General features: G+C 32.2%; 19 protein-coding genes, 1 long non-coding RNA gene and 1 pseudogene across 23 annotated transcripts; 14 read left to right on the top strand and 7 right to left on the bottom strand.

The window, feature by feature from the left end:
* Positions 1-2074: 2074 nt before the first annotated feature.
* LOC108342448 (pathogenesis-related protein 1) lies at positions 2075-2755 on the top strand. The gene has a single exon (XM_017580228.2). It carries the CDS (start codon positions 2092-2094, stop codon positions 2581-2583), a length of 492 nt encoding a protein of 163 aa, XP_017435717.1. The 5' UTR covers positions 2075-2091; the 3' UTR covers positions 2584-2755.
* A 5700-nt stretch (positions 2756-8455) lies between these two features.
* On the top strand, positions 8456-9142 carry LOC108342391 (pathogenesis-related protein 1). The gene has a single exon (XM_017580164.2). It carries the CDS (start codon positions 8475-8477, stop codon positions 8964-8966), a length of 492 nt encoding a protein of 163 aa, XP_017435653.1. The 5' UTR covers positions 8456-8474; the 3' UTR covers positions 8967-9142.
* Positions 9143-17096: 7954 nt separating this feature from the next.
* Positions 17097-19147, top strand: LOC108341708 (probably inactive leucine-rich repeat receptor-like protein kinase At5g48380). Its single transcript, XM_017579356.2, has 2 exons — positions 17097-18168; positions 18478-19147. The coding sequence occupies exons 1-2, from the start codon at positions 17308-17310 to the stop codon at positions 19135-19137; spliced, it is 1521 nt and encodes a 506-aa protein (XP_017434845.2). The 5' UTR covers positions 17097-17307; the 3' UTR covers positions 19138-19147.
* Positions 19148-22111: 2964 nt separating this feature from the next.
* Positions 22112-23165, top strand: LOC128197569 (probably inactive leucine-rich repeat receptor-like protein kinase At5g48380). Its single transcript, XM_052879639.1, has 2 exons — positions 22112-22266; positions 22823-23165. The coding sequence occupies exons 1-2, from the start codon at positions 22112-22114 to the stop codon at positions 23163-23165; spliced, it is 498 nt and encodes a 165-aa protein (XP_052735599.1).
* Positions 23166-25226: 2061 nt separating this feature from the next.
* Positions 25227-27933, top strand: LOC108342477 (uncharacterized). Its single transcript, XR_008249843.1, has 4 exons — positions 25227-25639; positions 25821-26861; positions 26943-27208; positions 27318-27933. It is a non-coding gene; the product is annotated as an uncharacterized LOC108342477 (long non-coding RNA).
* Positions 27934-28552: 619 nt separating this feature from the next.
* On the bottom strand, positions 28553-29957 carry LOC108341707 (putative cysteine-rich receptor-like protein kinase 9). Its single transcript, XM_017579355.2, has 2 exons — positions 29158-29957; positions 28553-28801 (listed from the first exon to the last, which is right to left on the bottom strand). Exons 1-2 carry the CDS (start codon positions 29906-29908, stop codon positions 28719-28721), a joined length of 834 nt encoding a protein of 277 aa, XP_017434844.1. The 5' UTR covers positions 29909-29957; the 3' UTR covers positions 28553-28718.
* Positions 29958-37037: 7080 nt separating this feature from the next.
* LOC108342463 (sulfite exporter TauE/SafE family protein 2) lies at positions 37038-39469 on the top strand. The gene is made up of 4 exons (XM_017580246.2): positions 37038-37969; positions 38475-38609; positions 38695-38856; positions 38941-39469. Exons 1-4 carry the CDS (start codon positions 37151-37153, stop codon positions 39247-39249), a joined length of 1425 nt encoding a protein of 474 aa, XP_017435735.1. The 5' UTR covers positions 37038-37150; the 3' UTR covers positions 39250-39469.
* Positions 39470-40145: 676 nt separating this feature from the next.
* Positions 40146-42553, bottom strand: LOC108342344 (transcription factor ILR3). The gene is made up of 5 exons (XM_017580103.2): positions 42281-42553; positions 41884-41946; positions 40976-41038; positions 40706-40868; positions 40146-40536 (listed from the first exon to the last, which is right to left on the bottom strand). Exons 1-5 carry the CDS (start codon positions 42391-42393, stop codon positions 40291-40293), a joined length of 648 nt encoding a protein of 215 aa, XP_017435592.1. The 5' UTR covers positions 42394-42553; the 3' UTR covers positions 40146-40290.
* A 596-nt stretch (positions 42554-43149) lies between these two features.
* Positions 43150-45698, bottom strand: LOC108342020 (thioredoxin-like protein CXXS1). The gene is made up of 4 exons (XM_017579721.2): positions 45606-45698; positions 45358-45534; positions 44987-45109; positions 43150-43591 (listed from the first exon to the last, which is right to left on the bottom strand). Exons 2-4 carry the CDS (start codon positions 45454-45456, stop codon positions 43439-43441), a joined length of 375 nt encoding a protein of 124 aa, XP_017435210.1. The 5' UTR covers positions 45457-45534; positions 45606-45698; the 3' UTR covers positions 43150-43438.
* A 3379-nt stretch (positions 45699-49077) lies between these two features.
* LOC108343054 (GLABROUS1 enhancer-binding protein-like) lies at positions 49078-50644 on the top strand. The gene has a single exon (XM_017581093.2). The coding sequence runs from the start codon at positions 49153-49155 to the stop codon at positions 50425-50427; it is 1275 nt and encodes a 424-aa protein (XP_017436582.1). The 5' UTR covers positions 49078-49152; the 3' UTR covers positions 50428-50644.
* Positions 50645-52414: 1770 nt separating this feature from the next.
* On the bottom strand, positions 52415-54057 carry LOC108343055 (putative 4-hydroxy-4-methyl-2-oxoglutarate aldolase 3). 3 transcript variants are annotated; one of them, XM_017581097.2, is made up of 3 exons: positions 53794-54057; positions 53514-53699; positions 52415-53057 (listed from the first exon to the last, which is right to left on the bottom strand). In XM_017581097.2, exon 3 carries the CDS (start codon positions 53041-53043, stop codon positions 52543-52545), a length of 501 nt encoding a protein of 166 aa, XP_017436586.1. In that variant the 5' UTR covers positions 53044-53057; positions 53514-53699; positions 53794-54057; the 3' UTR covers positions 52415-52542. The 3 variants fall into 3 exon arrangements, with proteins under 3 accessions (XP_017436586.1, XP_017436587.1, XP_017436583.1); XM_017581098.2 differs by having other exon boundaries at positions 53634-53699; XM_017581094.2 differs by lacking the exon at positions 53514-53699 and having other exon boundaries at positions 53794-54056.
* Positions 54058-55431: 1374 nt separating this feature from the next.
* On the bottom strand, positions 55432-56478 carry LOC108342676 (protein DESIGUAL 2). Its single transcript, XM_017580470.2, has 4 exons — positions 56404-56478; positions 56109-56213; positions 55809-56014; positions 55432-55727 (listed from the first exon to the last, which is right to left on the bottom strand). Exons 2-4 carry the CDS (start codon positions 56205-56207, stop codon positions 55502-55504), a joined length of 531 nt encoding a protein of 176 aa, XP_017435959.1. The 5' UTR covers positions 56208-56213; positions 56404-56478; the 3' UTR covers positions 55432-55501.
* A 1659-nt stretch (positions 56479-58137) lies between these two features.
* Positions 58138-60037, top strand: LOC108341706 (uncharacterized). The gene is made up of 2 exons (XM_017579354.2): positions 58138-58933; positions 59227-60037. Exons 1-2 carry the CDS (start codon positions 58432-58434, stop codon positions 59895-59897), a joined length of 1173 nt encoding a protein of 390 aa, XP_017434843.1. The 5' UTR covers positions 58138-58431; the 3' UTR covers positions 59898-60037.
* A 1311-nt stretch (positions 60038-61348) lies between these two features.
* Positions 61349-63220, top strand: LOC108341039 (uncharacterized). The gene is made up of 2 exons (XM_017578646.2): positions 61349-61509; positions 62700-63220. Exon 2 carries the CDS (start codon positions 62734-62736, stop codon positions 63016-63018), a length of 285 nt encoding a protein of 94 aa, XP_017434135.1. The 5' UTR covers positions 61349-61509; positions 62700-62733; the 3' UTR covers positions 63019-63220.
* A 2652-nt stretch (positions 63221-65872) lies between these two features.
* Positions 65873-68829, top strand: LOC108342652 (BTB/POZ domain-containing protein At3g22104). 2 transcript variants are annotated; one of them, XM_052878914.1, is made up of 3 exons: positions 65873-66085; positions 66944-68053; positions 68228-68829. In XM_052878914.1, the coding sequence occupies exons 2-3, from the start codon at positions 67091-67093 to the stop codon at positions 68603-68605; spliced, it is 1341 nt and encodes a 446-aa protein (XP_052734874.1). In that variant the 5' UTR covers positions 65873-66085; positions 66944-67090; the 3' UTR covers positions 68606-68829. The 2 variants fall into 2 exon arrangements, with proteins under 2 accessions (XP_052734874.1, XP_017435936.1); XM_017580447.2 differs by lacking the exon at positions 65873-66085 and having other exon boundaries at positions 66915-68053.
* Positions 68830-77989: 9160 nt separating this feature from the next.
* Positions 77990-87001, top strand: LOC108341705 (neryl diphosphate diphosphatase, chloroplastic-like; annotated as a pseudogene).
* Positions 87002-91975: 4974 nt separating this feature from the next.
* LOC108342452 (neryl diphosphate diphosphatase, chloroplastic) lies at positions 91976-95184 on the top strand. Its single transcript, XM_017580233.2, has 7 exons — positions 91976-92046; positions 92137-92413; positions 92555-92933; positions 93005-93223; positions 94192-94330; positions 94435-94683; positions 94768-95184. The coding sequence occupies exons 1-7, from the start codon at positions 92035-92037 to the stop codon at positions 95062-95064; spliced, it is 1572 nt and encodes a 523-aa protein (XP_017435722.1). The 5' UTR covers positions 91976-92034; the 3' UTR covers positions 95065-95184.
* A 4422-nt stretch (positions 95185-99606) lies between these two features.
* On the top strand, positions 99607-100629 carry LOC108340912 (transcription factor DYT1). Its single transcript, XM_052878912.1, has 4 exons — positions 99607-99844; positions 99957-100127; positions 100211-100387; positions 100558-100629. Exons 1-4 carry the CDS (start codon positions 99626-99628, stop codon positions 100627-100629), a joined length of 639 nt encoding a protein of 212 aa, XP_052734872.1. The 5' UTR covers positions 99607-99625.
* Positions 100630-102298: 1669 nt separating this feature from the next.
* LOC128197568 (transcription factor DYT1-like) lies at positions 102299-103305 on the top strand. Its single transcript, XM_052879638.1, has 4 exons — positions 102299-102424; positions 102631-102804; positions 102881-103057; positions 103234-103305. The coding sequence occupies exons 1-4, from the start codon at positions 102299-102301 to the stop codon at positions 103303-103305; spliced, it is 549 nt and encodes a 182-aa protein (XP_052735598.1).
* Positions 103306-104260: 955 nt separating this feature from the next.
* Positions 104261-105449, bottom strand: LOC108340913 (uncharacterized). The gene is made up of 2 exons (XM_017578479.2): positions 104827-105449; positions 104261-104573 (listed from the first exon to the last, which is right to left on the bottom strand). The coding sequence occupies exons 1-2, from the start codon at positions 105269-105271 to the stop codon at positions 104518-104520; spliced, it is 501 nt and encodes a 166-aa protein (XP_017433968.1). The 5' UTR covers positions 105272-105449; the 3' UTR covers positions 104261-104517.
* A 3078-nt stretch (positions 105450-108527) lies between these two features.
* On the bottom strand, positions 108528-110021 carry LOC108341984 (uncharacterized). Its single transcript, XM_017579684.2, has one exon. The coding sequence runs from the start codon at positions 109724-109726 to the stop codon at positions 108707-108709; it is 1020 nt and encodes a 339-aa protein (XP_017435173.1). The 5' UTR covers positions 109727-110021; the 3' UTR covers positions 108528-108706.
* Between the last annotated feature and the right edge of the window lie 2140 nt (positions 110022-112161).

Below are 112161 nucleotides of genomic sequence, written 5' to 3'. Positions count from 1 at the left end.
TTTATTTCCTTCTAAATTCATCATCAAAACATTTGACCCTCCTTGATTGAAGCTGAGTGACAAAATTAAAGCCAAAAATTTCCTTTCAAGAGAAGAAAACTATTCAGTCTAAGTTATGTAACATGTTGGTCGTGTTTCTGCACATGTATTTCGTTTTGTGTTCATGTCACGAGTCATGTTGCATGTTTCTTGTTGCTCCATTTGCTTATGATAGTAATTTTGTATGAAAATTCTGAAGACTTTCTATAAAGAAAATAATAATAATAATAATATTAATATTATTATTATGTAGCTAACTAGAGTTTGGTACATGCATGCACCAATTAATACCAACTAGAAGGGATGCATCTTAGAAATCTTCTAACTTTTCTTTCCATTTACCTTCTCTTACACGGCGGTATATCATTATTGTATGCCCATGGATGGTCATGGTCACCATCACAATCATAGTCCAGATTATGTCATCCAATAACATTCAAATCACATACATAGTGGAAACAATGACAAATGTAGAAAACTGAGTGATTTTATGGTTATTTTACTTTTCCTAATCTTACAATATGAAATAAACTAATATTCCAATTTTATTTAGACTAAAAATGCGGACTCGTCTAATAATACAAAATAGGTACGTATAGACGACAGAAACTTAAGTTGTTACATAATCCTTTTTGTTTTTAGTAAGGGAAAAATCACATTTAAAAAAAAATCAGTAATGCAGTTAATTAATTATGAAAAGTTTTGCTGACTCGGTCAAATTTATGTTTCATAAAGAATATGCTAAATAAAATGTAACAAATACTATGGTAAAGAAATTTTAATGAAAATTTCAGTTACATAACCAAAACAAAAGGTAATAGAAAAACTACAGCTACAGTATAAAAAGCTTCGTCCTCCTAACACATGTTTAATGAAAATTGTGGAAGTAGTATATAGACTCAACACCGCTAAAGCAGACACTAATTAAACATTGTTGACTTAATCGGAACCTAATTTCAATTGAGAACGTGTCATACTAAAAAAAACAACCTTTGTGCAAAATCAGTTTCTTTACATTTCTATAGTCAGCTGTATTGTAGGGCTGGACGTCCCTACATACTAAGGAAGAGATGAATGGCCTAACTTAGTAGATTCTCTTGACTAAACCAAAATAAGTTAAAGATTCTATACGGATTATTTGTTAACTTAAACATCGAAGTGTCTTTGCCAGATATTTATGATCGGTTGGAGCGGAGACAAAGACAGAGTGAAGATACAGTTATTATATAGTATCGGAGAAGAAATTGTGAAGATGTTTAAAGTTACTTAACCCTATACCTGAAACCGTATGAAATATTAGTGTTTGAAACTTCTTTTTAGATATTTTAGAATGTTTCTGTATAGATTGTGTAGGACCGAGAGACTAACCCATCTAACGTGACTTTCCTATTTTCCAATGCCTGAGTCGCCTACTCCGCTCGGTTGTACTCTTGATTAGGGAAAGATACATGCAAAAGGCACTTCGATGCTCAAGTTAGGAACGGTTTAGTGAATTATTTATCACAATTGAATATTTTGGATCTAGTAGAACTTACCTGCCTTTTGGCCATGTCCTCATATTTATAAGTGTTTCATGATCTTAAACTAGCACAGCTCCAATAAAATAAACACAGACTTACCTTTAGATTCGTTTAGTTACAAATTAACGACTTATCAATATCTTTAATTAGATATCTTTGATTATTTTACCGTCTAGATTATTGTCCCAATAATAACTTAAACGCTGACCCAATTATGATCCAACATTGTTGATGTTGCAGATAAATCGATCGATCATTGTTGATGTAGCGAATGGACCGATCTGTCGTAGCAGATGGACCGTTTTTTATCTATACTATATATCATACATAAATCATTCTCCGTTTGGTCTATATTATATACCAAAGGAATATTAAAAGATAGACCGCAACCTCAGCAGCAAGTAATACAATTTCTTAGTCAAACACGCATTTCCATTTTGAAAATTCTACCATATGTTTGCTTACAATAAATATTTTCTGTTAAAACCCTATAAATACCTCGCAAAAGCTCCACCAAGATTCATCAAATAAAATGGAGTTGTGGAAGATTTCATTTGGGGTGTTGTGTGTGTTAGGGTTTGTGAGTGTGGCTGATGTAGCCTACGCTCAAGACTCACAAGCCGACTACTTGAACGAACACAACGCTGCAAGGTCAGATGTTGGTGTTGCAAACATTGTTTGGGACGATACAGTTGCTGCTTTCGCACAAAACTACGCAAATCAACGCATAGGTGACTGCAATCTGATACACTCTGGTGGTGATGGGAAATATGGGGAGAATCTTGCAGGAAGCAGCGGTGACCTAAGTGGGAAGGATGCTGTGAAAATGTGGGTGGATGAGAAATCAAATTATGACTACAATTCCAACTCTTGTGTTGGTGGAGAATGCGGACACTACACTCAGGTTGTTTGGAGGAACTCTGTACGCGTTGGATGTGCGAAAGTAAGATGCAACAATGGAGGCACTTTCATCGGTTGCAACTATGATCCTCCTGGCAACTATGTCGATCAAAGACCCTATTAATCATTTACTTCTCTGAATGTACCAGCTACCACTTTCCACTGCTTCTATATTTCCAATAAATCACTATAACATGCAAGTACTTCATCCTGCATGAATTTAGGTCTCCACCTTAGTAAATTCATGTAGTAATAACTTGTGTCGAAATTATAATAAAATGTTGTTTCTCCTACTACTTTATAACTTTTGATGACTGTGTGCTTCCGTAGTTGATTTTAGAAAAAAATAAATAAAAATCTTTGATACCATTTGATAGTAAAAGTAAAATGGTCAAAATAAATAAATTTTTGTATTTACAAAGAACGTGAAAAATATTTATATTTAGATCGTAATAATAAATATACAAAAGTTTCAATAATATATATATGTTCTACATTATAAATATAAAGGGGAAATACGCATAGTATTATTATAATTATAAAGGGGAAATTTCAAACATCCACAGCATTTTGAGAAGAGGAGAGATAAAACAGTAGAAAAAAAAGGTTATAAATACAATTTGACGCGAAGAAAAAATGGTAAAAAAGATATATGTTTATTTATAATTTACCTTTTACAATCTTGTAGACGTGTAGCTTTCTGCTTACTAGCTAGGTGTTTTTAAAACAAAATAAAAATATATGTGGTGCTCAATTATGTGGTTCCACTATAATTGTCTTTGCTTATTTTTGTGCTTTTTTATTTAAATTGAATTATTATTATTTATTATTATAATTATATAGAGTACAAGTTTGGTAGACGTCATCTGCACCACGTCAGCAAGCTATCTAGTTTTGTAACATCACGATGCTATGATTTTGAAAATTATAAAGGACACTAATTAAAAGCATTATCATAACTTTTTTTAAGAACTTTTTTACAATAGGACACAAGTCACCATGTATACGTTATAAAAGAGTTGTAAAAGAAAAATATCAATATCCAATGTAGAAAATCAAATACACCTATTTTTGTTGCAATATTGTTGTACCTACTTGGCTTATTAATAAATTCTATTCTTAAATATTTTTACCTCAGTATAGCACTTAAAAATTATTGTGCTGTATTTATACTCTTTCAATCACAACTACAAAATAATTCCTATACTACCTGCTTCAAAACACATCTCCCAACATACACATTCTCATAACTTTCAATCTTCTACTTTCTATACAATAAACACATAAAAATCATTACCTAATTATACACTGTTGATAATAACACCAACGTTGTTCTAAGAATTTACGATTTTCTTAATAGCATTTGTAATATCTAGATATTTCTGCTCGACTGAAACACAGTCTAATAGACTTTGAATGCGCATCCATTGACCAAGAATTTCATTTTAATTTATCTTTCCTGGTGAATTCCTTAAATAATAATAATAAAAAAATCCGATCTCATTTTTATTTTAATGTTTCTGTCAAAATTTTATTTTTTAATTATGGGCTAACGAAGAAAGATGTTCATAAACTATGAATCCGGTTATAAAATGAACAATATATTAAATATAATAATAAATTCTGACAATAATATCTTAACAAATTTAAGATTGAAAGAAACATAATCCATCTTATTCAAGCCAATGACAGGACGGCTTTCGAACTGTTTCTCTTTAATAAGACGATAAGGGATTTCATTATTTTATATTTATTTTTAAAGAAAAAAAAATTTACTTTCATTGGATTATACGTATATCGTATTCATGTTCGTAATATATTTTTTTATTATTTCGATATTAATTAATTAATTTTTATAAAAATAAGAATGACGATAAAAAAAATATGACATCACAAAATATTTAGTATTACAATAATATATTATTATCAAATATTTATAATTATATACATATGAAATTAAAGTACCAACTAAAATTTTATAAAAACTAAAATATGTATTAACTTTACAAACAAAACAAAGTTAATAAAATTAAAAAATATTTTTAAATAATTATAAAAAAACAAAAGTATTTTAAATGTTTATTATTTTGTTTCTCAAAATTCTAATAAAATATATTTTTATACGCTAATAAAAATTATAATACAACATTCCAACAAAATCACATAAAAGATAAAAATAAATTAATAATAGTTAAAATTTAGCATAGATTTTAATATTTCGAAAATCGATATATCTTAAACGTGCCAAAAGGAAGTTGTGACAATAGAGACACTTCGTCACTTGCAATTATTCTTTTCCCCGACAACTATATTGACGAAAGACTCTACTAACTTCCCCCATCGTAGCTGCTGCAGCAATCATGCATTTCATATCTATTACACAGTAAGACTATAATGTATAGCATCACTATTATTTAAATAAATTTTCATTATCTTATGTCTTTAATCCTAGCATAATATACATTTGAGTTTGTAACTCACGTAATTAATAATGCTTGTCTTGAGTGTTGTGGGTATTTGATTTCTTTCGTTTGCTTGTGTTTTTTCTTTAATTTCTTCTCTTTGAATTTAATTAATGGCATGGTATATTTGGAGAAATATATTAATGAAATGATTAAAATTTATGTCACTACTTTTATCCAACTAAAGTAGTAGTTTCCAAAAACTAAAATAGTAGTTTCCAAAAAAAAACTGAAATTTTAGAATTGATATTTTGTGAAAAAACTAATATGTTATTCCAAAATATTAGTTATTCACATGCCATTCTACTAATGTTAATAGATGAAAAAACTAATATGTTATGCCATTCTTCCGCTTAGGGATATCAATAAGTATACAGATTATGTGATCCGTATCGTAAAAGAAGTGTAAGATATGTTAATTATTTTGGTTCGCTCATTCGCTTATCTAGTATGGTTCGTTGTCCACATGGGCTAAGACAGGGTGAGGGAGACTGCTATGTATAATCCTTTTCTGTGAATTTTTCTTCAAATATATCTATAAATTATGATTATGATGTTTCACTTACATCAAAAAATCTTTAATCAGTTCTTAGTTCTATTCGATAACTTAAAATTTAGTTTTCATTGTTTAGTTATATATATTTAGTATGAAATTTCTAGTAAGCTTGTAGTTACAAAATTAGAAATTTTAAATTATAAATATTACATATTTTAAGAAATAAGTTTATAAAATTTATTATTTCTACAAATTTAATTCAATAAAAAAAATATTATTAAAATTTTTTATTTAATTATTTTACATACTATATCTGAAAGCAAATTATAAAATAAATAATTTTTTTTGTAGGTCGATCTACGAATTAAACATCACGCAGAACTAATCAAAGAAATTAACTTGTGTTTCTTATGCGGGACAGCATGCTTACTTTTCTACCATAGGACGGATCAAATATAGGGTAAACATCTTATTTTATAATTTTTATGAAACTTAAATAAATGTTTTTTTTCAACTAAAATACTAGTTATTTCTAAAATTAATAATTTAAAATTATCGAATTCTGTAAAAAAAAAAAATCTCCTTCTGCTACATCCCCTAAGTTTTCTAAAATTATACCTTTTATTTATTTTATCTTCTCCTGAAGTCTTCCTATATATATCTTAATTATGTCTTCCCATTGTTATATAAAGATTAATTATATATACCATATCACCATACGTTAAATATTGATTTGTCTCATAATGTACTTTGTTTTTCCTCATTGAATTTTCTCACCAAATTATTCATTGAAACATTAAATAGTGCACTCTTCATATTCAATTCAATTTTTGTAACATGCTTACGACAGTTTGATTTATTGAAAGAGTAATAAAATTACACTAATTTGTATATATGATCAAATATAAAAATTTATTCCATTCACGTACAAGATTAAACTTCTAATAAAAATTATTTGATATTCTCTTGTATTAGAAAATGTGAGGAAATTAATTTTTGGTGGAATAAAAAAGCAGGCAAATTGATTCTGCATGCGCATATCCATTGACCAAGAAAAAAGAGAGCACAAAAATGATGTTGCACAGACGAGCGATGCTTTCTCCATCACTCCATATTCTCTCAACACTTCCCCAATTTTTTTTTAAATTTCAAATTTATCCTTTTTACTTTTTATTTTTATCAATTTTACTTTTTATTTTTTAAAACCCTAATCTCAATTCTCTCTCACTTACACGTTTCCTTTCACTCTCAACATCAAGCCCCCACCCCACCTCTACTATCACTTTCTCTCTTTCAATTAATTTCTATTTCCGTTAACACAACATTTTTCATTTCATTTCAAATTCCGCGAGATTCACCGAACACCTAGTGATCATCGAAAAGAAGTTCAGCTTCTGCGGCCTAAACGATGATTCAGAGTTTCAAGTTTAAGCATAGATTTTCAAGTTTGGTTATTTAAAGACAAGGAAGTGGAGAAGACATTTTTAGCAGATAATATTATGAATTATGATACTTCAAAACTAATCAGAAGTTATAAATGTTTTAAATTTATACCATGCAGAGAAAGTGAAAATTAAGAGAAAGAGAGAAAGTGATAGTGGGAAGTGGAGGCTTGCTACTGAGAGTGAAAATGAAAGTGAAAGTGAGAGGAGATTCAGATTAGGGTTATAGAAAATAAAAAGTAAAATTGGTAAAAGTAAAAAGGATAAATTTATAATTTAAAAAAATTTGGAAAGGTGTAGGGAGGAGATGGGGTGGTGGAGGGAGCATCACTATGCACAGATTAACTTTGATTTCCTGCTAAATTCATCATCAAAACATTTGACCCGCCTTGATTGAAGCTGAGTGACAAAATTAAAGCCAAAATTTTCCTTTTAAGAGAAGAAACTTATTCCGTCTAAGTTATGTAACATGTTGGTCGTGTTTATGCACACGAGTCATCTTTGCATGTTTCTTTGTTGCTCCAATTGCTTATGGTAGTAATTTTGTATGAAAATTCTAAAGACTTTCGATAAAGAAAATAGTAATAATAATAATAATAATAATATGTGGCTAACTAGAGTTTGGTACATGCATGCACTAATTACCAACTAGAAGGGATGCATCTTAGAAATCTTCTAACTTTTCTTTCCATTTACCTTCTTTTACACGGCGGTATATCATTATTGTATGTCCATGGTCATGGTCACCACCACACACATCATAGTCCAGATTATGTCATCCAATCACATTCAAATCCCATACATAGTGCAAACAATGACAAATGTAGAAAACTGAGTGATTTTTTATGCTTATTTTACTTTTCCTAATCTTATAATATGAAATAAACTAATATTCCAATTTTATTTAGACGAAAAATGCGGACTCGTCTAATAATAGGTACGTATAGACGACAAAAACTTAAGATTTAGATAATCTTTTTTGTTTTTAGTAAGGGAAAAATCACATTTTAAAAAAAAAATGGTAATGCAGTTAAATAATTATGAAAAGTTTTGCTCGGTCAAATTTATGTCTCATAAAAAATATGCTATATAAAATGTAATAAATACTCTGATAAAGAAATTTTAATGAAAATTTTAGTTACATATAGCCACAACAAAAGGTAATAGAAAAACTACATACAAAATACAAAGCTTCGTCCTCCTAACGCATGTTTAATGAAAGTTGTGGAAGTAGTATATAGACTCAACACCACTAAAGCATACACTAATTAAACATTGTTGACTTAATCGGAACCTAATTTCAATTGAGAACGTGTCATACTAAAAAACAACCTTCGTGCGAAATCAGCTTCTTTACATTTCTATCCTCAGCTTCTTTGTGAAATATTAGTGTTTGAAACTTCTTTTTGGATATTTTGGAACATCCAAAATTTTCCAATTAACATATTTAAAAGATAGACCGCAACCTCAGCAGCAAGTAATACTACGGTTTCTTAGTCAAGCACGCATTTCCATTTTGAAAATTCTACCATATATATGTTTGCTTACACAAAATATTGTCGGTTAAAACCCTATAAATACCTGACAAGAGCTCCAACCAGATTCATCAAATAAAATGGAGTTGTGGAAGATTTCATTTGGGATGTTGTGTGTGTTAGGGTTTGTGAGTGTGGCTGATGTAGCCTACGCTCAAAACTCACAAGCTGACTACTTGAACGAACACAACGCTGCAAGGTCACGGGTTGGTGTTGCAAACATTGTTTGGGACAGCACAGTTGCTGCTTTCGCACAAAACTACGCCAATCAACGCAGAGGTGACTGTAAACTGATCCACTCTGGTGGTGGTGGGAAATATGGGGAGAATCTTGCAGGAAGCAGCGGTGACCTAAGTGGGAAGGATGCTGTGAAATTGTGGGTGAATGAGAAATCAAAGTATGATTACAATTCCAACTCTTGTGTTGGTGGAGAGTGCAGACACTACACTCAGGTTGTTTGGAGGAACTCCGTACGCGTTGGATGTGCTAAAGTAAGATGCAACAATGGAGGCACTTTCATCGGTTGCAACTATGATCCCCCTGGCAACTATGTTGGTAGAAGACCCTATTAATCATTTACTTCTCTAAATGTACCGGCTACCACTTTCCACTGCTTCTATATTTCCAATAAATCACTATAGCATGCAAGTTCTGCATCCTGCATGAATTTAGGTCTCCACCTTAGTAAATTCATGTAGTAACTTGTGTTGAAATTATAATAAAATGTTGTTTACTTTATAACTTTTAATCACTGTGTGTCTATAGTTGATTTTAGAAAGAAAAAAAAAATCTTCGATACCATTTGATAGTAAAAGTAAAATGGTCAAAATAAATATTTTTTTGTATTTATAAAGAAAGTGAAAAAGATTTATATTTAGATAATAATAATAAATATACAAAAAGTTTCAATAATATATATATGTTCTACATTATATGGTGATTTTATAAAATTAAAGTGTTATTAAAATATTCTGGTCCTAAATATTATTCCATCTCTTTGAACCAATTATTAAGATGTTGTAGGTAAATCTAAGACTGTCAATTGGAATAAGCAATACACTCTCTGATCCAATATCTCTTTTTGTGTTGAAAGCCCATAAGTTTCATGTTCTTCTTCATTTATAATCAATATAAAATAGGATAATATATGTTAATATATATTCCTTTACAAAATTTTAACACGGCATACTATCATTTTTTATTAAATTTAGAAAATATCAAAAAAAAATAATGAACCAATAAAAAAGTAATAAATATACTATATCAAACTATTATTAAAAAATCTATGTTAAAATATATTTTTTCAATATAAAATATGGAGATTTATTATTTGTTACAAGTCCTTCGTATACACAGTGAAAATAAAAATACTAGATATAAAAATAAAACTAAAGGAATCTTAGCTTTAGTCTTTTTTGAGGTGTACAAATTAATGGAATATCATAGACTTTAGATATATAGACAAGAATATGAATTTTGATAACTTTTTATAATAATTTTTTGACAATTGATTATGTATCATTATTTTATTTATTTTGTTTAAATTAAAAAAAATATTTGAAATGAACCAATCATATACTATTACATGAATTCACAAGATTGGTAGAATGTGGAATTAGATTGAGGAAGAAGTGTCAATAGACCATGAATTTGCTCTTGAGAAAGTCCTAGAGTTGAGGAATGTGACTGTGTCGGAGAATTATTATAAGAAGGAACTACTGTAGAAGAATCTGTTGTAACATTGTGAACTCTTTTGGATTTGAGATCAGGTGGTAATCCATGTATTAGAAAGCAAGTATCAATGGTGTGGTTTGTCCTGCCACAGTGAGTGCATTGTCGAGGTGCACCAAACCTTCCCCTTGAGGAACAAGTCTGAGAACCTTGATAACGAGCCTGAGAACCTTGATATGAAGATCTTCCCCAGCCATAATCATTGGCAGGATAGGGTTTACCTCTGCCATTGAAGGTAGAAAAAGAAGGTTTAGATTGAGAAACTTTTGACGCCATGACTGGAGGTTGAGAAAGAATTCCTGATTGTAATTGTCGCTCATGTTGAATTATCATCGAAAAAATTTTGGGTAAAGAAGACAAGGGATCCATGAGAAGGATCTGAGAGCGAACAACAGAGTAATTATCATTCAAGCCTCTGAGAAAACAAAGAACACAATCATTTTCACCATATTCCTTCATTGTCTTAGAAACAACACAACAAAGAAGCAGAAGATTGGCATTTAGGAATAGGGAGAAAATTGCAAAGTTCATCCCAGAAAATCTTTATTTTAGTGTAATATACAGTAACACTTAGGTCAGATTGATGCATTGAATAAAGATATTGATGCAATTGTGAAATTCGAACAGAATCACCTTGGGAGAAACGATCTTTGAGATCCTGTGCCGCAGCGGCAGAGTCAATCCAAGAAATCCAAACTGTGAAGGCTCTATTGAATGCAAAGTTCAAGATTAAAGACTTAGGCCAACTCAAGTATTTTCTGGGCTTAGAAATTGCAAGATCTCAACAGGGCATTAATTTGTCACAAAGGAAGTATGCTCTAGAGTTACTAGAAGATGTAGGATTGTTGGGATGTTAACCTGTTTCTACTCCCATGCAGCCAGGCACAAAATTTTCCAAAACAGAAGGGAAACCCTATTCAGATGTGCAGGCCTATAGAAGACTTCTTGGCAGGTTACTATATCTAACCAACACAAGACCATATTTATGTTTGGCTGTTAGTACTCTCAGTCAATTTCTTTTCAATCCTTTAGAAGATCACTATACAGCAGCAATAAGAATCCTGAGATATATCAAGAACAATCCAGGACAAGGATTATTCTTTCCCTCCAACACAGAACATGCTCTCAAGGCTTTTAGTGATTCTGATTGGGCTGCTTGCCCTGACACTATAAGGTTTGTTACTGGTTTTAATGTGTTCTATGGTGCATCATTAATCAGTTGGAAATCCAAGAAGCAAGGTATTATATCTAGATCATCAACCGAAGCAAAATATAGAGCTTTATCTTCCACAACATGTGAAATTCAATGGCTTCTGTATTTGCTCCATGATTTGAAACAACGTCTACCACAACCAGTTCCTCTGTTTTGTGACAATCAATCTGCTATACAAATTGCACAGAATCCAACCATGCATGAAAGGACAAAGCATATTGAAATTGATTGTCATCTCATAAGAAATAAAGTTCAAGCTGGTGTAATTAAGCTCATGTCCATTCCTACCTCAGCATAACTTCTTGCAGACATTCATATTAAAGCTTTTGCATTCAGCACAATTTCAATCTTTATTGTCCAAGCTGAGTATTAAGGATATATATGCTGCAACTTGAGAGAATATTGGATTTAATTTATTTTCGGTTTATATATGTGCATTTATGTTCATATATTTATATTTATATTTCGTTTATATATTATTTTAAACAATTATATATATGTAAAATAAGAAATATAATTCATATCTTTTTTATCAATAATATAAAGGGAAAATTTCAAAGATCCACGACATTTTGAGATGAGGAGAGATAAAACAGTAAAAAAAATATATATAAATACAATGTGATGCTATGAAAAAAAGTAAAAAAATATGTCTATTTGTAATTTACCTTTTACAACCGTGTAGACTTGTAGCTTTCTGCCTACTAGGTGTTTTTAAAAACAAAATAAACATTTCTTGTGGTGCTTACGTGGTTCCACTATAACTGAGAAATGTCTTTGCTTATTTTTGTCCATTTTTATTTAAATTGAAATAATAATAAGAATATTATTATTATATAGAGAAACATAATAATATCTTATAAAATGAACAATATCTTAAATATAATAATAAATTCTAAAACAATATCATATCAAATTTAAGATTGAAAGAAACATAAGCCACTTATTGAGGCAGTGACGAGGCGGCTTCTGTTTAATAAGACGAAAATGAATTTCATTATTTTATATTTACTTTTAAAGAAAAAAATTATTTTTTATCTTTATTGGATTATACGTGTATATCGTATCCATATCCATGTTCGTAATATATCTTCTATCGTTTTACTTAATTAAATTTTATAAAAAAAATAAAAATCACGATAAAAAAATATGAATTACAAAATATTTAATATTAAAAAAATGTATTATTATTTTTTGATATCAAATATTTTAAAAATAATTATAATTATAATTATATAACTTCTAAATTAAAATATCAAATAAATTTCAGAAGAACCAAAACATATATTAACTTACTGAAAAACAAATTGATAAAAATTAAAAAATATTTTTAAAACATTATAAAAAACAAATATTGAAATTTAGAAATATTTTAAATGTTTCTTACTTTATTTTTCAGAATTCTAATGAAATATTTTTTTATACGCTAATAAAAATTATATTACAACATTTCAATAAAATTATAAGAAAAACAAAAAAAATTGATAATAATTACAATTAGTATAGAATATGATTTTTCAAACTTTAATTTATATTAGATAATAATAAATACAATATCATTAAATTATTATATTATAATAAATAAAAATGTCTTTTTATAACTATGGTAAAAACTTATGATAATGAGTTAAAGAAAATAATTATATGAAAATAGTCATCAAAATAATATTTTATATGATAAAAATAAATAAATAAAAATATTAAAATAAGTACAAAAATATATACCTCAAAAATAATTTGATATATTATTCAATGAAATTGCATAAATAAAAATAAAAATAAAAATTTAAAGATATGATAAGATGAATTTTTTTTTAACAAACTGATTGCATTATTGAGACACTATAAAAACAGTTTCGTTAAAACAAAAATTCTTCAAATGAGATAAAAAATTAAGGATCAAATAGAATAATATGTTTTTTATATTATCTACTAAATGAAATATTTATGTTAAGTACTTGAAATTAATAGTCAAATATTTTTATGTGAAAAAAATAAATAAAAGTATTAAAAAATATATAGATATTCAATTAAAACATAAAAATTATTTGATTGACTGGAATATAAATGTACAAAATTTATAATAAAATGAAAAATATCCTTAGAGATGTGAGTGAATTTTATGTATAAAATAAGTCAAATAATTAGAAAAAAAAAATTGTGTAGCTAAAGAAAAATAAGTCAGATAGATATATACTTACTCATGTCTAATTGTAAAAAAATAAAGTATTACTAATACTAATACTTAATCAACACCAGACCATATCCCATATCTAATCAATATAAAAATTCTTCATGGAGATTCAATTCCTGAAAGACGAGTTTATTTATAAAATAATCATAAAAAAATAATTTTTTAAATTTGTAAAAATAAAAAAGAGAAATGAAAAATATATCAAGTAAAAAAAAAATTGAATGTCAAAATACAATTTTTTTTTTATATTTATCATCGTGCTGTTCAGTGAATTTTGTTTAAATCAAAATGAATTAGTGTACATATCGGATTATTACAGCTTGTCTAGAAACATCAACTAGTTATTGTCCGGTGTTTTCCTTCAAATTATCTACAAATTGTTTTACTTATACATAAAAATTTGAAAACTTGAAATTAAATCATTGTTTAAAATGAAATCCCAAATAATAAATTAGTTTTAAAATATAATCAAAGTAAAATTATATTATAAAATATTAATTAAAATAAATCAAGTTTTTTAAAAATAAATTTAAATAAAATTATAATTTTTTAATGTTTAGTTATATAGATTTAAATAAAATTAAAAATATATAAACTCAAATTATAACTTTTTCATCATTAATATTTTTCTTTAATTTTAATTTTATCACTTGATTTTAAAAAAAAATCAAATAAATGACTTTTTGTTATCACTTGATTTAGAAATTTTCAAATAACACTAGTGCAGAATTGATCTTTAACGTCACCCCATAGACGTCCGTTCACGAAAACTCCAACGTAAATAATTGACCGGTGGCATAAACGTAAATAATTGAGTAAGAAGACGTCCGTCCTAGAGGGAGCCGGACGTCTATAATATATGGACGTCCGTCCCCCTCCAGGACGGACGTTCAAGAGGCTGATGGGTTCACTACCCTGTCAGCCTCTTGAACGTCCGTCCTGGAGGGGGACGGTCGTCTATTATATATGGACGTCCGTCCCCCTCCAGGACGGACGTTCAAGAGGCTAACAGGGTAGTTGAACCCATCAGCCTCTTGAACGTCCGTCCTGGAGGGGGACGGTCGTCTATTATATATGGACGTCCGTCCCCCTCCAGGACGGACGTTCAAGAGGCTAACAGGGTAGTTGAACCCATCAGCCTCTTGAACGTCCGTCCTGGAGGGGGACGGTCGTCTATTATATGGACGTCCGTCCCCCTCCAGGACGGACGTTCAAGAGACTGACAGCGTAGTACAACCCGTCAGTCTCTTGAACGTCCGTCCTGGAGGGGGACGGACGTCCATATATAATAGACGACCGTCCCCCTCCAGGACGGACGTTCAAGAGGTTGATGGGTTCAACTACCCTGTCAGCCTCTTGAACGTCCGTCCTGAAGGGGGACGGTCGTCTATTATATATGGACGTCCGTCCCCCTCCAGGACGGACGTTCAAGAGGCTAACAGGGTAGTTGAACCCATCAGCCTCTTGAACGTCCGTCCTGGAGGGGGACGGTCGTCTATTATATATGGACGTCCGTCCCCCTCCAGGACGGACGTTCAAGAGACTGACAGCGTAGTACAACCCGTCAGTCTCTTGAACGTCCGTCCTGGAGGGGGACGGACGTCCATATATAATAGACGACCGTCCCCCTCCAGGACGGACGTTCAAGAGGCTAATGGGTTCAACTACCCTGTCAGCCTCTTGAACGTCCGTCCTGAAGGGGGACGGTCGTCTATTATATATGGACGTCCGTCCCCCTTCAGGACGGACGTTCAGGAGGCTGACAGGGTAGTTGGCTGTCAGCCCTTAAACGTCCGTTCTAGAGGGGGCCGGACGTCTACTATATTATAGACGTCCGGCCCCCGCCACAACTGACGTTCAAAAGACGTTTAAAATAAAGATACACACTCCAAAACGCGAACCCGCGAGGAGTTATGCGAACCTTTCCCTCTGCGCCTTGCATTTCCAGGTTGGTTTTTATGTGTTTTGGGTCATTTAATCTTACTTTTGTTCCGATTAAATTGTTCAGTGATGACATATCTTTCATTTGGACCGATTAAAAATTGTTTTCGGTGCATTTTGGTGCAGTTTGTTGCGTGTTCTTGGGCGGCGTTTTTTGGCCTACATTTTTAGGTCGTTTACTCCTCCATCTTCTTCCATTTTCGTTCTGAATCTGTTCTTCAGACGTGTTGCAGTGCACAAACAAACGTTCAAACCCGTAATCCTAAATAACCCTAACCCGTAATCCTAAATAACCCTAAATAAGCCGTCTAATAAAGCTCTTTCTGCAGTAGTATATAGACGTCCGAGAGGTCACAGCGGACGTCTATATAGACATCCGGCCTGACACAGCAGACGTCCATATAGACGTCCGGCCGGACACAGCGGACGTCCATATAGACGTCCGGCCTGACACAGCGGACGTCTATATAGACGTCCGGGCTGACACAACGGACGTGTACATAGACGTCACCCGCATAGACGTCCGTTGGAGGTCGGACGTTAAAAGGCCTAAAGAACGGACGTCTATGCCCCTTTCTGCACTAGTGTAAACAACTTTTTGTTATCACTTGATTCAAATAAGACCTTGATAATTCATTTAAAAAATTTAAAAATTACTTAATATTCAAATAAATGACCTTTTGTTATCATCAAATCAAGTGATTTATTCCAAAAGTCATAAATATGTTACTTTTGTGGGTATGGCCAGGGAAGACCGAGTCCACATAACTTCACATACACATATAATAGTAAGAAGTGTGAGAACATGGTCATATAATTTTTGTTAAATAAATGCCTACAAAATTTGTTGTAAGGATATTTTATTCAAATATAGTTTTATTCATATAATGAAGTGGTGGTATTTTGATACGATTTTAAAGTTAAATTTAATGAAATTATTTAGATTTTTTTTATAAAATTGTGTCAATACGACATAATTTGTCGAACTTCAAATATTTTTTTAAAATTATATTATCTTTATAATTTCAAAAGCAAATTATCTCAAATTAGTACAAAAAAAGTAGAGATGAAAAAAAAATATGTTGTGCCAGTGCTTTTAAATATGAAAAATTATATTTTGATGCCATCTTACAAACAAAATCCTATTTCACAAGTTAGTTTTATAATGTAACAATAAATATTAATATTTTAATTAAAAAAATGAAAATATATGATTAAAATATGAAAATAATAAATTTTTTTAAGGTGTCAAAATATAAATGCTTTTAAATATATTGTGAGAGCAAAGAATAAAAATTAAATATTAAAATATTTTAGTGTACTGCTATTTCTACGAGTAAGTATAAAGCTCGTTTGATTGGTTAGCCTTACCTGGTCCAACAATCCGGATTAGTAAAACCACTTAGAAAAATAAAATAAAAGGATAAGCAGAAACAGTGACATCAATAATTTTCATATGAGAAATCTGCATCTAATTATGCATTTTTAATGTAGAATGTCAAAATGTAGCAGTATAATTAATTAATGTTCTAGAGTCATAGTGTTTATGAGAAAAATCAAATATACTTCTGGGAAATTTCAATGCATGAATGAGTTTATTAACTGAAATTCTGACGGAGTCAAGGTGTTTGGAAAGTCTTCGCTATGACTAGGAAAATACAATACACAGCAACTTATTCCCATGTTGCTTTTGGCAAGCACGTCATGATATTAATTCTTGATCTTTGAGATTTCAATAGAGGCAAACTTCTGCAGAAAGTGAAAACTTAAATATGAACCATGCCTCAATTTGTCCATTTTGCTAGTTCTGTTGTACTCCTATGTGTCTACAAAAATGAAGCCTACCTCAAGAAATTATTATCCTCTTGTTTTCTTTGGGTCATTATTCTGTCTCTTTATGGCCAGATTTGGTGCTGAAAGTGACATCTATTGCTTGCAAACTATCAAGAACATGGACACTTCTGATCTCTTATCTAGCTGGGATTTCGAGAGCAACACCGAGCGTGGCATATGCAGATTCAGCGGTGTTGAATGCAGCAGCAACTATGTGGAAGATAGAGTAATCGGTATATGGCTATCTAACATGGGGCTGAAGGGTCAGTTTCCTCGTTGCATCGAAGATTTCATATGGTTGCAGACTCTGATCCTCTCACACAACGACCTTTCTGGATATATCCCAAACGATATATCAGCCAAGCTGCCATATCTGACCACACTTGATCTCTCAAATAACTATTTCTCTGGTGAAATTCCAAAGGGTATTGCCAATTTGTCAGGCTTAATTACCCTTCTACTTGATGGCAACCGGTTAACAGGCCAAATCCCACAAGATCTTGGGTTGCTTCCCAGGCTGAGAGATTTCAGTGTTGCAAATAACTTGTTGGAAGGGTCAGTGCCTGTTTTTGTGAACAATCTTAATGTGAGTTTGAGCTATGCAAATAATAGTGGACTCTGTGGGGGAATACTAGGAAACTGTGATGAGAGCTTGTTTGGTAGATCGTTCTGGTATAGTTTTATTGTTGCTTTTGCTTGCTCAGCTACTTCTGTTCTAGTTTCTTTCATGTACTATTATGCACCTTGGACAGAATTCAAAAAGAGGAGGAGTAACGCTATTCATCCCCTAGTCAAGAAGCAGAACACTGAACAAGAAGCTGAATTGCTACCACTGGCCTTTCATGAGCAAGGAAGCAAAGAGGTTCTCTCTCTCTCTCTCTCTCTCTCTCTCTCTCTCTCTTCAGTTGTGTGAGCCGACTATATTTGATATCAAACAAAGTCACAAATATTAAATGAACAAATGTTCAAGTTATTTAAAAAAAAAACCACAAAGATTGGAAACACTATTCTGTTGTCTCGATCACACCACTTTTCTTATAATTAAGAAATTCTAAGTTGCAGTTTGTCTCTTATATCAAAGTCATATATATGTATTACATATTTACCTTCAAAATTTAACTGTCATGCATGATACGGGCTGATGTATAGTGTTACATTCCATCATCTACAGCTATCAATATTGTTGGAGAGATTTATTTCTAGAATGAGCTTCAAGGAATTATGCAAGGCAACCGATTACTTTTGCATTGATAACGTGTTGGGGATAGGAAAGACAGGGATTATGTACAAGGCAAAGGTATCAAATAGTTGTATTCTGGCAGTTAAGAGACTGTATGATGCTGATAAGTACAAGTGGAAATTCTTACTTGAAATAATGATTCCGAGAAGACACAGGCACAGAAACATAGTTCTACCGCATGGATTCTGCATAGAGAAACATGAAAGGGTTTTGGTGTATGAGTACATCTCTAATGGAAGACTCAGTGATTGGTTACAATCTGACGAGGGACATCAACCAACAAAATTAGAATGGCCCGAGAGGATTCACATTGCACTTGGGATTGCAAGAGGTTTATCTTGGCTCCACAAAAGATGCAACATAGTCCACCTCAATTTAGATTCGGAGTGTGTCTTGCTGGACAAGTACTTTGAGCCAAAAATTTCGAATTTTGGCAAGGCGAAATTCCTAAACCAGACTGTTGAAGATCATGTGAGGATGAAATTCTTTTTGGTTGATAGACTTGGAGTGAAGGGTTATGCTGAGAAGGATGTCTATGATTTTGGAATAGGAAAACGTTTCTTCAACAACAGATTTTTGACAACAATTTGACAACAACACGTGTCTCACTGTCATTGGTTGTTTTTATTAAATTTTGTTTAAAGATTCATTTTGTTTTGGAGGGCATTTTTGGAATAATTTTCAAAAACTTTTTGGCGCTTTTCAGAAACCCTACTCTCTTTCCCCCTTTTCGAAACTCTCTCTCCCCCTTTTCGAAACTTTCTCTCCCCCTTCACCGAAAAATCCTTCAAAACTCTATCTCCGTCATTGAAGTTCCTTCCTTTGAAACTCTCTCTGTCATTGAAGTGGTGTCTCTGTCCACCGTTGTTCGTCCGTCGCTTGGGTCCACCAATGTCTTTGGAGGAAGTCGTCTCTCTCTCTCTCTACGCCATTGAAGTGCTTTCTGTGCGCCATTTCTCCAAAGCTCTCGTTTTTCCGCTAGCACCGTTGTTCCTTCGCCATTTCTCCAGAACCTTACCTCTCAACTTATAAACACCCTTCGTGGGTCTTCCATCTACATAGGACTCGCCAAAGTTGAAATTGCTTGTTGTGAACGCCTTAAACCATCACCAACAGGGGGGATCAATCCAAAAAACCTTGAAAACACAGTCGTCAGGACTGTTGGGGAGTGCTTCGGCCATGTCTGGGTAGCACTCCTCAAGTTTTGGTACAAAAGGGGATTTTTCCACTGGTAATCGATTACCAGCTCCCTGTAATCGATTACAACAACATCAGTCCTGTGTCAATGGTGACGAACAAACAATGATCATGCACCTCACCTCAGTTGGAGAAAACCACCTAAATGGACATTTTTTTTGAAGAAATCAATGACTTAACCTCATTATTGGTGCAGGGAGCACACCCAATAACGTTTAACTCACTCACCCATCTCAAAAAATGAAAAATTCAACAAAAATAGAGAATGGGGAGCAGTGTTCATCTAGCTGGGGAGTACAGTTGAAGTTTCTGTACAAATTACCCTTTTTCCTCTTGTAATCGATTACCGGGGTCTTGTAATCGATTACCAGAGGAAAAAGCGTAATTTGTACAAAAACATCAACGATACTCCCCATCTAGATTAACACTGCTCCCCAACTCTGTTTTTCTGAACTTTGCTACTTGTTTTGTTCTTAACTTTCTCCACCGAACTCCAAATGACTTGATTCTTGTTTTGTTGGAATCTAGACTCAAAGAGCTTTCCAACAACACAAGAAGCAACGCATTTGGAGTTCGGTGGAGAAAGTTATGAGCAAAACAACCAGCAAAGGTCAGAGGTGGTAGAAATATATAAAATGTTAACTTTAAGGAATTAACTGCACCTACTCAGGTGTCCAAAAATTATACATTAGTAGTAATTGGAAAGATATTTGAGTCTATGTTCTAATAAAAAAAGAATCACATCATTTGGAGGTCTGTGGAAAAAGTTATGATTAAAATAGTCAGCAAAGGTCAAAGTTGACAGCATGGGTTATGCACCTCACCTCAATTGGAGAAAACCACCTAAATGTACATTTTTATTTTGAAGAAATCAATGACCTAACCTCATTATTGGTGCAGAGAGCTCACCCAATAACGTTTAACTCACTCACCCATCTCAAAAAATGAAAAATTCAACAAAAATAGAGAATGGAGAGCAGTGTTCATCTAGCTGGGGAGTACAGTTGAAGTTTCTGTACAAATTACCCTTTTTCCTCTAGTAATCGATTACAGGGGTCTTGTAATCGATTACCAAAGGAAAAAGGGTAATTTCTACAAAAACATCAATGGTACTCCCCATCTAGATGAACACTGCTCCCCAACTTTGTTTTTCTGAACTTTGCTACTTGTTTTGTTCTTAACTTTCTCCACCGAATTCCAAATGACTTGATTCTTGTTTTGTTGGAATCTAGACTCAAAGAGCTTTCCAACAAAACAAGAATCAACACATTTCGAGTTCGGTGGAGAAAGTTATGAGCAAAACAACCAGCAAAGGTCAGAGGTGATAGAAATATATAAAACGTTAACTTTAAGGAATTAACTGCACCTACTCAGGTGTCCAAAAATTATAAATTAGTAGTCATTGGAAAGATATTTGAGTCTACTTTCTAATAAAAAAAGAATCACATCATTTGGAGGTCTCTGGAAAAAATTATGATTAAAATAGTAAGCAAAGGTCAAAGTTGACAGCATGGGTTATGCACCTCACCTCAATTGGAGAAAACCACTTAAATGGACATTTTTATTTTGAAGAAATCAATGACCTAATCTCATTATTGGTGCACGGAGCACACCCAATAACATTTAACTCACTCACCCATCTCAAAAAATGAAAAATTTAACAAAAATAGAGCATGGGGAGTACTGTTCATCCAGGTGGGGAATACAGTTGAAGTTTTTGTACAAATGACAATTTTTTCTCTGGTAATCGATTACAAGACCCCTGTAATCGATTACTAGAGAAAAAATTGTCATTTGTACAGAAACTTCAACTGTACTCCCCAGCTGGATGAACAACACTCCCCAGGGTCATTTTTTTGTTCCTATGGGTGATTTTTTTCTATTTTTGTCTCTGTAATTGATTGTCAGGGGCTTTTATAGGTGTTTAGACCAAGGTAGTTCAACTGGACTCCCCATGATGGTTTTGTCTGTGTTTTTAGTGACTTTTTCCAATTTTTGAGATGGTTGAGTGAGTTTAATGGTCATGTGTATCAAATCCATTAACATTCCATGATGAGAACATATTTTGGTTCAATCCATATTAACATTGAAAAAACATGTTGTGAATTGGAAATGTTCGATACAATTCATTACAATAATTTTTTAAAATATTAACGTCAACATGATTGGAAAGTGGACATTCCATAATTTTATCAAGTAGACATTCCTCTCCTCATGAGTCAATCTTCCATTCAAAACATCAACAAACTTGGTTTTGGAAGAATGTTGCACACACAACTGCATAAAAAAAATTCATGTTAGAACAATCCAAAAAATAATTAACAAAACAAGAAACACAAATTGGCAAAGAGGAAATGGGAAAGGCTAAATGGAAAATGGGAAAGAGGAAGTGGAAAATGGGAAAGGGAAAACGCGAAAGGGGAAAAGGAATAGTGGAGATATCTTGCTCTCATCACCGAAGTCACCGGAGTTTTCCATTTCCCACAACAAAATCAATATAAAGGAGAACATGTTTCTTGCTGGGTTGCTTCGCCGAAGAAGATGAAGCTAAAATAAAGATAAACGAGAGAGAAAAAAGAAAGCTTGAAGGGAAAAAGGAGAGAGCTTGAAGAGAGAAAGGAGAAGGCTTGAAGAGAGAAATGAGTGAGCTTTAAGAGAGAAAGGAGAAAGCTTGAAGAGAGAAAGGAGAGGGAACGATGAAAGAGGTTAGAGAGAGGATGAAAATGGAGTAAGGGAAAAGAAAAAAAGGGGAAAGGGAAAATGAGAAATGAAAAATAGGAAACGGAAAATGGAAAGGGAAAAGAAAATACCTTGTTACTGGAGCTTTCCATTGCTTCACCGGAGTCTCGCCGGAGAAGATGAAGCTTGCTTCGTGAGAGAGAAAGAGAGAAAGGAGAGAAAACACACACAAAATGAAAACCAAAATGCAACAGTGGAGGAGAATGAAAACAAAACTGAGAGGGACATTTTTGGAAGCCAAATTCATTGTCAACTTTAACGAAAAAAAAAATATTTTAAATGAACCAATAGCCTTTTGACACGTAACGTTGTCAATTTTTTGTCAAAATTGCGTTGTTAGAATATCGCGATCCTTTGGAATAATCCTTTTTGAACTTTTAACGGGGAAAAGACTAAGTCCATCCACTGATTCTTCTGACAGTATTAATGGCCATTTGATGAAGTATATCAGTAAGAACTTCTTCACTGATCCTGCTGACTTTTATGATGCCATTGACGATTCTATAATGGGGAAGGGTTTTGATGATAAAATCCTACGTCTTCTTGAAGTTGCATGTGACTGTGTTAAGACATCTCTAAAGCAAAGGCCAAAGATGGTTGATATTCACCAAACTATAAGAGCTATGTGGGAGGGCTACAAACCCTGCTTTCATTCTGAAAGTCTGACAGTAAAAATAAAATAAAATAAATTATATATATATCAGACTAATCTCAGTTCTTAATCAGATACGTAAGATCTCAAATAAATCCATGAAGGTGTGAGAGGACGGAAAACTGAGATGACTTTTTCATTGTTTACGTAAATTACAAGTCTTCTATATTTTAAAACTTACAACTAGTTTAGCATGAGTGCTAGAGAAATAGTAAGGAAATTAAAACCGCTGCTAAAACGATAATTAAGAGCCTCAATGATACAGATAACTAATTTTAATGAAAACAACTTTGGCTCTAATTACAATTCTTCTTAGTATTTATAATATTAAAATATAGCAGTGGCTGATGTTGTAGCCATAGAGTGGGCCAGCGTGGCGAAAATTCAAATTGAAGTTCTAGAAAATTGGTACGAGGTTTTATCCACTTTATTTATTAAGGAGAAATCAAAACTATGAAACTATCATCGCGATAATTTGGAATTTGGCTGATAAAACTGACTAAGAAATTACAATGTAGCACTTCAAAAGTGAAAGCCAATTAAACTTATTTTTTTTATATTTTTTACATGCATGCCATAATATTTATAACATTGAGGGTGATAACCTTAATTATTGGTTAATTTATTAAGATTCCTGCACTCCATCAAATTTTTTCAACCACCCTATATTTTGGATGGATGAGAAATTTGATAGGGGTGTAGAAAGCAATCGCCTTTGATAAAACGGTGATTTGAGCCTGTTTTAATGACGGATTAGAAATTTTGTCTCGTTAGAGGTTGGGTTTGCGGACGGGAGTTGCTCCCTCCACCACCATCCTACACTTTTTCCATCTCCCCATATTATTTTAAATACAATTATATCCTTAAGTTAAAAAGATTTTTACTTTTACCGTATTTTAAATAATTTGAAACCCTAATTTTACTTTCCCAGCACCCATTCACGGAACTCTCTTCCCCTTTTCCATTTTCGTTTCACCTCCCCACCTCCGGCACTTCCATTCCTTTTTCTTCCCAGTTTTTTTTTTTGTTTGAAAGCTTCCATTGTCGCCGTGGTGTGAAGGAGCGTCGCCACCGTGGTGTGGAGGAACATCCAGAGCATCAACCAGCGTGTGGAAGTATACATCAATGGAGATCTAACCTAATAAAACAAACTCTAAAATAAAAAACGTAACCTTTAAACGGTGAATCCTTCAACGGATGTCAACATCCGTTTAAGGTAAAACGTATGTCGACATCCGTTTTTCCTTAAACGAATGTTGACATCCGTTTTTACTTAAACGGATATTGACATCCGTTTTTTCCTTAAACGGATGTTGACATCCGTTTTTTCCTTAAACGGATGTTGACATCCGTTTTTTCCTTAAACGGATGTTGACATCCGTTGAAGGATGTCACCTCCGTTTAAAGGTTACGTTTTTTATTTTAGGGTTTTATTTCAAGGTTTATTCGAATACGAGGAAACACTCCACATACTGCACCACTCCACGCACTGCACCACAAGAGGGAGACTGCTTAATAATTCTTTCCACCACCACCAACCTTTGCAACTTGTAGTATCTTACAACGATGAAAGAAAGAGAGAAAGAAATATAATGTTAAAATGAAAGAAAAATATTTTACTCATGTACGGGACTAGAATAGATTATTAATGAAATAGGTTGTGAATGGGTAAAATAAAAAAATAATAACCCTAAAAAAAAATTTACTGAGGGACAAAATAGTAAAGGGGAGGTGGAGGGAGAAATGTGTGGTGGTGGAGGGAGCAATACCCTTTGCGGACTGATCCTTTATATTTTTTTTATTTAAAAATACGTGGTCCTCCACTTTGGTACCAAAATTCTAGTGGCTGTTTTATCTTATACCTCTAATGATTTTATCCTGAATCTCCAATTTCCGAAAAATATTCTAATTTCGAGAATTGATTTGAACATGGTTACACTAAAATAAAGGCATTCCAAAATGTTGCCATGGATAAATTATAAAAGATTTAATTAATTATAATAATAGATTAAAGTGATTCCACTAGTCTCCATCATTTTAAACTTAGACAGTAATACGAAGTTCTTTCGTAAACCTCCCAAAGAATCAAACTTGAAATCACTACAAAGCAACCTTGACCACTTATCTATTATTTGAAATCTTTCCCTCTAAGATGACGTTGTTTTTGGGAATACAAATGCAAACCATAGGACAAGGATGTTGTAATCACAAATCTTTGCTTTGTACGATCATCGGGTATGGTGATCATTTCAAAATCTTTGCTTTGTACCATCGTCGGGTAATCACAGGACAAGATGATACACAAGAAATGTGGCAAGATTTGATCAAAAAGCCGTCCAACCCTGCCCCTGAGCTGCTGGGTTGGGTGGCAAGGTTAGCATCCCCTCGTCGCCACTTACCCAAAGGCAAGACATTGCTTTCTTTGACACTGAGACAAGAACTGCTGAGGTAATTGGAAGAATGTCTGCCGAAACCATTCTCATTCAAGATTCCATTGGAGAAAAGGTATATCATACTCAAGATAATCTTAGCTGTTATTTTGTGTCATGATCTGCGAGCATTACATTAACTAGTCTAAAAAATTTTAACAGTGATAATAAGGATTCAAAAACACTGGTAATGAGCTGTTGTTTGTGTAAAAGCAGTTTTGATCCATTTTCTATATCTTATTAAGGTCCATTTTCAGTGACATCTTGGAACAAGATATTCACATGCTTGAGTTAATCAAGGATGTCGATGGTACTTGTTCTCAGATTCTTCGCCTACAGGAAGGAGATAAGGAATCGAAGGTAATCAAGCAACAATGTTAATTTAGATAGTCACAGATCTTCCACCCAGAAATAAGTTTCAATGAAAGGTTCATCGGGTAGACACTCCCATAAGGAATCGAAGGTAATCAAGCAACAATGTTAATTTAGATAGTCACAGATCTTCCACCCAGAAATAAGTTTCAATGAAAGGTTCATCGGGTAGACACTCCCAGTCACATAGCTTTGCTCTTTCTCCTTCTCGTCGAAGTGGGGGTACATGAGTCTATAGAGAGAAGATGTTTGACCTAAGAAGCCAATAAAGAATTCTTTGAGACGTTTGACCTACTTAACAAGCCTGAAGTTCCTGTCCTAGTTCTCGGATACATTGCTGCGATTATACTTATACAAGGTCTTGTGGTCCCTATGCTTGGCTTCTTGTTTTACTCATCAATATCTATGTTCTTTGAACCTCCAGAAAAAACAGTGGAAAGATTCTAGGTTCTGGACATTCTACACGACGGTTTGAGTTCAGTTACCCTTGTGGCCTTGATTGTGCAAAATTACTTCGTTAGCATTGCTGCGGGAAAATGAGTAGAAAGAATTCATTCACTAACATTTGAAAAGGTTGTGCATCAAGAAATCAGTTGGTTTGATGATCCTGCAAATTCAAGATATTTTTAGCAAGATATTTTAATTATCATGTTTTGCAGTTTCTTATACCGATCAACTAAGGAAACCATTCACTTTCCTGTGGTGGAGTTAGTGCAAGGTTGTTTACTGATTCTTCAACAGTGAAAAGTCTAGCTGGTGACACATTGGCTCTCATTGTGCAAAACTTATCAACAGTAATGGTTGGTCTAGTTGTATCAGTCAATGCTAATTGGATTTTTGTTTTCAAAATTCAGGCTTTCACCCTTGGTCCTATTGCAAGGATTTCTTCAGATGAAGTTTCTTAAAGGATTCAGTGCAGATCCAAGGTTAGTGTTCCTTTCGATTTGTTTAAAATTATGCATTATGGAATATGAATGGACATTAAGAGAATCTTGTCAGCTGTATAGGTAAAGCGTGAAGGGGCAAGTCAGGTGGCAAATGATGCTGTTGGTAGCATCAGAACCATAGCAACATTTGTGCTTAATCAAAGATAATGGACGTGTACAGGAAGAAATGTCTAGAGCCGGAAAAACAAGGGGTTCACTTGGGGCTTGTGAATGGTGCAGGATTTGCTTTCTCTACTCTGGCTCTGTAATGCAGAAATGCTACCTTTTTCTATATTGGATCGGTTCTCGTGCAACATGGGAAAGTAACTTTTCCAGAGGTTTTCAAGGTGAAATGGGTCAACCAAAAACCTTATGCTCCCTCTTTATATGATGTTTCATTTGATCTAGTTCTCACCACAAAATTTTAGCATCTCTTTTTTTGTTTAACAATCACAGGGATCGGCATTTCCCTGACTAGTGCCTTCGCCCCTGACACCAATAAAGCCAAAGATTCCGCAGCTTCAATATTTAACATTCTTGATACTACACCTACCATTGACTCCAGCAGCAATGAGGGTAGAAACACTAGAAGCCATTGTTGGTGATAACGAACTTCAAAACATCAGTTTCAATTACCCAACTAGATCTCATTCAAATTTTCAAATATTCTAGTAATTCATCTTTTGGGCTGTACAAATAAACTTTCTTTGAGAAATGTGATGTAGTTACATTGTTTAGTTGGAGAAAGTGGCAGTGGAAAATCAGAAGTGATCAGCCTCTTAGATGGAGTGGATATAGAACTGTTTAGACCATAAGCTGGTTGAGGTAGAAAAAAATGGATTTGGTTGGTCAAGAACCTATTGTTTTCACTGAAAGCATTCGTGCCAACGTAGCTTATGGCAAAGAGGGAATTGCTTTGCCTTGCTGCAGAGAGAATGTGCAGGCAGCTAAAGCATCCAATGCACACCTATGTACTCTTCTTGAAAACAATTGATACTATCTTCAATCCAAAATCTTAAGAATAATAGATTTATGAATGTTTCTTTTACTCGACTTTTTCATCTCTATTCGATATTTGTGAGAGAGTTAGACTTACACTTAGTTTTTAAAAGAGTTATGCCGAAAGACTCCAAAATCCTCTTGTTTGATGAGGCAACTAGTGTACTTGATGTTGCTGAGTCAAAGAATGAAGTTCAAGAGATATTAGATAGAACGAGTGTAAACAGAAGCTCACGGTCTTACAACAATCAAAGGTGCTGATGTAATAGCTGTAACGAAAAATAGGAGTTATCGAAAAGGAAAAACACGGTGGGTTGATGAAGATTACTGATGGAGCCTATGCGTCATTTGTTGCTCTAAAAATGAGTGCATTGGTAATTTCCTATCCAGCACCATTGCTTAGAAAACGGTTCTTATAATGAAAGTTCTTAGAGACTTCATTTTATCCCTATATTGAGTTCTTGTACTAATAAAAGTAAAGCATGTCTATTTTAGAAAAGAGTAGTGATGTTTTATAATGCTACAAATTCATAGTCAGTTAGAAATTTTGCATGTTATGCGAAGAACACAAATTAGCTAATATGTAAATTGAAAAATAAAAATAGTTTGTGATAATGAAAATGTATGATCGCAATATTAGTCTCAACCCTCAAATAAAGAGACAAACAAATAAACTAATAATAAGGGAGGCATACAGAATAAGAGAAGTTTTGCAGCACATATACATGTGTACTCCTAAAACATCTGTCAAAAAAACAAAACCCACAGAAGAAGTAATGAAAATTGAATTAAATAATCACCTGTTGCAAATTCTTGACATTCTAAACGAACTTATATATAATAAAGGTCATATCATACTTAGAAAAACACCAAAAGGGCAGCCGAGACAGCAAGAGTCAAGCCAATTATTAATGATGTGCAAGAAAAGGGCCTCCAAGCAGCTGTACCACAAAGCAAGGCTATATATTAAAATCCATTCCTTTCATTATTAGACATGACAAGGAAACTAAGTCTACCCATATAACCATGTCTTAATTTCTAATCAGTAGGATAAACGGTTTTAGTAGTGAAACAACTTCAAAGACAAAACTCAAGATATATTTCAGGTGTTTCTAGTGTTGTCTCCAACAAGAATTAGAGTTTCATGACTCATCTACCTAATAAAAGTTATCAATAAAGGGCATTATAGATTATCTAAGTAAAACTTTAATTCTGATGAAAGAACAAAATAAAATTCTTAAGTAGTTCTGTTCTAATTTCAAAGGCTAAAAAAGTAAGCAAGTGTCAAAGGACTCACCACTTAGAAGTGTAGAGCCATTAGAATAAAACTGATAGTCATTGTACCACATAAAGCAATTAGATCCATAAATTTCCCATCTTCTTTTGTTTCCAATGACAGTTCTGAAAGTGAGCAACTGAGCATCCAAGCATCTTCTGCAATCCTCCCTATTGATATCTCTGGTGCATTGAGCCATGCCATACCTCTTCCCACTTTTACTTGTATTCAGTACTGCTGTATGGAACATGAATGACTTGTCTGGAGCCTCAGCTGCCACTCTATTCATGAAGGGAAGGCCTTCTGAGACCACAGACGGCTCATCAAAGTCAGTTTCATTTGTCACTGTCACACCTGTCTGCTGCATATCTCCGAAGAAGCTCTCATTTGAATACCGTAGGAAACACCATCTAAACCAAATTGTAACATCATTCCTCATAGGACAATCATTTGGGGCTTCTCTGGTGGAATTAAGGGTGCAATCAGAACAATTGCTAGCAGATATGTCCCCTCTACATAACACTGTACCATAAACCCTGTTGGCCTTTTCTCCTACAACGTTTTGGTAAAAACCATGGTGTTCCACTACATTAGATACAAGAGAGTCCAACAAACTTCTCAGATTGGTCTGGAATGTGCTATCACTGTCAGAATAATCAGCTTCTGAGCATTGAGAACCTGATTTCATGTTGGTATCAGCAAGGCAAAAGGTATTTGGAAAGAGAAAAAGAAAGAAGATAGCACATGCCACAACCAAGTACAATATCTGCATCTCTTTGTAATCCTTTCTGTGGCAGACGAGGATGATCAGAAGCAATGAGAGTGTGTCACCAACCTTGCAAAATATTGAACTTTTATCCGTTGGCATAATATTGACCTTTTAAAAAACAGTTTTTTTAAGTGCAAGTGTGCAAAGTCAACTCCTGAGTGACAAGCAAATGATCATGTATAAAGTTGTACGCGACAATTTATTACAAGGCAATAATTTCTTAAACCTTTGTTTAGTGATTAACTAATCTATACTTATGAACCTCGGAAACACAAACTAAACGTTAATTAAGTAGTTGAATTTGTGGTGGATATCCATTCAGATTAGATTATTACAATCAAGATTAAGGAAGTCTCAAACAAATCACAATCTAATTCTTGAACCATGTCTTGATTCGAGTAGAATTTTTAGTGGAGTCAGAAACTTTGGCACTAAGTTCCAGAATTTGGGAGATATATCATTTGCTAAAAGAACGAGTGGAATTAACATTAGTATTGTTTTCGTATTAATTAAAGTAGTAATTTGTTCAGACAAGGTAAATATTATATGAAAGTTTTTACATGTATAAAACATTAGCATTTGGATAAACATTGTGAAAAGGAGCATTCCACTTTGGCTAGAAATGATGTTATTGGTGACTCTAATGAGTAATAGTTCCGATTTCTAATCAATGAGATTTCTTTCCTAAAACTCATTAGATAATGAAAAGATGTGCAACGGCACGCTCGTCAATTTTTATTTTTGAGTTGACGGAAAGAAACAATGGAAAGTAATTAGATACAACGTTGTCAACCATATAATCCACTTTCGATATTATTAAAGAGAAATCTTTATTATTTATGTAAGAAAGTGTATAACAGGTCTCATTACAATCATAGAGAAAGATAAAACACTAAAATGTCATTGTTTTAAGATGAATTTAACTTCAAAAACACCTATACAGCTTTCCTTTTTGTGGGTTGGATTACTCTGTTTAAGAGCCCAAAAATGTCTGTCATGGTAGCCCAAAAGGCCCCAAAGGTCTCAAAGTCCACAATATGAATTATGCTATTTTTTTTCCTATAACATTTCCTAATAATTCTATCAATTAAGGAAACACTAAAAATATTAATTATTAATTAAGATGTAAATTTTTTAATTTATATTTTTAATAAATATATTCCATTTCGTATTCTTTTCCGTAAGTATTTTATTTAAATATGGTATTTTAACAAGTTTTTAGTCCAAGTTTATCAAATAACTGTAATGGTTTACCGGGTTGTCAAACTCAAAAAAACAAAATTAATATAAATATATTTTACCTATTAAAATTTGAAACTCAAGAATTTAAATAAAATCACTGAAGATTCAATTCTTAAAATTATAAAACTTTATCTATTATAAAATAGTTTTAAAAACTATAACTGCGTAATTGGATAACATAATGATCTTTACTGAACAATAATTAAAATTTCAACTTCGTAATGAAGAAAAAAAAAGTACCAAAACACAATAATAAAGTATGGTAATATAATTGCGGTAAATAAGATCAAATTACGTTTTTATAAAACAAAAAAATTACAGAGCATTATATTTACGTTATATATTTACTTAATATAAAATTTAAACTCACTCTAATCAAAACATGTTTATAGATTTCCAAGTTTCATAAAATATAAATTCTTATCATTCATAAATTACACTAAAATATTTAAATTATTATTGATTTGATGTGGGTGAAGAATAGGAGTGATGTATTTGAAAAACATTGATGTTAAAGACACAGGATAGACTCGAACTATGTAAAGGAAATAGAATTATGTACTTTCTTTAATAAATTAAAAGCATCTTCAACATTTTGAATAAACAGTTTAATTATTGCAACATGATGTGACCCACCAATATTCTTTGATCTTATCAGATTCTTGGCACCTGTTACAGTTTTATATATATTAATATTCTGAGTATGGTGAATATTTTTTAATCCATGGTTGCTTCATCAACATATTTATTGTTGATTGAACTTAATTGTAGTCTTAAAATAAAATTAATTAGTGGTTTTGCTAATTCATAATAATGAGTCTCAATTAATTCAGATAAGTTTTCTCTAGTTAGTATATTTAATCTGTAAAGTTGAAATCTCAAATTTTATATAAGATAAACATAACTTTTTAGTTTTTAAGTTAAGTGATGTTGATATATGATGCTCTTGATTAAAGTAGGATGGTTCTGGCTTTCCAAGTTTTGGCATCATATGATTAAGATATTATTACTTTCTATATTTTGAGATCAAAGTATAATGTTGATTATATAAGGACAATCTATAAGTATAAGACATTTGTCAAACAAGAACAAAAACTGTCGAGTCACCAAGCAATGTAAAAATGTATGGAAATTGGCCACTTTGGAAATATGTTTCCATGCCTGCACACTAATCATTCTGACAAGCATATATTATATTATAATATCGATGGGTCGATTAGATTGTATATACATCTAGATGTTAATGGATAATTTATTTTTTTAAAAAATTTAAAATATTCTGTAATAAAATATATGAATTAAATCACGTTTTCACTGTCAAGTTATAACAGTAACACATATCAGTATATCACTGATGTTATTATGTTATTCTACTTCTTTCACGAATCTTCATATTTAAAAAAAAATAAAAGATTTTAAAAATCACGAATTGACATAACATTATTAATAAAAAAATTCAAATTACATCAAATTTTAAAAAAATCAAATAAAATTTATTAAAATTTGAGAACGTTTATATTTTTTATTCAATATAGTAAATATTATGTATGAAAATTATTTTTTTTATATTAAATATACACGTAGAAGAAATATATATTAAGATCAAAATACAAGTAAATAATAATAACAAATTAATTAAAATTAAAAAATAAAAATAATATGTTTAAACCTTTTTAAATAAATATAAAAATTAATTGAGAGTTTAAACCTTTAATTCTTATCTTTTCTTGAATTTCATACATATTTTCTATTTTTAAACATATATTTATTACCTATTTTACCCTTAAAATTTGTTTGGTAGCTCATAAGGTGAAACTTGCTCTATCATTAAATCTAATCACAAAATTTAACTTGTAAGTATTATTATAAAAAAAACAAAATCAGTTAGATTTTATTCAATATTTATGAAATACATACAAGTCAAAACAAATTAATTATATTAATTCAAGCATGTCAGTTCAAAATTTAAAATTTAAAATTATATATGCAAAAATGCGTAGTAATGTAAGCAAATAGATACGAGAGTTGCCTATCAAAGCACATATGAGAAGATTACGCTTATCTGAATTTGAACTTAACTCGCACAATGAGACAGGTTTCTGCTACTTACCTAACTTTTACAGATAACAAAGAAATGAAATTAATATTTTCTAAATTTAAAAAAAAAAAAGAACAGAACTACATAAAATAGTGTTTACTAATTCATTTATATACAAATCAATTTTAACTTATAAAAAAATAATTGTATTTAACTTTATATTTTTATATTCTAAAAGTGATTAGGAAAAAGTTGGTCATATATGAACTTTGCTTTCAGCTTTTTGGAAGTTTAAAACTTTAATAGAAAGTTGGGTGAGGAAATTATACTACACCCCTCTAAAGATTTTTAAACCTAACTTTGGCCCATTCTTCAGTTACCTGTATTTATCTTTTTGCCAAAGTTTAAATCCATTTAAATTTCTAGAAGAAGTACAAGTATATCTCTATTCTTTATAAAATAAATGTCTTTCAATTTTAATGGATAATTTTTACCTTCTATGTTTCTAAACTTAGCATAAGTAATTTTGCGTATAAAATGAATGGGTTTAATTTTAAATATTTTCATTTCATAAAATCCAAAATTACTATTTTGGGTTTCTTACTTTCGTATTAAACTAAAAAAAACATACATTTTGAAAAATATTTTTTAAAATGTGTTACATACTGTTGTCGAATGTATGTGAGTATTATATAACCCTTTGTTGAATATAGAAAATGATTGTGATGATAATGAAAAAGTAAAAATATCAGTTTTACGTTTTCTTAATAAATAAAATGAAAACTCGTTGATATTCCAAGGATTATAAAACATGTATTTAAGTCTTTTCATTTTTATTATTTAATAAAAAAGGATTAAATATATTTTAAGTGTTTTAATTTTCAGTTAAAATTAAAATTATATTTTTTTAATTTTAAATCAATTTAGTCTTTAATATTTAGAATGAAATAAATTTACTCATTTTAATAAAATTTTATTAAATTTATACTATAACTCAAACGTTTTTTTTTATTAACATTGAAGAGAAAATATATTAAACATTATAAAACTCAAATCCTATTATAAGTTGTAAACGTTAAATAAATTAAATTTATATATTTCTAAAACTAGAAATTGATCAAAATAATAAAGAGAAATTATTTTTAATTTTTACATAAAAGGTGAAAAACATAACCTAATAAAAAATAATAAAAATAATCATAAAAAGATACAATAAATATATATATATATATATATATATATATATATATATATATATATATATATATATATATATATTACTATACGTGTGGAAGATAACATGATATCTGTTTGGTTAAAAAAAAATATTTGCAACTTGATATATTTAAGGTTTCTTTTGGGTTCTTTTTAACTACTCCGTTATATATCCTCAATAGAATTAATGAATGATTATTTACGTTAAGTGGGAATTGAACAAATATTCCATCTTAGTAAATTTATTATTTGAAACGTTTTACTTGTCATCGTTTTCTCCAGTGTGACAGAAGCTTTAGCCATTGAAATATTAAAACAATAAAGTTCCTTTGGCCATACATCAATGTCATACAAATAGCTGCACATTTAAAAGAACTAATTAAATTTATAAAATTCGTCTGTGACTTTTTACAGACAAGTTTATAAAAAGTAAATTTGTTTTAATTGATTATAGTAACCTGATTGGCGAACTTGAAAAAAAAAACAAGTTTTCATTATAATAATAATTTTCAGTAAACAGATGATTAAATCATGATGTTTAGGATAAGTAGAAGAAAGAAAGAAGAATCTTATCCACGTCTCTCTTTATTCTTTCCACAAAATCTAGTGTATCTACAGAAAGCCAGTGAAAAACAAAAAGCAGAGTTGTGTATTTTAAATAAGGTATAGTATATGTATGTATATATCCAAAAAATAAGTAATATACATCTCTAATCTCGCTTTAATTATTAATTATTAAAATAGATTTCAATGATTATAAATAACATAAGTTATATTTTACTTTTTCTGCTTCTTCTAAATTGGGTCTGGCATAAGCATTGAAGGAAAGTTATATCTACAAAATAAAAAAGATGATATTTTGAAACCCTGATAGAGTTTAATTTAAGCTGTTAATAAGATGAAAATTTTGCAGTGGAAAACACTGTTGACTGTAGAAGGAGCATGCGTGAGAATATAATAGACCAAAAGTCAGGAACAGGAAACAGGAATTATTGGGAAAGACAACGTGATCTTGATTTTTCCCAGATTAAGCCAAACAATTGAATCAGATTTAGCAATTTTTTTCAACAGACAGATTCAGTTATATATAACTTCTGAGAAATACCATAAAACTCTTAAACGTTTTCATCCGAATCCCCGACACAGACGAGCCAGAAGAAGGAACATCTGAACTTTTGTCTTTGTGCCACGTTTCCATTTCCATGAGCAACCTTCTTCGTAAGTTGTGACTTGTTTTTGTGGGATGAGCAGTGCTACTATAAAGAACAGATTAAACCTAAAACTTTTCAACGATACCACTCATCCTCGTATATTTTGTTCTTTGCTTAGTTGTATTTGTACAATTTAGTCCTCAGTATTTCAGTATTTTTGTATCATATACTTTAAACAACTTTCCCCTTTATAACAATCTATATATTACAGGCAAGTTTTCTTCTAAAAAATTACCTAAATTTTAAAATAAAATCATATTAAATAAGCATGTAAAAAGTATGCATTTGTTTAATTTATTACATAATTATTGTTAGACTTAACGAATAAATTGATTCAATTATGTGATTCATTGAAATATAATTATGAATCAAATGTGATTTAATAAATAAAAAGATTTATTAATAATTGTACACAAAATATAATACAAATATACACAAAAAATAAACCATCTTTATTATAACCTTTAAATTTTATATTAAATACAACTTTAAAGTTATATAATATAGGTAGATTATCACAAATAAAAATTCATTATAATAGTTAGTGATATCAATATGTGTTTATTAATTATGTATTTATTATTTTACTTAATTGTTAGAAAACATTCTCATGCAACTTGAAAGGGATATATATATATATATATATATATATATATATATATATATATATATATATATATATATATATATATATATATATATATATATATATATATATATATATATATATATATATATATATATATATATATATATATATATATATATATATATATATATATATATATAGCCCATATATAAAGATAGAAGTTTGAATACTTTTGCATAATATTTTATCTGCAATCCAGCCATGGAGACATCATCCGGTAAGTGTGTTTTGTTTCCCCCACCGGTTTAAGGATTCAATCCACCCAACCACACTTATTATAAAATACTTTTGTTCTATAATAATCTTCATATGAAAAACTTAATCTTGTAAGCACGACCACAGAAAGTGGTGCTGGTAGGAACCAAAAATAGTAGATGGATTACAGGCAATATGAACTCTCACGAAGAAAATAATTCTAACTACTGTACCAAAACGTGTATCAGTTTATTATTTACATGTATGACTAACTATAAAGAGCTTTGTCTTTTGCATTAAAAAAATTAGAGCTTTATCCTAAGTATCCAATTTAAATTATTTGTTGTTTGCTTTGCTGCATTAGCACTACTTTAAATTAAAATCTTGTCCTTTCCTCACACTCTTTTTGTGTGTTTCACTGTCGCACTGATGTTACTAACAATGTTATACTTATATACCACTGTTATTACACTACTTTCATGTTATTATTTCAACAATAAATCACGTTTAATTAATTGTCTACTTTTCTCTCTTGAATGAGAAAATAAGTATAGCTTTAGAATACAAAAATAAATGTCTCGCATAAGCATTGTTAACACAGTTCATGCTTGTCTCTATATAATGTCATTAAGTCATTCAGCTAAGCACAGATATATCCATCAGTACTCACCATAGCTGAAACAAACTCTCATCAAATGAGTCCTCGAAGTTTAATATTTCTAGTTCTCAGCTTCATTGCCTTCAATCCTTCAAATGCAAAACAAGAACAACCTTTTTCAATCAATATTGATAATTTTCTGGATAAAATTTATCTGTGGGGAGGTGAAGCACAATCCCAGATACTTATTTCAGGCCCTTTGGTACTGGCTGGAGTTCTGTGCTTCATAGCCTCAGCTATATCTAGTGCCGGTGGAATAGGTGGCGGTGGTCTGTTTATACCTATATTATCTATTGTAGCTGGTTTAGACCTGAAAACTGCTTCAAGTCTCTCAGCTTTCATGGTAACAGGAGGGTCAATTGCAAACGTTATGTGCAACATGTGCATCACAAGTCTTAAATTTGGTGGCAAGTCATTGATTGACTATGACATAGCTCTTTCGTCAGAACCATGCATGTTGTTGGGAGTGAGTCTTGGAGTTATTTGTAACCTTGTATTCCCAGAGTGGTTGATCACAGTACTGTTTGCCATCTTTCTTGCATGGTCTACGTCAAAAACTTGCAGAAGTGGGTTGATGCTTTGGAAGTCTGAATCGGATCAGATAAAGAAAATTGGAGTTGACGAACTTGAGAAGGGGCTGCTAGAAAACGAGACTGTTGAAGAAAGGAAAGTGTTAGCAGTAGGACATGTGTACAAAGAAAATAATGAACCAAAAGATGTTGAGGTGCCTGTTCCTCTTCTGTCTTCTCAAGGAAATAGGAAAGTGAGGATCCCTTGGTTGAAATTGATGGTCTTACTTTTGATCTGGTTCTCTTTTTTCTCCGTCTATCTTCTCCGTGGCAACAGATATGGACAGGTGAAGTGTCTTTCTTTTTTCTTCACTGATTCTAAAGTTTGCAAGAGTAAAATAAATATTTTTAGTTATTAATAAAAAATATTAATTGATGATATTTTGATATATTTACAAATTGTAAGAACTATTAAACTCGGATTATTTATTTATCTGCTAAATTGGGTAGCTCGAAGACTGCTTGTTTTCATTATAACTTTTTAATAAAATAATAAATTTCTTAAACTCGCACTTATAAAGGTGTTGTTAGGCACAGAAGAAGTATCTCACCAAGCTTACCGAGTAAAAGTTTAGTCTTCTTATGTGCTATTTTTAGTTTTATGGTCCCTTCCATGATGGAAGAGCCGACACTGTAGTTTTACTTATAATGACTATAAAATTCATAATTGTCAATCACATGACAATTATGATTGGATTATATTAAAAGAAAACTTTTATTTAGTGTGTGCTTTAATTGAATTGTAGTAATATTTTCTTAATGCAAACATAATCAGTTGTTCAAACTATGCAGGGAGTCATTGAAATGGAGCCATGCGGTGTGGGATACTGGATTCTGTCATCGGTTCAAATACCTCTTGCTGTGGTTTTCACTGCTTGGATTGTATTTAGAAAAGAAAGCCTTAGAGACCGAACTCTTATGCAAGAGGTTCTTAAGCAGCATACCTTGAAAAAGTAGTTTTTTCTTTACTAATCTTCACTTACACACTCTTTCATCTTCATTCTGCTTACAGATAACTGATGTGAAGGTGACAGCAATCACCAAAAATAGACCATCAAATATACTTCTTTTTCCGTCAATGGCACTATTAGCAGGGATATTGGGTGGTGTCTTTGGAATTGGTGGTGGAATGCTGATTAGTCCACTTCTTCTTCAGGTTGGAATAAAACCTGAGGTAAGTTCACAAGCTTTGTTGGATGTCGTTTACACTGTCAAGTAAACTAGTTACTAGTATTTATCAGGCAATTTTTGTGTGTAGGTAACAGCAGCAACATGTTCTTTCATGGTTCTCTTTTCTGCTACCATGTCAGCATTGCAATATCTGCTGCTGGGAATGGAACATGTAGAAGCTGCACTAATCTTGGCCATAATGTGTTTTGTTGCATCACTTGTTGGGTTATTAGTGGTTCAGAGAGTAATTAGGAAGTATGGAAGAGCCTCTATAATAGTTTTCTCGGTTAGTGTAGTGATGTTTGTGAGTAATGTTCTAATGACTAGCTTCGGAGCCATAAAGGTTTGGACAGACTATGAATCACGGGAATATATGGGGTTCAAACTACCCTGTTGAAAACAGTTTTGTTAGACCAATTTGTGAATCCTTTCATGTCATCAATATCATAGGTAGTCATGAATCGAGAATAACCTTGGACCTTCTATTTCAAGACTGAGAAAGACAAATGTGCTACTTGACAAAGTAACGAGAGAGGATCCAAATCCTTATTTTGTATGACCACATGCTTATTGCTAGGGTATTCATAAGAAATGTTAGAATTCGGGACATGCTTCAACTTTATGGTATTCTTATTTATATGCACGCGAAAGAACATATCAAAACTTCCTATGAATTGAAAGATGCCTAGTTCGTTGCATGTTTCTGACCAAAATAAATGGGCGAATACAATCCAAAAGGGAATACAAAAATTGAAGAGGTCATTAACTATTCAAGATCCAAATGAAAGAAACCCAGAAAAGTTATCAAAATCTAGCCTCTACAACCAATAACACGTTTTGGAAAGACTATAAATCAATACAAAGTAAAGTAACCGGTGGATACGGCTAATAAATGAACTTTAAGTCTACCTTTAGTGACGTTTCCAAGTAATGTTCTAATTTTGGAGCCATAAAGTTTTGGAAAGACTATAAATCAGGGGAATATATGGGGTTCAAACTACCCTGTTAAAAGCAATTTCTTAATTGCGTAGTTATCAAGAATTACCTATTTCTGTTAAAATTACTTGAGTTTGTTGGATCCTTATTTGTATAGCTACTGCTCTCAGGATTTTAATTGAACACTTTCTCATTCTGAGATCAATGGAATGGATAATTTCTCTCCCAAGTTCTCCCTATTCATATCTCTAACTTGTTAGAAACAGTTTTGTAGGATCATATACAAAATCACAAAGATTTAATTCATTTTAAACCTTTATGTTCTTCTTTTAAAGAGAAACTTATTTAAACAAAGCATTCACCGAAAGCTGGTTGGTTAGTTATCATAAAGTTGCCTCTATAATCAGTAAGACTTTTCTTCTACATTTCACAAATGCAAAAGCAATAGCACAAAAAGTGAAGATAAATTCCGTTTCTCCAAAAAAAGAGTGTCTTTGACAAGTTATGCAACCGGTGGCCGGAGTACATGGTCCTGTGAGGTGTCAACAGCAGCAGGTGGTAAAAACTGCCACATGGCAACTCCTGGGTAGCCCATGAAGGGCACCAACTTTCTACCAACAACTTGTCCTGGTGCAGGAACTGCAGAAAGAAAGCTAGGTTGTAACTTAAAGGCCTCAATCTTCTGCTCAAGGTTATCTTTTTCTGCTTTTAGTTGCTGCTTCTCCTCACGAAGCTCATTCTTCTCAGCCTATACAAACACCAAAAGTATATGGTCATAGGTAAGATTAACCATCATGTTAAACAAATGTGTGTTAAAAAGAATGTGATAGAATCAGACAAACAGTGTTGCTAGCATTTATCAAGTAAATGTGCATGCTAAGTATGAAATACCATGTTATGCAGTTACATTTACACACCTTCAGTTCATTGATTTTCCCTTGTAGATTCTTAATGGACTCTCGTAGCTTCTGAGCTTCCTCTCGTAACTGAGACACCGTTCGAACTGCATCACTTAATATAACAGCCTTTTCCATTTTGAGAGGCCTTGCAGGGTCCAGGACAGACCCCAGTTCCAAAAACCTTTAAACAGTGTTCAGAAAAAGTCACATCAGAGATATAGATCAAACAAGAAACATACAAAATAAGAGGACCATGAATGAAAAAAAAAAGTGTAGTAGTAGAGATGCCTGTCATTGAGTCTATCCCTTCTCATTTTCTCTTTACATGCTTTTGAACCAGGTGACCTCAGACTGTAATAAGATTTTAAAGACAAACTAATGAGATGATTTAGGAAACATATATAAGGAACAGACAATTGTGTTTGGTTTGATGCTAAGAATAATCAGAATTGATTTTGACAGTAAGAAAATTCGATTTTATAAAGATATAGATGTTTGCTTGTTAACCCATATAAATTGGTTTTGTTCCAAAATCTCAGTTTAAGTAGAAATAATAAAAGATAATTTTTAGGTATGGAAGTGAAAAATTTAAACTAAATTTTAGAACAAACTTACTGTCCAAACATGAATAATTTTAATTAAAAGAATTCAATTTTACAAACACTCAAAATCAATTTTGGAAAGTTATAATTCCTTATTTTATTATTATTATTGAGAAAAATATATAAAATAAAATGCTTTCATCAGGATGATATTTTTCCTTTATATGTCTTCATTTTATTTATATTTTCAAAGTTATTTAAAATTTAAAAATGTTCACATAATTATAAACGAAAAAATTGTTAGTAACTAAAGAATTTCATAAATGTTAACTGTGTAAACATTTAAAAATAGAAAGGTCTGTAAATTATCAGAAAAATGTATTAATATTTCAATTTTTGACTAAGAAAATGATTATACATATCAAGTAGGGTCGATTTCAAAAGCCATGCTTCTTTAAAAATTAAGCATATAAAAACACAAGTTTTTCATATAAGTTTTGGGTAATCACACTGATATAAAAACCAAGAGCAAATGTAGCATGCAATAACCAAACAAGTTAATGGTATAATATAAAAATAAAAGCAACTGTCCGAAGAAGCCAAAAAAATGATTTAAATCAAAGTCATTAAAAATTCTTATCTTAAATAGCATACCGTTTCTTTGACCCGTTTTCCTTGAAACCATCCGAAATTCCCAATGGGTCATCTACGTCCGCACTGCAAAAATGACCATTAAAAACTCACTTGTTTTGGGATGAAATTTTTAAATAACTTTAAAAATAAAAATAATTACAAAACAGAAAGTTAAGTAAAAATGTAAAATGTCGTCCACATTATCCATTGTTATGAGCAAAAGACAATGACAAAATGAAGAGGCAAATGTATCATCTACAACAGATAGAAAAACATAAGTACATGTTTATGTTCCTTCAAAAAAGGACTGATACAATTGTAATGTAGGCAGTGGTGTAAATGTGCAAAGCAAGTGCAGCCTTTGCAAAAAAGTTGTAGATAGAAAAGAGAAGCATAAATGGTTGAAGTATGGAGTAACCTGAAGGTGGGAGGAGGAGAGGAAGAAGACCAAGAGAAATTGGGTGGGTGTAGAGTGGGGAAAGAAATGCTGTCTAGATAATCATAATCCAACACCCAATCACTGTTACTCATCTCCACCCAAAAGGGTTGCCAGAGTTAGGAACAAATAAAGATGTGACGAACGATTTTCTGTATACAGAGAAAACAAAAATATATGGAAGAAGATGGTGTTTGATACGAGAGACTCACATTGGGACATCAATGCCCATCCAACTATCACTTCCCACCACAAACTCACATTCTCTTTTATTTTATATATATTTCCCTCAAAAATATGCAAAATAATATGTACCGGGGCCTTCCAATTTCACTGGCCCCACATAAAAACATCAAAGGAATTACCAACTTTACACTTCCTTTCTAAACATAAAATTCAAGCAATGACTCAAAATAACTGTTTAGTTTTGAAATCACAATTTTTAGCTTAATATCAATACATCAATTAGGACCAACAAACATGGACAGCTTACATCAAATTCATATCACCATTCAAACATAGCATACTCGGTGGAAGTAAGTTTATTTTGCAAGAAATTGGCTCGTTTGCAAACAAGTTCTAGTTCATGTTCTTTTGATCCTTATATTACAGAATCAGCTTATTTTAGTCTCTCAAATCTCACGCGTACAGTCTTTAATCTGTGACTACACATACACTTACATTTTAATTTAGTCTATAATCTTAGATTATATTGACTAAAAACGGGTTAAAAAATATACTAATATAAACTAAGAAACATAACTTTTGTGTATAAACTAAAGATTGTGATTTAACAGTTTTAAAGATAATCCTGCCCACTCAACGATTAAGTCGCAATTTCACACAAAGAATACCTTGAAAATATTCATATGTATATTTCATTAGCAAAAGAACAAGTGAATTCACAACATCCAAGGGAAGAGCAGCATGAAACCACAACAACCGGAAGTACAGAATGTAAAATTTGGCTGATACAAAAAAGCTGCGGATATAAGCATTAACCAAACTATATTTGAACTGGTACTCAAAATACAACATCACGAAAGGCTTTGACTCGGGGTTCCATCGGGCAGTGCAGGACCACAAGTGCATATTTAGCAACTTGCAACAGCAGAATATAGAATATCACACAGATGTTAACTATGCCAGTGAGACACGAGTGGACTGAGCAAGCCCATCTATCCTTTTCTTTATCTCTTCTGGATTCGCACCAACTACCTTGTCCACAACAGCACCGTTATTCAGCAGCAAAAATGTTGGCATTGCCTTTACATCCATTTTGGTGGCCACTTCCTGACCCCCACAAACAAATTCAATGTATTTAATTACCATAATCAAACAATAACAAAACCATTAGAGAAAATCACACATCACTTCACTTTTTGTTTCAATGCTCCAAGCATCAATATGATATCGCAAAAAGTATGTTATGATATCTAATCAGTCAATTACCAACATGCATAACATAGGTTCATTTTGATCAGCAGAATATATATATATATATATATATATATATATATATATATATATATATATATATATATAGTTCTTTGTTGAGTAGAAAAACCCCAAATGTAAAACAGTGCTTTAAATCCATGTCAGTAATCAATATCTTAAGGATTACGGGAGCAAATAGAACGTACAAGGCAGGTAGAGTTCTACTCTTTTTGATCCTACACGAAGCTGAAGCTAAAAGCTAAAAGCACACAATGCTCATTAACAAAACCAATTGTTGAACCATATTCCTGATCCACATGGTACTAGACAAATTGTTTAGGATGCATATTGTTGGGAATTTTTTTACCAAAGATATGAATTTCTCGTATAAAAAACCTACCACCCGCAACATAAAACTTTATGACTCTATGTTTGTAGTTTTTTTTTTCTTGTGTGTCACTCAACTTTTTCATGTTTACTCGTTGAGGAACTTTAAACATACTTGGATTCCTAATGCATATTACATATATTATACTATTCAATAAGTTGTTGTCAACTTGCTCCAACCAATAATGAGGTTAAACAACCCCGTACAAGATTATTGGTACAATTCATTATGTACATTAATGATGGCACAATTTTCTTAATAGCAGCAATCATATTCTACAGGATTGGTTGACTCCGTTTTTACTTGAAGTTAAACAACCCCATTCAACAAACATTTTACAAGAATCACATGGCGGTCCCTAAATTATACTAACCTTGAACACGTTCCTCCATTTACTGCTCTATCCCAACCAACGATTATCCATTTAAGAATATAACATGGAAAAATAAAATCCCAACATTACGGCATCATTTGATCCATGATGCTGACCTACCAAATGAAGAAATTCTTGGAGGTGGTGGTTGTCAAGCATTTTTTGCATTTCTTTAGTGAGTGTGATTGGAGAGGAATGCTCATAAATACTTCAATTCACACTGATCAGAAAATTCTTGATATCAATCTCAAAAGAGATTACATCCCACATCACATCCATACATGCATAAAAACGTACCAGAAACAGAAAGTAGTAATTAACTAAGAGATACCATTTAACCTTTTTCTTTTTATAACAACTCGTCTTATACCAGGTTTGTTCTCCAATTTCTTCCTATCTTATTTGCATGAACTGTTATCTGTTATTGAAACATTTAAAAAAGGAATGCAAGGCCGACAAGGATCAGGTTAAAGGGGAGGAGGGAGTTTACCTTGACTTCATCAACATCAACTGTGAGAAACAGAAGATCCGGATAGCTTGAAGCCAGATCATCAAAGACAGGACCCATAGTCACCGAGGGTATGCACCATGAAGCAGTGAAGTGAGCAACAACCTATGTCGATCAATTCCACAAAATACATAAAGCCATAAGTAAATTATTATACTCTTGTTTTCTATCCACCAGGTGAACAATAAAGAAAGCCAGCAATCCAAATTAAAACAAACTTAGAAAATCAAAATCCAAAAACCAAAGTGAACTTTGTAATTAACTTGAACCCCAAATACCCTTTTGCTCACTCTTTCCAGACGATAAAAACAAAAATTAAAAGATCCAATTTTGAAAAATAATGAGTATCTTACAGGAGAATTCTGAGTAGTGGCCTGGGTGACATAGAAATCCCATGACTGCAAAGAATCAATTACCACCACCCTTGATTTGTTCTGCTCTGAGGCTTCCATTCTCTCACCCAATTGACTGTACTCCAAAGGAGAGAACTTTGCAGCTTCCTTGTTCAGAGTTGAACAATATATATTAATCTGTACAAGAAGGGTTATTTTAGATAAGATTGACTTTAATAATTTATCTTCAATGGATTAGGAAGACCCACCTAGTACCCTTCTCACCGCCAACTTGATTTACAAGACAAGGATCTTCGGTCACAAAACAAATTAATTCAAAATAACATATCTTTAAATAATGAAAATTTGTTTAGAATTAAAATAAGTTTTTTAAACATTTTTTAAAATATTTTTTCCTTGTTAAAATAGAAAAATTATTATAGAAAATTCAATTGATAATTCATCATTCATCAATATATGGGGTCCCCTGTTTTTGGTTGAACGGATGATACATCAAGCAACAGAATCTGATTCCTTTCTCTTTTCCCAGAGAAAAAAAAAAGTGATAGAAGTGAAAATAAATAAAAAGAACCGTACTTTCTTAGCACAAATATCTTCTATAAAATTTTATTCTATTTCATTATATAAAAAGGTTTCAGAGTATCCTGTTATTTGTCACGCAGACTAATGATGTGAATCGACTACCAATTGTATTGCCTTGTCTACTAATTTATTATATAATTAAGAAAAAAATTACTACAGAAAATATTAATCTAATCATGTACTATGACACCTGATTATTATTTGGGTCAAGTTTATTAGCATATTTTTCAATGGAGACAAGTGTGCTTATTAGGGGTAAATAAGAATATATGATTTTAGGGGTACAGGAAGAAAAAATGAGGTGTACAACGAAATACCAGACAAAATTAATAGGTTTTGGGCTTGGAGTGAGTTTGACGTTCAACCCACTGACATTATCAGTTAAATATTTGTATTGCTTAACTATTATGTGAAAAAATATTGAATAATCACTTATTACATTGATGTTGTGTGTGATTATTGTCTGATAAATCGTGTTTTTAAAGTTTTGTAATTTTCTTAATTGAAATAAACATGCTTACTTTTTCAAAAATGCTTTTCTGTGAAAATATCTCTAATGGAAATTTCGAAGTCAATCAGAGATACTTTTATTTTTTATGGAACATTTAAAATTATACCTTATTATTATCATATATTTTATCATTTAATCTATTGTCGTTTTTAGGGATGTACTTTTTACTATATTTATTTACACTAACTATTTAATCTAGTTAGAAAAATATATTTTAAATCTCAGTATTTTTACTTTTCTCGAAAATATTAAAAATCGTATCTAGGTAAAAATTTATTATTATGTGAGCTAGACTATATTTATTAGAGTTTTTAGATTTTTACTCAATCTGAATACAAGATAATTAAAAATCAATTAAATAAAGGTTAGACATTAGGTTATGTTTTTTCTTTCTTTTTCTCTGTCTCTCACAAACACATTTGTTCTGATTGTTTTCTTTTTAAACGTATTCTCTATTATTGTTGTTCTCCAATGGATTTAAATATATTTATGAAACATGTTACTATTTTAAGAATATTTGTATAAATTTTAATCAAATAAACAACATTACAACACTCGGCATTCTTATCAATTCTCAAATTACTCTCCCTTGTGTGTATAATTGAAATCAAACAAGTAAACAAAAACCCAAATATATATGTAGAGAGAGACTGTGTAAAAAGATTACAAATTCATACATAGTGAAACCAATGAAAGATGTGAATACTTTAAAAATATTTTTAATCAAGTATAAATTTTAGCTAGAATAAAATAAATATCTATATATATATATATATATAATACACTTCTTATATTATAAATCTGGATTCTTATTTATTTATTTTTGGTTTTTGTTCATATATTTAATTTTTAACTACTTATGCCTTTTCCTTCTATTACTTTTTATATATAAATTTAAATGTATATCAAGATTTTCAATAATTAAAAATAATATTATTATTCCATGTAGGATAGATATGATTGTATTTTTTTTTTTTGAATTATATTGATTATAATATAATGGGTTAAATATCAAGCAATTTTGGTTTTAGTCCCTCTTTTAAAGTAAGGTACATTTTAGTCCTCCTCCTTAAGGAAACTTTGATTTTAGTAATCCAAAACTAACACCGTTAAAAATCAGCTGATGTGGCTAACGGTAGACTCACACGATTTTTTTTTTGCGCTGAGTCAGTGTTTCTCATCTTTTCTCCCTCTCTCTCCCTCGTCTCTTCCTTCCATCTTCCACTCAATTCGAAGGAGAGGGACTACAAAGGCCAGTCCGACAGCTACCGATCGATGGAGAAAGACATCCTCCCATGGATAGGCCGCCGTGTTCATCATTCAACTCCGCTGCCAAAGCACGACCTCCGAATTACAGTCCCTCACGAGCATCGCCATCGAAGGCAGACGTGACTGGAGGCCTCTCGCCCATGTAAGCGCTGATGACGCCGGAATCCACCGTTGGCAACCTCATAGAGGTGGCGCTGTGACAGTACGTGAAGGAAGGTCACTGGTTGCCCTTCGGTCTCTGAACTTTTATTCGTTGTGGGGTCTGGAGATCTCAACAAAAAATCGTTGCTTCGCTTTAGTTAAAGTGGACTTCCCATTGGTCGATACTGCTATAGGAAAGTGCTTCAATTCAGGGTTGTGGGTTCGTGATGTGCTAGCCTCCCTATCAACCATAAGGGAATCCTTTTAAGCTAACTACGCTTGACTTAAGCAAACAAAATCTTTTTGGAGAATTACCGCTTGAGCTCTTGGGATTGCCCAATTTGCAAGTTACAATGAGTTATCTGGTGATGTGCCTAAAGGATTTAGTAGTTTGACGAGCTGGCAATATATTAATCTCAATTCTAATATCTTTTACATGTTTATTCCTGAAAATTATGGCTTTCTTCATTCCTTGCTTATTCTTTCGTTGTCTGGTAATGATGTTATAGCAGTAGTCCCTTCAGAAATCGAAAGTTGCTCTGATATTGAAAGTCTTAAGCTTGGATCAAACACTATAATAGGTCGCATTCCTGTCGATCTATCTCGTCTCACCTTTTTAAGAGTGCTTGACTTTGGTGGAAACAATCTAACTGAAGATTACCTAAGGAAATCTTCAAATGCTTGGGGCTAACAACTTTGCTAGTAGATTACAACCATATTTCCGAGGGTGGGGAGGTTGGGTGAAAGATGGAAGGAAGAGACGAGGGAGAGAGAGGGAGAAAAGATGAGAAACACTGACTCAGTGCAAGAAAAAAAAAATCGTGTCAGTCTATCGTTAGCCACATCAGTTGATTTTTAGCAGTGTTAATTTTGGAGGACTAAAATCAAATTTTATTTAAAGAAAAGGACTAAAATGTACCTTATTTTGAAATAGGAAACTAAAACTAAAATTGTTTAATAGTATAGATAATAAAAACATATTTAATCCTAAACAGAAATAATAAATTTAATAATTGAAATATTGAGAAGTAGTGAGAGAAAGATATCAATGGTCTTTTTGAATAAAGTAAAATATGGCCAACTTTTATTGGTGTGCTGAACGGTTGACCTTTTCCTTTCACTTATACCCTTTTCACCCTTTCTTTCTTTTTGTCATTTATATATAAATAAATAAATAAATAAATATATATATATATATAAAGTTCCATTATCAGTTTTATTTACTTTTATATTTCTCATTGTTGTTTTCAAAACCCTAATCAGACATTCACTAACCCTAATTCTTCCTGTCCATGGCGCAGAAGCAGAAGCGTCCTTCCCCTCTGGATGAGCCACCCACGGCTTCTTCTTCAGATTCCGAGGAAGAAGAAACGCAAAAACCATCTTCTCTGCGGCATGGAAACGAAGAGGAAGAAGCTTCGTCGGGAGAAGATGAAGAATCCTCTGGAGAAGAGGCAGAAGATGACGATCTTCCACCACCCATCACCAAAACCAACCCTCCACCCGCTCCCACGAAGCCTCATCCCGAATCCGCATCTTCTGATTCCGAAACAGAATCCGAATCAGAGACCGAGTCGGAAACTGAATCCACTCCTGCGAAGGCGGTAAAGCCTCTCGCGACAAAGCCCATGGACCAGGCCCAAAAGCCCAAGGTCCTACCTTCTCCGGCGCCACCCAAACCGGCTGTGAAACGCCCCGCCGATAACAGCAACGCCCACGTCGCGAAGAAAAAGAAGAAATCCGGCGATTCTTCTTCTTCCCCTGCCGCTTCCGACGAAGAGATGGAGGAAGGGAAGAAGTCCGGCGATCAAATGAAGAAGTTTCAGAGGCTGTGGAGCGAGGAGGACGAACTCGCCATTCTCAAGGGCTTGGCTGAGTTCACCTCCAAAACAGGGAACGATCCTCTTAAGTTTGCGGGTGGCAATGCTTTCCATGATTTCTTGAAGAAGTCGCTGCATGTGGAAGTTACCAGCAACCAGCTGAAGGAGAAGGCTCGGAGACTAAAGAAGAAGTATGAGATCGCTGCAGTGAGAGAGAATAGCGCTGATGGCCTTATATTTGCAAAGCCGCACGATCAGAAAACGTTTGAATTGTCGAAAAAGGTTTGGGGAAGTGAGCAAGATGGTGGAGTGGCCAATGGGGCAGTGGAAAAGCCCAAGGCTAACGGGAATGCTGCTAAGAGTCCGAAGAAGAAGGAAACCGGTAGCAGGAATGTGGCTTCTGCCAAGAAAACTAAACCTGAACCGAAACAGGAGACGGTGCCAGCGACGCGCATGGAGTTCAAGGAATCTGAAAAGATGCATATCGATCAAAAGACTGTTAATTGTGAAGTGAGTATGTTTTTGCATGCATTGTCCCACTTTAAAGAGGGTCTGGGTGTTTGTGGGTTGGACGAGGAGGATGTGAAGAAGGGGTTGGAATTGATTGGTGAATCGAAGAGGACAGAGTTGAGGGCAAAGTGGAAGAAATTACAACGTACTGAATTGGAACTTTTTGCTAATCGCTCAGAACTGATTGGGGAGCAAACTAAATTGATAGTTGAGGCACTTCGGTCGTCCAACCATTAGGATTCTCAATGTTGTTTGCTGTCTGTTTTTGGTACTGTGTCACATGTTCTGAGGATCTATCTCCTACGCATTATAATTTTGTGACTATGGTATAGTCTTGATTCGGTAGTATAGTATGTTGTTTAGTTATTGGCTATATGAAAGTGTTCTTCTAAAGTTCTTTGCATATTTTGTGACAATCGTTTCTGGTGTTTAACAGAGTTTATTTTCAAACGGATCTTTTATGGTAGTATGATCTTTTGGGTGTTTAGTCTACTCTAAATTCATAAGTATTTGTGGATTGACTATGATATTATCTTTTTATTCCTGTTGGTGACGTGCCAATGTGGCTCAAGACATGATGTTCATTTTGCGTTAAGAGACTGTTCTCCCTGTTGTGGTTATGTATTTTCCATGTTGGTCATCGATTCATTAGTTGGAATCAAGGATTTATTAGTTTGAATCAAGGGATTTATTATAGGTAGGCCTTATATGGTAATGTTATTTCCTCTGTAATGATGAATTCTGTTTTTTAAATTCCATTGGGATGATAAGGACAATCCTCCTTCTGTGATAATGTTTTTATCAAAGTGAAAATCTTATTACAGCAGCCGAGCATCGTTATTTTGAGTTGAGCATGTACAATTCTATTATTAATAATTACAATCTTCAATCGAAAAGCTAGCAACCCAGAAAACTTGTCCTAACTTGTAAATTTCTAATTTTTTAATGGCTACTGATGTTGAAGAGTTGTCTCTAAGTGCAGAGCTGTTTCCTTAATGTCTCTAAAGTGCAGAGTTTTTTTCGTAATGAGTGCAGGAGTATGATCGTTTCCTGCTAACATTACATTCTTTGTTGGGAAAATCTTCAGTATGATTTTAGAAATTTGCATGAAGTACTCTTTCAGAACTGATCGGTGTGTGAGTTTGGTTCATGTGTTATTTCTCTTAGCATTTAGCTGTTTCCAACTTTCTTATTCAATATCGGGGACTCCAGAACAAGAATTCAAAACCCTTTTATCTCTTTAAGCGCAACCCTTTTTGAATAGGTGTTTTAACAGGTTGTTGAAAGAGGTAGACAAGCGTTTTATTTCAATATCGTCACTTCCGTCCGTCCTTAGAGAAATTTTCTTTTTAGCAATGAGCTGCTGTCTGAATTTATGTATTGCCTTTCATAGATTAAATCAAGAAAATATTATTATTTTTTTAATTCAACGTCTTAGTTACACTATAAATTTAGCACTCTGGGTTTGATTATATGGAGGGCTGCCTTAAATCCCACTAAGATTGGGCCATTGGGGATTGGTTTGGATAGGTTGTATGAAGATTTAATTTTCATTGCCATCCTTAAGAAGGTTGTGGGTAGAGTTGCAGGCTGCGATGGACAGACCAATCGAAGGTTAAAAGGGATGACTTCTATCAGATTTTGAAGTGGTGGTTGTGTGGTATCAGGTCTTATCTCTCTTCCTTGTGAGCCCTTTATAAAACGACCAGTAGCCTCCTTAGTGTTGGACTGAGTTTATCTGTTCAAATTCTTGAATCACCAATAGAGGATGAAGATCTCTTTATGAGCAAAAAAACGGTTAGAATTTATTATGGATACAATGCAAAAGCCTTTGAAGGGCATTCTCCTTAGCCAGCAACATCTGCCAGAAAATAGGGAAAGATTCATAACGTTTAGATTAAGTGTTCTATCGTTGTAATTTGAAATAGCAGTTGCTGTTTCATTGAGAGTAATGGTATTATTTACACATACTATTGAACTCAGCCTCTTTAGATATCGAAGGATGATTCTGCTCCTATTTTTTTCCAAAGTAATACTTTTTCCACCATTCGAACAGTAAGAAAGTTCACAATCCGAAGAAATCTTTATAAACTTATTTGTTTTTAGTTTGATTATGTGATGATATCCTGTGTATACTTGGGTTAGAAAGTTTGGTCAAAACCATTGACATACTTCTATATGAATCCCCTAACTCCAAACAATGAACAGAGAAACAGACACTTAGTTCACGCAATAAATTAAGTTTTATTCTTTCCACACAGCATTTCCACTTACCATCACAAATTAAATCAAACTTTCCATGACTTCAAATCTGATAAAGCATCCCAATGGCAACAATACTTAACTAACTTTTTAGTTTGACAACTCAAATCTTGATATGAGGATGCCGTCATTGTCTGCATACAACCATTCTCCTTCCCGAATAAATGTTCCCCCAACGTAAACAGGGACATTCTTTTCCCCAGTGCCTTTTTTGTTGGATTTGAGTGGATTAGAAGCCAAGGCTCTGACGCCAATGCCACATGCATTGATCTCATCCACATCTCTAACGCATCCATTCACCACAATTCCAGCCCACCCATGGCTATGTGCTATCTGTGCCAAATTCCCTCCCAGCAAAGCACACCTCAAGCTTCCCCCTCCATCAACGACCAATACTCTTCCTCCCCCTTTGGTCTCAAGAAGTTCCCTCACCAACACGTTGTCCTCAAACACCTTCACAGTTACAATGGGGCCAGAGAACGACGTGACCTGACCATAAACCTTGAACACCGGATGTAGCACCCTCAAATCACCATTTGCTACATGTGTTGTATTTGCATCAGTTAGATCAGCAGTAGGTACAGTAGTCATGTTAGGAACTCCTCCTGCACCAACATAGACCTTTACTTTCTGACAAAAATTGAATTCAATCGAGCTTAATGTGGATTTCTCCATGATCAAAACACCAACTACGTAGAAAAGTTAACTGCTGCAAAATGTTGGCAGAACACCATGACAACAATGAAGGCCATATTCTATATTACCTTCTCATTCTTCCACTTACGCTCAAAAACATCCTTTAACTAATATTTCTCCATTTTCTTAAAATGAAATTTCATCCTTAAAATGTTATTGCAACTGAGCCCATTAATTTACTTCAACAGTTCTATTTTTCAACCTCTCACACCAAGAATAAAACGTAATAACTAAAGAAAATGAGGACAAATAAAAAATTAAATTAAAAAAATAAATGCTGAATGATCTACATTTTAACCTCATATGCAACAAATTCAATTTCACAAACCAAAAAACGATGACATAAAAATTTGGGAAAGACATACATGTTAGTGCCTGTCATGGAGGCAGTAGACTATAAGATCTCCAGGCTTCAGACGGATAAATTGGAATTTTACAGTCATAAAGGGAGTTTTTGAAAAGAAAAAAGAAGTATTTTTACAAACCCGATTGGAAAGTACAGTTGATTTGAAGATGTGGTAACTAAGAAGGGATGAAATGATGGAAGAAAACTGCAGTTGAAAGCAATAAAGAAGCGTGTAAAGTGATATGAGTATGGGGTAGTAAGGTTACGAAAGGAAAGAAGTGAGAGGAGGAAAAGCTTACCGAGATAGAAAGAATGAATTGGTGAAGTGAAGAGGAGAAGAGTGATAAATCGGGTGAGAAGAAAAGTCCAAAGTCTCTATCTTGCTGTTGGTGGCGCCTCTGCTGAGAAAGAAACGTTGGGGTTTGAATGACTTGCGTGGAAAATTCGTACGACAAACTAATCAAAGAAGCTCATAGCCACAACTTTTAGCGCTCCCGGGAAGCCTCTGCGAAATGAGACCACCCATTGCATGATGACACAACCACCTCTCATTTCTTTATTTTTTTATTCATTGATCTTCCTGTAAATAAATACTCTTATCTATTTAGTTTTTGGTTTTCTATTTCTTTACTTCCTTATATTCATCGTCATTTATTTTGTTATCTAAAATATTATACCTTTCACATCCTTCATTATTTAATCACCCATATATTCTTCTTTCCATCTATTCGACAAACCAATTATTTATTTCCATTTTTCATCTTTAAAAAAGTATAGAGGCTTGTCGTGTCTCTTTTCTCTAAATGAATACCAATATAATATAATATATATATATATATATATATATATATATATATATATATATATATATATATATACGTATATTCATGTGTGTATGTATTAAAAAAACGAAACTTGTGCAGAATTAAAAAGAAAAACTGAAATCTTTGTTTAATTTGAAAAATGTTAGGAGTGTTAGTGTGATTTATTTTATAAGTTAATATGTATTCAGAAACACTTGGGGTTAGGAGACAAAATTTATTCCTGCCTCGGTTATTATTTATTAGTCCCTCTCATCTAATTTTGGCTTCATTTAAGAAAAAAAATATGTAGATATTTCTCCAGTTTTTCAAATAGGTTTGTCTTTCTCTATGTTTCTATTTTAAATTTTCAGAACATATTTAATATATTAATCCAATTTTATTATTATTTTTTATAATTCTTTTTACATTCTTATTTAATATTTATATGATTGATTTTTTTATTGATAAACTAAAGACATTTTTAAAAAAATGATTTAATTAATATTTGATATAATAAATAGACAATTACACAAACGTGAGTTTTAATGAGAATGGAGATGAGACACAAAATTTTATTATCCCTTTAATATAATACATGATGAGAAGGAAGAAGAATTTTTACTTAGAAGATGAAGATGGCATCAAATTCATCTTAGTCTTGTTTCCTTAGTTATATATAAACAAAGACACTTAAGAAGTAGGTATTAAATTTACAACTAATTTTGAATAAACTAATTAATCTACCCTGAAAATTATAACAAAATTTGTATTATATACATTTTTCTTCTAAACTTAGCAAAGAATATATTTAGCTTGTGTTTGGACTGAAGGATGAATTTGAGAGAAAAGTTCCATGAATATTTTCAAAGCCTAACATTTCTATCCATCTTTTTTTACTCTTATTAAATCTGATTTTATGAGTTCGGTTGTAAATGCTGCGCTTTTACTTTAGCATGGAAAAGAGATATGCTGTTTTATTAAGTAAAATCAGAGAAATTTACTTTTCTCTCACTCTCAAATTATGCATTTCCTTTACTTTGTTGTGCATTTGCAGTGATATTATTAATCATACAATTGTTTATGCATCCGTTGAAAATCAAGCAATTTGTGTAATCAGTGAAACACACAAAAAAATGAAATAAAATAAATGTACACTTGGTAGAAAACTAGGTATAATCGCTTTTGGTTTGGTAACAAAAGATGATCAAGTGCGTCTTACGCTTTGGCTGACGTTTTCTTTCATCTTTTCTTCCTCCCTTCTGGTGGCTGTTGCAGAAACGTAATAGGGAACAGTGAACAATCCATGGATGAAACACATGATGCCTCCTATGGATAGAAACCGGCGGCTGAACATCGCACAAGATTTTCTTGATCTTGAGTTTGCTAATGTGCCTATGATCAGCATCGACATCCCAACAGCTACCACAATCCTGCAAAGTTATCTCTCAAAATATGTGAATTCTATAACAAAAAGGGATTTGATTTAGGGATATTAAAAGTAAAAGACTTACCAAGAGAAAATGAGAAAAGCCACTGCTAATTGCCTGTTTGCCGAAGCTAATCGATATTGTTGTTTGGACGAAACACAGATGCAGCCACCAAGCAAGTGAGCAATTACATGGGCAAGTGCCAAGAGAGTGGCAGCTGCCAAACCTAGCTTGAAAGCATGATAGCTTGGGTACCTACACTCAAATATCCACACCTTCATGTGCTTCTCCTGTTCATTCATTCCAAAAGGATCAGAGAGTCGTGTTAAACCCTTCAGTGTTCTCAACATTTATGAAGCAGAAGAGTCTTTCTAATTATAGTACCTTGTTTTGAGCTATTTCTGCCTCAATTCCAAGTATGCCAGCAACAACATCCAAGACCATGACAAGTATGCAGATAAGGAAGCCATAGTTTTTGGTCATGATTCCCTAATACAGTAGAAGCTTTAGAGAAGAGGATGAAGTAGGGCTGTGCATATTTTATGGCACTACACTATTTATACATACATGAGATCATACATTAAATTGTTCAAGTTTAACCAGTAGTTTTAAGTTGAAGTTCTAAATATGCAATTGCATTAAATAATCAGAGGAAATTCGTTATATATAGAGAGCTTACCTGATTTAAACATAATTGTCATTAGTGAATGATACATGTCTGCCAAAAAAACTATGTAATATTAAGTGTAATCGTGATTCGTGAGATGAAAGCTGCCAATTTTTCATTACAATTTACTTTATTCTTCGTTTAATTGTTTTTCCCTTTCTATGATTCTTTCCATCGGGGGCAAGGAAAGCAGCCAACAAGTATTCCAAACGAACTTCTCTACTTTTACTTCAAAACTAGGTTTTTTTAATTTCCTTCCTTATGATATCTTCTTCCTGTGACAATAGTTTTGGTAAAAGGTAATTAATGCAACTAAACTCTGAAAAAGATTGTTCAACTTAAACATGAAAGTAATGTGATTTATAGGTCTTTCATGTCTGGGAAAAGGCCTGATTTTGAAACAAGTTTTGCCTAAAAAAAGATCAAAACAATTGATTTCAAATCATCTTTGAATGCACTGTGTTGGAGCTGTCTCAATGTCTTGATTAGCAAACCACAAACTCTTTTTTTCTTATAATTCCGGATATCACTTACATTATGCTCTAGACTAGACTTACAAGAGAAGATCATTTTTAAAAATATTTATGTATCAATTATTTATTTAATGTATTAAAAGTAAAAAGATTCTTTACTTCCTCCCTAAAAGAAAATTTTCCCGGTCGTGATTTTATCCACATCTACTTCAAGCAAATAACATTTTCTTCTAATAACATTTTCTTAAGTTCACATTTTTCATCCGTTTTAGTCCATTTTTTTAGTTCACATATAGTGGACGTAACTTATTTTTGTGTAGGATCTTTCCCTTTCATTTAGCTTTTCAAATGGGAGGTAAAAGGTTAAACATTCAAGAGAAATGAAAAATCTAAATTCAGAAACCTTGCAAGGATGAATAAGGGTTCTTGAAGTTACTATAATATTATATAATGTTAAAAAATCTTCATGTCCGCTTTTTAATTTTGTTTTATTTTATTTTTTTAATTATTATTGTTTTTTTAATTTTAAGAAATCTTTGTTATCTTTTATTCATATATTTTATTTAATAGTTTATTTTTAGGAATTCATTGTTAGTGAATGGTTATTTTTTTTTTTGAAAAGTTTAATAAATGTAATATTTTCTGATTTAATGAAGTAAGTTTTCGTTATTTTTCTTCAATATTTTTTGTCTGTTATGTTCATGTTTGTTCTCTATTAAAGGAATTCAGTTTTTTTTATAAATTACCAACATATACTAACAATATTACAAAGAATAATTTGGATTTTCAAAGCTAGAAATCATTGAATACTGATGAAACCAAAGACAATCTAGAATATGGACATCTCCAAGAGCTCCTGTGATTGCTTATAAATTTATAATAATTGAAAGACTAAATTAACCAGTCCTAATCATTGTAACACAAATAATTAATTAAAGAAGAAAATGTCCCAAGAATTCAACCTGTTTGCGTGAAGCTGATCATGTACAGATTACTGACTTTTGAGATAAAACTGTTGATAAATTTCTTAAGAGTTCTGAAAGCACCATATGAAGTTGTTTATTTTATTATATGACGTCGTCACCTGCTTATATTTTCTTGTTGATAAATTCAATTCCACGAGCAATATTTTATTTGAAATAAAAAATGATTGGATGGTGGTGATCCCTGTTAGTGCTTCCTCGTCCGTTGATTGTTCAAAGATCGGATAACCTTAAATGATATAAATTTGTCAGAGATTGCTTGAATCATGAATAATAAATGGAGATTCTCAAGTTATTATAAGGCTTCAAAATCAAACTACCATGTTTATGGCAATTCAATTACTGAAATCGTTATAATGCGTGTTGAGTTGCACATGAAATATTTCTGTGTTAAAGGTCTACTGAAAAGGAAAAAACAGCTTGCATATGAAGGAACTGTGTAGTTGAGGGACAAGATTCCTTGATTGTTTTCTTTCCTTTGGAATTGGAATGGTTATTGGTACGTGGAAATATTCTACACATTTCTTCTCCCAAAGCCTTTTGAGTGTCGATCCTTTTAAGAGCATAACGAAAAAAGAGACAGAATGTTTGAGGCTTGGCTTTCTCTCAAGAAGACCCTTCAGTGCAAGCCACACCCAAATCATGTTCATGATCCAAACACTATTAGGCAGCAAAAAGGTAATCAGAGAACAAAGTTGGGCAATCTTGAGAATTCAAATACCAAAGATTTCATCCATGGAAGCAACAGGCACTCTAAAAATCCCCTGAGTTTTAAAGGAGACATTGAGATCACTGGTCCTATAATCGACGAAATCACTCTTGATAGCTCAAACCATGAAACTAGTCGACGTTTTCCTTGTCCTCAAAGCAATAGCAGCAATAAAACTTCTCGCAGAACACGAAGGTCAGATACATATTCGAGGATAGCATATCCTCTAGATCAGAATGAAGCAAATGTGTTCTCCAATACAAGGACTTTGGTTCGGATGGATTCTGATGTCTTTTCATCATTGACATGTGATAAATGTGGCGAGAAATTAAAAAACCCTGTTGCTGTAGAAGCACACAATATCTCCGATCATTCAGGTAACAACAGACTAATATTTCCTAATTGAATTGAAGGATCAAGAGTTTATGGGGCTTCTTCTTTCACAGTCTTGTGTTTTTGTTTTATTCATGTTATGGTTCAGTTAGTTGCCATAAAGTTCTTTCTTTCCCACGGAAAAGAAAAAGCCTTAACTCAATATATTTAACAAACGATTCGAGCAAACTAAACGTCATTAATCTATGGTTTCAAGGAAATAACGAAAGAAAGAACTTCTGTATTTATTATTTATGGAGAGGAAATGTTTGTATACAAATATACTTTGTTTTTGCAGTGATTGAACTTGAGGAAGATTCCTCGAGACAGATCATAGAAACAATATGTGGAACAAGCTCGGTTTACTCTGAAAGCATGTTGGGTGAGATTGACTGCATCTTAAAGGTTGTGAATATACCAAAAACCTTTGCTTGCTTTGAAGAGTATAGAGAAAAGGTGAAGGAAAAGGCTGACAGACAAAAGAAAAAACACCCTCGTTGTGTGGCTGATGGAAACGAACTTTTAAGGTTCCACGGCACAACAATTGCATGCTCTCTGGGCATAAACAGCTGTTATAGGCTGTGCACTTTAGACTATTGTGGTATATGTCAAATTCTGAGACATGGGTTTTCGACCAACAAGGAATTCAAAGGTGCATTGGGGGTTTACACAACTTCCACGAGTGGGAAAGCCTTTGAATCCATTTCCATAATGACATCCCATGAGAGACCATTTTCGAGAAAGTCCATCATAGTGTGCAGAGTAATAGCTGGGAGAATTTGTAGCCCTCTTGAAGGAATTGAAGAAAGGGGTGATTCATTGGCAGAAAAGATAAATGGGCATTCAGATGTTGAGGAACTGTATGTGTTAAATCCCAGAGCCCTTCTTCCTTGCTTTGTAGTAATCTACAAACAGCAAACAGCCAAGTTTAGAAGGGTCGGCCCAAGCTTAAGGATAGGTAGCTTTTAACAATAACAAGAAGTTTTACCTGTTTCACTAGTCATTCTTCTGAGATATAAAACAACCTCTGTCAGGGTCAGGGTAGTCATTCTTCACACATATTTTATTTATACCTTTCATATTTATTTCCTCCTTTTGTATATAATAAATCAACATAAATATAGAAAAAATACTAATAGTATTTAAACGTAATTAATATCATTTAATTCCTTAATCGTATGATCATACTATTATAATATAAAATATTATTTTTACAGATAAATTAATTAAAAAAAAAACTCGTATAACTTAGTTCGCATGACTTTATTTATTATTATAATTACATATATATAATTATATAATATGAGATTACTTTATTAAAAAAATAACAGGTATTAACAAAATATTTTTTTATCAGTTAATATTGAGATTTTTTTATTGGAAAACGTGTAATCTACACCTAATTGACATTACTTTTGTTATTGTTTTTTTTATAAATATAAAAATTCATTTTTGTTATCACTATTCTATTTTTCAGTGGGTTATTTAATAATGGTTATTGGTGTCAAATAATATTTTTGCATTCACTTTTACTTTTGATTAATGATTGTGAAAAAAAATGCGTGTCAAAAGTGATAATTACATTTGCAGGATATTCTGTTATGGTGTTAACATTTTAAAAGGATTTACTCGAAAATAAGGAACATCGTTAAACATATACAATTTTTTAATAAAACATTTATTTCAAAGAACATGATCAATTAAAAGGTTTTACAGAAAAAAAACACACTTTCAATATATTTGCACTATAATCAATTATATTGAAAATATTTTAAAATAATTATATTTTATAACAACAATAGTAAACAAATAATAAATTTAAATATTTTATTTCTCTCTTAATTATCACCCAATTTAAACAATTTACTTGAATTTTCTCTTTTTCACCTCTCATATTTTTCATGAAACCATCCCCCAGAAAGCACGGGTGCCAAATTCTGTACCAAGGGGTCCCTTCACATACGAGGTGGTCGGTGTTATCTGTTACGAAAAATGGTGTGTAGGTTTTTTGGGTCCATTATAGAATTGAAAGGCCCACAGTGAGAGTTGAATGGGAGGCAGTATACGGATGAAAATGGGCTCGGGAGGGGTGAGTGAGTGGGCTCAAAGCGATGGATATTCCATTGCGTGTTAGGTATTGAAGCCCATCGATTCAATTAATGAGATGGAGCTCCCGGTATCTTTGTTTTGTTGACCATGACTCGAGAGTAGTTACGTTGTAAAGGACGGTGCCCTAAAAAGCGTTCCCAAGTTAATACATGTATCAATGTCTTTCAACAAAAAAATCGGCAACTGGACCTAGTTTCAACCTAGCAAACAAAAAATAAAAAAGCCATGGTTTGTGTGACTTTTTGATAATCAAAAGGACAAAATAGAAAATAATTAGAAAAAGAAAATAGAGATTAGTAGGATAAGAAGAGTGTGAGTTGTATACGCGTATTGTTATGGAGTTGTTGTATATATAAGAAGAGGAAATGGCGTGCGATTGACACATTATTTTGCAAATTGTGCGGCAAGTGTCTTATCTGATCTCCTCTCTTCTCTCAAATCGAAGGCACCTCTTCTAAGGTGAAGGGGAAGGGTATGTATGTCTATTGTTCTGTCTTTTTCTTTTACAATATCGTTAGATCTGAGCTTTCTTTCATCTTTCGCTATATCAATTTATTCCTCAGATTGCGTACTATCATTAATTCTTGTTACTTCGCGATTCGACTAATCTGTCTGTTGATTGCTACTCTTGTTGATTGAAACTTAACCCTTTCAGATTCACCACCTCCCTCATGTCACTCTTTCTTTTGAATCTGCTTCGGTTTTCTTACGATTGGATCTATTTGGGACTCACTTAACTATCATGCAACCCTATCAATGATGCCTTCTTGAAATTGACAATTATACTCTGATTTCTTTGCTGCCGAGTAGATGTCACCCTTACAGATATTTTTGTATTAGTTTAGTGCTGTCAGAATTGGGAAAGAAGAAAGATCTACGTTTCTTTTAGTTGTAAAGTAGACTTGCATCGTGAAATAGGAGGAAAGGGGCTCGTCTTGCTTTTTTGTCTCTGGGAGTTTTGCTGTTTTTGTCGAGGGTTGCTATTCTCTTTCCGTTTCATCTGTAGTCCGAGTGAAATCATGAGTTTGCCTTTGTTTGTGAGGTTATCTAGTGTTGAGGGTTTTAAATCGCGAGTATAGCCATTGTTTGTTGCGATCTTGGATATTGTTGAAAATTGGCGATGGCCAAAATTTGCGATGCTCTTGCAGATAGTACAAGAACCTTAGATGCTGTAGCCAGAGCCATACTTGCGGACTGTTATTTAAAACCTAGGTAGCTTTGCCTTTGGCATCTTTGAATTTGCACTCGTGGCTTGATTTGGTGAGGGCACTGTGTTATGGCACTTGTTCCTTTTTTAAGGATTATTAGGCGAGTGTCTAAATTTTGTTTGAGGGAAGGCCAAAGACAAATTTACGAAGGCTTTCCTAGTAGATTCTGAACTGATATTTGACGATGATTTCATGAAGTTCTCTTCCAGTCTCGTTGTAACTGTTCACATTAAAAACCCATCGAATATTTTCTAGAAGCCAAAAAATAGTTAGTATGTCTACGTGTTTGTGTAGAACAGGGAAACCAAAAAACACACTGGGAAGGATGGGATCAAAAAACACACTAGGAAGGATGGGATTTGGATTGCTTTACTAATGTCATTTTTTAATCCTTATATTACATGGCACTTACATAAGAGTAAAAATTTTACTGGTATTTTTGCATGACGTGCAGCTTCAGGGGTTTGGAAAAGGTTGATATTGAAGCCATGGTTCTTGACTCCATACTATCTTCTCCTCGACTGAAGTCTCCCTCTTTCAGGAGACAGTTTACAAAGGATGAACTGGGTAGTTGGTCCACACTTGTGCAGAGGCATCGCTTCCTCTTATCTGCTCTTGTTCTGCTAACTCTTCTCTGTACTGTTTATCTTTACTTTGCTGTCACTTTGGGGGCCAGCGGCACCTGTTCTGGGTTGACTGGAGCTCAGAAAGCTTCTTGCCATATGGAACTTGTTAAGGATTCTGTGGCCAAGGGTAAACTGAAAATTCTTTGATATTTCAAAATATAATTATAATGGAATATTTTTTTCTTGACTTTTTCCCGAGTATAGGTGACATGAAATCCGATTACGGTCTCCGGCTGAAGTATTGTGACTGTGATATGTATACATACTATTTATCTTGGTATTTGTGAGTCAAAATGTAGAATACATGTAGAAAGCAATTTCTTAGATATATTATATGTTGATTTTAGTATTTGCTTTATTGACATAAATTTTAGGGCATCGTGGTTGGTAAATGAAGTTTGAGACTGCATATGCATGAATTATGGCTGGCTGGAAGCCTCATATTTGTTATATTACTGAATTTATATTAAATTTTGTAAATCGTATTTGTTTATCATTACCGCCGAAACTGCATTTGTTTTAACTTACATAGAGCCATTGCCAAAAAAAGAGTAAAGGTTCAGAATATTATTATTAACATTATAAAAAAAATGTGTGGGTTTGAACAACTGCTGAAAATGTTTTAATAATTAATTAGTTTTGTTTGGGTAAATTTGCCGAAACAAAAATTTAATTTTTCTAACAAGGGTTTCTGAAGTATGCAAGCTAAAAGATACAAATTACAAATTTTTAGATTTATTAAAGCAGGTTTTGTTACCTAAGAAAATGTTATTCTAATTGAATTGAAGTCTCAAACAAATTAAAATTTACTTATCAAGTCTTTTTTATTTTCTTAAAATAAAGGGGAAATATTGAAATTTCAGTTATCGATACATAATTATTCTATCTGAAAATTATTCACAATACATTACTATATCCAAAGAGTGGCATCAGAGCTAAAATAAAAATTTGCAACAGTTTATACGAGGTTTTGAATCTTGAGGCTGAAAGAAAATATAAAAGAAAAATATATCTCGACATCACTATTCATTAAATACATATATTATATAATTACATTTTCAATAAAATATTAAATTTGATAAAATGTTATTTTATATGCTGGGAATGAATCACCACTGAATATAAAACTAGAGGGGAAGTTAAGAACCACACTGGTGAGGTGCATCCTTAGGTAAACACTATCAAAGTAACACATTACAGACTGTTATGATATCGTGATGGAAACATGGTTCCATGTGTTTGTCCAAATAATGATTTTTCTTTAGTGTGCAATTGAAATCTATTTATGGTAAAAAATAAAAAATATAAAAAGAATAAGTAAAAAGTAGGGGTTGTAGTTAGTAGCGAGTGTAGGCCGACAAGAGCGGTGGGTGGTGTGATTAACAGGAAAGTGATGGATGGATCATTAAATACGAGGTGATGTTGTTGTGGAAATGAGTGAGAATAATTTAGCCACCTATTAATCAAATTAAACACATCACAACACTCCCATCATCATCACTACGTGCCCACGCTCTTATGTTCCAACAAAAGAAATTACACTGAATTATCTGTATAAACCTTTTTGCTTTAGACCACAAAAAAGAAAATACAAAGAGAAAAAAAGAAGCTTGAGAATAAAATAGATAAATAAAAGAAAAAAACATTACAAATTTATATATATTATGTAGAGCGGTTCTTGATTTTTGGTCACCACTCGAACTCTATCAGGGAAGTATTATAAAGGATATTAACTATCATCTCTTTTCTAAGATTCAATTCTCCCACTCAAACATAATTCTTGTTGTATTCAAAACAACTTTTTTCTTTCTATTTTATTTTCAACATTCAAATTTTTAAAAAGGTTTATCATTTTTACTCTAAGCTTTATCTAAAATATGAAGAACTTAAGTAATTTTCTAATAAAGGAAGCCCATTGACGTTGTCGAAGGCATCACATGGTATTTCTGAAATCTATGTTTTGGTATATTATTCTGATCCTAGAAACATGAGGCATACACATGATTACCCGTATGCTGATGGAGTTCGTTGCTTTCTTCGTAGTTCATATTAATTAGTAAAAACGAGTGATGTGTATAATATAAGATCCATTTGAGAATTTGAAATGATCAATATATATATTGAAGATGACGTATAACATGTCATAAAATAGAATAAATTCGTGTTTCGATTCATATTTTTAAGCAAGATGCAGAGTACTACTCCTTGTATTTGTTATGGTACGACAAATCATGCATGGATTGATTGAGAATAAAAAAAATTAATAGCAAGTAATCCCTATCAATGGCGTGAGTTGGTATTCACGTCCTAGTACTAGGTGTTGAAAATGATGATACCCCAGATGGGATAGACAACGAAATTAAGTAATTTAAGGCACAAGTTAGGTTATTATTATTATTATTATTATTATTATTATTATTATTATTATTATTATTATTATTATTATTATTATTATTATTATTATTTATGATGAAATTTAAAAACAGTGAACCAGGTCAATAGATTTGTGAATTAGTTGGTCAAAGGAAGTTACAACCCCAAAAATTGGTGGCATGAGTAACGGAAAAAGGAAAGTGCCACGTTAACCATACATTGTTCACTTTGAATTCTGGCTCACTTTAATTACCATTATATGTTCTTTGTCTCTGTGTCATGTGTTTCTAGAATTGCTTCCAAACATGTCTCCATTTTTAATTCGGTGGACAAACACAACTTGTGAAACCTCTTTTCTTTTAATAAAATCTCTCCTTTGCTATTATACTATTATTTTAATTATTACGCTGTTTGCACTATTTTTTTAGTTTTAATAAATTAATTAATCAAACCTTTACCTATCTTTTGTGTTGACTTCTATTATTTTCGCCCAGTGTTATCAACTTCTCTGCCTAATGTTACCAATATTTTCCTTTATTTACTTTTGCAGAAAACACCAACATGCTCGCTTCCTTTGTTGACTATGATCAGAAAAAACAACCTTTTAACCTTTTCTGTTCACATAATCCGTCGCTGGTTTTTTTGTTACTAATGATTCTTTTTGTTCCACGAGCTTCCCTATTATGATTGGTGTTTTGTCATTTACAGACACGCCACCCAAACTTCCTAATCCTTAGATGCATCTTTGGCATGCATACTCATTAATGCTGGAACAATGGAGTGTGATCTTGGATCTTGAAGTGAATACCATAATGGAGATAAAGCTTTCATAATCAGCAAGGTGAAACTCTTTATTTTATTCTATATTTTTGAGTGAAATGGTTGGTGACTAACTAGCATGCGCATGGTCTTTACTCCCAACAGCATGAGAAATAGACACTTAACATTTAATTGCAGCTTAAAGTGTGGCAGGCATGTGGACCTGCTTGCTTCACCCTTCCTGTCATCATGCTCTGCACGAACTGCATCATCACCTATGTCTTTCCCTTCTTACAAACATCACCCCCATCATATTTTTTCTTAAAATATCTTCTGCAGTTTTTCTTTTATCATCATCACATGTATTATTTTGTGGGTATTTTGCTCTTCCCTGTTACGAGACAGAATGTCACACGAAGTGAAAAATAAAGAAAAATTATCAGTGTTAGTTAAGTATTTTAAAAATAGATTTTAAAGTATGATTGTTCCTATGGAATCCATCCATCCATGCGAAATAATAACAATTTAAAATGTACAAGTGATTAAAGCTTACATTTAAGTCTATTTCTTAATATAGTATCAAATTAAAACTTATTTTATCGAGATTTGTGTAAACATTGGTTCTGTCCGGAACACAATTGGACCACTCAGTTTAGTATATAACTGAGTATAAAACTTATTTTAAAAATCGGTAGACGAGAATTGAAGTGGACCAAAGTCCTCCTCCTAAGAGTTTCTTTGTTAAAATTACAAGGTATCTTTTTTTCCTTATACTATCAAATATAGCAGAACATAAACATGTTCTCTGAAAAAATGTTATTTTGTTTATTTTCCTGAAAATTGTATGCCTTATTTTGTGACTTTCATACACTGCACACTGTTTTACTTTCTTTGGTAAAGAAATGAAATAGTTTTCAATACTTCTGCTTCTGCTTTGCAGAATATTCTTTCACCTTTCTCCCGTGAATTTAGCAACTTTTTTGGTTACTCTTGGTCATAAATGTGGGAGTGAAAGTTATATTTTGCGACTTTCCATGGGTACACATGCTTTTTAGCTCATAGCACGACTTTGCTACACTATAGCAGTATGGAGGTAACTCCATCTCCATCAACCATGTCCCTGCTGTGTTCTGCTGCTCATTTCATGGAGATGGAATGTGATGATGGTCCTGAAACACCCAACTTGAAGCCCCACATTGAAAAGTTTCTCGAAGGAATTCGTTTCTGGACTTGGTCTGAGCTCGTTGAAGCATTGAAACAGTGTCAAGACTTATTTTCTTTTAAAGGTTATTTGGCCATTCTGGACAGAATTATGGATCACTTGATAGAGAGACTGGCATCACCTGGCATTACCAGTCCAAATACATGTTCCTCCAACAGATCCAGCTTCCAGTTTTCTTGTGATACAAGCAGCAATAACAGCCTCAGAAATAACTGCTCTGGGGCCACATGGTGGTTTGAACATCTTCTGTTCTTGAAGATTGATTTGTTGGACAAGGTCACAAGGACAATGCTATCTTATGATTTTGATCATGGTGTGGTCTCTAGATTCCTGTTCTACTATCACAACTCAACTTGTCTTGGTGCTCTACAGGATGAGAAGACTGAGACTACCGAGGTTGTTATCGATCTTCTTTTGCTGCTAGATTTGAGATCAATTTCTTGCAAGGATTTGTTCAATCTAAATCGAATGGCTGTAGGTTTGAAAATGAGCACAAGTTTCATAGACAAGATAGAAAGTCTTATAGGTCCTCTTCTGGATCAAACAACAATTGATTATCTACTTCTTCCATCTCCACGTGGGAGGGGTCAAGCATATGATGTTGGTTTTGTCCTTAGACTCGTACACAAATTTTTCTTTGGACACAGTTCTGAGGTAGATTCAAATAGACTGAAGAGAGTTGCGAAAATGATGGATTTGTTCCTTGTGGAAGTTGCTCCAGATCCCCATCTCAAACCTTTTGAGTTTGAAGCATTGATTACCATGCTCCCAGATACTGCAAGGGAATCTCATGATCAATTATACCTAGCCATGGACATGTATCTCAAGGTAAACTACCACTTTGCATTGTTCTATGATTGCAAGACTGTGATACTTGAATGCAACTTTTCACTTTAGAAAGCTTGCGGCTTCTAATTGATTATTGCTGCAACTACTTTTATTTTTTTATCAATGTGTAGTGTTATATGAAGTTTTCTTTCAGTCATTGATATAGATTGATAGGTCCATGCAGGATTGAGTGACAAAGAAAAGATAAGTATCTGTTGTACACTGAACCACGAGAAGCTGTCAGCAGAACTTCTGAGAAATCTTACTCGAAACTTGGTGTTTCCTTCAGAGGCAAAACCCAGAGCTTACGTTACTAAACAAAGCAGAATGAAAACCTTGCTCCAGGAAAATGATCACTTGAAAAACTTTTTTGAATCCGTATTTCGTAAAAGCTTCAAGAACATAGAGGTGAGAGAGGATGTTGAAAAGAGAAGCTATGATGGGGAAGAGCTTAGAGGAGATTCAGAAGGAATGCAGAACGGGTCCCAGCTAAAGAGGTCAGGGACTCATATCATGAGCAATGCTATGTACCTGCCAAAACTCTGTTCATGATGTTTACTTTCACATTTGACCCTGAATTTTGTGTTCATCTCTGTGTACGTATTCTTCAAGTGTTAAAGGAGTAAAGTTATGCAAATCATGTACAGATGATATTCTATGTAACATTTTTCACATATGATTTTATACAAGAGAATATGTCAGTTGTTTGCTTTGTGCAGATACGAGGAATGATTGTTGTGTCAACCTACCTACAATACTCCTACTATCACTTCAGCATCATCACTTGTTTTGTTAACTAGATTCGAATTTGAAGTGATGACGTTGGTTTTTCTGTTCTCCCCATGACAGTAAATAGAGAATGGATAATTCCAGAGAATATTGTAAGTGACAGCATCAGCTGATTATGCGCCAAAGAGACTTACCATGTACTTATTAAAAATATAAGATTTTTCTTATACTTTTTTTAAGAGGAAAAAAAGAGAAGGAGAAGGTAAATAAGATTTTTTTAAATAAGAAAATAATGAAATATAGAGGAATTATATATAGAATTTGCGATGTTATGCAACCACGAAAAACTGGGTTGGTCGGATCAAGGATTTGTTTGGAGAGAATTTAGGCCAGAGTGATACTTTAATCCTTCCAATTATGGAATTAGGTAGCTTTTACATAGATATATTAAAATGGTAGGGCTAGTAAATAATTTATTTGTGAACCTTAAAAGGAAAAAAATATATTACGTGATAAAGTATTTCCTGAGTTTTTTTTTAATTCATTGGATCTCAAATTTAAGACAATTAAATTAGGGGTGTTGCTCCCTCCACCATCCTAAGTACTTCTGCACTTCCCCACTATTTTCTTTTATTCCAAAAATATTTTACATCTCCCCATTATTTTTTTTTGTTCCAAAAATATTCTACACCTCCCCACTATTTTCTTTTATTCCAAAAATACCCTACACCTCCCCACTATCCTCAACAATCTTTCTCTTTCTCTCTCTGCATTAATGAAACATTTATATGGCTTAGATTTAAGCTTGTGATATATTGCAAAATATAAAATTCAGAGGAAACTTCAATATTAGTGTTTCTATCACTTTCATTTTATAAACTTAAAAGTTAGATGCAAATACAAAATAATAAACATAATAATATTAATAGTAAATAATATATTATTATTATATACTAACTTTATAATGACAAAAGAACTAAATAAATTTCAAATCTTTAACAAATAACTTTTCTTTTATATTTTAAGTATTTAATAATATTTTTATATTATTTATCTAATAAATTAAATACTTTATTCAAGTTATTTGAGTCAAACATGTCGGTAAGTTAAAACATAATATAATGTTAAAAATTATAGATATTAAATGTAAAAAAAACACACACATATATAAACATTTTTCTAGAAATTTAGAACAAAATTTTACCATTTATTAAGTAATTTGAAGAAAAAATATATATATTGAACAGTGAAAATAAGATTGAATCAAACTTATTTAAAGGAAAGTGTAAATAAAATTTTGCAATATATCACAGGTTTAAATCTGAACCATGTGAATGCTCCATTAATGTGGAGAGAGAAATAAAAAGATTGTTGAATATAGTGGGGAGATGTAGGGTATTTTTGAAATAAAAGATAATAATGGAGAGGTGTAGAGTATTTTTGGAATAAAAAAAATAGTGAGAGGTGCAGGAGCACTTGGGGTGGTAGAGGGAGCAACACCCTTAAATTAGATTAGTTTATCCACTTAGTTGTTTGTTTATTTGGGCCCAAGAGTCATTCTCTTTTGAAGCTTTTACTTCCTATACCCTCATAATTTCTTTGTGTACCGCCAAATTTTCAAGTAAGTGATTTTCTTATTACATGTTTTTCAGGAACAAGTTTTTCAGAATTTAGGAAATAAATCTTTTGAAACAAATTTTCTCTCGAAATAAAATTTCTGGAATTTTAGAACAGGTTTTGCATAAAAGAATTTGCTGAATAAACTTTTTGGAACTTATATGATGTTTTTTAGAATGAAATAGACTTTCTGTAATACATAAAAAAGAGTTATAGAAAAAGCTTTTCAGAACTAGTTTTTTTTTTTCCTCATTTTCTTACTTCTTCTTTCTATAAGGCAGCGATGATTATGAAAAGGTAGCAACCGTGACAACGGTGATATGGTCCATTGATAAAAATATGTCTAAGTCTTTTCCTATTTTTGTGAGGTGCAGGAAGCAAAAGGGCCTTTTTGATCGTAGTTCGGTGCAACAAACATAAGCCCACTCTTTATGGGCCTTTACGAAACAATCACTTCACCCTTACAATAGGTATATATATATATATCAACTAATTTTAAAATTAAAATACTAATAGAGTTAAATTAAATATCGTATAGGAACTAAAAAATATTCCACATTTTTAGAAATGAAAACATTTAACGTTTTTATTTAACCTCATCAAATCATTCATTAACAAGATTGTACACTTCTTTTATTAAAAAATAAATTATGATCAATGAATAAATGATGTGATAAGCAATTCATGAAATCGACTTGTACGTAAAATGATCGAATGTCGTATTAACAAATTTGACAAAGAGTAACTAATGGAAAAAAAATATAGATTTAAGTATGAAAAAATAATACATATAATTTATTACGAACATTAAATAAAAAATATAGGCAATTACCTTATCTAAATATTTTTTTGTGAAAAAGTAATAATTAATAAAACTAGTAAAATAAATTTAATATTCATAATATACGGAAAAAAAATACTAAAATTAATTAGTTACTATTTTAATTTGGATTATCTCATATATTTTAGTTTAGAGCTGCCATACACTTATCAACTACTTTTTATTTGCTTGTAATGTGGGTAAACAACGTAAAATTAATTATGTGTAGAAAACTAGCTGAAAGAACTCATACGACCTTATAAACTATTTTCATTATATATAGAGAGAGAATATGACAGGAAGAGAATTAAATTTAATAAAATAATTAAGGTAAAAAAATAACTTAATGTCAAATTCTCACCAGCAGGTACTCACATGCTCGGTGTTAATTTTTTTATATATTATTTTAAGTCCTTATTTTTCTAATATTTAAAAATAAAAATGCAATTTTAATATTTTAAAAAAATGTTATGGTTATGGTTTTATAAAATGAAGCACAAAAAATTCAAACTACTTTGGGAGAGAAAAGTCGAGGCAATGTATATGGGAGGGAAAAACAAATTTGTGTGTCAACTTTTAAAATAGGATTATGTACGGTAGATTACCTGAATCATCGATCGTCCACTTATTAAGAGGAACGATCGTTTAGGTTAACTGAAACGATCGATTAATAACTTAGGCGATTGTTGATGATAGACAGCGTACGGTCGCTTTTAACCGATCGTCCACTTATTAAGAGGACCTTAACCGATCGTCCACTTACTGAGAGGAACGATCGGTTAAGGACATCCTAGGATTGGTCTCCGCCACCATTGACGTCAACCGTCGTAAGCGATCGTTATCTAACGATCGTCTATTGATTGAACTGAAGAGCGGTCGGTCCGACATCTTAATCCTGAGAGAGCGGTTGTTGGATGTATCCGGTTATAAAGCCGCAAATTACGGAGTCAACTGACCCAGTATCTAGTACGACTTAACGGTTATACTCTCCAGAACCAGATTCTCAACCAACCGGAATTTAAGATAAACGGTTCATTATTACTTGGATAAATATGCAAAATAAGAGAAAAAAAATGTACGCTTTTTTCCCTTGAGAGAGAAATTAAGAAAGAAAATAATATCTTCTTCTTCGAGTAAACTGAGAGCAGTGAAACTCATCCTTTTTCTGACTTGAGCGTCGGAGTGCCTTTGCAGGTATCCAATCCATCTTCTCTCAAAGAACTTTCTATAGGAAGGAGACGAGACGACCACAGTATTACAGGAAGGAGCGAAAGTGATTCATTGCGCACGTATCTCGGCCTACACAATTCTACTGAAACAAATTATAATATTTAATAGTTTTTTTTAATAACTTTTTCACAATTGTGTAAAATTATTTGTTATTATTTTATTGGTATGCATATTTAAAATGGAACAATCATAAATTATTATAAAAATATTGTCAAAAAAAATTATTAAAAAATATTTTTCTTCAAAATACGATAATCCTCAAGTGAGACAATGAGTAAAAGATACTCTAAATACTCCTTCAGTTTATGGGTTCATTTTTGTTATTGAATTTTTATATTTTTCCACTATCCTGTAAAATAAAAATGAACGTATAATTATCTTATTATATTATGAATTAAAAACGGTGGTTTCAAAACCTATTAAAAGATATAATTTAAAAAGTATTTGTGTATTTTAAAAGGAGTAAAATTTCTATTTAACTATCTAAATGTGTCACAAACATTACAACTGGACATAGCACTCAACAATTGTGCGCGGAGACAAAATTATGCAAATAAAGAAAGTAAAGTTGTCGACAAAAATTTATCATTCTGATACAATTATTCTTCGAAATGATTAGGCTTAAATAATTCTTTTTTGTCTTCATCTACTTTAATGTGAAACTTATTTTCTTTTAAAAGTTCAATATAATGTTTATTTTGATAAATAATGTTTAATTTAGTTTTTCTTTTCAATATTATTAATGGAAGATAAACAGTATATTACATGCTAATTTGTAAATTTTTATTTTCTTTTTTATTTTCTTTTAATTAAAAAATATCTACGTATTAAATAGACATTTTTGTCAGATATCAGTATTAATGTCACTTTTTAAATTAGTTTTTAGTATAAGTATTAGTTTTTTATATTTAATTTAGTTTTAATTTTATTTAATTTAGTTTCAAATTTTATTAATTTTTTAATTTAATCTCAACTTGTTCTTTTCTAAATTGACACTGCATTTAATTTTTACTAAAATTTATAATTTTATTAAATATTTTTTTTTCATTATTTTTATACCAACTCAAATTATATTATTGAAATATAATAATTGTATTTGTTTTTTTAATGTAAAAAATAAAGTTAGAATTGGTTTAAAAATAATGAATAATTTTTCTTCTAAATTAAAAAATGATAAAAAAATATTCTTTTAATTTTAAAATCAATGAAGAATTTTCTTTTAATTTTAAAAATAACGGAGTTTTTTCATTTAATTTTAAAAATAATAGAGAATTTTCTTTCTAAAATTTAAAATTAAAATTAAATTGGATAAAATTAACAAAAATTAACATTAAATTAAATAAAATTAACAAAAATGAAGACTAAATTTAATAAAATTAATCAAAATTTGAATTGAATACAATACATTTGATAAATTACATTTATACTGACTTGACATATAAGATTAATATTAATTTAACATATAATATTGTATATATAATTTTAATTTACATTAAAAAAATATAAAATTGAACATAATTTATTAAAATATAAACTACATTAAACATAAGGAAAAAAAATAAATTTCATATTAAATAAAATTGACGAAAATAAAAGAAAAAAATATTTAAGCCAAATTATTATGATAGACAAATTTGAAAAAGTTACAAGAATCAAACAACTTTATTGAAAAAATCAGGACTTCGATTATGTTTTTTGCTATTATTGAACCATCATCAGATAATGTTTCTTATTTTGGAGTTGAATGGGTGGCAGTAGTGAAAGTTCATACTGTTGGTGAGGGTCCAGAAATCCCTTCAATAGTTGTAAGAGTTTTTCATGATTGGTATACCCCACGTGTCATTACTTTTTCTTAAATATCATGCCCCTCATAAAACACCTATCATATACGTACAAGAAATGAAACAAACACGTTTTAGATTCCTTCTATTAAAAACGCTAAACTCTATCCTCAAATACCAAAAAGGTATATACCGATTCAAAGTTGAAAGCTATATATACCAAAAGTGATCAACTTGTTTTACTTCGCTGAAAACAATTACTAAACTAAAGTTATGAAGGTTTGAGTTTGGAGTCTACTTCATCAACCATTTGCATTTTTTAAACGTTTTTATTCATTTTCAACTTATAATTAAAAAATGTAAATATTGACATTAAAATGAATAAATTCATAATATAATCAAATGCCAATAATGTATATGAAAATAAATAAAATTAGATGTAACATCCCATTTACATTTTATATATATCATATTGAAAGCCATTTTTTTTAAATAATTAAATAACAACTTTTTTTAATAATAAGATATTAAATTATCATATTTAATTACATTTTTAATAAAAATGACAAAAATAATAATCATAGATCATGATAAGATAAAATCATCCTGTTTTACATAAAAATATTATTGTTATTTTGAAATTAAATATAAAAAAGTTAACTAATATATAAGAAAAAAGATCTACAAACAAATAATTTAAGGTTTTTAAAATAGTATGATAATATAATATATGAATTCAATTTTTTATTTACTATTATTTATGTTAAAATTGAGAAAAAAAAAATCAAAATTTCATGCAAGCAAGAAAAACACATAATTCTCTCTTTTCTAATTCTATTTTTGAGGTTCTAAATTTTTAGATAGGAACATATATAGCGATGAAAAGATAAATGAAAAAAAAAAAGAACAATATGATATAAACAAAATATTTTTAAGGTAATCCTTATGAAATCTGTAACTAGTTCATAGATTTTGATTTTAAATTAAAATTCATTTTTATCTAAAACTTTGATATTTTTAAAATTTTTAAATTTTAAACATTAATAAATATAATAATTTTAACCAATTAAATTTTATATGCCAAACACATTTAATTTAATAATAACATTTGAATTGTTTATTTTGTTTAATACATTTTCGTTTTAATTCTAATTGAAAAACATATTTGTTAGGTCAAACAAATTTTACTTAATTATATTAAAATGATTATATGATTCACTTTTAAAATTTATATATATTAAAATTTAGAATGGATTCCAATTTTATGTGAGAGTTAAAGTTAAAAATATATTTAACTTATTATTTTATTTATGTTCTGTCATGATTATGCGTGATAAACAGATCGTCCGAAATCATTATCAATTTCATGTTATCATTATTTCGATTCAAGGCACAATTGGAAACATTTATTTATAATAAATTTGAGGTTTTTTAATACATCTCCTTTACACTTATTGATTTATTGACTTTAGGTAGAGAGACTTCCCTTCTCAATAGATTGAATATCATCCTTAGTAGCATTAACACCTAGCTTCCTAACACCTATACTAAAATAAAGTTTCACAAGGTTAGATTTACGTCAGACCAATCAACAAAATTATTAAATGCCTTCTTTTTCATTTAATGTTGAGAGTAAAAAAATTATGGAAAGTGTTTTGGGTATAGGGTTGAAGTCCGCAATACAAATTGTCTTGAAGACCAGAAAGATTTTCTAGTTGTTTTTCATCTTCCAAGTGACGCTGTTCATTTTTCTTTCTCCTTATCCAAACCGTGTGGGTGGGTATCTGGCAAAGGTACTATGACGTTCAAGTTAATAATATAATTGAACGTTTGGCACAACAAATAATGCATATATTGTTGTTGAATAAAACAAAAATGGTGGAAAGCTTTGTCTGCCACCAACCAAAAGCACCACTCACTCATTGCTAATCTTCCGTAAAATGCTCCAAGCCACAACCTTCATTCTTGGACTCTTGCACTTTCTTCTTCCATAAATTGAGAAGCAAGAAGTGAAGCCACACACCAACACAAAGAAGGAGAATACCACCGTGAAGAAAAGAGAGCCACGGTGAAGGAGAGAAATAGAGTTTTTTGTGTGTGAGAGAAATACCGAGAGGTGTAGACACAGTACAATAGAAGATACTGTGAGTGGAAAGTGAGAGTTTTGTGTACCATCCGAGAGGGTGAGATATTTACAGAGAGATCCTCAGAGAGTGAGAGAAACACTGTAATCCTACTTTTATAGTGGAGATAATTTTCTGGACTAGGTCCCGTGGTTTTTTCCGAGAAGATTTTCCACGTTAAAATTTCCAGTGTTAATTTTCTCTTTCCTTACGCTTTAATTTTTACGCTTCCGCACAGTGCCCATTTTGGGGTTCACAGAGGAGGGAACAAATACCGCTGTTTCCCAACAGTGGTATCAGAGCTACCGATTCGAAAAGTCACGGTCCTGTGAAACTCAAGATGGAAGGAGACATGTTCAAGCTAACTGCGGATAATTACTCCTACTGGAAGCCGATGATGGAAGATCATCTATACTGCAAGGATTTGTATGAGCCGATCACAAATCCGGAAATTCCGGAAGGGAAGACCGAAAAAGATTGGGAGATTCTGAATCGTAAAACAGTGGCTATGATTCGGAAATACATCGACAAAAGCTTGTTTGAGCATGTATCGACTTATACCGATGCGTATGAGTTATGGACAAAGCTTGAATCTATGATTCAAAAGAAGACTCCGAGAAATAAAGCTCACCTAGTCAGGCGACTCGTAAAGTTGGAGTATTCTGACGACCAGAATATGATCGAGCATCTCAATACCTTCAAAGGTATTGTGAACCAATTAATGAAAGCAGATATGAAGATTGATGATGAATTACAAGCTCTTCTACTCCTTAGTTCTCTACCGGAGAGTTGGGACACGTTGGTGGTCACTCTCAGTAACTCAGCACCAGATGGAAAGCTCAGTCTGGATAACATCACAGACAGTTTATTGAATGAAGAATCCAGAAGGAAAGAAAGGGGATCGAGTAGTCACTCAGAAGCCAATGTTGTTGAGAATAGAGGAAGGAGTGAAAACAGAAGCAAAGGAAAACGTGAAAAGTCACGAGGAAGATTCAAGTCTCGTTCCAAAGGTCTGACATGCTTTTATTGTGGAAAAGATGGTCACAAGAAGCCAGAATGTAGATTCCTGAAGAGAGATCAGAAGAATGGAACTGTACACCCTGATATGGTAGATCCCAAAAAGAAGTTGGAGGAAAAGACTACAACAGCGGTGGTATCAAATGATGAGAATGTGTTCCTTATCACTGAGGTAAACTATCTAAATATTGCTTTTGATGACTGCACTTGGATAGTAGATACCAGAGCATCTTTCCATGTTACTCCTCATGAGGGATTCTTCTCATCCTATAAAAAAGGAGACTTTGGAACAGTGAAGATGGGTAATCATGTCACAAGCAAAATTGTGGGCATAGGAGAAGTGACTTTGACGACAGAAAATGGAAACAAACTTGTGCTGAAGGAGGTAAGACATGTACCAGAGATACGTCTAAACCTTATCTCAGTCGGTAAGCTAGATGATGCTGGAATGAACAACCAATTCAGCGATGGAAGATGGAAACTCTGTCAAGGAAGCATGATTGTTGCTCGAGGCAAGAAGGAAGGCTCCTTGTACTGCATGCAAGGAAAAATATACAAAGGAGAGACGAATGTTGCTCAAGAAGAAAGTAAGGAGTTGTGGCATAAAAGACTGGGCCACATGAGCGAGAAGGGATTAGAGATCCTCGCAAAAGATCATCTCCAAAGTATAAAAGGACAACCACTTGAATTATGTGAAGACTGCCTAGCAGGTAAGCAGCACAGAGTATCTTTCCATAAATCTGATAATAGAAGTAGAAGAGAGCATATTTTGGATCTTGTGTATTCAGATGTCTGTTCAACATCCGAAAGGTCCCTTGGTGGTGCTCAATATTTTGTTACCTTCATTGATGACCACTCTAGAAGATTGTGGGTCTATCCATTGAAAAGAAAAGATGAAGTTCTACGAATCTTCAAAGAGTTTCACGCCTCAGTTGAACGTGAAACTGGTAGAAAGTTGAAATGCTTGAGAAGTGATAATAGTGGAGAGTACAGAGGTCCATTCGAGCACTATTGCAAGACTCATGGGATCAGACATGAGAAAGTACCTCCCAAAACACCTCAAATGAACGGTGTGGCTGAAAGATTCAACAGAACGATTGCCGAGAAGGTCAGAAGCATGTTGTCTCACGCAAAACTTCCCAAGACATTCTGGGGGGAGGCAGTGCTAACAGCAACTCAATTAATCAACTTATCACCATCAAGACCATTGAATGGTAAGATCCCAGAAGAAGTATGGTCTGGTAAAAAGGCCTCATATCGCAACTTGAGAGTCTTCGGATGTAAGGCATTAGTTCACATTCCGAAAGATGAAAGAGCAAAGCTCGATGCTAAGGCGAAAGAGTGCATATACCTTGGTTCTCCAAGAGATGAATTTGGTTTCAGATTATGGGATCCTGCAAACAGAAAGATTGTTCGAAGCAGAGATGTGGTGTTCTTTGAAGATCAGACAATCCAAGACATCAAGAAAGTGGAGAAACCAACACTTAAGTTGATAAGTGATCAAAGCCCTATTGTGATGAACAACTTAGGGGGAGAGACTCATCAAGCTGAACCAGAGTTACAACTTGATGAAATGGCTGAAGAAGCTGATCAACCTAATCTGACGGAAGAAGATCAACCAATTGAGGATGCTCCGCAACAAACCCAATTGAGGCGATCAACAAGGCAGAAGCAACCGTCAAGAAGGTATTTTTCAGATGAATATGTTAATTTTACTGATGAAGGTGAACCTCAAAGCTTTGTAGAAGCAATGGAGATGAAAGACAAAGACAAATGGTTGTAAGCCATGGAAGAGGAGATGCAATCCTTAAAGGAAAATCAGACTTATGATTTGGTAGAATTACCAAAAGAAAGAAGAACATTACAAAACAAATGGGTGTTCAAGCTCAAGAATGAAGAGAACAACCCAAGCCCAAGGTACAAAGCACGAATTGTCGTGAAAGGGTGCAACCAGAAGAAAGGAATAGACTTCGACGAAATATTTTCACCAGTGGTGAAGATGACATCCATTAGAGCAATTCTCGGTCTAGCAGCAAAATTAGACCTGGAGATTGAACAACTGGACGTCAAAACAGCATTCTTACATGGAGACCTAGAAGAAGAAATTTACATGAAGCAACCAGAGGGTTTTGAAGAACCAGGCAAAGAACACTTGGTGTGTCGTCTGAAGAAAAGTCTCTATGGTCTGAAGCAAGCTCCAAGACAATGGTACAAGAAATTTGATTCCTTCATGATCCAACATAATTTCAAGAAGACCTCTGCAGACCATTGCGTGTTTGTGAAGAATTATGAAAATGGTGAGTCCATCATACTTCTCTTGTATGTTGATGATATGTTGATTGTAGGGAAGGACAAAATTAAAATAGCTGCTCTCAAGAAGGCATTGAGCAAGTCTTTTGCCATGAAAGACTTGGGTGCAGTAAAGAAGATACTTGGAATGAAAATCTCCAGAGATCGTTCTAGAAGAATGCTATGGGTATCTCAAGAAGATTATATTGAGAAGATTCTCAAAAGGTTCAACATGCACAATGCCAAATCTGCTCGTGTTCCAATTGCTGGACATTTCAAACTTAGCAAGTCGCAATGTCCAAAGAATGAAGAAGAAAAGGAAGAAATGAACAAGGTACCCTACTCTTCTGCCGTGGGTAGCCTTATGTATGCAATGGTTTGTACAAGGCCAGATATTGGCTATGCTGTAGGAGTTGTGAGCAGATTCCTGTCAAATCCAGGAAAGGAGCATTGGGAAGCTGTTAAGTGGATACTGAGGTATCTAAGAGGATCTGCCAAAAGAAGCTTGTGTTTTGGCAATGGAGATCTAAAGCTAATCGGATATTCAGACTCAGACATGGCTGGAGATGTCGATTCAAGGAAGTCAACATCAGGTTATCTGATTACTTTTGCAGGGGGAGCTGTTTCTTGGCAGTCAAAGCTACAAAAATGTGTGACATTGTCTACTGCTGAAGCAGAGTATGTAGCAGTGACTGAAGCCTCTAAAGAGATGCTATGGATGAAGAATTTCCTAAGTGAATTAGGACATGATCAAGATGATTATGTGGTGAATTGTGATAATCAAAGTACCATTCATCTAACCAAGAACCCCATGTTCCATTCACGCTCGAAGCATATCGACGTGCGGTATCACTGGATACGAGAAGCGCTGGATGAGAAGAAATTGAAGATAGAGAAAATCCATACAGACTTGAATTGGTCTGACATGATGACTAAATCAGTACCAACCAAGAAGGTTGAAGATTGTTGTCAAGGTGCTGGTGTCGTGGTACCTTCCAACTAAGTCAAGATACGAAGACGGGATGGAAGCCCCATTTTTTTTTGTTTTATGGGGGAGTTTTGTTGAATAAAACAAAAATGGTGGAAAGCTTTGTCTGCCACCAACCAAAAGCACCACTCACTCATTGCTAATCTTCCGTAAAATGCTCCAAGCCACAACCTTCATTCTTGGACTCTTGCACTTTCTTCTTCCATAAATTGAGAAGCAAGAAGTGAAGCCACACACCAACACAAAGAAGGAGAATACCACCGTGAAGAAAAGAGAGCCACGGTGAAGGAGAGAAATAGAGTTTTTTGTGTGTGAGAGAAATACCGAGAGGTGTAGACACAGTACAATAGAAGATACTGTGAGTGGAAAGTGAGAGTTTTGTGTACCATCCGAGAGGGTGAGATATTTACAGAGAGATCCTCAGAGAGTGAGAGAAACACTGTAATCCTACTTTTATAGTGGAGATAATTTTCTGGACTAGGTCCCGTGGTTTTTTCCGAGAAGATTTTCCACGTTAAAATTTCCAGTGTTAATTTTCTCTTTCCTTACGCTTTAATTTTTACGCTTCCGCACAATGCCCATTTTGGGGTTCACAGAGGAGGGAAAAAATACCGCTGTTTCCCAACAATTGTGCATCGTGATCTTAAAGTCATACCTGAGACCTTTATTTATACTAGTTGGTGATGAGTCTTTTTTTTCCGCTGACCTAATGACGGCTCAATCACACCTTAACCTGCATTAGGAACTTAATGAGTTATTATCGCTAAACACGACTTAAAAGAACAGCCACGGGAGGACAACTTCGAAAGAACAATCTCGAAAAGACGACGACCACGGAAGAAAGATTACATAAAGACAACCACAAAAGAACAACTATAACCACGGGAGGACAGTTCCGGAGGATGGCCCGGAGGACGGCCCAAGAGAACCGTATGGTTCAGAAAGATTGATTATACATACGTTTCTTATTTTCAGTTTGTAGCGTATGAAAAAAGGATCGTGAGCTAGTTTGTAAGTTACAAGTAAAGTCTTCATTAGTCAGGATGATAAAATTAAGAAGGTAGTTTTAGATGAAAGAGTAGCAAGGTATTTATTCAAGCAAAGATACAATAAATTTAAAAGCCATGAAAAATTAATGAAGAATCAGCACTCCTCCCAATGCATAAAGTTGTGGTGAAGGTTGATGGCATAACACTGTTTGTAACTACCATCTGATACCAAGTCTCACTTGTTTACTCCATCAAACGAAACAAGACTAAAGTGCCAATGACACTTTTCCGAAACTAAGATAGAAAATGGGTAATAGAATGAACTCATACCTAATCTCATATTCAAACGTTATTGTCCTAATTTGTAGGTGCCGATTATGGGAGTGCTTAAGTGGACATAGACCAAGGATGTTTATTGTATTATAAATTAGACTTAATACTTCTTTTGATCTAAGGGGTTGTATTCAAAATAATCCTACTTTTTTTAAAAAGTAACAATTGATCTCAACTTTTGAAAAAACTGTTCAAGTTAATTCTTTTTGCTTATGGCGTTAAAAATTAAACGGTGCAGCTGCTCCTCTGGACAAAATTTAATGACGTGTTAATGTTATGTGATTGTGTGGCAGTAATAGGTTTATTGACGTGTAAAATTAGAATTGGAAGAAAATAAATTGACTACGTGGCAATGAATCACGAGAGAGGTTAAAAAAAAAGAGGGATTAGGGTTCCTAATTTGGGGTTTCTTGTCCTGCGATTAGGGTTGGAAGAAGAATTGGAAAAATTGAAAGATGCTCCCCTCTCCCTGGGAGGTCCAGTAATGAAAACTGGAATGTCTCTTTTATCCTTAACTAGAACGGTTTTCGAAAATCATTTACCTGAAATCCTGCTTTGAATTTACTTACTTGATCAAGTAACGACAATTCGTAAAATCGAAGAGTTGAAGTCGACAAATGAACCAGTTGGGGATAACTGATTTTTCTTGGGCTATTCAAGTTGGAACCGAAATAGTTATATGATGAGATGGCAGAAGGAGCTTGGAACTTGAGTGACGATGCAATGAGACACTTAAATTGGTCGTGATTGCCATTTATTGACCATCCTTACTGTATCGATAACATTTCTTATGGCCTTGTTAATTATATAATTAATTCACAATGCATATACTATAGAAAATAATAGCCACATTCGTGGTTCATTAGAAGGAGTCTTTGGGGAGCATAGAAAATAGGAAAATGTGTGCTTGGGTAAGTCATCCAAAGTTTTGTTTAGAGTTTTCTGGAATTTGGTTTTCAGAGGTTTTCGGTGACTATGGATGAGGCTCGATTTGTGTTTTTTTAGGTCTTATCAGTTTCTTACAGGTTTCGAAGGAGGAGATTTGGGTTTCTTTAGGTCTCTGCGATTTGGGTTTCTTTAGGTCTCTGCGATTTGGGTTTCTTTAGGTCTCTACGATTTGGGTTTCGCATTTTTGTTTCTGAGTTTTTTCGAAAGTTTGGCGAAAAAGATGATGGTGATTTTTTGGTTTGGTTGGAGTGGCACATGGAGAGGAAAATGTGATGTGGTTGTTGGGAAGAAGTTGGTAGCCTTAGCGGTGGTCTGAAGTGTTGACAGCGACAGTTTGTGGCTCTAATGTTTCTGGAGGTAGAAGATGAAGCTGATATGACAAGCAATTTATTTTTTTAAAATTCAAAATTGACACGTTATATTGCCTCAGTGTGCCACGTATGAGAAAAAGATGACAGCTTATTAAGTTTTGACCAATGAGGCAATTGCACCGTTAAAATTTTGACGCCGTAACAAAAAAGGATTAACTTGATATGATTTTTCACAAATTGGGACCGTCTCAAAGTTTTTAGAAAAGATAGAACTATTTTGAATAATCCTCTTCTTCGAGGAACCAAAAAATGTATTAAACATAAGATAACAGAAATATAATTGAGAGAATATCGGCAAAAACAGAGGGAAAAAAAGGCCAAAACAAGGCGAGGTGCTTCGTCTTTTTATTTTTTCAAAGATGCAAGGTCCTCTTCTCAGTTTCATTTATACTCTACGATATTCACTTTCTCCCAATTAACATCTATTTCTTTTAGTTCTTCCATCCCACTTTTTAATGATTTTTTGTTGACTTACCATCTTTCACCTGTCAAAGAACCTTTACTCTTACTGAATTTGAACTTTAAATCAGCGTACGTGATATATGATGAAAAAACGCGAATTAATTATAATTATAATTTGGCTAATGAACAAATTAGTTCCACAAAAATCAATTATGTTAGAGTTAGCTAGGTTTATTATATTATAATTTTGAGTATGTGTAAAAGAGCTACTTATTATTTCTATTGATAACATACAGGACCAGCGTGCTCAAATGCCACATCCCCCATTTATTCAAAGGCCTCATTCTTTACAATTCTTCAACGTACCCAAAATACTCATTTCTTCAAAATACATCGGAGCCATCCATTTTTAAAGCCTTGCCCTAAAGCCAAGTCAGTTTCACTCAAAGCATATTCCAGCATGGTGAGTGTGTTTCACTTTTACAAAATATATATAATTCGGTGAATTCCAATCTCTACGTATTTTATATATTATCTTTTAATCTTCAGCAACATTGATTTTCAGGATTTTATCCACGTCAAACAGGCTTCGATATTGAAGGAAGCTAAGCATGCATGCAAGAAACTTATCATAGAAAATCCAGTGGAGAGTTTGCATATGGTTGACATTATCCAAAGGCTTGGAATTGAGCACCACTTTGAAGAGGAGATTGAAGTAGTTCTTCAAAAACAACAATTGATATTAAGCAACCATCCCTGTGATTTTTTCAATAGCCATGATCAACTCCATGAAGTTGCACTTGCATTTCGCTTGCTGAGACAAGGAGGTCATTATGTCAAACCAGGTTTGAATGATTTAGTTAGATAAGATAATAACTTTTACCAAGTTCACGACGATTGCACACATACTTATAATAAATTAAAATTACATAGCTTATTACACGACAAAAGTAGAAAAAATATATAAAATATAATTGTAAAAACTATATTGAAATATAACATAAATATGGAAAAATAATTTTCTTAATTATATATAAATGTAAATTATTAAGGTAAATAACGAAATATGCAGATTTATTTGACATTCTGAAGAGCGAGAAAAGAAAATTCGAAGAGACGTATGGTGAAGATGTGAAGGGTCTCACTGCCCTGTATGAAGCAAGTCAACTAGGAATTGAAGAAGATAGCCTTGACGAGGTAGGGTACCTCATATTTCAACTTCTTCATGCATGGCTTACAAGACATGAAAAACATTCTGAAGCTATATATGTTACAAACACTCTTCGCTGTCCTCTTCATCATGCATTATCAAGATTCAGGGATAGAAGCATTTTTCCAATTGAGTTCAACACCGATAATGAATGGATCACCTACTTTGAAAAATATTGGAAGTCTCACATTGAATAGAAATAAGACCAAAATATAATATATAAGTGAGGTGCAAACCTCACCTTATAAGCCGGTTTGTGGGGTTAAGTTAGGCTTAAAGTTCACTACTAACTTGGTATCAGAGTCATGGTTTAAAGTCTATCCTAACGAGTTTTAAGTTGGTATTTTATTCTTCTATTCCACCCGCCATGGTTTAGAGCACCTTTAGTTCCATACAATATACCTTTCATGACAAATATATCCTTAGTCATATTTATCTTAACTAAATTATTTTATAAAGTTGACTAATAAAATATAATGACTTTAACATATTTAATAATTGTTATATATATATATATATATATATATATATATATATATAAATAAATAAATAAGTGACCCAAATTGCTAACAGTAAAGAGTAACTATTTAACATATGGTGGAAAACTCTTGAAATGGCGAAGGAGGAGAAATTCTGTAGTTACCAACCTCTTAAATGGCACCTGTGGCCAGTGGCGTGCTTCACAAATCCATGCCTTTCAGAACAAAGGATTGAGCTCACTAAATTTATCTCCCTAATATATATTGTTGACGACATTTTCGATGTTCATGGGACATTGGACCAACTTACCTTATTTACAGATGCTATTATTAGGTATTTATATATTTATGTATATATTATAAATTTAGATCTTCCTTAAATGCAATGGCATTTTTATGATACTACTTCATTATATTAAGAAATTTCGGCATTTCTGTTCCTTTAAAATTAATGTTTTGGAATTTCAAAGTTTAATATATACCTTAATTAGCATTTAAAAATATGGAAACGATGTAGGATATCTCTCTCTTTTTTTCCATGTAATTGACTTTATAATCGTTTGTAACATATTTTATATCATTTTAAAGAACCTCAAATTTTTTAATTTTTCTTTTCTGTTAAGATTTTTTTTTTCCTCAAATTTCAACTTCTACTGTTTAAAAATTGGCTTTTTACAATTGTTTAATTTCTAATCATATATATGAGGTTTGTATTCTCACAACGAATTGATTTCTGTCGATTCAGATGGGAATTGGGTGGTATAGAGCAGCTTCCGGACTTCATGAAAATGTGTCTTAGTGTTATTTTCGACATGACCAATGATGTCGCAGATAAGGTCTACAAAATGCATGGATTAAACCCTATAGATACCCTAAAAAGATCGGTAATAGTCAACTTATTGTATGTTAAAATTTGGCGGATTTCATCTTGCATATGTCACATTCAATTTTTTTTGCGCAGAAAGTTTTGTAAAGTAGCAGCAGAAGTAAAAGTGATGTATTTATATGTTTGAAACAGTGGGTGCAATTGTTGAAAGCTTTCATGGAAGAGGCACATTGGTTGAGGAGTGGTGATTTGCCAAGGTCAGAGGAATACTTGAAGAATGGAATCGTGAGCACAGGAATGCATGTGGTGCTTCTCCATGCATTCTTCCTCTTCGATGAGTCGATAAATAACTTTCCCCAAATTGTTCATTCAGTGGCAAAAATCCTTCGTTTATCTGATGATTTGGAAGGAGCCAAGGTACAGACGCAAGGAAGTGTTTGTATCTATGTTAGATTCTAAACATGCATGTGATGTCCTAACTAAAGATTGAAAAAAATGCAGAAAAAAGAAGAGAAGGGAGTTGATGGGTCATATCTTGTTTGCTAATGAACAGCAGCACGTTTCGGCTGAAGAGGCCCAAAGCCATGTTTGCCATTTAATTTCATCTGAATGGAAATGTCTCAACCGACAGCTTCTGACCCAAAATGAACTGCCATCATCATTTACCATTTTCTGCCTGAATGCAGCTAGAATGGTACCTTTGATGTATCATTACGCCACCAATAATGCATGCCTCTCCATAATGCAGGAACAGGCCAAGACACTGCTTCGTAATGCTGGTGATGAGACAGGATGATATATTCCAGTTTATTTTTATTTTCAAATTATTCATGTATATATGTAACTAAAATTATATACTATTTCACCATAATACATACTCAAAGATGACATATTTTAGTTTACAGTAGAAGTAATTAGTCTAATAATATAAAAAAACTAATTAATAAAAAATAGTAAGTAATAAGTAAAATATTACAGTGAGAAAAATAATATTAATGAAACAACTCAGTACATATTTGTTATTCCTACGTATGGATCAAATGACTTTACGTGTTTGTATTAGTCTCAAATAACTTGATATGTGGTTATGAAAGAATATGAGTTGTAAGAGATTTGATAAAGAAGTTATGTTTAGAATTGTTAAGAATTAGTTGTTTATTTTAGTTTGTGAAGCATTATTGTTTTAATATATCTTGTTATTTATATAAGTTTTAGGAGATACTTTGTAAGGATTATTAAACATCTTTAATCCCTTAAAATATATGAGATACTAATTGTTTAAGTGTTTTAACATTTTGAAAAAATATATCTCAATATTTTGTACATTTTTACAAAATACCGTTTTAATGAAATTCTCAGAATCTCCGTCCCACTATCTCAACAAGAACAATCTTTAACACTTAGCAAATTTAGAATTAAGGACATAATAAAATATTAGTGAAATAGTTTTTTATTAAAAATTAAATATCTTATGACATAAAAATAAAATATTGCTCCGTAATATATGAATTATATATAAAATTTTACGATTGACCCAAAAAGTTAGATGTAAATAAGAATAACTTTTTTTACATCTTGATTATAAGTAGGATGTAAAAGTTTCTTTTCCATTTTGATCAAAGAAATCCGATATAAATTTACGTTTCTCTTTTCTTCCTAAGAACTTAATTGTGTCACTTTTTTTTTTCCAATGACAACCATGAGTATGGTGGAGGTTTCGTTTCTTCATCTTTTATGTCTGATTTTTTTTTTGGAAAAATGGTTATGTTTGATTGTATTTGCATTTTGCATCAAGGTTAGTTATCTAACCTTTCCCTTTATTGCTAATGTGCTTTTTCATGATGGTTGTCAGTGTTCTGTGGTTGTTGCTTTGATTATGACTATTTTTTATTTATTATTTTCATTTGTGTTTAATGTACGTAGAACAAAGCCATTACAGTTGTTATTTTTTTTTCCATTCAACTTTTATGCCAAAACCATTTATTTTTTTAAAAATATGAAAAATTTGCTCCGTGTTATAAGATCTTACATAAACTTACATTGGATATGTCGGACAAAATCCTAAACATGAGTTTACGCTATTCCTACATATTATATAGACATCAGATTATAAATAAATATAAAAAACAAAAGAATATAAGATATAATATTATTGTTTTCTTACACTATATATTTGAATTTAAAAACATTAATTTCCTTATTTAAAAAATATTATACTATTAGTTTATTCAAATATTTTGAAATGTTGCATTTCTTTAGAGAAAATTAATATTAAGTAAGAAGGACTTTTGAACAAAATCTTAAGGATGAGAAGCCTCCATAAGTAACATCTAATATGTCTAAAAAAATCTTCACCTGTCTCATTATTCTTTTCATGTACAAGAATATGTTACTTGTGAATGTCAATAAATTCTTTTTCTGAGATTTATAATTGATATATCATAGATATTTGTAATACTTATTATCTTTTTCTTTTTTATTTTTAAGTAAAAATAATTTTAAAGTATAATTTAAATAAAATTTTATGATAAAATAGTAGTGTAAATGAATTTCATCTTTCTAAAAATAAATTTAAATAAGTTTTATTGTAAAGTATAAGTTTTAAAAAAATATATATTTAAAAAAAAATTATAAATCTAAATATAGATTAATAATATTGGTGGATAATGTTTTTTTTTTTCATCTCATAGTAGAGATATTCCATTTTCTGTGGCCATAATCGTATGTGACTAACCTAGGCAATTATAAACGACACAATTCTTGATATGTCTCTATTCATGGCACCAGTTCACATGTATATGTTAACAATCAAAATCATCATATATATTTTTAAAAAAAAAAACTCAAATTGAAGATGATGCCCAAATAGTTTTAAAATACCTGCAGTTAATTTTGCGAACCAGAGAAGGTTGGGGCTCTTCCTATGATATAATTGCTCCCTACATTCTGAAACATTTAAGCCAATAATATCCCTGTTGTTGATATTTTCTTTGGACTTGCTGTGAAACCATTTGAGGAGTGCAATTAATTTGGATTTAAAAAAAATAAATTCTTTTTTCTTAAGAATATGTTGTTCTTAAATATATTTTATATATTTAACTATTTTTTAAACAAATTCAATTAAATATATTTTATATATTAGTATTTGAAGTTATTCAACTAACGAATAAATAAATATTTATTAAATTGTCTAAATTTATAGAAATGTCACCAAAAGAAATAAAAATAATTTAAAAAGAGAAAAAAAGTGCTAGATAACGATTTCAACAAAAAAAAATTGAAAAAGAAAACAAAAACATGTTATAATGAAAAAAAATAATAATAGAAAAGTAAAAAAAAAACGTGATTCGATAGCACGACTTCAAGTAATGCCACATTTCTGTAATGTCTCTCCCCTGAACTAAAAAAAGAAAAAAAAACATTGCTCTATAACAAACTGAAATATTTATGCTCAAAATATATTAACTCTTCAAAATTAACTAGACACAAAAATTATCAATCTCAAGGCACCTCTCTCTCTCTCTCTCTCTCTCTCTCTCTCTCTCTCTCTCTCTCTCTCTCTCTCTCTCTCTCTCTCTCTCTCTCTCTCTCTCTCTCTCTCTCTCTCTCTCTCTCTCTCTCTCTCTCTCTCTCTCTCTCTCTCTCTCTCTCTCTCTCTCTCTCTCTCTCTCTCTCTCTCTCTCTCTCTCTCTCTCTCTCTCTCTCTCTCTCTCTCTCTCTCTCTCTCTCTCTCTCTCTCTCTCTCTCTCTCTCTCTCTCTCTCTCTCTCTCTCTCTCTCTCTCTCTCTCTCTCTCTCTCTCTCTCTCTCTCTCTCTCTCTCTCTCTCTCTCTCTCTCTCTCTCTCTCTCTCTCTCTCTCTCTCTCTCTCTCTCTCTCTCTCTCTCTCTCTCTCTCTCTCTCTCTCTCTCTCTCTCTCTCTCTCTCTCTCTCTCTCTCTCTCTCTCTCTCTCTCTCTCTCTCTCTCTCTCTCTCTCTCTCTCTCTCTCTCTCTCTCTCTCTCTCTCTCTCTCTCTCTCTCTCTCTCTCTCTCTCTCTCTCTCTCTCTCTCTCTCTCTCTCTCTCTCTCTCTCTCTCTCTCTCTCTCTCTCTCTCTCTCTCTCTCTCTCTCTCTCTCTCTCTCTCTCTCTCTCTCTCTCTCTCTCTCTCTCTCTCTCTCTCTCTCTCTCTCTCTCTCTCTCTCTCTCTCTCTCTCTCTCTCTCTCTCTCTCTCTCTCTCTCTCTCTCTCTCTCTCTCTCTCTCTCTCTCTCTCTCTCTCTCTCTCTCTCTCTCTCTCTCTCTCTCTCTCTCTCTCTCTCTCTCTCTCTCTCTCTCTCTCTCTCTCTCTCTCTCTCTCTCTCTCTCTCTCTCTCTCTCTCTCTCTCTCTCTCTCTCTCTCTCTCTCTCTCTCTCTCTCTCTCTCTCTCTCTCTCTCTCTCTCTCTCTCTCTCTCTCTCTCTCTCTCTCTCTCTCTCTCTCTCTCTCTCTCTCTCTCTCTCTCTCTCTCTCTCTCTCTCTCTCTCTCTCTCTCTCTCTCTCTCTCTCTCTCTCTCTCTCTCTCTCTCTCTCTCTCTCTCTCTCTCTCTCTCTCTCTCTCTCTCTCTCTCTCTCTCTCTCTCTCTCTCTCTCTCTCTCTCTCTCTCTCTCTCTCTCTCTCTCTCTCTCTCTCTCTCTCTCTCTCTCTCTCTCTCTCTCTCTCTCTCTCTCTCTCTCTCTCTCTCTCTCTCTCTCTCTCTCTCTCTCTCTCTCTCTCTCTCTCTCTCTCTCTCTCTCTCTCTCTCTCTCTCTCTCTCTCTCTCTCTCTCTCTCTCTCTCTCTCTCTCTCTCTCTCTCTCTCTCTCTCTCTCTCTCTCTCTCTCTCTCTCTCTCTCTCTCTCTCTCTCTCTCTCTCTCTCTCTCTCTCTCTCTCTCTCGTTTTAGTTGAGAATAAAGCATAAGATATTCCATTGTTGCATGATAACATATTTGTGGTTCAAAATATATGTTTAAATTTCTCTTTAAAAGTGGAAAATTTTGTATATATAGATGAAGAAAAAATTTCAGTTATATATTCCCATAAATATAAACCAACAAAAGTAGGGTTGTTGCCTATGTAATCCCTTATTCACACCTCTCTTTTTCACATACGTTCTTGGAAAACCAATATTGTTTATTCAATGTAAAAGGACCATAAAATACTGATTTTTTCAATGCATTCTAATTTAATTTATTTAGAACAATTATAGATGATTAAAAATTGTTAATTTATTTTTGTATAATCTACTTATGAGAAATAATGAAAAAAATACTTTTATTTCAGTTTTTATAAATTAATTTATAAAATGAAATTTATACCTGTTTTTATTTTTATTTTTATATTTATATATATATATATATATATATATATATATATATTTTTTTTTTTTCTTTTCTTTTTATTTTTATTTGTCATTACTTCCATTATCATTATAGGGTTTTTTATAATTGTGATGTAGAAATATTTAAAATTACTTGGGGGTGGTAGACGGTAAGCCAAGTGGAAAACAACATGACGTGGAATCTCTACTTTCTCGTGTTCTGGAGATTTCAGTCTTATGGTAGCAGGATAAACTATTGCGATACTGTCGGTAATAACTTTCATATACTTTTGTTCTTAAAATAATTATAATGAAAAAATCGTGAAAAACAACATCATCAAACTAATTAACTTGTTACCTACTATCATTGACTTGTCTAACCCATTTTAGACAACAAACCCCAAAGCAAAACTCTTGCTGTGGGGGTATAAATAGACTCTTGTTTATTCCTCTCTTCACATTTAGAGTAGAAGCCAAACCACCACTGTTACGCAAACACTACATCCGTTTTAACAATGGATTTCTCTGTGCGTACACAACTAAAATTCTAATTCTGTTAATCATCTTCTCATCCCACCAAGGTTTTCTGAATTTGACACTTTTATTCACATTTTCAGGATGATATTTATATCAAACAAGCTCTGGTGTTGAAGGAAGTTAAGCATGCATTCCAGAAACTTGTCAGTGAGGATTCCATGGAGAGTTTTCATGTCATTGACATTATCCAGAGGCTCGGCATCGAACACCATTTTGAAGAGGAAATTGAAGCCGTTCTTCGGAAGCAACACTCCGTATTTAGCAGTCATCTCAATGATTTTGCCAATGGCGATAAACTTTATGAACTTGCACTTCAATTCCGTTTACTTAGACAAAGAGGTCATCACGTAGCCGCAGGTTGAAATTCTCTTCATTCTGTACATATAAACTGTTGACCAAACATATGGACCTGCAATATTTAACTCACATTCTGTATTCATGTTGAAGGAATTTGTTACTAAATGCTAACTAAAGCTACCAACTATAATGCGTGTGTAGATGTATTTGATAGCTTGAAGAGTAATAAAAGAGAGTTCAGAGCTAAATATGGTGAAGATGTGAAGAGTCTGATTGCCCTGCATGAGGCAACCCAGCTGAGTATCGAAGGAGAAGATAGTCTTGATGATGCAGGTTATCTGAGCCGTCAACTTCTTCATGCATGGTTGAAAAGACATAGAGAACATCATGAAGCTATATATGTTGCTAGCACTCTTGAGGATCCACTTCACTATGGCTTATCAAGATTCAGGGACACAGGTGTAGTTCTAAGTGATTATTACAAGACCAAGAAAGAATGGACATGCTTAGAGGAACTTGCTGAGATAAACTCCTGCATAGTTAGAATGATGAACCAGAATGAAATCGTTCAAGTTTACAAGTGAGTTTTATAATATACTCCCACTTTGAATGTTCATTTTGGCAACAGTAATCAGAACTTTACATTAACAGATGGTGGAATGATCTTGGAATGGTGAAAGAGGAGAAGTTTGCCAAGTATCAACCTCTGAAATGGTACATTTGGCCCATGGCATGCTTCACAGATCCAAGCTTTTCAGACCAAAGAATTGAACTCACCAAATCCATCTCTCTAATCTACATTATCGATGATATCTTCGACGTTCATGGGACATTAGACCAACTTACTTTATTTAGAGATGCTGTCAATAGGTATTCATCAAAACCTCTTTTACAAACAAAATCATGATGAGTTTCCTTAAATTACTTTTTTTTATTTATATTTTTAAAATATCAAATCAATAAATATTTCTAAAAATTCATTTTGTATATTATTAAGATTTTTCATCTTAAATTATAACTTTAACCGCGCTAACTTTTAGGTTATTTTATATTTTTATTTCAAATCTTAATCTACAACAACAGTTTTTTCTTTTTAAATTTAATCTTCTCCCCATCATTCTTAACTACTTTTATTATTATTTATTTTGAATCAGTAATGCGTATCTTTCTTATAATTTTATATGTTAATTAAATTTTTAAAAATTGATCAAATTTAATTATTTTTGCAATGATTTCTCCGCTCACATAAACTATAAGTCTATAACTAGTGAGGTTCCTGCACAATAAAATCAGCAATTCAACAACCAAGAGAGAGAAGGAATATACTTTTATGTGACAAATGAGTAGACACAACTTTGACTATAGTTGACGAAAAAATACACGGAATTATTGACGGTCATATATAAATATTAGTAAGATATTTTTAATATTTTCTAAAAGTATATTTCACACACTATATACCTAACTCATGTTTTTTTTCGAATCGTCTTATATTTCTTAATGTATATTAACTTTCCTATTCTTCTTTTAGTTTCTTTTTTGTTCTGGTTTAATGATACGACTTAGGTGTACACAATATTAGTAAAAAAATAATCAGAATTTTTTTAATAATTCAAGATCAATTTATGAACCTCATTTATTTTAACTTTGTAATAAAAAAATATTCTGTTTTATCTCATTACTTTCTTCTATTAGACTAATAATTTTATGGAGAAATTTGTCGAGAGAGATATTACAACAAAAAGGTTTAAGTGGACGAGCTGCTAGATTTTAGCATGTACCATTTCTTTGGATATTCCATTCTTATGCTTGCAAATAATTAGTTTGTATAATTTCAGATGGGAATTGGCGGATACAGAGCAGCTTCCAGACTTCATGAAAATGTGTCTAAATGTTCTTTTCGACATGACCAATGATTTCGCCGAAAAGGTCTATAAAAGACATGGATTAAACCCAATAGATACACTAAAAAGATCGGTAATAGTCAATTTATTGTATTTAAAATTTACTTGAAAAAGTTGTCGAAAATTATGGAAAGTAGAAGTAAATGTAAAAATGAAGTATTTATATATATGAAACAGTGGGTACGATTGTTGAATGCTTTCATGGAAGAGGCACATTGGTTGAGGAGTGGTGATTTGCCAAGGTCAGAGGAGTACTTGAATGTTGGAATTGTGAGCACAGGAGTGCATGTGGTGCTTCTTCATGCATTCTTCCTCTTCGATCAGTCTATAAATATGGAAACTGTTGCTGTCATGGATAACTTTCCCCAAATTGTTCACTCAGTGGCAAAAATTCTTCGTCTATCTGATGATTTGGAAGGATTCAAGGTAAAAAGACAGACGAAAGTGTTTGTATTTATGTTATATTCTAAACATGGGATGTCCTAACTTAAAGGTTTGAAAACACTGCAGAAGGAAGATGAGAAGGGTGTTGATGGGTCATACCTTGATTGCTACATGAATGAGCACAAGCACATTTCAGCTGAAGATGTCCAAAACCATGTTTGCCAATTGATTTCATCTGAATGGAAACGTCTCAATGGACAAATTCTGATCCAAAATCAATTGCCAACATCGTTTACCAATTTCTGCTTGAATGCTGCTAGAATGGTACCTTTGATGTATCATTACACCACCAATAATCCATGTCTTTTCATCCTGAGAGAACAAATAAAAATGATGGTTAATGTGGATTCTGACCATATGTAGTTTCTATATGGTCATGCTTTGCTTCACCAATAATCAGAGATGTCATATCTCTTGTTTGTGGTTGGTTCGCTATGTAATATTTGTTAGGTCATGTCAATTCCAACTTTATCAATTCTTCTATCTTATATAGTATTTGATTTAATTGTTAAAATAATAGACTGTCTACTGTGTGATCCATCCCAGTAGACATTCTTACATTATTTTTTACTTTCTTTCTTCCCTCCAGTAACTGAAGGAATTGATTTTAAGACACTATACATCTATATTAATTATTCCATTATGTCAACATGCTTGCAATCTGAACAAGAATGTGTTTTTGTACACCCTTCACAACATTACTAGAAAAAAAGAAATATATAACATCATTATAATAAATAAACGGTTTGTTTGGAATAATAACAAAGTAAAAAAAGAAATTCCCAAAAATAAATCATTTTTGTGTATCAAAACTTATATTTTTCAATTTTTTACAATATTTTTAATTTATAATACATCATTTTTTAACCTCTATTTAGTTGGGGCTATTTATTGTTCATTGAGGAAAAAAAATGAATGTCAGATATTTACATGAGTAGAAAAGGGGAGATGATGGGTTTGACATCCCTGCATACATGAAGAGAAATGATGAGTGTGTCATGAAATGTTTATACGTGAATGACATGTTAATCTTTGATATATGCATTGATATTGTGTTGTGAACTAAGTTGTTTCTAGGATCTAATTTTGAAATGAAAAATATGAGTAAAATCAACGTGATTTTAGGAGTTAGAATAATAAGAAATGGAGATAGATTTTTACTATCTCAAAAACTATACATTAGAAACTTCTTAAAAGGTTTGGATATTATGACTTCAAATTAGTGAATATCACCTATAATGTTTACTTTAAAGTAATGAAAAATAGTGAAGAATATATTTTCCAACCTCAGTGTCAAGATAATTGGAAACTTATTGCATTTAATGAACTTCTTAAACTAGACAATGCTTATGCAATATGTAAACTAAGTAGATACATTTAGTGTCTTAGGAATATTGAGATGCATTTACAAGACTTACGAAATACTTAAAAAAGTTTAATGCATTGTTATTGAATATAGTAGATTTTCTACTATATTATGATTACCATGTATATCAATACATTATGATTACCAATCAACAATAATTATACTAAAAATAAGAATTACAATGAAAATAGTAAATATATACAATTAAGACATAATTTAGTGAAATAATTAATAAAAAATAAAACAATTTTAATTGATGATGTAAAGTGAGAATCTAATAAATTCTGTGACAAAATCCTTGAAGAGAAATGTGATTTTAAAAAAATCGAAAAAAAATAAGACTCAAATCACTTACAAATAAATAAATTATAATATTCTTACTTTATGATTAGAGATTTTATAGATATATAAGATTTATATGAGTAAAAGTAATCATTTATTAGTTTTACTAACACTAAATTTATTTTAAATAAATTGTCTATTTTATAAATATATAAGATTTATATGAGTAAAAATAACTCATTTATTAGTTTTAATAACACTAAATTTAATTTAAATAAATTTTGTCTATTACTATAACATGTATATTTACTAGATAATTATTTGTCTATTACTATAACATGTATATTTACTAGATAATTATGGCTCAAAATATAACCACACTTAAAAATTTAAGTAAACACCAAAATTATCACTCTCATGTTTTGATATTGGCTACTTTTTTTTTCTTTTTTATGACCATTGTTTAGTAGATGTGTCCATAGATTCTTTTCGTCAATAATTGGGTTTTGGTCACAGTTTTGTGTATGACTACTACCTTTAGTTTTAGTTGTCGATAAAAGAACATAAGATATTCCATTGTTGTATGGTAAAATATTTGTGGTTCAAAATATATGTTGGAATTTCTATTAGATCTGGAAATCTGACTATCTTCATAAAGCAACAAAAAGAGGATTGTTGTTTAATCCCTGATTTCTTTTGACTTATGTTATTGGAGAACTAATACTGTTTACGTGATGTAAAAGGACCATATATTTATAATAGTGATTTTTTCAATGCATTCTAATTTAATTTATATATAATAATTATAAATGATTAAAAATTGGTAATTTATTTTTCCTAATAATCAATGTATAAACAATAATGAAAAAAACACTTTTATTTCAATCTTAAAAATAAACTTTAAATAAACCTCAATTATTATTAAAGATAAACTTTAAATCTAATTTAATTTTATATATAACTAATTTAAAAAATAAAATAAAGATATATATAGTTAACGCGGATTATTATTATAAGCTCTAGGGATGAATGCAGCTTCACCCACCAACAATGTAGGTTTGCAATGACACAGACTCGTTAACGCGGATTCTAGGGATGCAGGGAATTTCTTATCTGAAATTATATATTTTAATTAGAATTAGACATTGATAAATTATTTGATAATGATTTAATCACACTTAAAATAATAGATCTAATAAATATATTATATAATGACTTTTTTTCTGTAGAAGATATGAAAAACTTGGCATGCCTAAATACATCCATTATTGCATGCACAATTAAGAGATGTGATGTGAGTGAGCCTAAGTTGGAATTAAAAAAAAAAATGATACTTTGACAATATTTTTTTTACAACATTTTAACATTATTTATGTGTTATTATGTGATTGGTTCGAAACTATTTCACAATTAATAATAATAATAATAATCATAAACACTAACATTGACCAATCACATAATAACAGGTAAATAGTATTAAAATGTTGTCAAAAAATTATTATCAAAGTATCATTATCATTTAAAAAATGGATGAGCATTTAAGTCAAATTGTAGGTACTGGCTTTTTCACACTTTCGTAACAGCAGTCATCTCAATGGTGGTTAATGGAATTCTGGCCATAAGTAGATTCTATGGTCAGAATAGTGTTAGTACAAAAATTTTGATGTTAAAGTAGCATTCACTCACCAATAATTAGAGATGGTGTATCTTTCGTTTGTGGTTAGTTAAGAAGGAACTAGACAAGTTTGTCAAATGTATTGCTATTGGAAAAGTTAGTTATATTTTGTTCCTCATTGCTGGTATATCTTAGTAGTGTTAATTCCAACTTTATCAATTCATCCATAGTATAAAGGATTTGATTTAATTGTTAAAATAATTAATATGTGGGCCTTTTTACCTTATGTTTTTCATTCTTCCCTCCAATAATTGATTTTAATACCCTACACATCTACATTAACTATTCTATCATGTCCACAACTGAACAAGATCGTGTTTTTACACACTCTTCACAATGTTACTAGAAAATAAAACATCATTATAAGAAATAAACTGCTTATTCGGAATAATTAGTAAGAAAAAATAATTCTCCAAAAATAAATTATTTTTGTGTATCTAAACTTGTAATTTGTGATTTGTTTTTACAGTATTTTTGTTTCAAAGAATTTTTTTACATCATTTTTTTATTTCTTTATAAGTAATTCTTATTAAATGGACATAATTTACTTTAGCCATTAACTATCAGTTCAATTAATAGAAGAACGAGACATAACTATTGAGGTAGATTTTAAACTACTTTTTGAAAACCCTTGAAAAATATGAATTTTTAATGCGTGCAAATTTTTGGAACAGAATTGTTGTGTTAAATAAAGGTGTAGACATTTATTTATAGATAAATAATAAATTTTATTAAAAGCTACTAGTACCCCACATGTGTATATTATACTCTTTAGATCGTTTCATCATATGGTGAGGAATTAAAGTGTGGAGTATAGTTCGTTATTTAGAGAGGTTAAATTAACAATATATATATATATCCAACATAATTTTCTCAAAAACATTTTTTTTATAAGGGTTTGTTATTTTTCTAAGGTAGAAATGCAGCCCAATACCATCAATATATATGGAATGAGGATAGCAATAAATACAAAAGTTAGAATCAATAAAGTACTAATCTTCAAAACATCAAATTCTACATTGCTTTGGGTTTACACTCAACTGTGCTATTTCATTTTCATTCAGCAAGCCCAATTTCAAAGGGCCTTACAAATCGCAACATACCCAGATTTATTTTCTCTTTGGTAGAACATAACATTTATTTATTTTAAACCCAATTGCAGCATTTGGATTCAACCGGAGTACAAATAAGGAGAAAATGTCTCTGAGGTAAATTTACCAATCTCATTAGATAATATGTTTTTCTTTTGAGACCTTTATCAGACTATAATCAATGGAAAAAAATTACGAACACCTTCAATGTGATTTGTAGTGGCATTTTCAAGCTGTTAGGAAGATTGTAGAAAAAAAAAAATCAGTTAGAAAGATTCTAACAAGCAGAAAACACATTTGAACAGCCTATCACAAACATATGTGTCATAAGAAACATACCAGAACTAACTTGGGACCACACAGAAAGAAGACCCTCAAAACATGCATCAATGTACTTTCTATCTCTTCTGTTTCTCTGACATGATGCCTCTATGAAAACCACTTATATAGCCACCAACCATGCTCAGTTTACACATCCCTTTCCCCAAAACCCATCCTGCACCCTCACAAATGGAGTATGAAGATGAGGATTGGTTATGTGTAACTATGGAAGAGTTTTCTCTTGCTACTGAAAATGGTTCTAGCAAGCAAGGGATAGGTCGGAAGAGAAACTATGATGATGGCACCAGAGAGTTCAAATCAAAGAACCTAGAAACGGAAAGAAGGAGGAGGGAGAAGCTCAGTAGCAGACTCTTGATGCTTCGTGCTATAGTGCCTATCATCACAAATGTAATTATCTACACTCTTCACTTTCTTATATGATTCTTCTTCTTTATCTGATTCTTCATTCAATTCTAGGGATGCAATGTAACATGATTATAAACTTTAATTTTGGTTTTAGATGAACAAAGCCACAATTATTGAAGATGCTATCACCTACATTGAGAAGCTTCAAGACAAAGTCCAGAGTCTCAGTCAAGAGCTTCACCAAATGGAAACAACTTCAGAGGAAACAGGAAACACAACAGATGAAATTGATGCTGCACAAGATATGAAGGATTTGGGAATACAGGTCATACACTAGTTGGTTGAAAAAAAAATGAATAATCTATGCAACTATTAATTGTTAATGTTGTTGTGCTGGTTTCTCTGCAGGAAGAAGTTAGGGTGGCACAAATAGACGGAAATAAACTCTGGGTTAAGATCATCATTGAGAAGAGAAAAGGAAGATTCAGAAAATTGATGGAAGCTCTCAATAATTTCAGCATTGAACTCATAGACACCAATCTCACAACCACAAAAGGAGCATTTCTTATTTCAAGCTGTATACAGGTGATAAGATAAGATGGCAAACTTGCTTATTTTTATTTTCAATGAATATGATTTCAGCATATGAGGATGAACTTCGGTTCATCTGTAAATATTCCACATGTACCTTCCAAATCTTAACCATGATATAATATTCACTTCAATTATTTAACTGTTATCTCCATATTGTTCAGGACAGAGATGGTGAAAAACTTGAAATTCAACAAACCAAGGATTTGTTGCAAGACATTATCAATGGCATATAGGGCTAGTTTAATTTATTGGTTGGAACTGTTCAATGATCCACTTACATCTGTATTAAGCATGAAACATTCAATATAGATTATAAAATTTCTTGTTGATCTCCTTCTTTCTTATTTATAATATCAATTTGAAGGAAAAAAATCATTTTAACCATTAAAAACTAACTAAATGAATAATATTTTTACAGCAGAAAATAAAAATTGATCACAGCATGTGTTAGTTTTTTTTATTCATTAATGATATCTCTGCAATCACTCTCAGCAATGAAAATCTCTACATATTTTTTTCCTTTTATTATATTAAAATCCATTCTATCCATGATTGCATTATTAGTAAAAGTGCATAGCCAGCCATATTTTTTGTCAAAACTAAATGACACTATCCGAATGAATGTGTTAAATAGTATTGTCAATTCTTAATAGAAGACACTACTGCTAACAGTGTTTAGAGGTCGGAAGACTATGAATCTTATCCATTTCTAATTCCTATAAATGATTTTATTATATTTGTTATCTTTAAAAATACAGATTTTTTCAGTTTATTTATTTTAGTCCTTATATTTAAAGTTTAACAAAAAAAAATTATATGTTTTTATTAAGTCTTAAATGTACACAAGTTTTTTAAAGCTTTAAGGATTAAAATAAATAAAATTCAAATAAAAATTAATATATAAAATCATTATATTTCAAGAGACTAAATATATTTCAATCGAAACAAAAACAACTACAGTTTCCTATATGAATTAATATGTCATATATTAAACAAGACCTTTTGGTCTAAAGAAACCAGCAAACTTAACTGTGCTGTGGCACTCTCAGTCAGACAACAAGGTCACATACCAAAGGACTTAAACACTGGGATATGGAAAGTTTATTTGAGGAGTGTAACATGAAAGTTTTTTTTTTTCTTCTTTTTACTATGTTCTGTCTCCACCAATGCTCCATAGTACAAATAGGTAGTCACTCAAATTTAGATGACATGGTTGTGTGAGTTTTTTTTTTAATACACTTAATTTCTCTTATCTTATATGCATTTGTTTCTCCATAACATTCACATTTAAGCTGTTAACCATAAATACTTATTTTTTATAGTACTATCTTTGCATATATGATTGATATGTATAAATGAAATAATAGTAAGTAGGAAATAAGGATATCAATAAAAAATTAATTAAATTTATCTTAAATTTTTTTTAAAATTTAATTTATTAAAAATGCATAAATGAAACCCTATTAAAAAAATGTAAATGTTGTGGGAAGAAATTTTGAAGAAATGACTGAAGATTTATTTTTGAAAGCTTTTTATCAAAATATAAATCAAAGAAAGAAGTTAGATAGAACTTCAATGTGATTTCTAACTGCATATATTACAATAAAATATCCAAAGTTCATAGTCTCATTCTGTTAAGAAGATTCCAACAAGCAGAAAACACATTTAACCAGCAAAACACAAATATATTTCTCTCTTGTCATAAGAAACATACATGAATTAAGTAGGGACCACAGAAAAGACCCTCAAAACAAGCATTAATGTGCTTTCTCTATCTGGCATGATGCCTCTGTGAGAAACACTTATATAGCCACAAACAAAATATTAATCTACAAAACCTTTGGAACAAATCTCTTTTATACCTGTCTCTGCTTCATTCCTTAAGACCTGTTTTCTCAAAAAATGGAGCATGAAGATGAAGATTGGTTGTGTTATACTATGGAAGAGAATGATTGTAGCAGACAAAGGATGAGTAGGAAGAGGAACTACGATGATAACACAAAAGAGTTCAAATCAAAAAACCTTGAGGTTGAAAGGAGGAGGAGGGAGAAGCTCAGTAGGAGGCTTTTGATGCTGCGGTCTATAAACCCTATCATCACAAATGCAACTATCTAAGCCTTCATTTCCTTACTTCTAGCTTCTTTGTCTAACAGTTCATTCAATACTCAATTTCATTGTTTGATTTCCAATTTGTTAGAATATAGGCTCATTATAGACTCTAAATTTTGTTTTAGATGAATAGAGGAACAATTATTGTAGATGCTATCACCTACATTGAGAAGTTTCAAGATGAAGTTCAGAGTCTCAGCCAACAACTTCACCAAATGGAAGCAACTTCAGAGGAAACAACTGAGACAAAAATAGATGAAATTGAAGCTGTGGAAGATATGAAGAATTGGGGGATACAGGTCAGTTATAACTAAGATAGTTCCTTAGAAGAATGAATAGCTTAACTACCAATGTTAGCACTCTTATTTTCTGCAGGAAGAGGTCACTGTGGCACAAATAGATGAAAATAAGTTCTGGGTCAAGATCATCATTGAGAAAAAGAGAGGAAGTTTCAGCAAGCTGATGGAGACACTCAATTACTTCGGCATTGAGCTCATGGACACTAACCTGACTACCACAAAAGGAGCATTTCTGATTACAAGCTGCATACAGGTGATTCTGAGAATGATAATAATGAGACCTTTTTACTACAGTTATTTATCAAATTCATAAGAGACTTAAGATGAAATGTGATTTATCTTTTCACTATTATGAATATGTAGTTGTTCATGCTTACTTCACAAACTTGACAATATGATAATATAATATTCACTTTGATGATTGTTCAGGGAAAAAATGGAGAAAGACTTGAAATTAATCAAATCAAGGATTTGTTGCAAGATATTATCAATGACATGTAGAGAAGTTGCAATGGACTTTTATCAATTACATAGAAAGAATTTGAAAAGGACTTTTTATTTTTCTATATAATGATTACACTATTACTGGAAATAAGATATATATTTCTTTTTGTTATATGAATGAATAATGCACATCCATTCCACCTCTCCCATTATATGTAGTGTTTTTTTTCTTCTAAAAAACTGTTACAATCAAATAAAATCAGTAAATTTGAATGAGCATATAGTGTCAGCTCCTATTTTTTTAGTGAAATTAATCTTCCTCCTATAACTTCTTTTTACATGTTCTTTTATGTTTTTAGTTTACCTTTGTTCTACTTGAAGATTAAGCAAATGTTATAAAGACTAAATGACCAAAGAAAAAGAATATTCTCCTTATGAACAATCCGTGTACTGTTATTACATAAGGGATGCTGGGAAGAAGGGATATATACATAGACAAGAACCTCAAAAGGCTGTGTTTACTTGAATCATAAAATAAAAGACAGCTACAATTGTCCATTTTCTGCTCATATATTTTGTTGTACATCAAAATGGAGATAGATTTCCAATGCTGATGAGGAGAGAGGAACATTATATAGAATATCTAAATCTGGCCAAACAAGTTCTCCTTATTTTTCAGGCTTTATAGCAATTAAGAAAGATACACTAAATAAATTCAAACCAATTAAGCAGATTAAAACCCCAATTTTCTTCCTTTTCTGTTTCAGTTTGATTTATGATCTTTATGTAGTGGTAATGTGAACATCACCTTAGCCTTCAATTTTGTCTCTAAAATGCCAAGGTGTCATTTTTACTCAAATTTGAGAGACAAATTTAGTAACAACAGTCAATGTTAGCAGATTCTGTGGATATCTTCAACATAGGATCAGGAAGCCTTTTTCTTTGAAAGAATAACACCCCTTTCAGCAAAGTAAAAGGAAAAGAAAGGAAGAAATGATATGGTATGACAATATCAAAAAACTTTTCTTGCACATTAGAAGAAGAAAAATTGCGGCAAACAAAATTGCATAAAGATTTTTTACAATAAACACCGCCTATCAGTTTCTCTTTTTTCCGTTGACTGATTTCTAATTTAATAATCACAACTCTCAGGATCTATGCACATTGCACCATATATTTATTTGTAAAGGAAAAAAAGAAGGGAAAAACAAAACAAAATTGTAAAGAGGAAAGAAGAAACCATCTTTTTTCAGATAAACAAGCAATCCTTCATCTCTGATCTTGAAATCCAATGCTCTTCCTTCCCCCAATATTTAGTGAAAGACCTGCACCCAACATTCAATTTTTGAGTTCAAAAGGGGAGGAAATCTAGAAGAAGAAAATAATGAGGATTGAAATACACCCAATGATCATTTGACAGGCTGGAAAGTAATAATGAGTGAGAAGAAAATGGCATGCATGTGGTTTTCCACTATGATTCCTATTCAAACCCCATAATTGAAAGGTTCAGAGTTGAAAGGAATTGAAGACAGGTCATGATTAATAGGTAACAGCTGTTCAAAATGAGAAAAACAGTACCTTGGGATCTACAAACTGGGGGATCTTCAAAGAGAGAAAGAGAGAGCTGTTTATGTGCAAGACCAATATCAATGAGAATGAGACCAGAAGATGGATCGTTGACGATGATATCCTTCACAGGCAACCATAGGAAAAGCTCTTCCTGAGAAAGACCCTCCAAACCCTTGAGCTGACCAAAACTAAGATTAGCTCGAACCACCGTTTCAAAGAGCACTCTCGTTTCGTACTTGGCGAGGCAAGGAGCATCCAGGTTCACCTCCAAACGACCCCTTTGGTCCAAATTGTATGACTTTACACTCTCTGGGAAGAGCCCGGCTGGTAGGCCATGGCTTCGGAGAAGCTCATGAATAGAAGAATATGCTGCTGCAGCAGCAGCAGCCAGTGAGAAAGAAAGAAGAACAAAAGCAAGAAAGGTGGCCTCTAAAGATCTGTGTGGCAGAGACATGTTGAGAAGAATGAGTGGGGAAGGAGGAAGGTTTTGAGTGAGAAGTTCGGTGCTTGAGGTTTTAACAGGGTTTTTAAGGCATCACCACACAAACATAGTGTCTGAACACTATGATTGGAAGTGGGAGCCAGACAGGACAGCGGATAGAATTTCTATGTTCTTGGTTGGCATTACATGTCATGGATTGTATCTTTGTAAAATGAACAAACTACCCTTGCGTTACAATCTAGGACCCAGCAAATGGAATAAAGATAACGTTCCATTTTAATCAATTATTTTAACCAAATCATTAGTAGTATAAAAATACATTTACACTGTCAATACATATGATATATGATTAGTACTGGTTTATAATAATAAAGAATAAATAATGATTCTGTTCTGGTTGAAAACAACTTTGGCTTTACGATTTGTGATACTTTATTTGGGTAATGACATGTTTGTACGTAAGTGGTAAAATAAGATGAGATTTGAATGTAGTGTTTGGCGCTTTGGCCTTAATCTGCGGTTAAGAGGGGCCATCAGTGCCTTTTTTTCCACTCTTTTACTCATTTTTCTTCTGTTTTCTTCTTCCTCTTTTTACTATAAACCCATGCCATGTTCTATGCTTTAGACAACAATTATTTTCATCCTCTTTTCTTCCTTCTATTAGTTTAGTTTAGCTCACAGTACTTTATCAGGTGGGGATGTCTCAGGATTCATTATAAACACATAAATGATACATAAAACATGCGTGCGGGAATGCGCGCACACGTATTTATTAAAACGATTTTACAACCAAAAATTTAGCTTCCTTTCTAGTTTAGTTAAATAATTTACAATTTATACGATTTCTTTCTTATTCCTCTCTCCAATTTTGAAAACAGGAGCTCTCTTCAGTTGTTAGTTCATCCGTCACTATCGCTGTTCCCATATTTCAAATTTTCTAATTGCGAGAAACTTAGGTTGTTCAGATGATGAATACTAGAAGTGTTGTTTTTGAAACAAATAATGTTTGAAAACTTGGTCTCAAAATTGACTTTGGGTATATCATTATATGTCACAAGGAAGTATGGTTTTAAATTCTACTTATTCCAACTAATTTTGCTTTGTGACCCACCAACATCCAATTTGCTTAGAAAAGCTTTCAAAAACTATAGTTTTAGCTTAAAAGCAGCGTGAAGTGTCTTGTGAAATTCAAGTTGCTGGACCTCCGTACATCAGAATACTTGAGTCTCACTCAGACTTTGATAAAGTTGCAAACCAAAACAAAATCCACACAAAATCAATATTTGTTAAACCATAACCTAAAAGAGTATAATTAATTATAACTAATTTGTTTCTCTCCATACTACTTAAATTAAGAGTATAATTAGAAAAATAAAATATTATCTTCAAATTTTAAAAATTATAACTAAAATGAAAGAAAGGTTAAAAATATAATTGTAATCTTTATATCTTACATATATACATATATATATATATATATATATATATATATATATATATATATATATATATATATATATATATGGGTTTGCTAACGCGCGTATGCTTGTTTTTCAGTTGGTACATTTTAGCAATGTATATCGGATTTTAGTAGACAAAAATACCCTTATATATCATGGATTCTAAGTTTTAAGGTTAAGGGTATTTTAATAATTTCCATTCTCAAAACTTAAAAAAAAAAATCTCAAACCCTTACTCACCTCTCTCATTCCTCTCAAATCCTTTAAAGGCAAATGTTTCTGATTTTTTCAATTGGAATTACAGTAGGGATGACAGAGAAAAAATTAGATTGGAGTGAGAGAGATGAAAGAGAAATGATTGAGAGGAATGAGAGAGGTGAGTAAGGGTTTTGGATTTTTTTTTTTTTAAGTTTTGAGAATGAAAATTATTAAAATACCCTTAACCTTAAAACTTAGAATCCATGATATATAAGGGTATTTTTGTCTACTAAAATTCGGTATACATTGCTAAAATGTACCAAGTGAAAAATAGGCGTATGCGCGTTAGCAAACCCATATATATATATATATATATATATATATATATATATTATATGGTTTTTACCATTTATAATAAAAATACAGTGTAATTAAACTAAAAAATAAAATATTAAATAAAAGAATTTTAATTATTTTTTCGCTTAAAAAATTAGAAGTAGAAAATCTAATAAAGGAAAGAAAAAACTAAAGAAATTTCTTGCTCTTGTCAGTATTTTCTTCTTTCATCTTTATTCATATAAAAACAAACTTTGTCGAGTATACATAATATAACCCGAAAAGGTAATTCAGTAATAAATAGGTAAGGGAAGACAAAGAAAAGGCGAAATGTAAGAAGTTAGAACCAAAATAAATTTTGTAATAAGAAAAGTATATGGGCCCATATTAATAATAATAATAATGTGAATAAAGAAAAAAGATTAAAGAAATTAAGCTGGGGAAGGCTTGCCATGGAAACGCCATACATAGAGACATAATTGTGATTAACCTTAAGTAAGATCCAATCCCCTTCTGGAACCTTGATCTCACCATAATCTAATGCACAACCTACCAATACACATGCACATCAGCTGTTTGATGGACGACTCAAACCATCTGACAGAACAACATCAACTTTCCATCACTGGAAAAATTGAGAATGTGTTGCATAACCGATCATTGAAACAACCTCAGATTACAAAAATACAACCATTACTGGTGTTTCAAACAGTCATACTGATTTTGTAACTAGCAACTATATGTAAAGTGAGCTTCGACCTCATTGTGCAACACAGATTGTACCTGCCACCACCTAGGACAATCATATCACACTTTCAAAATACAAAGGAGATTCGAAGAACAAATGTTTGATGTTTTTCACCTGATAACACAACCTTTACACAACTCTCCATCTTATTGAATGATGTTTCGCTTCCAAAATTTTGAAGGGATAGGATTATGTCCAGCAATAGTTTTCCGACAAAAGCTTAGAGCTTTGGAGGAGTACGCTGTTTCCATTAAAAATTTTAACTGTTTGACTTATTCTTGATGAAGAGAATATAATTTCAGGTTCCCTGATATTCAAGTATAAATAGGCACGAATTTAAGATCATTACGATTATTTCATCAGTGCAGAGGATTATTAAACATTTATGGCGTAACCCTTTAACCAATTGAAAGAGTTTTAACAAGATCGTCTTGCGTACAAGGAATCATGAATAACAAAATCAGATTACGAAAAGCGTGTTTAATCTGTAAATGGTGAGTTTTAGTTGTTTCCATTATAAAATATATGATCAGGAAGCAAAGATAGTTGAATTTTTTTAGGTTCTGGGGCATGAATCTCAACCATAATCACAATACACTCCCACACAGAACATCTTCACATCCAAATTTCACATTTATTTCCACAGAAAGAAGCTTTACACCTTCAACTTTCATATTACATCACAGAATAAATTGTTTTGGTGTGTCACCAAAACTGGGCATTATGATCAATCTGTTTGTACTGTGCTTGCATGGGATAGTACCTTTGATAGGCATACACAGGTTCTCCTCCTCCATAGCCACTTCCATCTTCCGCACTCCCGCCATAAGGATATGGACTGCCAAATAGATAATCTGCAGTACCTTGCCACATGTTCTCCTGACAGTGGTTACCTCTGCAAGCAACTTCCTTGCCATAACATTCTCTCTTCTTCATACGTTCCAAACAAGGCCAATACCCAAATAAGCTTTCACAAATGTCCACAGCTTCCAACCCATATCCACTAGGATATTGAGGACCCACTTGCTTCTCATTCTCATAACCCTGTCCTCCACCGTACCCTTCACCAAACCCACTTCCAACACCAGACTCAACATCGTAATCATCTTCATCGTCACTTCCCTCACTCTCACTGTCTTCAACTTTCCTTGGCTGGTCTCTGCCACTATCTTGTGACTGAGGTTTTTCTTCAGCAATTTGGACTGCAGTTCCATTCTCGGGTGGTATAACTGCTTTCTCATCAGTTCCCTCTTTTATAGTAGGCAATGGCACTATGGCCACGGGAATGGGATCACTAATTGGACTTGAGCCAGAACGAGGATAGCAAATTTTATCTGAAGGTGGTAGAGCTTTACCATAGGTCTGATCAATGTCATACCCACCACCATAAGGTGTTGAGTCATACTCCTCAAATTCGGGCACATTGAATTCCACATTAGAGTAAGAAATCACAAGATGGGTCATACCATAATTGGGATCGTACATAACTGATTTTGGATCACTATAAGTTGTGGTTGAGTATGATATGGTTTGGTAAGCCTCAGCAGGGTAATTTGGAGCATAATATAAACTTGGATCATATCCATAATATGGTTGATTGTACTCATAGCCCTCATAAGCCGCAGGGGATGAAATTTGAGCATAATCATAATTGAGAGAATAAGAGTTGAAATTGTACTCACCATAATCAGAAGCAGAATAGGAAGAGCCGCCGTAGAAGGCCATGCTTCATCAGAAATTGAAGATGGAACCTTCGAAAAGAGGGTACGCTTCAAAGTAACTTATGACAGCAATTCAGGATCAAGTTTCTTGTGAAACAGAATGGACATGTGAAAGTCTGCTATCTCCTGTTATCTGAACGGTGCTGAAAAAGAAAGCTTTTTCCTTTAAAGTATTTCGGTTGAACAGTACAAAAAGAAAAGTATTTCAAGTGCACCATAACTCTCTCACCAACCGCAGAATCCTTATCTATGCAGAAATGTCCACATGCAATTATGCAAGGAAAGAGACCATTTTACTCTACCGAGATATTATTTATAGATAAAAATGACTTTTCATAGCACATTTTTCACTTTTATATTGCATCATTCCCCTTATTTTATAAATTTCTCTTTTATTTTATCTATCTCATTTTAAAAATCGTTATAAAGTTATTGTGGAAATTACGTTTCTTATACCTAAATAATTAAGACATGGCCGAAGCCTTAATGTAAGCATGTGAGGAGTGTCAACGCTTACCAACCCCTAAACAGGTAGTCGGTGGGCCTAAGTATGCCAAAGCTTTTCTTTCTTCCTTCTCAAATAAAGTAACGAAATAAAAATCAAGAACGAGAAACAAATAAGGAAATTTTTAAATAATTCTAACTAAATAAAAATTATAATAAAGTGATTTAAACGATAACCTTTTATAATAATGTTTGTAAAAGAAAATTGGAATTAGCTGTTATTACAAAATAAAATAAAAATGTGTGAAGCAGAAGTAGTGAGACTAAGGAGATAGATATGAATTTCAAGCAGCAATGCAAAGCTTTTGGTCTTTGTTTTGGTTTGGTTGAAGTTTAGATTAAGACAGCCATTTGCGTTTGATATATGTACAACAAATGCTGACATCAATGCGATGGTTATGGGCTGGCGAGTGGTGTCTGAGAGTGACACAAAAAGAATCATGATTTCTCAATATGTCATGGAACTCCTATTTTAATCCATTGTGTAGACAAGTTAATAAATTATTTTGTTAAGAAATAAATCATTACATCAATTACTTTTAAAGTTGTAAGACCAAAATTTATTTAAATTTAAAAATAAAAAACATATTTAACCTTTAAATTTAAAATAATTTAAGAAAGGATTAAATTTGAATAAATAGTTACTTAAAAGATAAAATGAATGATAGGATAATTATTTCAATTAAAAAAATATTTAAATTTATATAAACAATCACTTAAAAGATAAAAATATTAATATAATTATTTTAATTTAAAAAAAATTATTTAAAAGATAAATTTAAAAAAAATGTGTACTAGAAACAAAGAGAATCCTTTATTAAAAGTTTTCTTCTTGCACCTTAGTAAATGTTTTCTTTCCTGCATCTCCAGAAATTTTTTTTCTACATCCCACAATTTTTTTTATAAAATATAAATTTTTTATTTTGAAATATATAATCTAAAATATATCTTTTATTTTGCATTTCGTAATATACAATTCATAATACATTGTATTTTAAATCATACACTATAAAATGCATTTTTTTAATATTTCAAAATGTATAATGTAGAATACAAAAAATTAATTCCAAAATATAAAACTTCACGGTGATACAGTTTGAAATTGTGGAGGTGGCGGAACAAGTAGCCCTATAAACTTTGATTTGGGCCTTTACGATAAGAACCAAATATACAAAGGGCCGTTCCTTATTAGACTACTGGTCCTTTCTTCCTGCACCCCCAATGTTTCTTACCGCAACTCCTAAATTTTAAACTTACCCCTTCACCCTTATGACATCATTATATTAAAAAAAGGAAGAATTAAAAGGAAGAACTTCCAGATTGGATAATGCATCTGTTCCCGATTGAAAAACCTTCTAGATTGGCATTGACAAGTTGAGCACACTTCTGGATGGCTAATTCGGAACGTAAAGTTTCTCAAGTTTTGAAAATTTTAAACAAATATTTTGGAAACCCTAAAGCAGAAATTAATTTTTATTTATTTTGAATAGAACGTTTATAACTGTCATAATTTTTTTTAAATACACTATTTAAATGTTTATAAAACAATCTCTTACAAAATATATAAATGTAGTGAAGGCCAAGCTCCTTAAAATATAAAACTTTATTTCACAACAGGAAACAAAGCATAAAATACTTACTTTAAAATTCGTATTTTAAATGTATATAAAATATATAAAAAAAAACTTATCTACACCGCCATCATATACAAACCTTCGAAAACAAATTAAAATACAAACAATATGATGATTTTAAATTTAAAAAAACAAAACTAACCAGTAAATCATTCAAAATCCACAAAAAATCTCTCTCCAGAGAATAACGAAAGGGAAATAATTCAAGTGACAAATCTAATCATCCTGGCATAATTATATTTTTATCTTACCTCCCTCTTCTTTTCAACCAAAGGAAAAGGAATTAATCATTTTTTTCTTT

Source organism: Vigna angularis, chromosome 6 (assembly GCF_016808095.1).
Source record: "Vigna angularis cultivar LongXiaoDou No.4 chromosome 6, ASM1680809v1, whole genome shotgun sequence".
NCBI classification, from domain to species: domain Eukaryota; kingdom Viridiplantae; phylum Streptophyta; class Magnoliopsida; order Fabales; family Fabaceae; genus Vigna; species Vigna angularis.
This window is presented reverse-complemented; position numbering and strand designations above follow the sequence as displayed.

Coding starts and splice junctions, on each gene's coding strand:
- LOC108342448 (XM_017580228.2), top strand. CDS start 2,092: ATGGAGTTGTGGAAGATTTCATTTGGGGTGTTGTGTGTGTTAGGGTTT.
- LOC108342391 (XM_017580164.2), top strand. CDS start 8,475: ATGGAGTTGTGGAAGATTTCATTTGGGATGTTGTGTGTGTTAGGGTTT.
- LOC108341708 (XM_017579356.2), top strand. CDS start 17,308: ATGAAGCCTACCTCAAGAAATTATTATCCTCTTGTTTTCTTTGGGTCA. Junction 18,169..18,477: donor ATGAGCAAGGAAGCAAAGAG/GTTCTCTCTCTC, acceptor CATCATCTACAG/CTATCAATATTGTTGGAGAG.
- LOC128197569 (XM_052879639.1), top strand. CDS start 22,112: ATGGAAAATGGGAAAGAGGAAGTGGAAAATGGGAAAGGGAAAACGCGA. Junction 22,267..22,822: donor GAGAACATGTTTCTTGCTGG/GTTGCTTCGCCG, acceptor TTGCGTTGTTAG/AATATCGCGATCCTTTGGAA.
- LOC108341707 (XM_017579355.2), bottom strand. CDS start 29,908: ATGCAGATATTGTACTTGGTTGTGGCATGTGCTATCTTCTTTCTTTTT. Junction 28,802..29,157: donor TGGCTCTACACTTCTAAGTG/GTGAGTCCTTTG, acceptor TTTGTGGTACAG/CTGCTTGGAGGCCCTTTTCT.
- LOC108342463 (XM_017580246.2), top strand. CDS start 37,151: ATGAGTCCTCGAAGTTTAATATTTCTAGTTCTCAGCTTCATTGCCTTC. Junction 37,970..38,474: donor GTGGCAACAGATATGGACAG/GTGAAGTGTCTT, acceptor CAAACTATGCAG/GGAGTCATTGAAATGGAGCC. Junction 38,610..38,694: donor ACCGAACTCTTATGCAAGAG/GTTCTTAAGCAG, acceptor TTCTGCTTACAG/ATAACTGATGTGAAGGTGAC.
- LOC108342344 (XM_017580103.2), bottom strand. CDS start 42,393: ATGAGTAACAGTGATTGGGTGTTGGATTATGATTATCTAGACAGCATT. Junction 41,039..41,883: donor GAAAACGGGTCAAAGAAACG/GTATGCTATTTA, acceptor ATCTTATTACAG/TCTGAGGTCACCTGGTTCAA. Junction 40,537..40,705: donor GGAAAATCAATGAACTGAAG/GTGTGTAAATGT, acceptor GTGTTTGTATAG/GCTGAGAAGAATGAGCTTCG.
- LOC108342020 (XM_017579721.2), bottom strand. CDS start 45,456: ATGGAAGCCTCAGAGCAGAACAAATCAAGGGTGGTGGTAATTGATTCT. Junction 45,110..45,357: donor CCACTACTCAGAATTCTCCT/GTAAGATACTCA, acceptor TGATCGACATAG/GTTGTTGCTCACTTCACTGC. Junction 43,592..44,986: donor TTGATGTTGATGAAGTCAAG/GTAAACTCCCTC, acceptor TGTGGGGGTCAG/GAAGTGGCCACCAAAATGGA.
- LOC108343054 (XM_017581093.2), top strand. CDS start 49,153: ATGGCGCAGAAGCAGAAGCGTCCTTCCCCTCTGGATGAGCCACCCACG.
- LOC108343055 (XM_017581097.2), bottom strand. CDS start 53,043: ATGACTACTGTACCTACTGCTGATCTAACTGATGCAAATACAACACAT.
- LOC108342676 (XM_017580470.2), bottom strand. CDS start 56,207: ATGACCAAAAACTATGGCTTCCTTATCTGCATACTTGTCATGGTCTTG. Junction 56,015..56,108: donor CAGAAATAGCTCAAAACAAG/GTACTATAATTA, acceptor ATGAATGAACAG/GAGAAGCACATGAAGGTGTG. Junction 55,728..55,808: donor GCTTTTCTCATTTTCTCTTG/GTAAGTCTTTTA, acceptor ATAACTTTGCAG/GATTGTGGTAGCTGTTGGGA.
- LOC108341706 (XM_017579354.2), top strand. CDS start 58,432: ATGTTTGAGGCTTGGCTTTCTCTCAAGAAGACCCTTCAGTGCAAGCCA. Junction 58,934..59,226: donor CAATATCTCCGATCATTCAG/GTAACAACAGAC, acceptor TTGTTTTTGCAG/TGATTGAACTTGAGGAAGAT.
- LOC108341039 (XM_017578646.2), top strand. CDS start 62,734: ATGGTTCTTGACTCCATACTATCTTCTCCTCGACTGAAGTCTCCCTCT.
- LOC108342652 (XM_052878914.1), top strand. CDS start 67,091: ATGGAGGTAACTCCATCTCCATCAACCATGTCCCTGCTGTGTTCTGCT. Junction 68,054..68,227: donor CCATGGACATGTATCTCAAG/GTAAACTACCAC, acceptor ATAGATTGATAG/GTCCATGCAGGATTGAGTGA.
- LOC108342452 (XM_017580233.2), top strand. Junction 93,224..94,191: donor TTTAGAGATGCTGTCAATAG/GTATTCATCAAA, acceptor GTATAATTTCAG/ATGGGAATTGGCGGATACAG. Junction 94,331..94,434: donor TAGATACACTAAAAAGATCG/GTAATAGTCAAT, acceptor TATATGAAACAG/TGGGTACGATTGTTGAATGC.
- LOC108340912 (XM_052878912.1), top strand. CDS start 99,626: ATGGAGTATGAAGATGAGGATTGGTTATGTGTAACTATGGAAGAGTTT. Junction 99,845..99,956: donor TAGTGCCTATCATCACAAAT/GTAATTATCTAC, acceptor TTTTGGTTTTAG/ATGAACAAAGCCACAATTAT. Junction 100,128..100,210: donor TGAAGGATTTGGGAATACAG/GTCATACACTAG, acceptor GTTTCTCTGCAG/GAAGAAGTTAGGGTGGCACA.
- LOC128197568 (XM_052879638.1), top strand. CDS start 102,299: ATGGAGCATGAAGATGAAGATTGGTTGTGTTATACTATGGAAGAGAAT. Junction 102,805..102,880: donor TGAAGAATTGGGGGATACAG/GTCAGTTATAAC, acceptor TATTTTCTGCAG/GAAGAGGTCACTGTGGCACA. Junction 103,058..103,233: donor TGATTACAAGCTGCATACAG/GTGATTCTGAGA, acceptor ATGATTGTTCAG/GGAAAAAATGGAGAAAGACT.
- LOC108340913 (XM_017578479.2), bottom strand. CDS start 105,271: ATGTCTCTGCCACACAGATCTTTAGAGGCCACCTTTCTTGCTTTTGTT. Junction 104,574..104,826: donor CCCAGTTTGTAGATCCCAAG/GTACTGTTTTTC, acceptor TGTTGGGTGCAG/GTCTTTCACTAAATATTGGG.
- LOC108341984 (XM_017579684.2), bottom strand. CDS start 109,726: ATGGCCTTCTACGGCGGCTCTTCCTATTCTGCTTCTGATTATGGTGAG.